Source organism: Pelodiscus sinensis, chromosome 1, assembly GCF_049634645.1.
Source record: "Pelodiscus sinensis isolate JC-2024 chromosome 1, ASM4963464v1, whole genome shotgun sequence".
Taxonomy (NCBI): Eukaryota; Metazoa; Chordata; order Testudines; family Trionychidae; genus Pelodiscus; species Pelodiscus sinensis.
Genome location: NC_134711.1, coordinates 122,845,937 through 122,990,115, shown reverse-complemented (window position 1 = coordinate 122,990,115; position 144,179 = coordinate 122,845,937). Strand labels below are relative to the sequence as shown.

The 144,179-nt window shown below is 42.2% G+C and overlaps 2 protein-coding genes across 9 annotated transcripts in view; one reads left to right on the top strand and one right to left on the bottom strand.

Moving 5' to 3' along the window:
* PHF21B (PHD finger protein 21B) overlaps window positions 1-2,061 on the top strand; it is a 231,064-nt gene extending 229,003 nt beyond the window's left edge. For all 5 annotated transcript variants that reach the window (XM_075899842.1, XM_075899836.1, XM_075899821.1 and 2 more), the window contains one exon: window positions 1-2,061. This exon is cut by the window's left edge and continues 164 nt beyond it. In XM_075899842.1, the coding sequence (XP_075755957.1) occupies window positions 1-61 (61 nt within the window). In that variant the 3' untranslated portion in view covers window positions 62-2,061.
* A 28,054-nt stretch (window positions 2,062-30,115) lies between these two features.
* On the bottom strand, window positions 30,116-129,829 carry ARHGAP8 (Rho GTPase activating protein 8). Of its 4 annotated transcripts, XM_075899769.1 has the most exons (14): window positions 129,533-129,822; window positions 111,556-111,712; window positions 104,093-104,206; window positions 97,400-97,537; window positions 81,043-81,130; window positions 78,125-78,256; window positions 76,101-76,187; window positions 69,710-69,808; window positions 68,724-68,834; window positions 52,044-52,117; window positions 41,658-41,735; window positions 40,876-41,004; window positions 38,361-38,464; window positions 30,117-34,742 (listed from the first exon to the last, which is right to left on the bottom strand). In XM_075899769.1, the coding sequence occupies exons 3-14, from the start codon at window positions 104,127-104,129 to the stop codon at window positions 34,545-34,547; spliced, it is 1,275 nt and encodes a 424-aa protein (XP_075755884.1). In that variant the 5' UTR covers window positions 104,130-104,206; window positions 111,556-111,712; window positions 129,533-129,822; the 3' UTR covers window positions 30,117-34,544. The 4 variants fall into 4 exon arrangements, with proteins under 4 accessions (XP_075755895.1, XP_075755884.1, XP_075755888.1 ...); XM_075899773.1 differs by lacking the exons at window positions 111,556-111,712; window positions 129,533-129,822 and adding an exon at window positions 108,439-108,611; XM_075899760.1 differs by lacking the exon at window positions 111,556-111,712 and having other exon boundaries at window positions 30,118-34,742; window positions 129,533-129,821.
* Between the last annotated feature and the right edge of the window lie 14,350 nt (window positions 129,830-144,179).

The following is a 144,179-nucleotide window of genomic DNA, read 5'->3' as shown; positions in this document are numbered from 1 at the left end:
ACCCTCATCTGCCTCTGCTGCCATGCACAAAGCGTTGCAGCAATCACAGGGTAACAACTGACAGAGCTGTCTGGAAAAAAATGGAAAAAAAACTTTATACACGCGCAAAGGAGAGATTAAACCGAAACAAAGGGAAATGAAGGAAACAAAAAACAATCTCATTTTTGACATATGTAGAACTTAAACCAGTCAGTCCAGTTTGTAGGTCACTGTGGCAGCAACTTCCCACAAAGCAGATTTTGCTGCAGTTCTGTATTTGCCAAGACCTTCAGTGCTAAAGAGATTTGTTTTTGTTTTGTTGGCCTTAATGTATTTATGAATGAGAAGGAAAAGAAGAAGTATGGCTGATAGAAAGTGAAGTATCCTTTTTGGAGGGCAGACAATTTTACATGTCTGATTTAAAGGGAAAAATGTTAAATACAAAGGGTTAGGAAACTAGTAGGGAGGTAGCTGGGCTTAAAGCTCTTGGCGGGAGGAAACTGGTAATATAAAAGAACCGGACCTACTTAGGACTTGACATGGATTCTTAGCAAAGTGAACAGGTCTGCCTCACTGATTCAGGTGAAATGGAAATGGGCTGTTTGACAGGAATGACGTCATGGACGCTCATAGAGCCTTTAAAACAAAAAGATCATTTTTTTCAGTATTATAGCTGAATTGCAGATATTTAAATTAAAAAACTGTATGAAGTTAGCATTTCTAGTAAAATATTGAAGTATTTTCATGCTGATGCTTCTGTATATGCGTTCTGAAGTATTTAAAGAGGTATGACTGTAAAACTCCTTACTTTTTTGCAGGTCCTTTTTACTTATTTTGCTATTGATGTATTTTTCTCATGGAGTTTTTGTGCAAATTTTAGCATAAACCATATAGTGGATAGCTTTGGCAGGTTGGGTTAAATTTTTTTTGTTATGTTTTGAACCTATTTTTTTTAATAAAAGCAAATAAAGATTGTTTTTTTTTCTTTTCTTGCCAGTACAGATAATATGCCAAAAATAATTTTACATTTTTGTACTGCATTTTTATTGTAAAAATAGGTAACATGGATAAAAGCTGGTGGGTTTTTTTGTTTTGTTTTGTTTATTTGCAGGAATATCTGCAAAAATGGTACAGGAAAAAAAACTGCCTCAAGGGGTTGTTTATCATATTGGATAATAGCAAGAATTTTGGGGGAGGGGTGGTTTGTGGAAAATTAAGGGTTTGCTGGCTTTTTGGAAACTCGAGTCCTTTTTAAAATTTTATTGATTTGTAACACATTTGAAAATGTTTAGCATTAGTCTGAGAATATCCTAGAGCTCCTGCTTGTTTCACTAGCGAGTCTTCCTGATACTACAAGGGTCAGTCTGGCGCCTTAGTAGGTCACAGGCCTATAATGTAATCCTGAGGCCTAGCTCAGAAGTTAGTGATGGGCAACCCCTTTTCCTCTAACAATGCCGAGTTTCACACAACCACTAATTCCATTCTCCAAGCCTTTAGCTACGTAGCACAACAGGTATTAAGTAAAACAAAAGCAAGGAACCACTGGAGCATGACACAGCTAGTCTCTCATATCAGCATATGACATGGTGCCGAATGTGATTTTTTTTTTTAAACGAGGGACTGGCCTTTTCAGTTGCCCATCACTAGGCAGCACATGGTCCCTTCAACCATTTTCACAACTCCGGGAGAAACTGTGCAGTACTATACAAATCTATTTTAATACACTTAACACTCAGTTGAACAAGATTTTTATATTCTTTTATTGATGAACAAAGTGAACTAAGTAAAACACAATTGTTATACATTGATTATTGTATGCCAATTATGCATTCTAATGTGGCTTGCAACGTAAGTGTTTTCAGGTTTAATGTTTTTTTTTTCTTCTCAGACAAATTAAAAAAGGAAAATATGGAAGGTTGAACATGTGAAGAATTTCTGAAGACATGTCTTGGACTGTTAAAGTAGTTATTTTGAAAAGGGGACTGTCCAGTGGATAGTGTGCATAGAAAAAAAGTGTTTGTCTTAAATATGCCAATGTAGTTTTTCTTCTTTATGATGCATTAAACTTGACTGACAATTTAATAGTGGTGTGGACGGTGTGATATTCATTCTTTCAGGAATCCAACCTGGCTGCAATCCTTCAGTCCCTTCTCAGACCAAACACCTCCAGAGATTAAGGGAAGCTCACAGTCTTTAAAATAATCTTTGACTCCTCCACCTCCATACGAATTATATGTTCTCCAATAATGCATAGGCACTGTACTTGCAGATTACCAATGCACATCATAATGGCATACTACAGTGTCTAACAAAAAAAGACCCTATCCCTCCATAGAGCGCACAATGTATATAATCATTTTCCCCTTCCCCTATTGACATTCCTGTTTCTGCTCCTCTTTACCATCCTTTGTGGTGCAAGTCAATGTAGCAACTAAGATCAGTGGGATGGGGCCTTGTACTGGGATTATCCATTTTCTATGTGATTGAAGAAAAGAGTATTGGAGGAGCAAGAAAAGAGACATTGCTAATGCCTGGTATAGATGCATAATTACAATAACTAAAGCTGGCTTGCTAACCAAGTGGGGCATACTGGCACTCCTAGGTATGGCAGATTGGACAGGCTTGATTTTTTTCCTAGCTCTTCATCCTCATACTGTGTCAGTGTTTAATTTCAGGCGAGTGTTGCCATGGGAATGTAGAACTATTGCACTGTTTCCAGGGGATTGGTGTGTTTTGTCATACAATTTTCTTCCAATTCCATGAGACACCTCTGCCCCAAAACAGAACCAGTCTTTTAATGGCCATCAACATAATGTTACCCTATAAAGCTAGCACTCTACGAGTTGCAGGAGCCAATTACAGTGCTCAGCATGGTGGCTTATTAATTAATATGTTGTAGCCTTTAATCTTTAGTAATAATTCAAATGATGGTGTTGGTGGAGAGCGCTGTAGCAGGCACAGTAGCCTCAAACTAGCAAGCTCTGGCACCAAGCAACAGCCTTTGAAAACAGTAACAGTGTTGGGATCCTCCTGCCCTACTGATAAAGATTTATTTTAATCAGACCAGGATCACATCATTACAATATATGGCAAGACTCCTGTATGATGCCTTTTCAGAGCCTGCTAGTTACATTACAGAGGGCTCTCAAATAGCTATGTGAAAGACTGATAGTGTCCAGTCTGTTATATGAGCACTGCACCTCTCTAAATGTCATTTTGGTTTCTTTGTCGGAAGGGTACACAACTACTGAACGCGAGCTGCTCAGGTACTGTAGAAATAGTTCATAGATAGGGCCAGCCTTACTGGGTGTAAGCAACAAACAAGAACGCGATTCCCAACTTGTTTATACCAGGTTGTCAGCTATCTGCATAGAACTAGGGACGTTAGATATCAGGTAATTGAATAGTCGAGTAACCATATGAATTCTTATTGGTTACTCGAGTAATGCACTCCAGCCCCACTCTTCGGGAGCCCCCTACTATGCCGCGCTGCTGCCACAGATGGGCTGCTGTGGGAGGTGGAATAGCCTCTGTCTGCAGGGAGCGTTGAGGTCTGCCCCACTCTGCCCACCCCAGGTGCAGCAGAGCAGCCAACACCAGCTGCCCCAGGGATAGAGCTGGCTCCCGTGTTGGAAAGGCAGGATAAGGGATGCCCTGAAGGCAGGAAGGTGAAATGTGTTCTAGAGGGGCTGCTGCCAGAGACCACCCTCTGTCTGCAGCAGTCCCAGGCTTGCCACAGATAGAAGCTGCTCCATAGAAGACGTAGCAGCTTCTGTCTGCAGGGTGCTTGGTACCACTTTGGACAAGGCCTGCTTCACGGCAGCCTCCCCTGCTCCCCTCCCCACACTGCAGAGGTGGAGGGGGAGGTGGCCCCACAGGGCTGGTGCTGGGGGGATCCAGCTTTTACGATGGCTCCCCCCAGCACTAGCTCCTGCTCCCCCCCCCCCCTTGCTGCTTCTGATTCAGAGGCAGCAGGGGCTGGGGAATGCATGGGATTGACAAAATTAACCAATCCGCTTGGGCTTATCAGTTAATCATATAGCTGACTACACATTGACATCCCTACATAGAATCCCAGTGTTGTCTGCTCTTTATGGCAAGCTTCTTGCTCTTACGTTTTTTTTCTTATATAATCTAGGAATTCAGTCTTTCACATTTTTTTTAAATTAAGTTTCTAGCAATCATGGATACAGCGCAAAACTTTAAAATGTAAGTTGTCATAGACCTGCTGTGGTCCGCTTGCGAGCTGCATGTGGCTCCTCCCCTTCCCCCCGAGAGTGTGGCTCATGAAGCTTGCCCCCTCGGCTCATAAAACCACGGCTCATAAAGCCGGCCTGTGCCCCTGAAAACTGCCCTCCCCTCCTGGCTCCCTGTGCTCACTGGAGTATTAAAGATGGCACATCAGCCTCTAAATACATTTTCTTAAAGGGGCTTTTTTTAATTTATTTTTTTACTCAACAATTTTACCCAGGCTCTTTATCTTGGCTCTTTGCCCGGAATGGGTTAGCCACCCCTGCCATAGACCCTAAGCAGCTCAGAAACCAAGAAGCAAATGAAAACTCATTAGATTTTTTTTTTTAAACAAATATACACACACTCTCTGGCTACGTCTAGACTGGCATGATTTTCCGCAAATGCTTTTAACAGAAAAGATTTTCCGTTAAAAGCATTTGCAGAAAAGAGCGTCTAGATTGGCACGGACGCTTTTCCGCAAAAGCCCCGATCGCAAAACAATAATGTATTGTCTACACTGGCCCTCTTGTGCAAAAGCATTTGCACAAGAGGGCTTTTGCCCGAACGGGAGCAGCATAGCATTTCCACAAAAACACTAACAATCTTACATGAGATCATCAGTGTTCTTGTGGAAATTCAAGCGGCCAGTGTAGACAGCTGGCAAGTTTTTCCGCAAAAGCAGGTGCTTTTGCGGAAAAACGCCAGTCTAGACGCAGCCCCTAGTTTTAGGCCAATCGCAGGTCATCCCTAACTCATGATTTATGAGCACTTGGGACTGGCACTACTGCAATTACATCCCCATTCTGCCACCAGTTGTGTCTAAAGCTAAGGGTGACAAGACAAAAACAACATCATATGCAGACATACCCAGAGTATGTTGGTTTGATGGCCTATTGCTGAAAAACAAAATTAAATCCTGCATCTGTTACTCAGCACACTTCATTCTGTATTCTGCAGGCTCTCTGTAGTTACAAAGGAGAGCGTTATCTGATGTGGCTGTTGCCACTCATTTCAGACTAGTCCTATTCACTTTAATCAGATTTTGCCAACTGCAGCCCATTTCACCTGAAAAATGAAACCCAGGCATCTGACAGCAATCAGAAGAGACTGATTGGGATAAGCAGAAAATGCCAGACTCTGCCTCTCTAAGCCACTTTTAAGTTAACCACAGTGAATACCATTAAAGTTCAGAGGTTTTTATTAACATTAAATTGTCATGATGGAGACTACTACACAGAGTATGCAGGCATATAAAAATTCCTAGAGAAAAAGATGGTGTTGGGCTTTGAATTTGCTGTTTGCATTTTTATTGAAGGATAGTAGGTGACTTTGTTGTTGTTCAAAAGCCGTAGAAACACTGTACTGGCACTTTGATCATCAATGTTCCTCATTAAGCAGTTACAGCTCAAATTTTCAATCATTTTTGCCATTTCGTCTGTGGGACTTTCATCTCTTACAGCCCCATTCATTCACATAGGAGACAACTAGTTAATAACAATTGCAATGCCAATGCTGTTATCAGAGGCTGCCTTGGTATTATAATGTATGGTAAGTGGTGATAATGAAACACACTAAGCTTCCTCTAGTTTCTTTTATGGTTGGTATTTTCCATATGGCGAAACTAGACATGATTTTAATGAAGCACATAATCAAAATATTGCAAAGGGTTTACTCTGTTACCACAGTGGCACTAGTATTTACAGGTTTCATTGCACGCTTTCTGTTGTAAAGGCTGGCAGCTAGAAATCAATTCTAACAACTAAATACTGTATCACTATATTTCCAAAGGGTTTTCACAGGCACAAGTCACCAAACTCCAGCTGAAAGGGTCTCACTGCCATTGTGATTGTAGACAAAACCAAAACCAACCAACACTGTAGAGGTGGACATGGTTGGAGGAACCCACCTAGCAACCCAGTGCATGTACCATTCTTAAGGCAGTGACACTTTCTGATGCTAGTGAATCATTTCCCAGCCAGGCAGTTGTTCAGATCCCATTCTTCAGAAGCCAAAGTGGAGCATGATCTACACACATATATATAATTTTTAAATGCAAGCCTGTCATATGAATCTAGTTACCCAGTCTAGATTTACTAAGGAGGCTGCTTCCCTGGGTTTGAATCACTGATGAATGACAGTTACTAACACTCTTGCTATTTCTCCACCAGAAAGTTGGAATTCATTTGTGTTGTACATGAAACTACTGAAAGTAACTGATGCATTATTAGTGTGGATCTTATGCCCCTGCCCATAAGCTAGTCACTAGAAGGTATTCCACCACCTAATGGTGCTAAGCCATTTTAAGGCTTTGCAGGAAGGGAAATTTTATGTTGGTTGATTTGTACTTTAATAAAATGGAACAGTCAGAGTTTGAAGAAATCTTTTCTTAAATTGCAGCTAGAAAAAACATTTACTGGATTTCTGACTCATGTTCAGAGTATGTTTCAAAATAGCTACTAATAAGCAAGTGGGGAGCTAAGACACTTTTTCTCTGCTGTGCACTGATAACCAGGCAGATTCAAACCGAGGACCTCTGGAGCATAGCAACGTAGCCTCTTCAGCTTGAGCTATAAAGCCAGCTGGTGCTTAGTTTAGGCTGTAGAGTTCACTTGTTCTTATCTCTTGCTGTAAGTAGTCTGACTGCCACTACATGGGACAGTGAACCACACTAGGGCTATGTCTACACTGGCGGGTTCTTGTGCAAGAAGTCTTGCGCAAGAAAACGTCCACACTGCCTGTGTGAGCTCTGCTTTTGTGCAAGAGCTCCCATGGCAGTATGGACGCTTTCTTGCGCAAGAAAGCTCTGATGGCCATTTTAGCCATGTTAGTTTATCAAACTTCATTTTAAATAAAGTAAAACATTAATTTATGTCCAACACAAAAGGTTCCAATGTTTTATTTATGGCAGGGGTGGGGAAACTTTTTTGGGTTGGGAGGCCAGTTCCTCACAGAAAAATCAGCTGGGGCCCACTCCGATAAGGAGCAAAAAACCAAACAAACCACCTCCTCCAAAAACCCCAAACCCTCACAGATGTGGTCCCCAAATGAGACTCCTTTGGTCTCCAGCTCCACGGGGTGAGGGGAAGGGACAGGAAGGACTGAGGCTCAGGACTTCCCATAGGCAAGGTTTACTTTTCTGAGGTTCCAGGGTTAGTGGCTTTTTTAGACTGCTTGATGGGCTACAATGTTATTACTTAGGCAGAATCCTTGAAGCACACTCATTTGTCCCACTTTGTGTTTTAGGTTTCTCTTACCTTTTTCTTGCTCCGCTGCTTTTGTTCACAGTGCTGGTCACAGAATGCAATGATTCGTTGCTTGGTAAATAGGATTTTCCTCCTTACTACATTAAGACAAATGTCATTTGTACTGCAGTCTAAATACACAGGACAACAGTACTGTTATCTCTGTTCTATAAATAGGAAACTGAGGAATGGAGATAGTGACTTGACCAAGGTCTCACAGGAAATTTGTCTCAGAGAAAAATTTTAACAGCAGAAAAAAAAGGGAGGGAGGAACTGGTCTATCATCACATTTCCAACTAGTGTGATTAGAGAACAAAGTGAAGAAAAATGTAGCTCCATTCTTGTCTTGTGCCAATGAGGAGACTTCTGATCTGAGGTAAAGCTGAGCCACTGCAGCCAATAATAGGCTCATTAAGAGGCTGTTCACTTGCTCATTGCTGCTATTATTTTTGGGGGGTTCCCACTGAATGAGTTGACAGGAGACAGCTGAGGACTTTCACAAAAAGTGCTTTTGTTCTCCCACCCCAGCAAAAATGTCAGTCTCTGTCACCAAGAAGCTTGTGAAGAGATCAGATCCTTTTGATGTATAGAGACTCATAGAATCAGAGTAATATAGAATGTACTTTACCGCCTCCCCACATCCACTGCACTCGCAGGCCAGAAAAAGTGCCATTAACTCACAGGGCTGGAGGTCAAGAGGCCTAATTTGGTTTTAGGGGTGGGGAAATGCACCCGGCCAAGGGCAGATTATATTAATTTGACTGATTTGAAATTTGATTTGCTGTCAGATGGCTTAACCTTGTGCAGCCTTCAAACAGGGCTATGGAAAACCAGAAAAGGATTGATTTTTTTTTCCCCCAACAAAGCAAAATCAGCACGTTATTGTCAAATTTGATACATTTAAGGCCAAATCTTCCTTCAAGAACTGCAAGAGTGTAACCAAGAGCAGAATTTGGCCCTTCTGCAGTAAAGTGAATAGAGTTGCTTTCATAGGTGGGTTTTCTTAGAGACAAAAGTTGTTCAGACCTGACAGGTAGGATTGTAACCCATGAAGCTGGTGTGTTTCATAAACTGTGCAAAAAGGGCCTTTTTAAAAATCATAACCATGTGAAGAAGGAAACAGTTACTATGAATGGGGGGTTGGGAAGAAGGAAGGAAAGGATTAAAACTTTATTTTCTAAAAAGAGACATTCAGTAGGATTTTGATGATAAACCTCCTAGCTTTGAACTATCCTTGATTTTAGAGTGTTCAGACTCTAGACAGCCCCTTCTTGCTATAAAAGGTCAAACGACACCACTGAACCAAAGACACGTCAATGTTAGGAGGATTCTGTTAAAACTGAAATATTGCAGACTATTAAGCCCAGTGCCTTTTGTTTCTGTTTGGCAGAGAAATTCACAGTGACCAAATTGGCATATATAGTAATATTGTTTTCTGCTCCTGTGCACTAAGTATCTTCTTCAAAAAATTGCATCCTGCAAGAAGGCAGGCTTCATGCCTCAGGGACTGATTAATGGGTACAAATGGAAGGGTTAGATTTTTGTTGGTAAGTGTTTGCAAACATCCATTTAACCGTAAAAGCCCAAACCAAGAAATATAGCAATCATAATTTAAATGTACGGATCAGCAAAGTAAGGAAAAGACTCCTTGAGAAACTTTGAGTTAAGGATCCTGATTCTGTGTATTCTGCCACGTGATGCTGACCAGTTGTATTTTAGTGTTTATAAAGACTGAATTTTCTCAATCAGAGTTCACTGTCATTAAGGAATTATTGTCTGACCTCCTTATTGGCTAACCCCACCATAATGTCCCACAACTGTAAAAACTGATAAAAATAAAAACATGCTTTAAAAACAAACGCTACCTGTCAATTATCTATATATATGTTTTAGAGTGTGTGTATCTGTCTGAGAGTCTGTTCAAGAACTCCTCCTAAACCAGGGGTGGGGAACCTAAGGCCTGGGGCTGGATGTGGTCCCTGGGTTGCCTGAATCTGGCCCTTGAGACTTAGGGCCTCCCCCAGCAGTGGGGAGCCTATGCTGGCACTCCTGCCTCTCTGCCCCGCACTGCCTCCCCACAGCTCCCGGCCCTTGACTGATGTTTCTATTGGTCAGAGGCCCACAATCCAAAAAAGGTTCCTCACCCCTGTACTAAGCGATAAGAGCTAGGGCCACCAAATTCAATTTACATCTTCCTCTTATCATAACTTATGGCAAAATAAGGGCTTAGATGTGTCTGGAATGGGATTGCTTCTCATAAAAGAAAAAGAGAAAAAAGCCAATCACCAGGCAGGTGAAAAGGGCTGACTTGGGGCGTGTGCACCCCTGTCCAGGACTGCCCCAGCCTCGAGCCTCCCACCCCCTGGGCACCCTTTAGGGAGGGTAGGGGGGCCTGAAGATCCCCTTCCCCCCTTTCATACAAGAACATTGCTGGCTGTTCCCTTTCCTCAGGGAGAGAAGGGGAAAGGCACAGTTTGCTGCATTCCTTGCTCTGGCTGGGGCAGATAAGGCTGGACCTGCCCCAACCCGGGGAATATACTCCTTCCCCGGCTGTGCCTGCTGGAGCTACAGCAGCTATAGAAAGGTGCTTCTCACCTGGCCCCAAGATGCTGTGGTGAGAGAGGACTGGGGTTGTCCGCTCTCCTCCGGGGCAGCCTGAATTCTGAACCCCTCCTCCGCAGCCCAGGTCAATGATTTAAATGAAGAAAAACAAAAATTAATTGAGGTAAAGACCTGAGCCTCTCTGGGTAAATGTTATAGTGAAAAAATAAAAGTCAAATTCTGGCAAGGAGTTATTTATAATGCACCTTTCAGCTTTATAGTGCAGTGTCACAGCCAGCCCAGATCAAGTAGAAGTTGGGAACTGCTTTTTCGAAAGATAACATCCACACTGAATGGACACTATCTTGCATGTAAGCTGTGATTACTATGGACAGAGTGGCCACCAGGGCACCTGTGCTTTTTCCTCTTTTCAAAAGAATTCCCTCTTCCCTGTGCAGATCTGCCTTTTTCCAAAAGAGTTCTTTCACAAAAAGGCTTCTTCCTCATAGAAAGAGGTTTACCAATGCCAGAAAAACCCTCTGTTCTTTTGATTTTTTTCAGTATGGATTTTTTTCTTGCAGTATGGATGTTAGTGAAGTTTTTTTCAGAAAAACAACCATTTTTCAAAAAAACCCCTCTGTAGTGTAGACATAGCCCCAAGCTGGAAAATCAGGTGAAGATTCCCTTAATCATTTACACTGTGTCTGTTTCCCTACCCCACCCAACCTCCCTGTATGGGACTGGTCCCATGAGCTAAAGTTCCAGATTCCAGTTTTCAATTGCCAGGCAATTGCTGCTTCATCTCCAAACTACAATGTTATTTAAATGTCGCTTTTTGTCCTGGAATATATTATGTGAGTCTGAGATAACTGTAAAAAATACTACAGCCTAATAAGAATTGAAAGGAACATTTAAAGGCCTCAAACATGAAATAATAATGAAACAAAACAAAAAAACCCAGATCAAAGCTTTTAATTTCATTCTAAATACTTCACTTTCACATTCAAATTCTTATCAAAGATAAGCAGATGTTATTTTGCCTCTAGGGGGTCCCTAACTCAGTTTCTGATTTGCATCTAGTCCACAAATTTTGCTTCCAAACAGCAGCCATACCCTGTAAAAGGAGCTACAGCAGCAGCAGTGTGACAACAGACTATGGAATGGCAGCCATGTCTAAAATGTAATGCCACCATGTCAAGCTGTGTAAATATTTCCCTTTCTGCTACGTTTACAAACAGGAGTCAGAACTCTCTAAAGAACAAGCATCTGTAAAAATCAGATGTGAGCAAGAAAAATCAAGGTCTCTTTAGAACAGAAAGGAAGCAGCAAAAGCACTAGTTGGTGTCTTTAAGGTTACTGGCAGGGTGCCCGGCACTTCAGGGAAGGGCCCTGGGAATGGAAGGGGGGCAAAATGGGAGGCTGGAGGCCAGGGGCACGTTCTTCCCCCCTAGACTTCCCCACCTACCCTGGCCAGGCCTGTTCTTTCCTCCCTCAGGCCACCCCCCCCCCCGCCGCCACACCAGGCCACCCACACCAGCCTGCCCAGGGCCTGTTCTTCCTTCCACATACCAGGCCAGACCCTAGCCGGCCCAGTCCTATTCTTTCCCTCCCAAACTACCTCCCCACCCTACCTAGTCTTGTCACTGCCCCAGCCTGACAGGGACCTGTTCTTCCTAGGGTTGCCAGATGGTTTCAACAAAAATACCAGACACACTCGACATTCCATCACAATCTACAGTGCATCTTATTTAGAAAATACCAGACATTTCTATTTTCTCAATTTAGTTCCCAAACAGAACGCTCAAATACTGGACTGTCCGGTTCAAAACCGGAGACCTGACAACCTTAGTTCTCCTCCCCTTCCCCCCCCCCCCCCCCCCCCCGGGCCTGTTTTCTCCCTCCGTCTGGCAAAATTCAAATCTGGATTAAAAACACAGACAAATTTGGGAAATATCTAGACTGGGATTGGCCATTAGATAAAATGGCCAGAAATGAAACTCAGAACTAGATTTTAATTCCATTGTCTCCTCTTTCTTTCCCTCGTGCTTCCCTCAACAAAATAGTATCTTGGTTGGTTCAGATCTGAGTTTTTGTAGGGGGCCCTGTTTTGTTAGCAGTAATTGATCTGTCAGTCAGGCAGAGCTGTAGGGGGAAAATTTTTCTACGCCTTATGCTGAGTGGCCAGTGCCACGTACCTCAGAGGTTTATGTAGGCCCAACATGGGTTCAGCTTGCATTCCTCAGCCTCTGGAGAATCTGAATCTGAACCAAGCTAAAACATGACCCTCTCCTTCTCCAATTCCACTCCTCAGACAACAGGAGCACCCATATTCTAAGCAAGATGGGAGTTGACAGTTTTGTGAGGTGAATGAGGGTAGTGGTGAAAACAACTTACGCTAGCTATTACAGCAGAGTGAAAGATTAAAAATACAAATTGCAAAAAAGTATCAGTTCTCCATTTTGGAGTACAGTATTTCAAATGTGCCATTTTTGTTAAACAAATGATAAATGTTTTAAAGAAGCCACTATCAACATTTCCGCAGCTCCTTTTCATTTATCGAAAATGCATGTAATTGAAACTCTACTATTTCAAGGCTGGGTTTGATCAAAATTTCAGTGAAAGATTAAAAAATTAGAAGTCAAGTTTAGTGAACTACTTCCCAGCCATGGAAAGATTATCTGTCAATGAACTAAGGTTTCTTGCAAAGAAAAGAAAAATTCTGCCAGCTCTGAACGTCCAACATGTTTTATTATGTAGGTAAACAAATGTCTCCTACTGGAAGGAACAAGTCTGGCCTTTTCATGTGTATCTAGCAGTCCCCGCTCCCTGCCAAGCTAGCAGAATTGCTTTTTACTGCACCAGTTCTAAGTTTCCCAAAAGACAATGGTCATTTGTTGTATTCCAAATGCCTTATCTAGACAACTAGCTGAGAACTGTGGTATTTCCACTTCAAGATAGTCCCCAAATAACCCACCTACCAATTAGTGCCCAAATAGGAGGTAAGAAGCTGCATTTTTAGGAATTCCGCCACAGTTTTTACCAATGACTGCTGTGTAATAAAGTAATCTCTGTCCTGCAGATTCTGTCTTTCTTGCCCACACACATCTGGAAACACTACTGCCAGGAATGAGAATGCCCATATTAGCAATGCCCCCAGTTCAGAGGTAGCTTTCCAGCTCAGGCTGGCTGACAACCACTATATGGCAATAAGTCACAAAGACACAAGCTAGCAAACAAGACATTCGTCCTTATGAATGAAGATTCCAGCTCTAAATGAACAATTACTTGACACCGAGGAGTGTAACTGGATTATATGATTAACTGGAGATTCTTGCTCCTATGGACAGGATTAAACTGATCACCAAATTCAGGGTCAGTAAAAAGGCTTTGCCCAGGGCATAAAGCTGTTTAACCTTGGGGTGTGCATGGAGTGAAGCTCTATTCATTAGCATCGGGTGATCTTAATGGGACACTGTTATTACAGAACTATAAAAAAACAGCTTATGCCCAAAGGAGCTGACACTCCTGCCTCTTACATTAGACCATATGTTCATCTCCCCCAGCCATCTTCAGCCCCAAGAGAAGACAAACCCTTGCTGAGCTGTGTATAATTTTGAATCCGTGGAGGAGGGGGGGGGCTAGCACACATGTTCACCCATTGCAGCGGTCTGCTGTGGAGACTCATTCGTATTGCAAAGTCCAAGGGAGAAGCGGGACTAATTTCTCAATATACCACAAACTGTATGACAAATAGATACAACAAACTGAGCCAAGCCGGATGCACTGAGCTAGGCAGCTCACATTTAATGATGCTCAGATCCAGACCTAGCTTTTGTAACACAGGCCCCTCTGTAATTAATACCACTTATCTCCAGCTGCAGAAGGACTTAACAGCTGCACATCGCATATGTTTTCCCAAGTTAGAGACAGAGGGGTTCTATGCAATCTCCTCCACTGTAGGGCAGTCGAACTTTGACCAAGAGGAAGCATCCAGCCCTTGTAAAAGCAAACCCAGTTCTTCAGTAGTCCTCGAGGAGTAGGCGGTGCTGACACTTAAGCTTTTCTACACTACCCAGTTTTGTTGCCAAAGACTGCCTTTTGACCACAAACCAGTGAGAGCGTACTGTGAGGTTAGCTGATTAACATATGACCATAGGGCTCACTGTTGCAACCGCTATTCCACCTTTGCAACAAATCTTGTGCAAAGTGTGGCATGTAAGATGTTGTTAGAAAAGCTTTGATTTACTGAATTATGCCATTTGCGTCTAGATTGGCATAATTTTCCAGAAATGCTTTTAACGGAAAAGTTTTCCGTTAAAAGCATTTTTGGAATAGAGCATCTAGATTGGCACGGATGCTTTTCTGCAAAAGCACTTTTTGCGGAAAAGCGTCCGTGCCAATCTAGACGAGCTTTTCCGCAAAAAAGCCCCGATCGCCATTTTCATGATCGGGGCTTTTTTGCGGAAAACAAATCTGAGCTGTCTACACTGGCCCTTTTCCACAAAAGCTTTGCGCAAAAGGGAGTTTTGCCTGAAAGGGAGCAGAATAGTATTTCCGCAAGAAGCACTGATTTCTTACAGTAGGAAGTCAGTGCTTTTGCGGAAATTCAAGCGGCCAGTGTAGACGGCTAGCAAGTTTTTCCGGAAAACCGGCTGATTTTCCGGAAAAACTGGCCAGTCTAGGCACAGTCACTATGAATCCATGTACAGGAATTTTAATCATTTTCTTATTGGGATATGTAGCCCCAAATATCAACATAGCCATAGTAAAAATACATGGAATATATCAGTGAAGCAACTCAACTAGGAAGCATTTGGGTAGCTGAGCACCCCAGTTCAGGAAGAACCTTAGGCACTTGCCTACCTTTAAGCAAGTGAGAAATCCTATTGAATTCAGTGCTTAAAGCAATGCATGTGCTCATGTCACTTGGGGTATGTCTACACTAGCACGTTAATTCAAGCGAGATAGGCTAATCAGGGAGCCGGGGTTGCAAATGAAGCCCGAGATTTAAATATCCCGGGCTTTATTTGCATGTTCCCGTCCGGCTGCCATTTTTAAATCCCGCTTAGTCCGAACGAACGGCTACAAGCGGCAGTTTAAAGTTAATCCGAACTAAGTCCTTAGTTCGGATTAACTGTTACTCCTCGTGGTTTCTAGGTATACCAACTACTTCAAGACAGACCCAAGAAAATCAACAATAGAACACCACTTGTCATCACCTAAAGCCCCCAACTTAAACCTGTCCAACACATTATCAATAAACTACAGCTTATACTGGAACAGGATACTAAACTCCGAGAGGCTCTGGGAGACAGACCCATAGTCTCCTATAGACAACCACCTAATCTCAAGATGATTCTTACCAACAACCACAGGACATACCACACTAATACCAACCCTGGTACCTTCCCTTGCAACAAACCCCGTTGCCAGCTTTGTCCACATATTCACTCTGCTGATACCATTATTGGACCCAACCAAGTGAGTTATAAGATCAAGAACACATATTCCTGCGCATCCAGAAATATAATTTATGCAATCATGTACCGGAAGTGTCCGTCTGTTATGTACATTGGACAAACGTCTTAGACACTTCGCCAAAGGATCAATGCCCACAAAACAGATATCAGACAGGATCACAAAGAAAAAACAGTTTCTTGCCATTTCAACCAGAATGGAATGTTGGTATGGAAGGGTACGGCTTGCTCAGGAAGGACAGACAGGGAAAAAAGGGAGGAGGGGTTGCCTTGTATATTAAAAATGTACACACTTGGACTGAAGTGGAGATGAACGTAGGAGATAGCTGTGTAGAGAGTCTCTGGGTTAAGCTAAAAGGGGTAAAAACGAGGGTGATATCATGCTAGGAGTCTACTACAGGCCACCTAGCCAGGTGGAAGAGGTGGATGAGGCCTTTTTTAAACAATTAACAAAACTATCCAAAGCCCAAGATATGGTGGTGATGAGGGACTTCAACTATCCAGACATATGTTGGGAAACTAACACAGCGGGGCACAGGCTATCCAATAAGTTTCTGGACTGCATTGGAGACAACTTTCTGTTTCAGAAGGTTGAAAAAGCTACCAGAGGAGAAGCTGTTCTGGATTTGGTTTTAACAAATAGGGAGGAACTAGTTGAGAACTTGAAAGTGGAAGACAGTATAGGGGACAGTGATCATGAAATAATAGAGTTCATGATCTTAAGGAAAGGTAGAAGGGAGACCAGCACAACTGAGGTAATGGATTTCAGGAAGGCAGATTTTGATAAGCTCAGAGAACTTGTAGGTAAGGTCCCATGGGAAGCAAGACTGAAGGGAAAAACAACTGAGGAGAGTTGGAAGTATTTCAAAGGGACGTTGTTAAGGGCCCAAAAGCAAACAATTCCGCTGTGTAGGAAAGATAGAAAATATGGCAAAAGACCAGCTTGGCTTAACAAGGAGATCTTGCACGATCTCAAAATAAAAAAGGAGTCATATAAAAAATGGAAACTAGGACAAATAACAAAGGATGAATATAGGCAAGCAACACGGGAATTCAGGGGCAAGATTAGAAAGGCAAAGGCACAAAATGAGATCAAACTAGCTACAGGCATAAAGGGAAACAAGAAGACCTTTTATAAATACATTAGAAGCAAGAGGAAGACCAAGGACAGGATAGGCCCACTGCTCAGTGAGGAGGGAGAAGCAGTAACAGGAAACTTGGAAATGGCAGAGATGCTCAATGACTTCTTTGTTTCGGTCTTCACTGAGAAGTCTGGAGGTGTGCCTAACGTAGTGAATACAAGCAGAGAGAGGGTAAGTTTAGAAGATAGGGTACACAAAGAAAAAGTTAAAAATCACTTAGGAAAGTTAGATGTCAGCAAGTCACCAGGTCCTGATGAAATGCATCCCAGGATACTCAAGGAGCTGATAGAGGAGGTATCTGAGCCTTTAGCTATGATTTTTGAAAAATCATGGCAGACAGGGGAGATTCCAGAAGACTGGAAAAGGGCAAATATTGTGCCCATCTATAAAAAGGGGAATAAGAACAACCCAGGAAACTACAGACCGGTCAGTTTAACGTCTGTCCCAGGGAAGATAATGGAGCAGGTAATTAAGGAAATCATATGCAAATACTTGGAAGGTAATAAAGTGATAGGGAATAGCCAGCATGGGTTTGTGAAGAACAAGTCATGCCAAACTAATCTGATAGCTTTCTTTGATAGGATAACGAGCCTTGTGGATAAGGGAGAAGCGGTGGATGTCATATACCTAGACTTTAGTAAGGCATTTGATACGGTCTCGCATGATATTCTTATTGATAAACTAGGCAAATATAACTTAGTTAGGGCCACAATAAGGTGGGCGCATAATTGGCTGGATAACCGTAGTCAGAGAGTTGTTGTTAACGGTGCTAAATCCTGCTGGAAAGGGATAACAAGTGGAGTTCCGCAAGGGTCTGTTTTGGGACCCGTACTGTTCAATATCTTCATCAATGATGTAGATATTGGGATAGAGAGTACGCTTATTAAGTTTGCAGATGATACCAAACTGGGTGGGGTTGCAACTTCTTTGGAGGATAGGGACATAATTCAAAATGACCTTAGCAAGTTAGAAAAATGGTCAGAGGAAAACAGGATGAAGTTTAATAAAGAGAAATGCAAAGTGCTCCACTTAGGAAGGAACAATCAGTTCCATACATACAAGATGGGAAGCGACTGTCTAGGAAGGAGCATGGCGGAAAGGGATCTAGGGGTCATAGTGGACCACAAGTTGAATATGAGTCAACAGTGTGATGCTGTTGCAAAAAAAGCAAATATGATTCTAGGTTGTATCAACAGGTGTGTTGTAAGCAAAACTCGTGAAGTCATTCTGCCGCTCTACTCTGCACTAGTTAGGCCTCAGCTGAAGTACTGTGTCCAGTTCTGGGCACCACATTTCAAGAAAGATGTGGAGAAATTGGAAAGGGTACAGAGAAGAGTGACAAGAATGATTAAAGGTTTAAAGAGCATGACCTATGAAGCCAGGCTTCATGAACTGGGCTTGTTTAGTTTGGAAAAAAGAAGATTAAGGGGGGACATGATAGCGGTTTTCAAATATCTAAAAGGGTGTCACAAGGAGGAAGGAGAAAATTTGTTCCTCTTGGTTTCTGAGGACAGGACAAGGAGTAATGGGCTTAAAGTGCAGCAGGGGAGGTTTAGATTGGACATTAGGAAAAAATTCCTAACTGTCAGGGTGGTCAAATATTGGAATAAATTGCCAAGGGAGGTGGTGGAATCTCCCTCTCTGGAGATATTTAAGAACAGGTTAGATAGACATCTGTCAGGGATGGTGTAGACGGAGCTTGGTCCTGCCTTGAGGGCGGGGGGCTGGACTCGATGACTTCTCAAGGTCTCTTCCAGTCCTATTATTCTATGATTCTATGACATCTATATCTCAACGACTTGATTACCTGCATCCTGCTTCAAAGACCTTTTAAGACTTCACTTCAAAGAGAATCCTCTGAACTGTCATTCATGCTTAAATTCAACACTTTACACTCAAATTTGAATAAGGATGCTAATTATCTTACCCATTACAAAGATAGCTTCCCCAATTATCACCTCTAATATCATTAGCTCAGAGACATTTCCTTCCCACCCCTCCATCCCCCTTCTATTCTGAAATTTGATTTGTCCTTTTCATATGTGTTCATTGTTTTATTTGTATCCTTTGGTATATATGGTTGTGACCATTTTCTTCCACTATTTGATCTGAGGAAGTGGGTCTGGCCCACGAAAGCTCATCACCTATTAAAACATCTTGTTAGTCTTTAAAGTGCTACACAGTGCTGTTTTTTGTTTCAGCTGCACCAGACTAACACGGCTACATTTCTACTACTATTTTGAAATAGCTATTTCAGAATAGGCATTATTTCTCATAGAATGAGGTTTACAGATTTCGGAATAAGCCGTCCATTATTTTGAAATAACAGAATGGCTGTGTAGACACTCGCATCGTTATTTTGAAATAACACTAGTTATCTCAAAATAACATTGCAGTGTAGATACACCCTTTGGGTGCTACCATAATATACCCAAATAATAAACAAATATTTCTTAAAGATTTAGAAACATTGTATCAAGACGTGGAATTGAACCCCAAAAGGAACATGAAGGTTATTACAAGCCACCAACTAAAAGTGGATTTTATAATAGGCCATTAGCAAAACCTGAGCAGGTTCGGCACTCAGCAGTATCCCCTTTCAATGGAGAGTAAGAACACTGTGTTAAACGTGACGCCGTACAGAGCTGCCAGCAATTAAAAAATTAACAGCAATTTTTTTGGACTAGGCATGCACAGATGCTTGCTTTTCATTTTGTAATTCTTTTTAGTTTCCAAACTAGCACAGTGGTGATTTTTCTAGTGTTATAGGGATACTTCTGTGTTAAAATCCACCTACACAACACCCATTAAAATCTTTATTTCAAGAATGAAAATAACACTTGCTGTCCCACTGTCCCACTTTAAATCCTACTCTTGCTTTCCAAAAAGAAAAACAAACACTAGTGCTGGACTGAAAGCAAGTACGGAAAGGGGAAAGCAGATTTAAAATGGAGTTTAAAAATGGAAGTTAAGCTACCACCTTCTCTCTTTTGTGAAAACTATGACTACACACACACACACACACACACACACACACATGCACACACTCATCTGATCATTTTAAATACATGGGATCCCATAGATTCTGCCCCACTTCCCGCACCATTCTGGTAGTGCCAACGGGTCATAACATTGCTCTAAGTGGGCAGTTTTTTATTCTTGTTAGTGTGTATGGAGGGATCACCTGCTTGGGTAGAACCATTGTAGCCAGTCTTGGGCCACTCTTGCTCAATACAAGGGACGTGCATGGGAAAGGAAGGTACATGGCTACATTCCAATATGCTCCAGTGATCCACAGTTGTTAGAGAAGCCAAGGTGGGAGGCAGAGGGGCAAGTTAAACTAAAGCATTGTTCCTTGCAGGGAGCTGACGGACTGGGAAAGGCTGATTAATCACCCTTGAAGCAGCGCTGCCACACAGCTTGGAGAAGTGGTCTCCAACCTTTTTAAACACAGGATCACTTTTTTAATTTAAGTGCAGTCCAAGATCTACCTAAAACCCCAACACCCTTGGCCCCCCTCCTTTGTGCCCATTCTTTGAGGCCTCGCTCCTGCTCACTCCATCCTCCCTCCCTCCCTCATCTTCCCTCCCTTTCATCAGGCAGGAGCAGCATGTTGGGGTGCAGGCTCTGGTCTTGGATTAAGGGATTTGGGGCTCTGAGCTGAGCTTGGGGCAGGCAGTTGGGATGTAGGAGGGGTTCTAGGTGTAGGCTCTGGGAGGGTGTTTGGATGCAGGGGTGCTCAGGGCTAGGGCAGAGGTTTGGGATGCAGGAGGGGGTTCATGACTGAGGTAGGGTTTCAGGATATGGGCTCCAACTGGGTCTTACCTCAGGTGGCTCCTGGGTGGTGGTGCAGTGGGACTAAGGCAAGTTCACCCCTGCCCTCGCCCTGCACCACTCCCAAAAGCAGCCAGCAAACTCCATCCCAAGTTCTGTTGTGCCCCTGACCCTGCTTGGTGGAGATAAGATACAGGGTGGGAGAGTGGGCCCCCCTCTTTTCCCTCCCCTGCTCTGCCCAGGAAGCAGGAGGCTCCCAGAAGTGGAGGGAGACAGCTCCAAGGCAAAGGGCAGGAGATGAGCAGCAGTAGGGGGAGGGGCAGCGGAAGTGCTGGCAATTGATGGCCTCTTGGCCAAACTAGTCAGGATCACCTGTCAGAGGCGCCAAGATCTACCAGTAGATCCCAATCTATTGGTTAGTGACCACTTGCTTAGAGGGAACACTGGACTAAAGGTAACATAAAATAGAATGAGTCATTTTTGTTTGGAAGGGGTTTTTATTGGGGAAAAAACTTATCAATCTACATTTCTGCATAAAAATGTCTCTTTGCAGCTAGCCCTATTGTGCTCTTGTTGAAAACAAACATTTCAGGCACCCCCCTTCTGTTTTTTTCCAGTTTTCACAAATTTTTTGCAGAAAATTTTGAGGTAACCATTTTTTTCCCTCCATTTTCCTCTCTTTTTTTGTAGGAAGAAATGTTTCTCAGTCAGGGTTAACACATTGTTATCTGTCCCCTAAATCCCACTGAACATCACTTGGTCAGACCTAAGGATCATATTTATACACATACAACTGTAGACACACACGCGCGCGCAAAGCACGGGTCATCTTCAGCATTCACAGCGATTTGTATATATATACTCAATGCACTAATGTGGGATGAAGAGCAGAGTTGCATACAAGAACCTGTCATGCAAGCCCATGGTAAGTTCTAGGTAGCTAGCATAGAAATGCTCCAGAAAGATTAGTTGCTTTTAAGTAAAAACATTTCTTTGAGCTAAAAATGTAAGAGCTGAGAATACTGACAAAGCAAGTTCCTTTAGCTCTTGTCAACAACCTGTGGAGATTAAAAGGCTGTCAAGAAAGCTATCAACAGAGGTGTCAGAATTGCTTTCTGAAGTCATTCTGAATTAAAAACTAATGATAGTTTTCTTTGATAGCTCTTTTTAGTGGAGTGCAGCTGGAGGAAAATCAGCCACAAAGGGAATTCAATTTTTTTTAATAATTAATTTTGACTTTCTTTACTATATGATTTCTGGGTATCTCAGTCGTCTTTTTAATTTCTACAACATGAAGGAGGAAATCTTTGGTGAATAAAATGACTGGTAAAATTTTCATTCCCTCTCCCAGCACTTTGACGCTGTGTTTACATTACTTGATCAATCATTTTTTGTTCCTCATGCCACAGACACAATAAATAGATCTTAAATGATGGTGGGATTTTGCTGGGGTAAAATGACCAGTTAAAATGCAGAGGCTTGTTTCAGAATGATAATGTTGATAGCACTGCAGGTGAAGGTAATAAACAGAACAGCTCGACAACATCTAGCATACTGCAGATAGTATGGTGTAGAAAGAGATGCTTGAGTGTCTGTTTTTTTGATTACCATCATTCCAATCATTTCTCCTCCTCTCAGCACCTCTAAAAAGAAAGTCTTTTGTTCATGGTTAAGCCCCCATTGGGATTTTTATTTTTAGAAAAAATTTTCATGGCAATGCTTTCTTTTATGCTCTACAGTATGTGTTTTTCTGATCTAGTCTCCTCCTGATTAGAAGGAAGGGGCAGGTTTGTTCTTTTGATTATAAAGGCAGCAGGGTCAGCTGGCACAGGAGACAGACAGCTGCCTGGCCGGGATGCTGCAGCAGGTATAAGAACCAACCTTGTCCTGATTTGAAGGATTCTGCTGGAAGGGGGCCGAAAGGGGCAATGTCTTTTGGCTGGGCGGGAGGGCAGCAACAAATACAACCCATTTGCTGGCACAAAATGGGAAAATGATACCATGTGATGATAGGTTGGCAACAAAGGGTCTTTTGACTCTCAGAGTACCTGACAAGTGACCATTCCAGCCACTTGCATGGTCCCCCCACCAATTCCTCTTGGGGTTTTTCTTTTGGCTCACATTCATGACTCATTGACGGCAGCACGAAGCGCCTCCCCTATGCATTGGCATTGTGTGCTCTTATCCTTAACCCAATCCTCCATGGAGAAGAGGACAAATTCCCTCTGTAACATTCCTGCCTAACAGCTGGAATGCCACCTCTCAGCTTTCTCTCCTTGCACTGCTTTCTAAATAATTTAGGGCTTGTCTATATTGAAAAATAATTCATAGTAAGGTAGGCGTGAATTCAAAACACATAGCTGCTCCATTATTCCTTAATGCTGCAGGGAAGGAAACAGATGGAGATGGTCAGGCTACATCTACACTGTGAAGCTATTTCGGGATACTGAAAGTACAGCATTTCCTCATTTAACACATGCCCGCTGAACACGTTTTCACGATAGAATGATTTTTTTAGGGAACGTTTTTTGAATTACACAACCGTCCCCGGAATAACACGATTTCTCCAGCTGGCCCATTGCCAGCAGCTGCATGGGGCTTCCCCCGTCTCCCTGCAAAGCGGCGGAGGGTTTGCCGCTCGCCGCGCCATTCCCCGCTGACTCCCCCTTGCCAGACACCTTGCGCCCTCTCCTCCACCCCCACTTGCAGGCCAGCGGCTGGGTTTCTCCAGCCGGCCCATTGCCAGATGCTGCACAGGGCTTCCCCACCTCCCTGCAAAGATAGTCGACTACTCAACTAGTTGCTTACATCCCTATGCAAAATGCCACACTCCTTTGCCACACCTGCTACAGCTCAGAAGTTGGGAATTAGCAAACTTTTGTTCAACATTCTAGGGGACTGTAGCAAGGGAGCAGGTGTCAGGCACCCACAACAGTCTAGGGGGTAATGAGAGGGGTCAGGTACCTTCAGCCATCCGGGGGGTGAGGGGGGAGAAGAGTCAGACACTAAAAGCTAGTGAGGGAGAGTATTTCCACCCCAGTGGTGGCTGGTAGGAACCCATTCACTCCACCTTGTCCCAACCTATCAGCCCTATCAGCAGCAGAGACATCTGCCACTGAATCAATGGAGATCCAACTGCAACAAACCAACCACAACTCAGGGGATCCACAGTCAAGACAGTAGTATAACTCTCTTGGGCTTCTTCCTAAACTCCCCCTTGCTTGTACTCGTGGTCATCCTTGATCCCTTCAGGGTGGTCCGTGAGGGGTAGTCCCAGCAGTTCCTTGGCTTTGGGCATATCTAGCAATCCAAGATCCCAAGAATCCATCTCTGCATGGGCAAAGTGCCTCATTGCAGCTAGCTTCTGCGGGTGACTAGACACCTCCAGCCAGCCCTCCAGTTCCCTATGGCTGCAGGCAGCCTCCTGGCCAGAACACAGACAGAAGGAGTCTGCTTCCTCCAGTGGCTGGCTCCCAAATGAGCTGCAGGGCTCACCTCTTATACTTCCTGTTCCTGTGGAGGCTCCGCCCTTCTACTTCCAACACCGCACCGTGACAGAGGCTTTTCTAGCTCCTGCCAGCTAAGGGCATTGGGCCTTTCCACGCTGTCACTCTCCCTAGAAGGCCACACCCCTTTGCTATAGGAACCTAGTCATTATCAAAAGCGGCAAGGAGTCCTGTGGCACCTTATAGACTAACCAAAGTGTTGGAGCCTAAGCTTTCGTGGGCAAAGACCCACTTCGTCAGATGCACGTGATGAAGTGGGTCTTTGCCCATGAAAGCTTATGCTCCAACACTTCGGTTAGTCTATAAGGTGCCACAGGACTCCTCGCCGCTTTTGCAGATTCAGACTAACACGGCTACCCCTCTGATACTAGTCATTATCAGTGAGGTCAGCAGCAACCACAGGCCCTAGGGAAAGATGTGGGGAGGCTCTGTACCCCTGGCAAGAGTGGGGCTCAGGCAGAAGGGACATAGCTGGGGCAAGCAGCTCTCAGTGCTGGCTGGACTGCAGCATGCTCCCTCTCCCTCACAGCCCTCAGTGCCTTGCAGCAATTCAAAGGGCCTGAGGCAGGCAGTAGCAGCAGCGGTGGCCAGGAATCCCAGGCCCCTTTGAATCGCTGGGTCCTGAAGCAACTGCCCTCTTTGCCCTCTCCCCATCAGCAGGCCTGGTCATTACTGTAATGCAATCAATAAACAATAGCAATACTTCAGTCCTAAAAGAATCACCCAATTTATAACAGTCCAAACAACTTATTCTCCAATTCTCCAGCATTACATTTTCACTATACAGTACAGACCACACTGAATGTTATATAGCTGCTGCCCCTGGAGTGTAGTTCTATTAACTGTCAAATTATAAAAACGAGTTGTGATATCGTATCACGTATATAAATATGGTTTTATTATTACTCTCTTTGTAGGAACAAACCTGGTTTCAGTGCATGTGAGAGATGGATACAAATCCCCTGCTTATTTGCACCCTTCTGTAAAGATCTTTTGATGTAAAAACAGAGTGGTATTATTTTACTTCAAATGTTATTTTTAATGTAACGGGTTAGTTTCTTCCTTGGGCATGGGCCATTTACCCACCAGGGCTGTTAGTTTGCATCTTGGACCTTGAAAGGAATTGCTGCAGTCTCCAATAATACTGCAGCACAAGGCATAGACTAGAATAAAGATTTATTCAAGCTTCAGAACAGCAGATTTATTCAAGCTACAAAAGTATAGGGGGGGTTTGGTAAATGTGTTTTACTCTGGTGTTAAATGCTCCATGAAGAACATATAGTATGTAAACAACTGGGCTGTGTCTACATTGGGCCACTTATTCCGGAAAATCAGCCACTTTTCCGGAAAATCAGCCGCTTTTCCGGAATAAGCTGCGAGCTGCCCTTGAATTTCCGGAAAAGCAATGATGCTCTACTGTACAAAATCAGCCACTATTCCGGATATTCTGCTCCCGCTCGGGCATAAGTCCTTATTCCGGAACACTGTTCCGGAAAAGGGCCAGTGTAGACAGCCCAGTCGTCTTTTCCGGAAAAAAGCCCTGATCGCGAAAATGGCGATCGCGGCTCTTTTCCGGAAAAGCGCGTCTACGTTGGCCACAGACGCTTTTCTGGAAAAAGGGCTTTTTCGGAAAAGCAGCCTGCCAATGTAGACGCTCCTTTTCCGGAAAAACTGAAAACGGAATAGTATTCCGTTTTAAGCATTTCCGGAAATTCATGCCAGTGTAGACAGAGCCCTGGGGTTACCAGCTGCTCACATGATAGCCCAGTTAGTATGAGAGACTACTGTATAGAGAGTGGGTGGGAAAGAAATCCTCTTTTCAGACCTGGTATGTGGAAGAAGGGGAATTACTGACAGTGAAAAAATACATTGACACCCCTTCTTCAGCTCTGTGCCTGGATGTAGAATGGAAAATGACACTGCCCGGTGTGATGTTGTTTCCATTCTGGGCACGGCTGTTAGATGCAATATTAGCTTCACTGAACTCATCAGCTGTGGTTGCATTTCAACTACCTACCAATGTGGTACATTTTCGGGAGGCAAGGGAGATGAGGAAAAAGGAAAACAGTTTTTTCATGTGTTTATACTCATCCCAACAGTGCTGGGATATTATTAACTATAAAAATGTAAGCCATTTCTCAGAAGCATAACCATCTGCCTGTTCCAGAGAGTGTGAAACATGCCTAGGCAATTTCATACCCATTCAAACATTGTGATTTCACATTTCCTCGTGGAATTAAACCCTTTGTCATTTCAGTTGCATTTATCCACAGTCTTATATAAGTGGTGAAAGTATGAGTGGCTTCTTCCCTTGTGTGGCCAAAATGGAAAAGGTGAACTGAAAGGAGGTTTAAAGATATAGAGGAAGGGGAATGTGGGCTAAGCAGCAGATGTATAAGGAGCATTATTATTAGCAGTCAAATTAAGCATGTGAGTCTGGGTGGGTCACTGGAATCATCCTGGGTAAACACGTTGGTCTGGAAATATTTAAGAAAAAGTTTGGAAGTGACAGAAAGGGGATTAAGCAGAGTGTGGGGTAAGGGAAAGACAGGTTACACCTCTGAGGGTACGTCTAAACTACATGCCTCCGTCGACGGAGGCATGTAGATTAGCCAGATCGGCAGAGGGAAATGAAGCCGCGATTAGAATAATCGCGGCTTCATTTAAATTTAAATGGCTGCCCCGCTCTGCCGATCAGCTGTTTGTCGGCAGATCGGGGCAGTCTGGACGCGACGCGCCGACAAAGAAGCCTTTCTTGATCGGCACAGGTAAACCTGGTTTCACGAGGCATACCTGTGCCGATCAAGAAAGGCTTCTTTGTCGGCGCGTTGCGTCCAGACTACCCCGATCTGCCGACAAACAGCTGATCGGCAGAGCGGGGCAGCCATTTAAATTTAAATGAAGCCGCGATTATTTTAATTGCGGTTTCATTTCCCTCTGCCGATCTGGCTAATCTACATGCCTCCGTCGACGGAGGCATGTAGTCTAGACACACCCTAAGAGAGCATGGGGGTGGGGGGAAGGACACGGGACAGAATGAGCTATGGTGGCAGAGAGTTTCTTTAAAAGTTGGAAAAAGAGAAAGGTGCAAGGTAGATAATGTCTGTGCCTGGAACTTTTAGGACTTAGTGTCTACAGTGCTGGGTGCAGTGACAAAATCTGCCCAGAAAAAGACCCACATCATTGCTATAGAAATTAAGTTCAGACATTGCAGATGATGCAATCCGGTACATTTTACATATGCTTTTTATTGCCGAATGATTTAAGAGGATAATGTTGGTGGTGCAGAGTCAGAGGCAATAAACCGCTTTTGTGAATGATTAACGTTGAAGAGAAGCCAGGCCATTTGAAAGCACACGAACAGTTTGGGTATATCTGCACTATTCTGAAATAACATGGCACACCATCTACACTACAAGCCTTGATTTTGAAATAATGTGAAGCTGGAGGACTTCTTACTCCAACTCCTGTAACCCTCATTTCACATGGAGTAAGGGAAGTCAAAGGAAGTGTGTTTTTCCTTCAACTTCCTGCTGTGTAGACAGTGCCAAAAGCCGAATTAAGCTATTTCAACTTAAGCTACGCCATTAATGTAGCTTTGAGAGCATACTCTGGCATCAGGGACTCATTAAAGACATGGCCGGGGGGAGCGGGGTTTCCTGATTTCATGTAGATTTAAAGTTCAATCGCCTTGTTGAACTTCCCATGGATGTCACCATGGTGACAAGGAAGCTTAGGGTAAATAACAATTTGAGGACAGAAGCAAAAGTGAACTATTACTTAAAGAAGTGGCCTGGGTACAGCAGTAAAAGTGGAATCCCATTCTGCAACCAAAACTATTTAGGGTAACCAACCTTTGCATCCACAATGAATTGTAGGCAGAATTCCTAGCACATTGACATGTAAGGGTTACATGTCATTACTCAGTCTGCTAAGTGGTGTAAATAGCGCCAGCAAAATTACTGCACCTTCAAAATAAGAGGCCAACGGAAAATTACAGTAGCAGCATAACTGAAGTTTGTCCTGTGAAAAGTGATTTACAGATACATTTTTCTGGGCTGCAGTTAGCTGGATTCCTTCTCTTGAATTCAGTTATTATTAGAGCTGTGTGGAGAAAGTAATTCTTTTTCATGGAGGATTTAAAATGAAAACTTCTCCTGGGCAGATGATGTGGTAGGTTGTTGAAGAGTTAGGCCAGTGAGCTGGTAGGAAACCAGGCAGTGCTCCTTGGGAAACTTAACTGAAATGAAACTTGCAAACTTTGCTAAACTTTTCAATTTCAATGAACTCCCAAATCCTGACAAAATTATTTTGCAGGAATTTTACCAATCATCTCTAATTTTTTTAATAGGTTTAAATATTGCTATAAAGCACAGAATCTTCTAAGACTGGTGGATTAGCTGAGATGGTATTAACTATATCTACCAGGGCTGTCAACACCACTCTCATGGAGGTATATCACAAAATGGCCAAAAGCATACTGGGGTTCAACAATGGAATTGAGTTCCAGGAAAGAGCTCACATGTGAATTCTTTTTCACTGTAGAAACAAACACCTTAAAAGCAAGTTAATTAGAACTAGGCAAAGAAACTGACTTCAACGAGATTTGTGCTCCTTAGTCACTTTTTAAAACGCCACCCTGAGGTGCCTGGATGTAAGACTCAGTTGAAAATGTTGCTATTGAACCACTGGTTAGTATATTGTCCAAGCCATGTCTTTATCCATCAACTTATTACAAAGACAGCTGCAAGAGTTAAAGCAGAAAAATGGCAATACTCATAAATAGGCCCCGAAGGATTAGATTTTTATCGGTGAATGTTAGCAGAATGTCAGTTTCACAATACACACACAGAACAATGGAAAAATATTTCCACTGAGAAGAACCAAAATTTATAGATAGGCAAAGTAGGAAAAATAATGTTTGAGAAATTATTGTTTGATTTAAAGCTATTTATTTTGTCAACAAATTGTTCCAAAATATGCAATGTGTTTTAATGGTTACAGAGCTTTCACTTTTGGAATGTCAATGCTTACGGTCATTAGATAATTATTGTTTGACTCTCGCTTCTTGTTGGACTCCCCCTATAATTGTTCACGGCTGAGAAAATTTAAATTGATAAAAAAATACTTTAAAATTTCTTAAAAGCTTTATGCAATTGTGAATATTTAATTATACTGACAACATTTATATTGACAAAAATTGAAAAATGTTGAAAAGTAATTATGTCAAAATAATAAAAAAAGTAATAATCAAATTCTGCCAACTTAATTTATAAGTGGGAAAACTGAATGAGAAGTGTTTGTAGCACATTGCACCTTTTTAAGAACCTCCAATATTGTGTCTTTAAATTAGTTGGCTCTAAAATATTGGAGGATTTTATGGAGAATGTTGTGATAGGTTATTTACATGCCATACTAATATCTACTATATGCACATGGATAAAGGAAAACATAGACAAGATCCTCAGCTGATGAGAATCAGCATAGTTCCATTGAAAGCAATGGAGTTACACCAATCTATACAAGCTACAGATCTGTCCTCATTCATATGGAGCAGGTACTCTACACAAATTTGTAACCTAATTCTCTGCCAGTGTAAAGCCATTGACTTTGGTGGAGCTACCCTTGCTCACTCCCTAAGGCTGTATTGGCCCCATTATCTTATATGTTTTAAAACTAACTAGAATAAGCGGGGGAAATTGATTAACCAGGAGAATTCCAACAAAACCATACAGCTTTATAGTTTGGCTGGTGCTGGCAACAATCTTGCTTCTTGAAAGGTGTAAAAGGGAAACCCCCTTTCTTGATGTCTAGACTGCATCCCTCCGTCGACAGAGGAATACAGATTAGGCAGGTTGACATTGCAAATGAGGCAGGGATTTAAATATCCCGCGCTTAATTTGCATAAAAATGGCCACCACATTTTGCCAACTCAGCACTTTGTCTGCAAAAAGTGGCAGTCTAGAGGGGGATCTGTCGAGAAATAAAGCCTTTTTCGACAGATCCCTTATGCCTCCTGCAAGGTGGTTTACAGGATCTGTCGAAAAAGGCTTTCTTTCTCGACAGATCCCCCTCTAGACTGCCACTTTTTACCGACAAAGTGCTGAGTTGGCAAAACGCAGCAGCCACTTTTATGCAAATTAGGCACGGGATATTTAATCCCTGCCTCATTTGCAATGTCGACCTGCCTAGTCTGCATCCCTCTGTCGGCAGAGGGATGCAGTCTAGACATACCCTTGGAGTTTTGAAGACACGTCCCTTCGCGCAGCAAAACGCTTCAAACGCAGGTAGGTAATCAAGAAATAAAGCTGAATGGCTGAGCCTTGTATTACTGTATACATTCTACTTGCTTCCCCACCTAAGTGAGTAAGCAAATATTTTACATTTCAATAAAGTATCCTTAATTTTCTATTAGAACCATCATGCTATGGTAGGTGAATATAACAATATTTTTTAAAGCTCTGAGACATTCTCCAATGAAAGATACAAGTGCAAGGTATTATATATTACACACAGAGGTAACAGATACAGTAATGTGATCACTCAGACTTATGATAATCAAGAATTATAACAATTCCTTTGGTTAACAGCACTGTTCTATCTTTTCACATTTCCTTACAGATTATGGATAACAAAAATATTACATTATTTCTAGGAGTATCTGATAATCAGACTAATCCTGGGAACAATTTTAAACTCCTAATAGCACAGTAAATTAGAATGTTTAGGCAATTTATTCTCTGCATATTGTCAATAGAGGCAACACTCTATTTCTCATTTCATGAATACATTTTATTGTTTTAAACTGAAATCCAGCACATGTGTTTCCAACAGATTATCTCTACAATCATTTTCTTTTTGCTATGGAAATGATCTGAAAATTGTTCTTTGATACAAGGGAAGAGTTCGCAAGGGCACATTGTACAATTGTCGGAATTGTGCAATTACCATTTGTAAAGAGAAAGTGTTATCAAAGTAACTGCAGGGGACATCTCCAGGACTCCTCTTGGAGTCAGGAAATTTGAAACATACATTTCTTTACCATGAATTTCACTTTAAACCCCTCTGAATAATGCATAAGATTTGATTTAACATCATAGTTAATTCTGGCATTCAGTCCCAGATAACAGGAGTTCTTAGGGCAGATTACCTTACTCACACACCCTTCTTAGCACCTGAGCTGTGCAGTAGTTGCAAATCTTTAGATATCAAGGTGCCTTCTGTCTTTGTAGGGTCCTCTTTAATGACAGTGCTGAAGCCTAGTGTCTACACTATAAATCTACATTGGTACAACTACGCTGGTCAGGGATGTGAAAAACCATGGAAATACATTAACTATGCCATTGGGAGAAGCTCTCCCGACAGCACAGTAACATTTTCACTAAAACACTACAGCAGCACAGCTGCATGGGTGCAGTGTTTAAAGTGCAGAGCTTCCCAAAGTCAGAGGAGAGCTAGGGAGGGATAGAACTGGCTCTCATATCCCACACTTTTCAAGGCTGCCAGCCAAGACAAAGGGACTAGAAGCGGGAATGTACCATCCTCAACAGGTTCATTGCTCGTAATCAGAAACAGAGGCCCTCTTTTTCTAAACAGTATCAAACTGTTCAAACTACCGGATAATGCTATATTCGGCCCTTATAAACCAAAGAGCCCTGGGGTCAGAACCTCTATTCTGTACTTTAGTCGGTAAATGACGGAAGCCAGCAATCTCTGCAAAACAATCATTTACAAAGGCTAAAAGGAAAACCTGCAGTTTGGTATGTGACAAATATGTAAAACAGCTCCACTCTTTAAATATTTCCCAGTGCCCAGAAGCAGATAAAGTAGCTAAAGCCATGCACGCTGAAGGTACTTTTACTTGTTGCTAGGCACCAGCCACTGATTCACATAGTAAGAGATCAGTTTCTGAGTTGCACAGTCAAAGATCAGCCAGATGATGTAGTATATACCAAATCCATCTTTGTAGGAGGTGGGGAACAGAAAACTAATGCAAGGTATCAGGAAAAACAAAAAAACAAAAACCACAAAAAACCTTCCTCTGAATTACTGTGGAGTTAGCAGGCTACACTGGCAAGGGCTCTGACTTCATTCACTCTGTTGGAATGGATACTGGGATGCTTCTTTCACTGTATCTAGTGATACACAAAAAGAGGGCCAGAGAAAGTGGTGAAATCCCAGCCCCATTGAAGTCAATGGCAAAATTCCCATTGTTTTCAGCAGTCAGGATTTCACCCCAAGGTATTTTAGTACCGTTTTTTGCCTAACCTCTTCTATACTCAAAATTACTGATCAGTGAATGTTCCCCAACATTTGAAAACCTTTAGTACTGTACTGCAAGTGCCATTTTACTCAGCTGGATTTTGGAAAAATATGTATGATAACATTTTGTATTTCTATGTTTATCCTCAGCCAGTGATATCAAAGTACATTTTAAAAAAGTGTTATTACTTCCTTTTACTGAAGGAGAAAAGGAGATTTAAAAAGATGAACAAACGTGCTCATGGTGAGATGGCTATTCAGTGGCAGAGATGTTATTATAAATCAGGTTTTCTAATTCCTATTTTCATGCATTGGCTTGCAGGCCAAGTTCCTATGACATAAAAGTTTGCGGCAGATTCACAGAATAATATCTTCAAATCACTGTGCTGTACCCTTCAAATCACTGATCAGGAATTTGTTTAACAATTTATGACATAAAACAGAGAATGAACCCATTTAGTACTTTGCAACCTCATTTTCCTGAAAGTGCAACATCATTTAAGTCATAACCTTCTCTTTATTATTCTCTGTGTACTGTACAACATTTTAAACTTAACTACCAAAGTCATGCCAAACTGGCCCCTTGATACTAGCAAGAAACCAGACACTTAACAACAAATATTTGAAAACCCCAACATTGTTTTAATTGAAACACTTTATGAACTAAGAGAAAATTACAACACGATTTAAATTTTAAAACGAAGTTACATACAGTACAGCTTGTTCTATAGCTTTTTGATTATTTACTTTTTAAGTATTTCCTTTTATAACATTATGCTGTAGATGACATCTACTGGGCAAACATAGGAGTCACATATCTATCATACCATAGCTTGATGGGGTACTCATTAATATTCTTTCTAAATGGCCAAAAAAGAATAAAATACTATTTGCTCTCTCCAACAAAAAATTGGAAGCCTGTACCTGTTACACAGGTAGGCACTTAGGCTACCCTTCACCTTCAAAATCAACCCTTTTTCTTCCCGTGGTTCTAGCTGAGTGCTTGTGCTTCTCGACTGTCATCTTACCAACAACTAAGAGTACGATTACACTTGCTCCCTAGTTCGAACTAGGGATGCAAATGTAGCCGATCAAAATTGCTAATGAAGCGGGGATTTAAATATCCTGTGCTTCATTAGCATAATCTCGCCCACGCGTTGTTCCGCTTGCCAGTTGATTCGAACCAGGAAGTGCGTTCCGGGATGCGTTAGTTTGAATCAAACCCCTTGGTTCAAACTAACGTAACTCCTCATAGGGGAAAACAGTGTTCACTTTGGTCACCACTAGTTCAGTCTTTTTTGCTGTTACGATAACGTCCCTATCCTGTAGTACTAATGATCAGTAGCAGGCATTGAGGGAACATAACTTAATGGTAGTCAAATATAAGTATGTAGAGAGAAAATACATAGATTTATAAAGATGCCATGGAGATTACTTTACAGGGCTCAGGGTGTTGGGCTGAGACTTTCTTTCTCTGTTTTTAGGATGTGGAGGAGAGGGATTGATTTTACGAGCAGATTTCTAACAACTCATAAAGCATGAACAGAATATAGCAAATAATGAAAACATTTAATGCCTTTTTCAAACAATGTTTATTCATATTATGTATTAACATTATACTGATACAAACAGAAATTCCTTAAAGATAAAAACACAAATGACTTGATTTTAAAAGTTGAAGAGTGTGTGCATCATCTTCCACTCAGTTTGCATGTGCAGCTGTAACGTTTGGACAGGCATATTAGATATTTAAAAGCACAAAGAGCCAGATGTATGCATAATCTAAATGACACAAGCAAATACTTTGGTTTTTGTGGTAATGCAGACATAAGTACTCACACATTTGTGTGTGGCAATGAATGCCTGGAATTCTGCAAAAAGGATCTAGAATTTGTATATATTTGAAGCCCTCAGAGGAAACTTCTTCAAGAGGAAAAAACTGCCCAGACAGCCCTTTTGCAAGAAGGCGGAAGATGGTTCGGAAGTTATGGCCCAAGTGATGACTTAGCATCACCCTCGGGGAAAGAACCCCAAACATAAAAGGAAACCTCTAGATGCTGAAAGGAACTGTGATGAATTTTTAAACCAATAAATATTTAAAAATTGCTAAAGACTATGAAAAGAGGAAAGTTCATGTTATTTTAACCTGATGTTTTATACACACCAAATACAAAGAAGTATCAGTATACATATTTCCCCTAACATCTTTGATATTTGGAAAATCATGGTGATGCAAGAGAAAGAAAAGGATTTTGCTTCTGTTATATAATATGAAATATGCTTCTTTCTGCAAAGTCCTGTATATAGTAAATTCTCACAGGCTTATATGTGGAGATTTTTTTTTTTTTTGCATAGGTAGGCATATTTCTCTTCCTCTTTTTCTGAGCATTAAGGTAAGATCTCACCCAGTACTGTTCGTGAACTGAAGATTTTGGGGTAGAAATCGATCAGTAATTCAGTGAAGAGATTTAAAGGAATCAGAGCACTCAGCGAAGAAGTACCTTTAGGTGGCCAGATTAAATTCAACCCAAAGACACAGGCTAGGTTCGATGCAGTCATTTTGTTATAAATACTCTCCTGGGATACCTGGAAAAGAAGACAGATTCCACTGAAAGTGACCCATGCAAGCAATACCAAAGGGCTAGATCCCGCATGGAGGTGCCTGGCATGAATACTCTGTAACCATAGGGGCCTAAATGGATCTTGAAATGTTAGCTCACCTCAAGATTGGACACACTGTAGCTATGCACGTGCTCAGTCTATGCCCCATCCCAAGGCTGAACCCACCACTCTGAGCCACTCACGTGGCATTGGGGAGTCACTAAAAAAGCAGAGTGCTTCACAAATCCTATGAAAGGAATCTGAGTAACAGCTCATGGCCATACAGTCAGAAATTGGGTTTTACTGGCTGATGACTTGGAGAATATGGGTTCTATTGGACCAAGGATTACTATAGTTCTCCTACGGTGGCTTGAGAGGGGAAATAAAGACAGACAAGGATACCATTCCCAATCTCCCTCTGAAATTTACTCTTTCTTGGTTAAAAGGTAGACATCCCCCCCATGAAGAGGTAGCAGTAGGCCCGGGGATTACTGCAGCTGAAGCCAAGCTGCAAGGAGTGCGAAGGACCACAATTCACAGAGAGTAGTTTGACATGTGCATAAGTTCTAAGGATTCTCTGCCTGAGAAAGCAGACATTGACTCTGTCTAGCAGCTTTCCATACATGACCCAATTTTCCTCCCCAGCCTACAGTTAAAACTGGAGTTGACATAGCTACAGTGCTCAGGGGTGTGAAAAATGCACATCCCTGAGCACAGAAGAATGCTTCCATCAACCTAGCTACTGTCATGCAGGGAGGTGGAATTCCTAAAGTGATGGAAAAAGTTCACGTGTCACTGTTGTCTGCACCTATATTAAGGGGCTACAGTAGCATAGCCATGGCACTATAGCTATGCTGCTCTAGTGCCCATGTTGCAAACATGGACTCAGTATTGATCTATCCAATTTACTCAGCCCTCTGGGGTTTATGTGCCCCTTACTGCTGCTCACCACTGCATAAACCTCAAGATTTAGCCTCAAGTGTTTTAAAAATAATAAGGGGTCATTTTGTCTTCAAGGAAACTAAGTACAGGTTGAACCTCTTTAGTCCAGCACACTCTGCTCCGGCAACATCCATGGTCTGACATGATTTTAGTTAGCTGGATGTTCACTTTTCATGGTTGTGGCCAAGTTTCTCACAGTCCCGTAAAGTTTGTTTACAGCCACCAGTCTTGGCTACCAGTGTTCTGAGCTGTTATTTAAGCCTTAATTTACCCCCAAGTGTCTTCTAAGAGCTCAGTAAGCAGGGGAAGTGTTGGTAATGCTGCAAGACAATATTGATTTTCTGGAGTTTGGCAAATTCTCTGGCTCGGCACCAGTCAAGTTCCGAGGGTGCTGGACTAGAGAGATTCAACCTGTAACAGCAAACTATCAGGTTATAAAGAGGTAAACAACCCATTTTCTGACAAACAAATTGAACTGTAAATTTGTGTTGTACATTTTTGGCCCTATTTTTATAACTGGAGCCCAAAATAGTGCTTCCACAAATTAGTTTGTGCACATATAAGCTGTTTTCAGAGCTCACTAAACTAATCTGTTCTTGCATAAATAAACTTACTGCATATGCAGATGGAAACTTGTGCATATAAATACTTATTTGGGCATGCACAAACATTTTATGAACTCAGCCAAGCATCCATGCATGTGAAGCTTTTGTGGGCACTTCGAGCCTGAGTCTTGAAAACATGGCTTCTGTTCCAATTTTTTTGTAGTGTGGTAATGCATAGATACCTCAAAGAGGAGGACACTGTGTCAGATGCTCCACAAACATGCAACATTTTCCACTACTCAGATTTGCTTTTAGTAGTAAGGTACTGCTGTTAGCTAAAATAATCATTTTCTAAGAGTCTGAGATATTCCTGAGTGGGAAATAGACACTTTGCTCCTTTTTCGGTATAGTCAGCTTATTACTGCAGGAATCATTCACTGCTAGTCTAAGGTCAAAGGACTTGAACCCATTCTTATAACTCAGGTTTTTTACTGCTGTTGGAATCACGTTGTCTTGTTGTAGTATCCTTTGGTCACAAGAAGACATGTTGTTAAGTAAGGGGGTTGAGAATGCATACTAAACTGTTGGTCTTTTGTTGACAAGCTTGAGTCAAATTTATCATCTTTAAAAATGGTATCTCATGATTACATTTCATCCAACTTCATAAAATTACCACAAGTACCTCTTGCACTATTCAAGGCTGGGCTTGAATTAAATTGTCCCTTATATGTAAGATGGGTGATGGTCACAGGCAAAAACTGGGATTATTGGAAGATCAGTGTGTTAAAATTTGAATTGTGTCTGCTTGCATAGCACACCTGACCTATGATGAACAGAAATCTCCAGCTTCCTGGTTGCTTCACATTCCCTTGACCTTTACGAATGCAAATAACTCCCTCAAACGTGAAAGATTAAAAGCTACAGATCAGCAAAAATTGCAGATCTGAGTGCTAGTATCAACTTGACTCTTGCTTTACATAACAAGGCATACTCAAAAATAAATGCTATGTTCTGTTGCCCAATTATAGAAAACACTATGTAGTACTTTTGCACACCTCATTAACACCTCAAGTGTTCAGCTCTTAAGAAGTGTGTTGAGATGGTGCATCTATTATTGGAACAAAGGCACTTACACGATTCATAACACTGAAGAGAGATATCAGTTGCTGAAATAATAGCAAATGACGTGAGGATTTTTATAATAGCTTTTGGAGTTCAGTTAAGTAATGACAAATGAATATGTAGGTATGAGAGGCGCCCACTAGTCCTGTCTGTGGCAAGCTTGTATCAGTGTGTTTGCTTTAATACTGTATTTTGGTGGGGTTTTGCTATAAAGAGGCATTAAAATTACTCGTTTCTGAAGTGTAGCTCACAAGTACATGCCACACAAGGTCTTCCCCTGAGGGCCAATTCCTCGGATGGTATAAATCAACACAGCGCCTCAGATTTCAATGGGATTGGCGAGTGCCCAGCATTCTGAAAATCAGGCTGCTTTACTTAGGTGCCTCATAAATATGCATGAAGGGGCTTAAATTTAAGCATCCAGGCTTGAAAAGTTTAGCCCAGAGAGATGGTAAATTGGGCTGTAGGAAGGGAGATTATATTGCTGCTATTATTTCTATATTGCTCTTCTGGGGATAAACAGATGACTTTGGACTCCAGGGGCTACCAAGGCAACACCTTTCTCCAAAGGTTTTACAGGTTGTTTATTTAAACACTGGGGGAAAACATTATTTGCATGCTTTTTCTAAACAGGTATTTCTCACAAAAAGGGAAAGTTAAAAAAAATCAAAGCAATAGAAATGTGACTTATCCATTTCAAACACATTAGCAAGCATGTGGTTTTTTTTGTATTTAAACTGCGGTTTCAATTATTTATGAAGAGTTGCATACTGAGGTTATCACTGAGGTCATTATTTAACTCTGACTTTTATCAGAAGTGGAGATGGGCTGCAGCTTCATATTGCTGCATTGAGAACACAACAGCCTTCTTGCATTTCTCCAACTTTTCAATTTATTTTTCTTTTCTTTCTTTCTTTTTTAGATGTGGAATTTTGTAAAAATCAGACTCTAAAAAAGTGTCTCCTGGAATTATGGGAATGTTACCTGTACTCACCATATGAAGGAAGCATATCAGGTATTTCAGAAGCACATAATTGTACTCAGGAAGTCCTTGGATTACTTGTTTACAGCTCGTCACTCGTAAACAGCTTTCCACATCTGTAATATTAAGATCATATGTAACCTAATCCAATAGGCATCAAAATACAGACAAGGTTGCAATTTTCTTTTTAGGACAATTTATATCCTCAGTGACTCCTGCAAAAACCTGGTGAAGCTACATCTCTGTCAGGGGGAAGTGAATTTAGCTCGACCTATGTACACTACTTCCCCTTGCTGGGATAATAATTAGCAGCATGCCTTTGGATTGTGAAGACACTTTCAACTGAGATTTTCAAAGGGACTTCCAATTAATGAATTAATAGTGTCATGCACCATCCTTGTGAGGTAAGAAGGGACTATTATGCCCACTTTATAGACAAGAGAATGGAGATACAGATTGGTGAACTTACTAAAAAATGATGACGTTGGTCATTGACAGAGTTATGAAAGGAATCTTATTCCATCTGATTTCTAGCCCTCCGTATAGTAAATGGATAGTGCAACTCAGAGCCAGAGAATAACCATTAGGTTATTTTCTGTAGTAGATGAGTTAGTTAGTGCTGGTCCCTTGCTACAGGGAAATTTCATGGTCCTAAATTTGAATCTTATTTGGTCTCTTTATGTACTGTATACAGCTGCACTGTATTTATTTTCTGACTAAACTCTCCATGAGATGCCTGCCACTCATAACGCTCTCTCTTTACTTATGTATGTCTGCAAACAAACCTCTGTTATGACCCCTCAATGTTCAAGTCCTAGGCAGAGACTGAAAAGACGATGATTTCTGTGGATATGTATTATCTAGAACTAGCTTGAGGTCATTAAGATCATTTTCACCGATGAACTAAATATGGTTTGAACCCAAGACTACCAATGGAAAGCAAATGACACCCTGCACTGCCAACCTAGTCTATTTGACTTACAATTACTTGAACATCAGAATATATTTTTACGGTGTTCCTCAACAGACCCACACATAGTAAACTACACAGAACTCCAATGAAGGCTTGAAGCAAATGTTACTGATTATTTTGTACTCTACCCTGGATTATCAAGAATGAGATTATTCACATTGGCAAAGTGAACCATGTATACAATGGGCTGCAGGGTCACAGACATGTTCAATTTTTTATATTCTTCTCTGTTTTGCAAAAATGCTTAGTAACTGTAATTATGGATTGGGACTCTACTGCATTATACAAATACATAATGAAAAGGCAGTCCCTGCCTGAAAAAGGTTGCAATGATAGTCACCAGCCACAATACAGACTGCCACTGATAACAATTTCAGCTTTCCAACAGCAGAACCTTACAGTTACCAACAGAATGTTAACAAGCAGGAAGCAGCCAACCCGTAGTTAGCCCCAGCTCAAAGATCATGAGGTTAGAACTACTCTTGCACAATTTGTGACCAGGAGTTCTGTTGACTCCCTTAGCTTAGCTGAATTTAGAATCCACCCAGAATGGAACTAGTGGACAGCACAATATATATCTTTACAAGCTCAGGCACTAAATGCCAAACACACCAGAATATACTGAGTTACTTTGTCAGCATAAAAAATTCTCCATGCCTGGAAAAAGGTCATATGATGGAAGCTTTGCCACCAGTAAATTCATGTGATATCAGCCATTTAGATAATTAATATATTCCCCTCTCTAAGTTTTAAGTCAATCTGGTTTGTTCCTTAATATTGCAGAGTAGCAGCTCTACTAAAACTGCAAAGAAATATATGTATAGGCAGGGCCAAATATATAGAGACTGGGCCAAATGTCACCAGTGCACCAATCCCCCACCTGGCTGCCAACTTCCATTCCCAAGGGCAGTTGTACTTTAGCAGCAAAATGATTTGTGTATGGAGCAAGAAATAGTTACAAAAAACACAATGAAAACCTCTAGGATATAAAAGCACCATATAAAAACATACAAGAAGAACAGAAACAACTTTGAACAACAGATTTTAGTATTGGGCAAAGGAATAGAGCAAAGTGGGCTGTGTATGGGGGAAAGAGGGAAGGATGGAAGAAAATGTGCATATTGATATATAATAATAGCTGTTTTGTATTTCCTTTTCAACTAAATACATACAAAATAAAACTGATAAGTCAGTCCATATTTAGGTCCCTTGTCTATTTTCAGAAACTTTGAACAGACAACAACTTTTATGTATCTGCCAGGCTGGAAGAAGTTAGCGGCTCAGGACTTCTGAAAATTAAGCAGCTGCCTACATATGAACTTGCACTCTATTTTTGAACATTTTGACCATAGATTTTTACTTCTGCCCTCTGCTAGACGGAATGCTGAACTTCCTATCACAACAGTCAAGTCCCTGAGGTATGTAGGAGACGAATGTTTCTATACAAATCCTATTGTATCATGGGTCAGCGACTGAATGATTATAAATTACCCAAACTCATATCAACTACAAAATATCAATCCCTTTACATGATATCACGTGATTTATACTCACTGGTGATTGCAAGGATTTGATCGTAAGATTCGAAGGTTAGCAAAGGCTGTGGGAGTTCCCTGAGGAAAGTCTTCAGGATAACAGCAGGAATATGAATATCTCCATAGTCATCAAAATTCACAGGCTTGCCTAGAGAACCAAAAAGGATGACTGCTCAGTAACATGTTTCAAAATTATGGTTCAAAAATTCTGTTCTAAATCACAGTTAGAAAAAAGAAAACCTCGTTTTCAGCTGCTGCAAAAATCTTAACATTGTCATGCTGTACTTTTTTAAATGAAGTTTTATTAATCTAGCTTCCAGAGACACACCTCCAAAAAATTTTCAGCAAATTAATTCAACACATTTCACAAACTGTTATGTAAAATTATATTTCATTGTCATAACCACAGAAAAACAGTAGAGACAAAATGACAAGAAGATACTGCTCTGGATAATTTGTAACTAGCTGAAGTAACCTACCAAGCACTGAGGCAATGAAAGTGTTTATGAAAAACTAGCCCATTTTTGACTTAAGTCTCATAATTCATTAGCTGCTTTAGATCTTGTAAACTTCAGCTCTGACATCAATAGATGGCTCATTATTTAGAAAGCTTTAAATGCCTGTCGTTATCTTTCAGGTTTCTGTGTTACTGCTGATACTAATATGACATTTTACGTTATAAATGGGTTTGTGATTAACTAACTCTATGAAAGACAGAAATACGGTGTCACCAACAGATACACCATCAATATGGCCTTTAGAGTGTTATTAATTTACAGCAACAGGAGGATGATGACTTACCCTGATTATAGAGTTTCTGAACATCTTTAATAGTTTGGATGCTGGCTGACCTTCTGAACAGGCCTTCTACTTGGAGTCCTGAAAAAATAAAATGAAAGTGATCTGTGTGAAAGCTGTCCTTCACTGCTTTGTATTGATGGGTTTAAATCATATTAAAACAGAGCGAGTGGGTTTGGTGACAGGTAGACATGACAGGTTCAGAAGCAAGCGGTTTTCAAGCCCTGCCATTTTTTTGAATTGAGAATCCAGTGAAGTTCTTCTGAAAAGGTGGCTGCTTAGAAAAGTAAAGTTAATAAAAGTCCCCACATGACTTAGGAAATTTAGTCTCATTTCAAAGATAGTAGCGCTTAAGGGCTTTGCTATACATAAACTTAATTTGTGGCAAGATGGGGTGTGACTAACTTCACACTAGCCTGCCACACACTGGCTGGTAGTGTGGACACTGCTGCAGTATATTTAAAAAATTCATAAACAAACTACGAAAATACAACCAACTAGATGGAGCTGCTATAAGGTGGGTGTATAACTGGTTGGAAAACTGTTCCCACATAGTAGTTATCAATGGTTCGCAGTCATGCTGGAAGGGAATAACAAGTGGGGTCCCACAGGGATTGGTTCTGGATCCAGTTCTGTTCAATATCTTCATCAGTGATAATAGCATAGAGAGCATGCTTACAAAGTTTGCAGATGATCCCAAACTGGAGAAATTCTTTCTCTACACAACCTCTTAGGGGTATACAGCAGGGAGATAAAAGCTTGTGTATGCAGAAAATAAAGTCAGTCTACGCCACCCTAACCCCATTTGCGTGAAAATATTCTAAGGGTTTTATTTGTGCTCCACTGTGAAACTGAAATGTTGTACTCAGGTCAGCTCTAGTTTTTAGTCACTATGTAAATTAGCATAAATTCACCCTAGTTGGTGTGTGAAAGGGTGCTCTTTAAAAAACATAGGATAATATGTGATTTTTAGCCATCTACTAAATGCTGTTCATGAGAATGTGAGTTAATATAATAGCAGAATCAACAATGTACCTAAATAGAAATAAGCCAGTGGAATTTGAATGCACACTCAACTAATGTTTACAGTACTGTCCAAGAACATCTGTTAGTAATTTAATTCCTAATTTTGCAAATATTTAAGACCTTTTCCTCAATTTAAAGTTAAGCATAAGGATGACTTATTGCAGGATATAAGTCTTATACTAAACTTCAGAACATGTGGTCAAGTCTGAAGAGTTATAAATAGGGCCCTAGCAAATTCATGGTCCCTTTTGATCAATTTCATGGTCATATGATTTTTAAAATGGTAAATTTCATGATTTCATGTATTATATTTAAATCTGAAATTTCATAGGGTTGTAATAGTAGGGCTCCTGACCCATAAAGTAGTTGTGTCTGGGTTGAAAGGTTATTATATGGGGGTTATGGTATTGCTACCTTTACTTCTATTCAGCTGCTGGCAGCAGCATTGCCTTCAATGCTGGGCAACTGGGGAAGAGTGGCTGCTGGCCAGAAATTTAGCTGTGGAGGCAGGGCTACTGCCAGCAGCAGCAGCATAGAAATAAGGCTGGCATGGTATGGTATTGCCACCCTTACTTCTGCGCTGCTCTTGCAGAGCTGGGTTCTTTGTCAGCAGGCACCCACCCAGCTCTGAAAGCAGCAGTACAGAAGTCAAGGCAACATTGGTATAGTACTGCATGGCTGCTGTCAGGATACTGCCTTCAGAACTGGGCATCCGGCCAACATTACAACCACCACTCTCTAGTTACCCAGCTCTGAAAGCAGCGCAGAAGGAAAGGTGGCAATACCATGACCCTCCTAAAATGACCTTATGATCCCCCTGCAACTTTCTTTTGGGTCAGTAGCTCCAATTTCAGAAATGCTGATCTACCCTGTGAAATCTGTATAGCATACAGCAAAACCACACAAAAGCCCAAATTTCATGGTCCGTGATGCGTTTTGCATGGCTGTGAATTTAGTAGGACCCTGGTTATAAATCAAAATATGCCAGAAAACCCACTTTCACGGAGGCTAGGAGGGACAATATAGAATGTGGGTATTAGAGGACTAAATAACTATCTGAATGCTTGTTTTATGCCCTTCCAACTATATTTAAATTGAATAAAGTTACTCTAAGCCACATCACTGCAGCAAAACTGCTCTTTTAAATTTATAGCTGAACATGTGTGAAACTACAATTCTGAAAACGGTAGGCAGAATGGGCATTGCCTTTAGCAATCAATCAATATAATCATTTTCTGAGAATTTCACCCTAGCTGCCATTGGTGCACAGAATATTTTCTAGAGAATGAGTTTTCCTTGGGATGGAGCTCGTAATTGTTCACTATTTCATTTTAAGGAGTTTATTTAACAGTTAATGCTTTTATCTGATGTAGTTCTCCCTCCATAAACTGCTTTGTAATAAACATCCACTTTTAACATGTTTATTCCTTTATCGGGTATGCTTTACAGAGAGTTTTCCTGGGTCTAATTGAATACATTAATCTGAAGCGCAGACAGCAGTTGTGCATGCGTGGCACTAAGTCTTGTCATCTTCATTACAATAATGATACTTAGTACCAAACTCTTGCCAGGTAAATATCTTAGCAGTCTTAGAGCAAAAGTGACTTTAAGTTTCACATAAAGAAACATGGAATATTGATGTCACTTGCGCTGTTTCCAAAGGTAATATTCAGGACATATAAAATGTAAGAAATAAATTGCAATTTATTTAACCACAAGCACCAACCAGATAGTTACCAAAAGTAGGTTTCTTCCAGAAAATTTCAGCCACTCATCAGCCCATGCATAAAACTATTTAAATTAACCAGTTTTGAGTCCTTTAAACGAGCACAGCTATCTTTACAGCAAAACTCCTGAAATTAATTTATCTTTTCACTTGGGAAGTGAATTGCATGATTTTATTTTCTCCCAAAACCAAAAATCCTTTTTTCTCAGATTGAAAATTATATCCTTTTATAAAGCATAGGTCATAACTTGAACAAAAAGGTGATAGTGGAAGAGTCATTTTTGGTAGGAATAAAGAGAGGGGTTTTTTCTGACTGATTCCTTTTGACCTTTGTAGTGTATAGGAATCAGATAGTATCACTTTTCCTCCTGTGGATCACATTTTTAGACGCCACCACGAACCTTGCCAGAACAGAAATGTGTGTATCTATAGCCTTTAGGGTGACCAGATGTACAGACTGTATAGGGACAGTTCGAATATTTCGGGGTCTCTTAGGTGCCTATTACCCCCATTTCCATCCTGATTTTTCACACTTTCATCTGGTCACTCACATAGTCTTGTATATAGTTAGTAAACTTAATATTCAGACTGCACTATCCCTGTGTGGGTCCTTCATATTATATTGTTGGGTTAAGAGCGAGAGACACAACCACCTTTTTGAGTAACCTAATACAGTATTATTTACCACCAGCTCTGCCAAGCACATGCTAAAAAAATGCTCTTAATTTTGCAGTGAACACATCAGCACTGATAAAAGTAGTGAATGGCAAAAAAGTAGTCTCACAAACACGGTCCCTACTCTGAGACATTATGACTTAGAATGCTGCATTTAAAAAAATATGTTTTCCTCATCTTGGCAGACAAGTTAACTTCTTTTGCCATTAATAGCATATTCCAGCCATAGAATAAACAATTGTATATACAGACCTTGGCAATATATTCCTTGGAAGTTAAGTGATGGTTTACTTCAAAAGCTTGCTTATGAATTTGAACTACTTAGGAGCAATCCATTGCAATCCCAAGTCATGCACCCATACCCCACTCCAAGTTGCAGATCCTCAGCTGGTGTAAACTGGCTTGGCTTCACTCAAGTAAACAAAGATGTGCTAATGTATAGCATATAAAGATCTGGTTCAGAAAGCCCAGAATTAAAAATAAAATTAGGAGAGAATTAAACATATTTTATTATACAGAATGGCACAGTGATCTGAATTGGGAAGAGGATGTTTTATCTTACCACATGTATTCACTGACAAATAACTACATAGCTTTGTGAACTTAACTGGTTATATATTCAAACTATTTCATAATCATCACTGAAAACAGCTGGATACTCTATCTTGCCTTTTAAATAAAAAGGATCTTAATACCATAGGCAGAATTGTATATTGCAATGCCATAGCCTGTAATGGCACAGTATATAGTTATAGGACACTGTGGTACACTCAGAACTAAAATCAGTAAAGTACAGACAAAAATCTCTTCTAAAACACAAGACTTATTGTACCATAGGATGAATACACAGGAATATTTAGGAAGGGTCAAAACTGATAAAAAATTAACAAAAAACATTTGTGTTATGATTTTACTGAAAAATGTGTCAGAGAGAAAAATTAGAAACACATTGGATTCCTCTTTCAAAATGAGAGCTAGTGATTTAAATTCGTAGAACTAAAAGGAGGGATGGGCCTGCAATTATATTAAAAAACATCACACTGGCTGAAGCACAATACATAAATACCCAATCTTTGTGTTTTAAAATTCCCCAAACACCTAGGAGTATATTCTACTTTGACCTCACATTGGATCACAGTACAGGTTTGAGGAAACTTCCTTTCCCTTTGTGTTTCCTATGTAAGGCAGATATCATATACCTTGTATAACATCAACCCGTGGGCTTTGTTAGTTGAATGGGCTGCTCCCTTTCTATTCCAAGGGGGTGTATAGTGACAAATACACATGGGTAGGAGGTGAGGCCATGATCCCAGTCCCATTCAGACACTGACCAGCAGTGCAACTGTGATTAGTTGCACTGCTCCCAACACAGAAGCACAGCGGTGGTTTTCTCCCCATGGGACTGTGTGATTGTGCTTTGCTTAAATGGCACAGTCTAGTCCTTGGATTTTAGAATTAATAAGTTCAAGTTACACCTGATATCTCTGATTATGTAATATACTTGGGCACCAATGAAATTGGTTCTTATTATTACCAGGTTTATTTTTTTCTTGAGGTTTCTGCAGACCTCTCAACCACATCTGAAATTTATAATGTCTCAGTGAATCCTGGTAAAAATACAGCTTTTGTTAAAAAGTCACTAAGGCCAACAACTCTGAAATGTATAATTAGCCATTGTGACCTTTACCAGTGTTGAATTTTTAATGCTATTTGATATCATACAAACCTGATAGAAGTCTATGCCAGAGGGCAGATTCACCAAGCTGAAGCAGGTCAATGGCTTGATCCAAGGCAAGTTTTATTAAACAATGGAAGATACAACAGGCTCAAAGGAACACAAAATGCTAGAACCATTTCCTGATTTCTGCCATCTGGGAGAGAGACAAGCCTACTCTGGCTACTATGTAGAGTTTCTCCCAGTTTATTCTCTGAACCTGGTCTCTCCTATGGACAGGCTGTCTCTATTTACCACAGGTGTCCCCTGCTATTTGTGGTCACATGATCCATTATGTGCTCCCTGAACTTAGTCTTCTCAGTTTTAAAGGACCGCACGTAGCTTATTTCTAGTCAATTTCAAAATAGCTTATTTCAAAATTTGGCGCTCTCTACACAGTACTTATTTAAAAATAAATCACTCTTCCAAAACACCACTTATTACACATGGAATGAGGTTTATAGGGACGTCAGAATAGCGAGTTTGTTATATTTTGAAATAACGGGTGTGCTCAAAAGATGCAGAATAGCTATTTCAGGATTCCTCCGCTATCCCAAAATAGCGCTAGCGCTGCAGTATAGATGTAGCCTTAGAAGCATAGTTCATGATGAACTCCCTCTGGCTGGAAACATGGCAGCCCTAAACAGATAGGTGCTTAAGTATGGGATAGCAGAGCATTGGGAAAGTCCGTGCCCAGAGCGGGTGTCTGGAGCCTACGCCAGTACAAAGAGAAAGGAAAATGGGGATGTACTTAGGCTTGCTAGTGCTTGGCTAGAATATGTAGCTTTGAAAAAAGTTACAGAGGAACTGAACTGAATGTATTCAGACTGCGAACTGCTTTTCATAGGCTGTGGAAAATGTGCAGAACAAGCTGGTGGGTTACAGTGGCTTTTTAGCCAAAAAGAAAAGGGGGGGGAAGGGAAGGGAGAATGTGGTCTAGAGAAAGCCCAAGGATTATTACTGCCTGCCCGGTAACAAAATCACTTCATCTAGAAAAGACTTTGCAATGATAAGGCTGAACCAGCGCTTTTCTTCATCACAAGAATGAAAACGGAACGCCTGCTCATTTTCTTTTGTGCCCTTGCTGTAGCTGCTATGGCAGACGAAGAGTATCTAGGCCAGACTCAGCAGCTGGTGAGGTGGGAGAGCATGAGATCAGTGTAGCAGAAAACTAGAGAGAGCATCAAGAAACAAAAAAGAACAAAGGGTGTGATACTAAATCTCCCCAGCAGACTGTTAGAGAAAGACACATTGTGAGAGCATTATCATGGTAACAATACCTTCAATTTCCTGCTGAACCTTAAAGATATTCAAGAGAAAGTGCATGTGTGTGCACTGCTCCAAAACACAGCCAAAAACTGAGAAAATGTTCTAACTGTGTTTTCAGAATTAGTGTAAAGACAATAAATATATCATAATTCAAGACAACTTCATCTTTGGTTTAACACTGTACTCGTTAGTGGGGTAACATATTTAGTATACATATTTAGTATAACATACCAAAGTAGCAGTCAAAATCTTGACAGTGGCATGTGTCTGGAATAGAGCTAACTGTATTCACGATGGAGGGTTTAATGTATTGGCACATGCACGATAGCTACTGGAGACTATCAGTTACCCATTTACACTCACAATCACAGAAACAGTCTGCAGCTGCTGTTAATTCTATTTGGCCTGGAAGCATTATTCCAGTTTACTGTTAAGTGAAGCTCCAGAAAGTGGAACTCCAGAGGTTCTCAGCAAAACTTCCAGCAATGGTGCTCACCCCCTGAAAGCCTGAAGTTAATATTAACAGCAGAATTGGACTCCCCTTTCCATTATTTGACCTCTGGATACTGCAGATGAGTGGAGGCAATCCATAAGTCTATGGGAGCAAAGGAGCTCTATGGATGCTTTCCAAGTCAGCAGCAGGTTCTCATTCATTATCTCCTCCATGTGGACATGTAACTAATATGCCAATGAATTAGTTTTGCTGTAGTGAAACAACTGTTGTAAGGACAACAGGGATTGTTATTTAATGTGGAATATAAACTCAAATTTTAGCCTACATGGCCTCGTGATTTTATCTAGAAACTATGGGTCAATCCCTGGGCTCCACTGAAGTCAATGGGAGCTTTGTTACTGACTTCATTGGAGTCAGTATTTCTGCCAGGGAGTCAGCAATAGTGCAAAAAGAGGCAATTTTATTTTGTAGCGTTTAGCATGGATCCTTTCCAAAGGAAGTTTAAACTGGTCTGAACCATTTGAACTTATGAATTCAAATCAAATCTAATTGACATGAACACTGAGTGCAATATTCAGAGGGCCTTAGGTGGGCCTCTGTCTGAAGAGGGTGTCTTATAGCCTGGAGGCATTTTGTTATTCTTGGTATTGATGTACCATCAAAATAAATAATTTTTTTAAAAAGGAAATCTCAGATAAAACTGCCTTATTTTGGGTGGCAAAAGAGAGCTGAACGTGGTTTCCACCAGAAGCAAAACAAAATACAAAAAGCAAGCAACAAAAAAAACCCAATCAAGATCACTTCTAAACCCATTTAAAAGGTTATCTATCCTAGAAATTTTTGGCACACCACACTCAAAGGCAGGCTTTTAAAAGAGACTGAGCCAGTGTTTTTTTCACTTAAATCTATCCACACAGGTTTCATACAGGTCCTGTCTGAAATCTTGGTTCCATTCCTTTTCTTCCACTGACTTACTATGTGATCTTGAGCAAAGTAACTTAATTGTGCCACGTCTTAGTTTAACCATCCATAAAAGAGGGATGATACTGGCATCTACCCTTCAGAAATGCCAGAAGATTTCATTTGTGTTTGTGAAACTCTGAGATCATTGGACAAAAAGTGATACTGAAGGATCAAAATTTAAAACTGAAGGATCAAAGTGCACAGTTGCAATATGCCCGCAACAGTCCAGGTACCACAATAGGATACTCTGTCCCTATCTGCCCCACCTCTTCTCTAATGAATAGTAAACTACACAAATTTTGTACCTGTTACACAATGTTGCTTCTTTATGCTCATCAGTTGCATTGGCTGATGCATTTAGCGGAGCCAAGATGCCAATTTTTAAAAAGGGCTGTAGAAGTGATCCTGGCAATTACAGACTGATACATTTCATGTCAGTATCGGGCAAACTGTTTGAAACTATAGTTAAGAACAGAATGGTCAGACACGTGAATGAACATAATTTGTTGGGGAAAAGTCAACATTGTTTCTGTAAAGGGATATCCTGCCTTACTAGAGTTCTTTTAGGGGATCAACAAGCATGTGGACATGGGGGATCCAGTGGATATACTGTACTTAGATTTTGAGAAAGCCTTGAATAAGGTCCCTCACCAAAGGCTCTTAAGCTGTCATGGGATAAGAGGGAAGGTCCTATCAGAGAATGATAACTGGTTAAAAGTTAGGAAACAAAGGGTAGGAATAAATGGTCAATTTTCAGAATGGAGAGAAGTAACTATTGGTGTCCTGCAGGCATCTGTACTAGGACCCATCTCATTCAAAATATTCATAAATGATCTGGATAAAGGGGTGTAAACAGTGAGATGATACTAAATTCCTCAAAATAGTTAAGTCTAAAGACTGTGAAGAACGTCCAAAGAATCACACAAAACTAGGTGGCTGGACAACAAAATGGCAGATGAATTTTAATGTTAATAAATGCAAAGAAATGCATATTAGAAAACACAATCCCAACTATACATATAAAATTATGGGGACTAAATTACCGTAGCTGTTAACACTCAAAAGAGAGATCTTGGAATCACTGTGGATACTTCAAAAACAAACACACACACACACACACACACACAAAACAAAACAAAACAAAAAACACAAACCAACCCCCCAAAACAAACAGAATGTTAGGAATCATTAGAAAAAGGGATAGAGAATAATACAGAAAATATCTTATTGCCTCTATTTAAATCCATGGTATGACCACATCTTGTATGTTGAGTGCAGATATGGTCACCTCATATCAAAAAAGATCTCTTGGCACTGGCAAAAGTTCAGAAAAAGGCAATAAAAATGATTAGGGGTATGGGACAGCAGTCATATAGGGAGAAATTAATAACACTGGGACTTTTCAGCTTAGAAAAGAGAAGATTAAGGCGAGGGAATACGATAGAGGTCTATAAAATCACAGCTGGTGTGGAGAAAGTAAATAAGGAAAAGTTAAATGAAATAAATGAATTAAATGAATTAAATGAAATAGGCAGCAGGTTTAAAACAAAGAATACAAAGTATTTCTTCACACAATGCATAGTTAACCTGTGGAACGCCTTGCCAGAGAATGTTGTGAAGGCCAGGACTTTAACAGCGTTACAAAAATAGATAGCTAAATTCATGACTATTAACACGGATGGGCAGGTATAGTGTCCCTAGCCCCTTTTTCTCAGAAGCTTGAAATGGTAAGGGGGTGGGTCACTTTATTACTTGTTCTGTTCATTCTCTCTGGAGCACTTGGCATTAGCCATGGTCAGAAGACAAAATACTGGGCTAGATCGAGCCTTCATCTGACCCAGTATGGCTGTTCTTATGACTTTCCTCACAAACTCCTTGCTTTGCCCAGCTGCGTGAGAAGGGAAGTTGCACCCTTTTGGGTAGCTGGCACAAAGAGGGGAGAGTGTCTCATGCTCTCATATTTCCTGTATAGGTGTATAATAGGGAAACCAATTATATTGCCCTTGGTTGGTAACGGATATACCTTTTATAAACTCTAAATATAATGTCTGACCTGCAAATGAACAACAAGAATATTTTGCTGAATGAGTATGGCAGGCTCACTTCTGTGAAATAGATTTTTTTCAAATCTGAGTTTCTTATATTTTTTAAAGCTGAATGCCCCCCATTGATTTTTACTGGGAGTTCTACTTGAAAAGAAATCAATAGCACAATATGGGCCACAATGTGTATTTCAAGAATTCTTTTCTCGGTTGTTATTTCCTGTGCTTCAAAGCAAAACAAAACAAAATAAAAAAAAAAAACCCACGCACACAAGCATTATTTCTTATGGGACAACAACGTAATAATAAAACAGCCCTATCAGGGTGAGGCCTCTATTAAGCAAAGCACTTGAGCATATGCGTGGTTCTCACTGAAGACACTGGTTTATTTGGGATCTAAGCATATGCTTCATGCTAGGTGTGTGCCTAAGTATTCTGGTGAATTGGCTCTTCATATTCATAATGATGCCTTATGAAGACGTTCTCCCTCCTCTCCCCACAAACAAAAAACAGATCTCACCTTTATTTTTCAGATAGGACACAGTTTGCTTCATTACTTGCGGGATTACTTGGCCTTTATTTTTGTCCTTGAGACTGTTGGAAGAAAATAAAAGTGCCACTGCATTTAAATGACATTTGTAGACTAAATGAAAGGAGCAGCTTCCAAATAAATTTAAAGAGATACAGTTGATACCATACATTAAGCAAGTGCCACACCACACTCACGAGCTCTCTACAATTATAAAAAAGTACCCCCTGAAAAACTCTAACCCAAACCCAAACCAGTGCCCTATTAAACCTAGAATACACGAGATCTCTCTCTCCCACCCCCCCTTTCCTCCACTTTTGATTGTTTTCACTCTAGTTCTTATGCGGTGAGATTAGCAAGCCACAGCAGGGTTGCTTATAACAATGATGCAGTGACGACAATGGTGATATTTTTTATTGGATTTTGCAGTGCGTTTTTAGTGGAAGGTTTAAAGACAGATAGAGAAGGAGTTTGCTGTGAATGTTTTATAAGTAGTCTTGATCAAGGGAGGCTGCAAGTTTAGCGGGCTTTTATCATGCAGATTTTTCTTTGTCATTTGTCTCCTTTTGAAGCTACTATATATGTATAATTAAAAGGATGTTGTACTATTTATTTTTGAAGGCAATGTGATATAGTGAGGTTGAGTGTATTAATACTCTAAAAGATTCCCGTGAAATAAGATTTCTCTCTCTCTCTCTCCCCTCCCCCCTACCCCAAGTAAGCAGTTGAGGCTAAAACTGAATACAGTATTTTCTTGATCTAGACAGACAAGAATATTCTGCAATTATCTCCCTTAACAGAATACATATCTTTGACTGACAAGTTTTGAAACTATAACAAAGTGATGGCCAGTATTTGCTCAGCATTCCACAACTATTTGAGAACACGAAGCAAACAAAAAAAAGGCAGATCTCAAATTTAAAAATGGTATATATTTACATACATAATTATGGGTTTCCTATTATAAATAAAAATCAAGTTTACTATCACACTCCCTGAGTACTAAGACAAAGAAATGTAAAGGTCTGTGCACGTGCTAGTGATATTTGAGAAAGTACAATCACTATGGCAGATACACAGAAAATATAAGACTTCCATTCAAGATAACAAACACCCCAAGCCATATCCTCATGGCACTATTTTTAGTTGGAATAGCTCATGTGGAGGGGTATGTTTTTTCATTTCAGATTTATTATAATTTCTTTTTTCCCTTGGCATATGTGGTTTACTCATTATTTTGTAAAAAATAATTTAATTAGTTAAGGTATATTTAACAAACTCTGTGAGCTGGCAATAAGCTCCCATGGGAACAAAAGCTAAGGGAAAGAAGAATTCATGACAGCTGTCTGTTTCTCAAAGAGACAATATTAAAGGCACAACAGTAAACTATCCCAATGAGAAGGAAAGATAGGAAGAACAGTAGCTGATCAATATGGCTGCATCAGGAACTCTTTAATAATCTGTAAATAAAAATAAATAAAAATCCTACCAAAAATGGAAACAGATTGCTAAGGATGAGTACAAAAGAACAGCACAATCTAGTAGAAACAAAATCAGAAAGACTGTGGCACAAAATGAATTACACCTAGTAAGAGACATAAAAGAAAATAAGAGGTTCTATAAATAACATAGAAGCAAGAAAAAAGATGAAGAGTGGGTCAGTTTCTTAAAGGGTAAGGAGAGCTAGTAACAGAGAGAAGGCTGAGGCATTTACTTCCTATTTTGCTTTAGTCTTCACTAAGAAGATTAATTATGATCAGATGCTTAAGCCAATTAATATTAACCATAAGGTGGAAGGAAACACAGGACAGAATAAGGAAAGAAAAGTTTAAAGACTAAGGTAGATGTACTCTAGTTGTCAGGGCCTGACAAAATTGATCCTAGGTATTTAAGGGAGTAGCTTAAGCAATCTTATAATGATTAGAGATTATTTTTGAGAATTCACAGAGGACTGGTGAAATCCTTAAGGACTGGAGAAGGGAAACAGAACCTATCCTTAAAAGAGGAGGACAAAGAATATCCAGGGAATTAAAAGCCAGTCAGCCTACCTTCTACAGCTGGAAAGATACTGGAACAAATGATTAAACAAACAATGTGTAAGTGCCTAAAGGATAACAGGATAATAAGTAATAGACAATATGGATAGTTATATTGCAGAATGAAAAAGGAGGGGGGTAAGTAAGGGGTCAAAGATGGGGATCGGGACCGCTATAACCCCACTGGGCCAGCAGGAAGCAGGAATGGAGAAAGGGACTCTAATATTTCAGAGTTTGTTTGTGTACCTGTCTGTGAGTCCCCCAGCTGGGGGACGTGCACCCCTCCCCCAGCTGCGCCCACGGCAGCCATGGAGAGATGCTTCTCACCTAGCCCCAAGCTGTTGCAGTGAGAGGGGGCTGGGATTGTCCCCTCTCCACAGGGCAGCCTGCAAAATGAATCCCTCACCCCCAACCCCACCCCAGAACAATGATTTAAATGAGGAAAAACAAAACTTACTTGAGTTAAGGACTCCAGCAATGCTGGATAAATCTACTGTTGAAATAAATTACCAAAATAATTAAAACTGGCATGATTACAGAGTGTTATTTTGACAAATAATATATGCAAAATTTTACATAACTTTAATTTTTTTGGCCCAGAATTCCCCCAGGAATGGAACACGGACACCAATGTACTTCTATTCCTATAGTGGTGCTTACAGGTGCAATATGAAGATCTCATCAGAATCTTATTCTTACCCACGCAAGCCAAGAATTATTCATTTCAATATAAAAATAGCACTTGAATAGCCAGTGAAAGGATTTACACCTTCATTATAGGCCAGGTCAATGTACAGTATCACACCATTATGTAAAATAAGCTTGTGATAGCTGCCTGTGAAGCTGCGTGGAAACCTGGGGTGCACAAGCATACTGCAGGCAAGACTGTGTGGCCACAGCAATTCAGGGGCCAACAGCTAGTGGGTAACTAGTGGTGTCCCCCAAGGGTCAGTCCTGGGACCAATCCTGTTCAACTTATTCATAAATGATCTGGAGAAAGGGGTAAGCAGCAAGGTGGTAAAGTTTGTGGATGATACTAAACTGTTTAAGATTGTCAGGACAGAAGCAGACTGTGAAGAACTTCAAAAAGATCTCACCAGACTGAGTGAGTGGGCAACAAAATGGCAAATGAAATTTAATGTGGATATGTGTAAAGTAATGCACGTTGGAAAAAATAACCCCAACTATACGTACAGTATGATGGGGGCTAATTTGGCTATGACAAATCAGGAAAGAGATCTTGGAGTTATCATGGATAGGTCTCTGAAAACTTCCACGCAGTGTGCAGCGGCGGTCAAAAAGGCAAATAGAATGTTAGGAATTATTAAGAAAGGGATAGAAAATAAGACCCAGAATATCTTACTGCCTCTGTATAAAACTATGGTACGCCCACATCTTGAATACTGTGTACAGATGTGGTCTTTTCACCTCAAAAAAGATATTTTGGCCGTGGAGAGGGTTCAGAAAAGGGCAACTAAAATGATTAGGGGTTTGGAACGGGTCCCATATGAAGAAAGGTTAGAGCGATTGGGACTTTTCAGTTTAGAAAAGAGGAGACTGAGGAGGGATATGATAGAGATATATAAAATCATGAGTGGTGTGGAGAGGGTGAATAAAGAAAAGTTATTTATTAGTTCCCATAATAGAAGAACTAGAGGACACCAAATGAAATTAATGGGTAGCAGGTTTAAAACTAATAAAAGAAAGTTCTTCTTCACACAGTGCGTATTCAACCTATGGAACTCCTTGCCAGAGGAGGCTGTGAAGGCGAGGACTATAACAGACTTAAAGAGAAGCTAGATAATTTCATGGAGGTTAGGTCCATAAAAGGCTATTAGCCAGGGGATAGAAATGTCCCTGGCCTCTGTTTGTCAGAGGCTGGAGAAAGATGGCAGGAGACAAATTGCTTGATCATTGTCTTCAGTCCACCCCCTCTGGGGCACTTGGCACTGGCCACTGTCAGCAGACAAGCTACTGGGCTAGATTAACCTTTGGTCTGACCCAGTACAGCCATTCTTATGTTCTTATGGTTTGGTGGAGTAGTGAGATCCACAGCCCAGTACTCCTAGATGGATTTCCCTCTGAGCAATGAAGTCCTATGACATGCTTTAAAGGTTTTCTGGCCTTCAGTTCTAGTCATAACCTCTGTAATGTTGCTATAGTGGTACTGTGTAGCTAGTAGTCTGTACTAGCATAGCGATATACACATGTTTTAAAATACAATGGTACTAGCTCTGAGAATTGGTTATGTTCATGAATTCTTCCTCTCCAGAGTATATCCACAAGCAGCTACACTGTGATACTAGGAGCTTTTAAAAGGAGGGGGGATCCCATACCAACTCCCATAAAAGTCAGAAGATGTTATGGAGAAAAGAGGGGGACGGACATCCTAGAAAATCAGGAAAGGGAGCAAGGTTGATGTTGGAGATGCTAGAGAGAAGGAGGTTACAGCAATCACGACAGAGGTAAGGAGATTACAGGAATCTTTATCAGGAGAGTTGTAAGAGTTGCTCCTGTTATAACAAATAGTTGTATGCTATTTAAACAGGCTATGTCTAGACTACTTAGAATTTTTGAAAGAGGATATGCAAATTCTGTGGGAATTTGCATATTTTCTTCTGATCTGACTTTTGAAAGAGGATCTTTTGAAAGTGAAAGTAGTCTGGATGCAGTTTTTTGGGGAGAAAAAAACCCTTTTTCAAAAAAACCCCATGTAAACCTCCTTTTTTAAGGAAGAGCATTTTTTTCCCTGGGAAAAAAAATACCCACATCCAGACTACTCTCATTTTCGAAAGATCCTCTTTCAAAAGTGAGATCAGAAGAAGATATGGAAATTCCCACGGAATTTGCATAACCTCTTTTGAAAAAAAACCCCATCGTTTAGACGTGCCCACAGTGTCCTAAACATTTGGGGTCTAATGAAACTCTCACTGAAGTTCGTGCAACAGCACCCAGGTGCACTCAATGAAACCTTGATCACACCATTAGTCAGTTTCAATAATCTAAACTCATGGAACCTATTCTCATCTCTTTAGAAGTTGCATTCACTATGGGGACACCAATTTTAATACACAGCAATTATTATACAAATACTTATTTATAAATGCATTTCTCCATTCTAATGCATAAATATTAAGCCTGTTATTTATAGTGTTTGCTCGTGCTATGTATTAGTTTATTTTTATTTTTTTTCAATTTCGGAGAGAAAATAGATGCAAGGGAACAATTTCTGAAAGCTCTATTACAGGCAGTCCCCGGGTTACATACAAGATAAGAACAAACCTACAGTCCCTAAGTTGAATTTGTATGTAAGTCGGAACTGGTACATATTTTGGGGGGGGGGAAGGGGAGCTGGAGTTAGGTGGAAAAGACCCTGATTCTCATACAACTTCCTTATTCTAAGAAAAACACATACTGTTTAGATATGAAGGTTTTTTTGGTTGATATTTTAATTAAAAATTGATCATAAATTTCAGTGTTTCATGCTATATCCAAATCTTCCTTTTGGGGTACCTGAAAGATCCCAGTTATTCATTTAATAGTCAGAATCTTTGTTTTTTATAACTAAAAAAAAGTTTATTCAATGCATATTACTGTTCCAAATAGAATTTGCTACAGATGGTTCAGTGAAATGGGTATTAAGTGTAATCAATAGTCATTGGAGAGCACAGTGAAATATTGATATAATCAAAGCTGTTGTTGTATTCTGCTGAGCAGAAAATGGAAATCCCTTCCTGTGAAGTGTGTGTGTGAATCTATCCACAGGATTAATTTTAAAGAAAAATTCTGTGTTGGGAACAGGAGTTTAGCCACAGGTGGGTCCTCATTGTCCACTCACCCACTTTGCAACCAGACCCATCCCCTCGGGGCTTACCCTGCTGCGCTCCAGCCAGGGTGTGGGGTTGGGGCTTATCCCTTCTGTCCTGCTCCTCCCCATTCTTGCCCACCCACACCACTGGGTAATTTTTCAGCTTCACCTCTGCCAGGCTGGAAGGGACTTGTTAATTTCACGTGATGCTAACAAGATACTTGCAGCTCTAGTGCTGAAGAGGGAAAGAGCTGTTGCTCCCAAGGTGGGGACTGTAACACAATGGGTCTCACTGCCTGCTGCTCCTGCTGTTCCCTAGGAAATTAATTTTTCTGCTCTGGAGTGCCCCCTTTTGGCTGGTGTCTTGTTCCCCCCAGCAGACCCGTGTCCTCCGCGGCGAGAAAAGCCGCTCCGCGTCTCCCTGGTCTGCTGGGGGGGGGGGGGGGGGGGCGCTAGCTCTGCATCTCCCTGGTCTGCTGGGGGGAAGCACCCCCCGCGCCGCCAGAGGTGGCGACAATGGGGGAGGCACCCCGCACTAGCTGTGCCCCTCCGCCCCCCGTTTGTAACTAGGGATATGACGTAAGTCGGATTGATGTAACCCGGAGACTGCCTGTACTTTGCATAGGATCCCAGTTTCCTTTGAAGGACAGGTACCACCTACAAAAGAAGGTCCCTGAGGCGAACACTTGAATAAGGAAGAGAGTACTGACCATAAACCACATAAAAATGTTTCTTAATTTTAATGCCATTTTATTAATGGAGATTGCCTATCTCCTAGAACTAGAAGGAACCTTGAAAGGTCATCAAGTCCAGTCCCCTGCCTTCACAGCAGGACCAAGTACCATCCCTGACAAATTTTTGCCCCAAATTGGCCTTCACAAAGATTGAACTCACAACCCTGGGTTTAGCAGGCCAATGCTCAAACCACTGAGCTATCCCTCCCTCCTAAAGTGATAGTGAAAGTCTACACTGTGTCTCTCACAGCACTTTAGAATATGCCTGTTAATGTTAAATTATTGGACTTGCGAAGACAAAAGGGAAGATGAATGGAACTTCAGCGGGGGTATATGAGCCCAGCTCCACTGAGCTCAGCAAAACTATTCCCATTTACTGTTAGGAATCTAGCCCATAATCTGTGTTCTCCTTTCTTGTCCCAGACAGTGACATACTCAGCTGTGCTGGATGGCTGACAATGCAAATATAAAGAGCAGCAATTACTACTGGCAATTTGGAATAAACGATATCTTACATTTTGTTTAAACAGCAGCAATACAGCAGAACATATTCATACATCTGAATCTTTTTGTAATAATATGCCATTTTTAAAGAGATGGGTTCTAATACACACACACACGTCAGGGGAAGTATTTTCTAGAGTAGATTGTATTATCAGTTAATGCACCATGGTATATGTCGAACAATTCAGTTATAGTTTTTGGACTAGTGATAACTCACTGCGGGTGCTGAACATTGTTCTGATTCACCATTAAGTATTCTTGGTTGATAATCTCTCTCTCATTTCCTCCCTATATGACATGCTGGGATTCAGTTTAGAATTTTTCTCCCCGCCCTCCCCCCCCCCCATCCACAGCACACACAAACAGGAAAGATTATAGCAAAAAAATGAAAGAGCCCTAAAATGTTTGTGATAATAGCCCAAGGTTTTAAAAAAAGCTGAAGTGGAAGCTGTGGGATCGTTGCAATTCCTGCACTTTCTCCTCTTCCTCTGCCCCAGCCATGGTAATCACTAGATGAACTAAAAAATTTCCTTTCTTTCCACAAATAGATGTTAAAAACCAAATAGAGACAATTGAGAATGATGCCAATAATTAGCCAAGGTCAACCCTGCATGCTGCACTGGAGCTCAGCTGTGGTGTTCCTTGATTATAAAGGCAACAGAATGGAGCAACAGGAGTTTACAGGCACTTGCAGGGTGTACGCCAAAGGACAATGCCAGGCCTGACACATGCTGTGATTTTTTTATATACATGTTGAAAACTGGAACCTCATTTATGCATTACAGTTCTATTCATCAACTCAATATATGATGAAAGTGCCTTGATTTTTATTTTCTTGCACTTCATCTAAATAAAATCTTTAGTGATGGTTTCTTTCAGAATAGCAACAGTGATGCTGCCTCTTTCCATTTAAATCAAGGTTGTGCAAATATTTCTACATGGTCAACATCTAGGTCTATATATTTTATATTGTGGATGTAGGCTTGGTGAATGAACAGAAAATATGTCCTGCTTCATATCAGAATGCTTGTGTACTGTATATGGGAATTATTTGAAATGCCTCGATTTATACATAGGAGAACTTAGTGCGAATAACAGTAAGTCTTTATGTCCCACAATACTCACTGCCCACTTTATCTGAGCACAAAGAGCCTAGTTTAGCAAATTACTTATGTGAATGGTACCACTGACTTTGAGTTGAGGCTTCATCTCTCAATAAATTAGTGTTCAAACAAAACAAGGACAAAACATTCTGGAAGAAGACAACCCTTCTATATGATGAAATGCATGAAGTTAATTATCAGCTTCACTGCTTGACTCATTCTATCTTTTCAAAAGGGCAACTTTTTTTTTAAACAACCTTTTTTTGGAAACCTTTGGAGTTATTTTAGATCAAAGAAGTAGATAGTATTTGGCTCCAGAACAATCTGACCAATGTAGCTAGAAATTCAATTAACATCTTATTCTTTAGCATACAATGACAGTGTGTTTTGTGCTGTTTAGGCACAAATCAACACAAAGGATGTCCCTGCTCCAAGGATCTTACCTAAATGCGGTAGCTATTTTTAAAGGGATATGGTCAATCTTTTTAGTCCCCATGCCCCAGATTTTAAGGAAATCCCATGCAGCACTTCTGGATGATTTTAATAATGTATTTAGTAATACTATTTATTACTTGTATTAAGATAGTATTTCTGGCTCTGCACCAAATTCAGCGCCCCCTTGTGCGAGAAAGTATGTGAGCTCTTGCCCCAAAGAGTTTCTGTTTCAATACAGTACCTCCATTTCACAGATGGGAAACTGAAGCTAATAGAGATTAAGGCTCTGATTCAACAGAGTTCTTAAGCGTGCATTTAAATTTCTCCATCTGCATCTGTCCCACTGATGTAATTAAAGTTGAACACATGCTTAAGCGCTTTGCCTGAATCAGGGCCTGAATGAGAAGTCTGTGTCAGAGCCTGGAATTGAGACGTATCTCACCCCTTCCCCTTTCATAAATCCTCAGAGATACAATATGGCGTTATTTTAAAATTTGGGTGGCAGAGAAGAGAGGGGACCAAACAACTGACTAGGTCCTCTTTAAAAAATGGTTCCCACGTATAGGCCCTAATTCCATTATCCATATCTTGATTTCCAGGTAAGTGACTTGAATGAAATAATAGTATAATTTGGAAAGATATTTTTTCCCTAAAAAAAAAAAAAAAAAAAAAGTCTTTTCATCTATGCAGGTGAACACATAAAATGAAGGGAGCTCGCAGGTAAGGACAGAGTGTTACAAAAAGTGGCACCAATACACTTTTAAAACACTTAAAAAATGTCTAAAATTCTGTAATATACACGGCATAAACAAAATACAAAAGAGTGTGGTGTCGTATAAAAGTTGTATTGGTACTCATTTGAAATGCCCTGTATAACTCATTTCTGCATGTGGTCCTCGTGAATAATGCGGTGGTCCTTAATTCATGCCAATAAAATGTTTATATAACCACACATCATTGTGTGTTCCCTCAACAGATTCAAAAATCTCTTTTCTCCCTCCCTCCCCCAATTCTCCCAGAGAATTTTCATGAAGATCACATACCTCCTTGAAGGAGCTTAAACAGCTTGAGTGTATCCATTTAATATTCAGATATAGAACTCTGAGCTGAGCTGTAAGCTAAATTGACACTAAGCTTTTCAACCCACTTGGAAATTAAGTCTAATTCACTGTCTGGGATTTTAAAGTAGTCTACAAGAGTTCAGGGACTAACTCCCATAACTTTCAATGGGATTTAGATGCCTAAAACAGAGAACACTCCAGAGGCCATCAGTGCAGTAGACCTTGCCCCCCCAAAGCCAGTCGCCCTGGGGACGCCTGCTCGGGTGGTCCCTGAAACCAGCTACTAGAGGACTGCTGTGGCTGACCTGGGGACCACCCAAGTAGTTGGCCTGGGGCCACTATAGCTGTGGCCGGCCGCAGGCTGCCCAAGTAGCTGATCACAGAATCCTTGACTTTCGTGACCGAATCGCAGCCTTATCCATGCACTATGTACTTCACTGTAGCTGCATGTGGGCTCTGCGATTATATGCTCTCAAGTGCAGAATCAGTCAAGGGTAGAACAAGGGCCCAAGTGAACTGTCCCTCCAAGGGCATGTTTACAAAGCAGGGCTAAAGCTGAAATAAGCTAGGCAACCTGAGCTACATCAGTTGTGCAGCTTAATGTCAAAATAGCTTATTTCAGCTTTTGGTGCCATCTACCCAGCAAGAAGTCTGAGAAGGAACACTCTTCCTCCGGCTCCCCTTACTCCTTGTAAAATGAGGGTTACAGGAGTCAGAGTAAAAAAAGTCCTCCAGTTCAACATTATTTTAACATTATGTCGAAATAACTGCTTGTAGTGTAGATGCAAACTATGTTATTTCAGAGTAATGTCAGTTAGCCTGAAATAACGCTGCTGTGTAGACATAGTCTAAAGTTCCAATACAAGGTGCAATTCTGCAGTGACCAGCTGCAATCCGGTGATGCAAGAATTCACAAGCACAGTCGTCACAGTCAACCTGCTGTCAGCAGATGTGCATTCTTATTTGCTACATGATGTAAAACTGCCCTCGCTCTGTTTAGCTCCTAAGAAAGTGAGGAGTCTTCCCTCATGACTCAAAGGCTTGCAACCTGTCACTTTGCTAGAGAAATGCAAGATTACTAACAGATTATGGATGCAAGTTACAGAAATCATAAGAGGAGACAGACTGAATAAGAGCAGTTCACCATAAAGACATTGAGACTTATTTGATAATTTTCAGTTTTATGTTTTCTAAGGCTTCCACTGCATTATTCCTCCTCATTAGTGTACCTTTCTCCATAAATCCAATTTAAATTAATACATGTATTTCTCATTTAGAATGGGTAGAGACCTGGCTACTTTGTTTTTAATTTTTACATTGCCTTTTATATGGAATTTACAAGAAGGTTCCTTGGTAGGGGTTTGGCTAATAGTTGGGATACATATCCTTGTGTACTTGAGCATCACTAGTTTAAGCGATCTAAGCTGAATTCTGACATGAACATGTTCATTAAATTGTCTAGGGAAATTGTGGAATCTCCACTGTTGCAGATTTTTAAGAGAAAATTAGACAACTGCTTGTCAGGGATGGTCTAGATAGTATTCAGTCCTGCTACAAGCACAGGGAACGGGACTAGACGTCCTGAGGTCCTGTCTTATCCTACGATCCTATGATTGAGGAAAAGACTGTAATCACACCTTTCAGAAACCAAGCTATCATCGGCTGAGTGAAGATGGATTACCCTTCAATTGTAGGTGACGTGTTGATTGCTGAGAGGTGGATTTGAAGTGAGTTCCGAGAGAGAGACACATGCCATCTTGAAAGTCAGGAGATAATCCAAAATAGACGGAATACCTGCTGCCTCTAGGACCATGAGTTTTGCTGGGCCAGATTGAGAACATTTCCACTTGGCTGGATTCCACCAGGAAGTGTTATCCTTTCTGCTATTACTAAGAAAGGCTTCAATGACTTCTGAGCTCAGGTGCTCTACATCTGACATCCAACCAAATACTAAATAGAAATGATGAGAGTCCAGGTGGGGAGGTTTGAACTTGCCATTATTTTGGGTTAATAGACTTGGGAAGGATGGAAGATAGGTAGATAGACTGACATTTACAAAAGGCTTGGAAACCAATACAGTTTGGGCTACTCGGCAGCAATTAGGATGACTGGAACTCTGTCTCACCTGTCTTTTGCAGAACTAGAGGTATTAGCATGCTGGGAGAAAAGGCAGCTCTTACCTGGCCATTCCAGGAGAGCAGAAGACCTCTGGGCTTGGACACCTGTTCCTGAGCTTCCGTGGAACAGAATGTTCTTCTGTGATGTGAACAGTTTCTAAGTAGGATTTGCCCACTGAGCAAAGATAACATCCACCACTGTGTCATAATCGGTGCCAGCCACCTGTGATCGATGGCAAACTATCTGCTGAGGCTGCCTGCCAATGAATTGTGAGCCCCGGGTGATGTGATTATGGATATACCAGTTTCATAAACTGACCACTTCTATGAAAAGGAGTAGATGAATTTCACTACTCCCTGCTTGTTTTCACAAAAGATTATTGTTAGGTTGTCTGATATTATCCTAATAGGCCAGGATTGTACTTGTGGTAAAATAGCTTTGCAGGCTTCTCGGACTTTTCTTCATACCAGAAGATTTATGTGCATTCTGTTTCCATGAAGAATGCAAATGCCTTAAGGTGTGTGAACATCCATGTGGCTCTCCTACCCTAGCAGGGAGAAATTTGAAACAACTGTTTGCTCTTCTGTGTGGGGGAGAACCCCAAACCCTACGTTCTTCTACCACGTTTGTGAGGCTTTCACCCTAGACCACAGTCACCTGTTCATGCTGTGTCTGCTCAGAACATATGCTGTTCAGACGCAAGCTTTCAGGCAATGGAGGTAGAGCTTGGCAAAAGGCGTCCTCTAAGGACATGACACCATGTGTCCGTAATCTATTTTATCAGATTGTTTGTGGGGTGGAATCGGTCTACAGAGAAGAGAGCACTTGTCCTGACCACATCTAGAGTTTCTCTTATGAATTCTATAGCTTATGTTAGAATCAGAAAGAATGCTAGGAAAGGAAGTTGAAACGAGGACTTCCAGACACCATGTACCGTAAGAAGCCACTCCTTTACAAACAGGAAGATGGTGGTACTTTTGCATCTGAGCTGTGCTACTAGTACTGAAAATGTGTTAGTAAAGCAATGCTGTTGCTCCATTGAGCAGAAGGACCCTATATATGGTGGGGAGCTACCATATATCTGAGGAATCATCTGTGGGAAAGGGTGAATATCTAAAAGGAAGTTTGCACCTTTCATGTCAAGAGATATGAACCACCTTTTTCTGATTTGAGGGGGTAGAATCTCTTCTCCAGCATGCGGCAGTAGAGCTGGTACCACCTCAGCATCAAGGGAAAGGCTAGAGAAGAGATTCTACCCCCTCGATGCAAATCACTTCATGAGAGTGGTCTCTGAAAAGGGACAGCAAGGGATTTTTTTTGAAGGGGTGGGCAATGAACTTGCTAGTATAGCCTGAATGGACAATAGAACTCATTTGTCCATTATTTCTCTCCAGTTGTAGGGAAAGTGTGCGAGACACCTGCCAAAGTGGACAGTGAAATTGGGTGGAGATGGCATCAGGATTTGCAATTTCCAAGCAACTCATCTAAAGTTTGGTTGTGAGTGGCAGGGGGGTGTGAAGTTGGGTGCATGGGCTGCGCACCTAGATTTTTGCATCCCTTGCTCTTTATGGGACAGCTTGTAAATTCATTGGTGGTAGAAGGGCTGTGGCCAGGGCATGGGCTTTTATTGCTACTCATGGTATTCCCTCTTTGGGTTCAATTAAACACCAGCCCACGAGTGGAGGGTTGCCTGAGAGAGTCTTTTAACAAATGCAAAGGCTTATCTTTTTGCTAAAGAGTTTAGTTTTATCACAGTCCTCTGCCATATTTTGGATCTCTCTCAGGAATCTCAAAGTGCATAGCCATAAGCCATAGCACACAGCTATGGCAATCACCACTGTTTCTGTCGCTCTGTCAGCAACTTCAGCTATGGCTTGTAGTGAACTTCTAGCCCCCAACTTACCCCTATGAATAAAGACTTGAAATTGAGCTATGTGCTTTGGAGGGAGTTTCTCTTTGGAATCTAGAAACTTTGAATTGTTCATGAAAATCATAATTGGCCAGCAGGGCCTGGTAGCTTGATATTCTAAATCAGAGGCCGGTTGATGTAACTACCTTTCTTTGTAGGAGTTCCAAATGTTTGTCCCCTTTATTTATAGGGGGCAGTTCTTGCATTTTGCTGTCTGAATCTTTCAATGACCACCTGAATGTCCAGAAAGTTGAGGACAAGGTGGGTAATCAGAAACTCTGCTCCCTTATTTAGCACCAAAGTATCATTTTTCTGCCTTATTGGAGACAGGGACACAAGTTGCTGGCATGTGTCATATGGCGCTTGCTGGTTCCAGCATGGGTTCATTCACCAAAAGCACTATCCACCAAAAGCTGGATCTGTCAGCTGTACGATGTGCAGGTGCTTATGTCATGTATCCTGAACCTCTTCCAAGGAGATCTGAAGCTTATCTGCCCCTCTCCATAACAGATCCTGGAATAGTCTATGGTTATCTGGAGGAAAGAGTGAAGCTGGAGAAAGCATCTCCTCAGGAGATGAGGAAGATAATCCCTATTACAGGGGTTCTTAACCAGTGAGGTGCGAGGTGCCTCCCAGAAAATTTATCACAATTGCCTTCTCACTGGATAAAATTCTAAAGTTTAGATTTCTTCATAATTAATATTATGAATTAAAATTATAAACATTAATTTCTTATTAACTTCGAGAGATCGGTGCACTACAATAGCAGTACGAATCAATCAGGCCTATGTAACGACACAGTACAATAACAGTACGTGAGCATTGCTGACTTTCATCTTCAAATATTATGTAAATTTATTAGGAAAAGGTTCAAAGTAAAAAGCTCATATTATTCATTTAGGCATTGTAATGGGGTTCACTCACCCCACAGCGCCACCAGCCATCGGACTTGGGAATTAGCTCAGACGGCTGCGTCCAGCATCCAGCTGGTTCGCCAGGTTCCAGGGTTCAGGCAGGCCTCGGGGTTCGAGCCGGGCCTTAAGCTCAGGCCGGTCCTCCGAATTGCCAGCCACCAGTAGAGCCTTGGGTTCTTCTAGGTCAGAGGGTAGCCCTGCTGGCCAGCTTGGCCAGGCCTCAGCGGCCCAGGCAGGGAAGCCTTCGCTGGCCTGAGGGAAGGCGGCTGTGGGAGGCCCGGGCCAGGTTTCAGCCTCATCAGTCAGGAGCTCTGGGCAGGCCTCTGTCTCCCTCAGAGGCTGGGCCCTGACTGAGCTCCTTGGCAGAGTTCTTATAGTCCTGGCCACACCCCCTAGTTTCCTGTCAGGTGAGGGGGTGGGGCTAAGCTGTGCACAAAATGGCTCCCAGGGGGGTGTGAACATGAAGTTCACTTTCAGAGGAGGTGTGAAAATAAAAAGGTTAAGAACCCCTGCCCTATGGTATCAATTCTGATTTACCATCTTCCTCCTCCAGTTGTTGGATCTTGCTGACCTCTGATTGGGAGAAGGGATAAGACTTCCGGTTGGAGCACACAGGCTGTGTGTCCAGGCTCCACAGATCCAATAAGGCTTTACAGAGGTGTTGTGGAGGGCTCCAAGGCATTGGGGAACTCCGATCCTGAGGAGGAAGTCCTGGTTTGGTTGGAAAAGGTTGATTTCAGGAAATCCCCAAATGTCTTTTTGAGCTAAACACCTTTGGTGGAAGTGACAATGGCTCTCCTGTCACTTTTGATTCCCTTGATGATGAAAAGGCTGGGTCCAGCCCCAACAGCGGTGCCACTGAAGTCTGGAAGCGATGGCGGGCAGATGGGCTGGACTTTTCCCTTTAGAGTCCCCAACTCTTAAAGGAGAGACTCAGCCCTGGTAACAGGGCAGATTGTGGGTACAGGAGGATGAAAATATCTTCCAAAGAGGTTTAAGTCTCTGCTCCCCTCAGTGGTTGTGGAGTTCTCTAGCACCTTGCAGAGCTGGTATCAGTGTGCAAAAGGTTCTAGTGGTCAGCACTCCTTTACGTGATTGTGTTGGTACCACCAATGAATGTCTCTCACAAAGCACTTTCTGATTATGGCAACATGGCTTAGGAGAGCATAAGTCCTTGGTGCCTGGGCGTGAAGACTCACCTGACAAGGGAAGGGATCCCTCCTCTTCAAAGTGGATTTAGAAGGAGCTCTGGTTTATGAGCATGTCCTCTGATCTCTTGAGAAGATACAAGTGAAGGATCTTTATTTCTATACCTTCCCACTCCTGATTCAGACATCAAAGGGTTGGAGGCACAAACTTCCTCTGTACTGGACATCAGTGAACAAGGGAATACCCATGGTCAGGGTCTGACTGAAGTCTCTTCACATGCTCCATAAGTTACTTCTGAAGCTGGAGTTCTTGTGCCTGTCAAGTTTGGCTGGGAAAGGAGCAGAAATGCATTGCACGTAGCAGAACTATGAGCCTCTCTGAGGCAATAAAGACAACTTTGGTTTTCACCCCTCACTGAACTGGGGACAAGAGACACAGTTGTTAAATTCTGGTAGCCTGAGCATAATCTAAATCCCGTACTGGGAGCCAAGGGAAATTCCCTGGTGGGGGAGTGGAGGAGTTCTGACCCTTACCTATAGTGAATGAAAAAGTCAATAATAAATTTGGAAATATTTACAGAGCAACAGTCCACATAGGAATGGCCACATGGCTATTTTTCTCACTGTAGTGCAAGTCCCATGAACTTACAGCTGTAGATTTACTCCTGCAGATTTTTTTTCAGTGTAGACTTACCTGATGTCACCAGACATTACTACCGGACCTTACAGTTATCAGCTTCAACTGTTTTGAAAGAAAGATAGAGAATAACATAGAAAGAGGAAAAAGCCCTCAGTGGTAAATTATTTTACAGATTTTGTGGGATATGAATCCAGAGAGATACAATACAGTACATTCCAGAGTTTATTTCAGAGGTACAATCAAAGAAATCTCACAGCTTACTATTGTAGGCTGACCCCAAATTGCTGGGTAGGAAGAGGAGGTCTTGGTGGAGGAATCTTAGCTGAAGGTGGAGGTATTCCCTTCCGTTTACCCCGAAGATTTTCATCATGTCTGAAAACAACCACAAAAAAGTGACTTTGTACATATTAAGAGTGAAACTACAGTACGTATTGATTGAACAATCTATTTCTCACAATGCCTATCTTCTGCAAGACCCACAAATACCTCCAGTTATTTTTAATTGTACTGTTTGTGAGATATATGAAAGCATTTGTGGGAGAATCATTAAGTAACACATGAAAGAGCTGTTTTGCTTCAATCAATAAAATATAGTAATAAACATGTCCAAGAGATAGGAACACTCCTATAATTTAAAAGCAAAACTCAATTACAGTTGCTACTCAACTGTTCAACTCCCCCCTTGCAATTCTTTTTACAAACACAAAACTGTACTATGCTTTTTGTTATTGCATATTTATACAAAGGTGTCCAAAACCCCCACACAGCACTGATGCTCATAATAAAAAGCTTCTGGTTATTTTCATTCAGCAGTGACATAAAATCATCTTCTGCTAGGACATCAGAATAACAGGTCAGGTTTTTTTCTTCTCAATAAAACAGCATTATGCAGACATACAGTAAATAAACTGTATGCACCTTTCATAAATAATAATGTCATATGGTTTTGTTAACGAAGACACAGCAACTACCATTATATTAAGAAAATACTTTGCACGTGAGGCTAAGAGGATATTCCAAACTGGTAGAGAACTATACAATATTCTCTTTTGTAAACATTTAACCTCTTTACAGGTTTCTTTGATGACAATGAAGCTTTCAGAGCCAAATCTAGCCAAGGACAAATAGCAAATTAGACTTTTACTTGTTAAAGAAATTAGTTTAGATCTTATTTAAAAAACAACAAATATTAGACAACTCTCTATTTCAGAACACATCACAGGAGATGTTATTAACATGCTACATACCGAATAACATCTTCAGGGATATTAAGCTGGTCATATTTGAGATGCTCTCTCAGGTCACTTAAATAGTTCAAATAGGTGATCTTTTTCCCAAACTTATGACTAAACAAAATAGTAGAAAAAATTGCATAATCAGCATGGGAGGAACATCAATGAAAAGTTTGTTTTCTATTGCAGAATGTAAGTGCAAATGAAACTCAAAATTAAATTATAACTGAAGCAGCTGGAGACACAAGATGTATTTAATTTTCACATGATCAAACATACACAGTGAATTCCTGAGAGTCTGATTTGAATAAAAAAAAAAACTGGCTTCCAACTGAATCTTTAGCAATTTGCATAGATATGAAAAATATTCATTTGAGAACTGCTGAACAACAGCTTTCACTAAGGCACTAGAAAACTTTTTGAAAAAAGGAATGCAACAGAACACTTTTTATGTAAACTTCTGGAAAGAATGCCATGTTGATGATAGAAAGACGTTATGTGTCACTTTAATTTTGCTCTCCATTGAACGAGAAAACAGAAGAACAGTAGATATTAATAATCTAATAAATGGAAGGCCTAAATTTTCCAAGAATGACTCTGCATTTTAGGTGCCTCAGGTTTTGGATGCTAAGTTATAGACACCTTAAAAGGCCTGATTTTTCAAGGATGTGTTCTGAAAAACAATACCCCCATAAAGAGTCAAAAAAATGGGATCCCCTAGATTGTTACACTAATTGTTGATAGTCAAAGTTCAAAATTTAGTCTGTAAAGGCCCATTTACTGGCTCAGGTGTTCAAAGTAAGGTTTACCTGTACATTCATCATTATATTTCTGAACTATATTTCTTTTTGTAAAACAAAATTTATCTTGAAATAAAAATTAAAGAAAATCAACAGAAATGTGAGATAAAATACACTTCTGTTTTCTGTAAATTACTTCTCACAGAGAACTGGGAGAGCAATACTCTTGCAGTAACTGGCTCATTACCAAGCCATCAAACATATATACACAAGCTCCCTCTACTGGAGGAAAGTATGAATTTAAAAAGTTAATACTGTAATTTTGAAGATACTAATTTAAAGGAAGTGCTAGATTTTGCTAGCAGAGAAGTAGTTATGCAACATTAACAGATTTCATAGATATGTACCATCTCATCTGGTCTGATTTTCAGCATGCTTTTTTTCAGTATGGTCTATAATGTCAATGGTTTATGCCATGCAATTAGCTAATTGGACTACAGACTGCATTAAAGAAAAAAGTAATGTCTTTCAGAAATCACTCTAGCAATACAATTTTACAAAATTGGCAATCTGCGATTCACTCACAGGCAGTCACGAATTTTTCTTGTTCTATAAAACTGTTACATCATCGTTGTTGAATGAGACTATATTAAGCTATTTTTGCTGTTTCATGACTATTACTAATTAATCCATAGAAAACACCACCCTTTCCTCCCTTCATATCAGATTTTTGGGTATGCTTAGAATTATTAACAGCCCTCTTTGCCAGTCTCAAGAGATCAATCAGCTTCTACTGCGGCTCAATAAATGTCAAATAAATATTAACCTTTTACTTAAATATATTCAAACAACTATTCAGCACTTTCTTATCACTTTTGTTCTCTGACCACATTACATCATTATCCACTTGCTTCTAAGCAAATGCTCTGTTCATGCAAATACATCTATGCTGCACTCCTAAAACAAGTCTCAAGTGCAAACATAGGTATCGGACTTATAATATTAAAACTTTATTCATTATTTTTGTGAAAAAACATTAGCAATGTTATTTTCTTGAGTTATGGTTAATTGAGCAGAAGTTATGAAATACAAACTCTGATATCCCTCTTTCCTTTAGTGGACTGTGGCTGATATTGACTTTTAAATAAAAGTATAAAACTGCCAACATGAAATCACTCTGAAATAATTTGAAAGCGGAGATACACTGAAGGATACAGAAAATTTCTAAAGCGTATTATACTGTTAAATTAATGTTATATACTGTATATGTAGGTTTCCATTTTTAATGAGAATACAACCCACTAGCAATACGGCATTAATAAAGAGAAAGAGCTCTACTGTCTGGAACTGGATGTTTTACAATTTAGCTAATGACACAGACTTGCAGATGCTCCTGATTTTAAATATCCTTTCCTGCATTTTATGTTACTTTAAAGACTGTGGAATCCTCCTCCAACAGAAGCATAAGGGAGAGTATGTAACACTTAAATAACCTGCAGCAGAAAAAGCTTCTTTCTAGTTTTTGGAGCCCAAACTGTCTTCATCTGTAGAATGTATAAGATACTTGCAATTTCTTCTACACTGATCCTTGGTTTCAGGGTTATTGTTTTTAAATTTTGTTCACACATATTATTGAAAAAGAATATTAACAAAATTGTAATAGGAAACATTTACATAGTTAGATCTAAAATGCAGAACGTTAAAAATAAAATGAACGGAAGAATAATGCATCATGCTGAAAACTTGAACATAACAGTCAGAAGCAGTAGCTACATCCTTGGTCATAATAGTCCATTTGATATGAATGATTACATTATATTAATATTACACACATTTCAGTAGGCACATTAATTTAAAACCATTGATCCCAGAACAATATTCATCTAATTGTAGACATATTATCAAACTCAGAAGGGAGTGAGTACTTTAAATAAATAAGTATAAACCACACAGTCCCAAAAATTAGGAGGCAATTACACTAGAAGAGTAACTTAAGCATGGCCATATTGGGTCAGACCAAAGGTTTATCTAGCCCAGCATTCTGTCTTCTGACAGTGGTCAATGCCCAGAGGGAATGAACGTAACAGGTAATCACCAAGTGATTCCACCCGTCACCCATTCCCAGCTTCTGATACAAAGAGGCGAGGGACACCAATCCTACCCATCCTGGCTAATAGCCACTGATGGACCTTAACCTCCATGAATGTATCTAGTTCTTTTTTGGACCCTGTAAAAGTCCTAGTCTTCACAACAGCCTCTGGCAAGCAGTTCCACAGGATAACTGTGCCTTCTGTGAAGATAAATTTCCTTTTGTTTCTTTTAAATCTGCTATTAATTTCATTTGGTGACCCCTATTTCTTGAGTTATGGGAGCAAGTAAATAACTTTTCCTACTTTTCATTATTTAGTTTCTCCACACCTGTCATGATTTTATAGACCTCTATCATTCTCCTCCCTTAACTCTCCTCTTTTCTAAGCTAAGAAGTCCCAGTTTTATTACTCTCTCTTTGCATTGCAGCCATTCCAAACCCCAAATAATTTTTGTTGCCCCTTTCTGAACTTTTTCCAATGCCAAGATATTTTTTTGCGATGAGGTAACCACAATTATATGCTGTCTTCAAGATGTAGGTATACCATGGATTTATACAGAGGCAATAAGATAGTCTCTGTTTTAGTCTCTATCCCTTTTTTAATGATTCATAACATTTTGTTTGCTTTTTTGACTGCTGCTGCATATTGAGTGGATATTTTCAGAGAACTATTCACAATGACTCCAAAAACTCTCTCTTGAGTAGTAATAGCTAATTTAGTTCCCTATCATTTTATATGTATAGTTGGGATTATGTTTTTCAATATGCATTACTTTGCATTTATCAACATTAAAATTCATCTGCCATTTTGTTGCTCAGTACACACTGATGTTAACTCAGTGTAGCTTCATTAACCACTCTTCCATCCCCCATGCATATGAAAGATTGTTCCAGCTTCTAGCAGAAATAATTTGCATAGATTGGAGATTCAGAGAAAGTTTTGTATGGATAGATATGTGCAGTAAGCACCAAATCCTAAAGTTACCTTCTGGTTCCAGTAGTTAAGTCAGTCACTGTGCAAATTCATGTAGAATTAGAGACAGAATCGCAGATATGCAAGGCTAGAAAGAACCTCAAGAAGTCATCAAGGCCAGCCTCCTGTGCTGAGACAGGACCAAGTAAACCTAGCCATCTTTGACAGGCTTTTGTCCAAACTGGACTCCAGTGACAGGGATTCCACAGCCTTGTTTGGAAGCCCATTCCAGTACTTACGTATATTTATAGTCAGAAAGTTTTTTCTAATATCTAATCTAAACCTTACCGCAGATAAGACCATTAGTTCTTATTCGACCTTCATGAAGAACAACTGATCACTGTCCTCTTAATAAGCAGCCCTTTGCATAAAATTTAAAGACTTAAGCCCCTTTTCTCAAGACTAGACATGCAGGTTTTTTAACCTCTCCTCATAGGTCAAGGTTCCTAAGGGTGCACCTCCACTGCGTTGTAGGTTGAAATAAGATACACAATTTGAGCTACGCAAATTGAGTATTTTATTTCAATGTAATTTTGAAATAGCTTATTTTGAAATAAGAGATTTTGGAGTCATTGTGAATAGTTCTCTGAAAACATCCACTCAATATGCAGAAGTCTACACAGCACTTCTTTCAAAATAAATCACTATTCCGAAACGACCCTTACTCCTTGTGGAATAAGGCTTACAGGGACATCGCAATAGTGAGCCCATTATATTTAATAATGGGCATGCTCAAAAGATGCGGAATAGCTATTTCGGATAGCACTGCAGTGTAGATGTAGCCTAAATGTTTTATCATTTTCATTGCTCTAATTCATTCTCTAATTTATCCACATTTTTCCAATGTTTGGTGCCCAAAATTGGGTCCAGTATTCCAGAAGAGGCCTCCTCAATGCTGAGCAGAGGAGGACAGTTATCTCCTGTGTTTTACAACACTCCTGTTAGTACACTCCAGAAAGTTACCCCTTTTTTGCAACTGCATCAGATTGATTGAATCGGTGTCAACAGTGATCCACTACAGCCCATAATCTTTTTCAGCAAAACTCCCACTGCAGTTACTTTGTAGTTGTCCATTTGATTTCTCCTTCCTAAGTGAAGTACTTGGGACTTGTCTTTACTGAATTTCATCCTGCTGATTTCAGATCAACTCTCCAATTTGTCAAAGTCATTTTGTCCTTCCAACTTGCTAGATCTTAGATTAATCAAAGCATTTAGGTCAGGGGTGGGGAAACTTTTTTGGGGCCACTGACCCACAGAAAGCTCAGTTGGGCGAGAGGTAGCAGGGGCTGTAGTGCCAGCGTGGGATCCTCAATGCTGCGTGGGAGGAGCCCTGAGCCTCAAGAGCCGGATTCAGGCAAGCCGGGGACCACATCTGGCCCCTGTGCCTTAGGTTTGCCACCCCTGATTTAAATATACGTTTAATTTGAAACACGTGAGTAATCTTGTTTCCATTCATCAAAGCACTTGAGCACATACTCAACAGTACAGGTAATTTATTAGTTACTAGAAGATTTACTTGGTATTGCTTGGGTCCTTCAGGGTGGGGGAGGTGCAGGAATCAGGGCAGGAGCTTGGGGATATGGTGGGGGCTTAGGGCAGAGGGTTGGGAGGTCTGTGTGTGTGAGGGGGACTGAGGGCAGAGGTGGCCAGAATCTGGTCCTCAGAGCCAGAACAGGGTGGTGGGGGCCATGCTGCACAGCCAGTGGCTGCTCCCAGGTGCAGGCTGGGGTAGCTGCTCTGTGGCTCTCCAGGGCTGTCAGGGAGGCAGAGACCTCTCCTGGGCTGGGTGGGGATCTTCTCCACTAATCTGGTGAGGGCAGTGGGGTTGCACTGTCCAGACGGTGGCTGCTCTACAGCTCTCTCCAGAGCTGTCAAGGACTCGCTTCCTTACTTCTCCTCTAGGGTCATTGTGGAGTATAACTGTCCCCCATGCTTGCTGCCCCCCAAGTTCATTCTGTAGTATAACTGTCCTCTGCTATCCCAGCCCTCCCTTTCCGTTTGATGAGAAAGGATCGCATCGTGGCACAACCAAACACTGACCTTGCTTTCAGGTAGAATAAAAGGAAGCTGCCTATCAAATTTGGTGGTCCTAGCTCTTACCGTTTAGGAGGAGGTCTTGAACAAATAGACTCACAGACAGCTGGACGGACGCATGGACACACACACAACCTCTCTCAAATAGATAGTAGATTATTTGTATTGAGGTAGTGCCTGGGAGCCCCAGTGATGGGTCACGGGGCTCTATTTTACTAGCAGCTGTAGAAACACAAAGACAGCCCCTGCCCCAAAGAGCTTACAATCAAACCACGTGCTTCAGTCACATTTATTTCAATCCACATTTGAGTGCTTTGATGAATAAGATGTGCTTAAAATGAAACACATGCTGAAGTGCTCTGCTGAATTAAGACCTCTGAATCTCCATGGGAAAAAAAAATATCCAAAACTGACTTAGCACTTTGATTCACTCTAAAAATATATTACATTAAGCCACAGTCAAAATGTTTTTAGTATTGCTTGGTATTTTATTACGTATTTTTTTTAAATACACTGCTAAAGACAAACAGTCCCCTAACCTGTATAGGAAACGAATGAAATCACCTATACCTTATGAGAGGTTTAAAAATGTTCCATAGAATTTTTATGAAGTTGGTTGGATGTATAACATAGAGCGCTTTAAGATTTTTCTTATACCTGTGAAAAGAAAATTAAATTGTTAGAAGATTTTTAATATCATACGCTGTAGCACAAAGTAGCTGCAATTGATTGAAAAGCTTTTATTACTGCAACATTAAATATATTTCTTTCAAGTACACTAAAAAAAATCAAATTCAGAGGAAATTGAATGTAAAATGAAAAAAGGAGCTGGTCAGTCCTGATGGTACAAAGCAGGCCAAGATTACACTATTACATTGCTAACCAATGTCTGGGTTGCTTTGTGGATTTAATAATGGTAGTGATAGGGAGCATCTCTGTAAATGATAAAAAGAGCGTCTTGAAAGTTCCAGTGAAAGAAATAATTATTTGACCTCATTTTCCATTCTTTTCTATTATTGCATTCCATACTGGGGGACATTTTATTCTTTCAGAATTAAAACCAACACCCATTCACTTAATTTTGGTGCTATGTTTGCTAGTAATTACTGATGAAATCCGTGATAGATCATTAGCTAGTGTTAACTGATACAGCTCATCTGAAGCCAATGGCACTATTTACATCAGCCGAGGTCCCATCTCTAGTGTCCTTAAAACAAAATCTCTCCCTCATAACCTGATTGATCCTGCAGTGACCTTTCTGTTAACATAAATAAAGGATCATAGTAGGGCCAAGCAGGAATGGAAACTAGGGTTGTATGAAGGAATAAGAACTTATACCAAAGCAGAGACAAAAAATAAATACATAGATTTGTATGTAAAATTGCCCCTGCTTTTCTCTACCAAGCTTCCCCCCAGCTGAGAAGGTCCCTCTTGAATGCTGATCCTTAAAGGATCATCAGTAGCATACTCTACTGATAAAGAATTGTTAAGACCACCTTTTCATAACAGCTTATATATTTACGGATGGGTGGGGGAAATCAAGAACTATAAGCTGACGCTTCTTTTTCATTTTAATTGCACCCAAGTGGTTTTGAGTGGGGAAAAAAACCCCTCAGTATTGCTTTTATAAGGCCAGCATCAAACAAAATTTGGAACTGTGCAACTGGGAATGCTTTGACTAATAAAAAGCAGTTGTTTTATTGAACAGAAGTTCATATTTTGAATCTATTTTATAAATGGAGGTAACAGGTGGACCCATTTTCTTTTGTACAAAGCTACAAATTTATATTTTTCTTCTTCATCTATGTCGCACAATTACATCCCCCCAAAACTTCTTTGAACCTTGGACGTACCATATCTGAAATATTTCCTTTGAAACCCATTCATTTTGGGTGTTTTCATTTGTTACACTTACCAATTACTTGGGGGAGAAAGGAATACAAGGGACAAGTTTAGTGCAAAAGGTGCACAGAGTATTGATTTTTTTCCCCCTTTAGAGCACAATTGAACATGGATCTTGGGTTGCGAATATTGCTGTGAACTTCCCAATGTTAATGTGCTAAGAATTCCAAATGTGATTCAAATAATGGTAGTAAGGTTGCCTGCTTTTGTCTAGTTACCCAGTCTTGCCTGATTTCCTTTCATCCTCTAGATTTCTGTTTGGGATGACTAGAATGGGTTTTGGCAGAAAGAAAGGCTGCACAGTATGAACTATTCAAGTCATGAGATAATCACACATAACCAATGTTGAAGTGTTGCAAACATCTTTTTAAATATGCCACTGAATGGCTGGGCCTCCTTTTTATGGCTCCACAAGATTTTTACACCCTGTATAAGGTTTCTAATACCTAGAATGTTTACGATTTAGAATTGTTCATTATTTCTGCATGGCAGACCTATGTAATCTAAACTAATCTAATCTAATGAAATGGAAATTAACTCTGGGATCTCAATAGCGAAGAAAGCCCAAGAGATAGACTTTTAGTTTGTTGGGTGTTTATGTCCTTCTTGGACATTATCAGGATACAAGAGCTGAGGTATTTCTGGATCCCTACTCACAGAAAGGGCAGACACAGAATATCTGAAGAACATACTTCCTGTCAAATTCTTTATAGGCACTTTGTAGCCAGGTCAGAGAAGGTTTATTCCGACTGTTCAAGCCATAGTGAAAGTAGACGAGGGTGTAATCATTCTCCACATACTGGTCCAGTGTATACTTCAAGTATCTAAGAAGAGAGGCAATAAATTTAGCACTAAGTTACTTTTCTTTTTCCTTTGTTGTACAATTGAGAATAGGGCAAGTTGGGATGTTTTCCACAGTTGAATTATTCAAAAAAGGCAACGATGTCACTTGAGTAGATCACTGTGACTACTTACCTATGCAAATACACTTCAATTTACAGTTCCCTTGTCCTCCCACCTTTTACTCCCTTGTTTATTGTTTATTATCCATTGCTTATTTTAGAAGTCAGACTGCGAACTACCTAGGACAAGAATTGTCTTTGCAGTACTTGTTTGTACAAAGGTCGTCATCACTGGCTGGGGAGTTGTGTTTTTCTGGAGTTGCTTCAATGGAAATCATGCTGATAGTCATCAGAAGACATTACAAAATAATGAAAGAATCTAGAATTAAGGGTAGAATATCCCCAAACATATTTGTGTGCCCAGGGAGTCTATGGAGCCTCTTTGCCTTTCCCTAGCTTGCTAAAGCTAACATGTAGTACTTCTGAGTACTTCTGAGAATAATGGAGCAGAGTTTCAGCTGGTGCAAATTACCACAGCTCATAGAGCTATGACAATTTATGTCAGCTGAGCATCTGTCCCATTTTGACACAGCCAATTGCCATTTCAAGGCGGCGGCAACATTACTGATAGAAGCATTATCACTGACACAGTATTTCCCAGAATGACAGTGAAAACGCTGCCATACCAAATCCATTCCAATATGGTTTCATTTGCAAAATATCTACTACACTGACCCCAGTTTATACAGTTTTCCCTCCAACCTTTATTTGTTTGGTCTGATCCCAGAAAGAAAAGTGCTGGCTTGGGAGGCAGAGGACCTAGGTTCAATTCCCTGCTTTATCATAAACTTCCTGTTTGACCTTGGGCAAATTACACAGCTGCTCTGTGCCTCAGCTTCCCACCTGTAACACTGGGATAACAGCACTTTCCTATCTCACAGAGGTGTTCAGAGGAGCTTGAAAACTGTGAGGTGCTTTGATGCTACATCAGGTGTGGACAAATTAAGATGTGCATGCTGCATCTGGCCCATTGGACTTTTTAATCTGTCTCTTGACTTCCTGCCAGAAAGGGGATGGACCACTGCTTCCAGGAGTCACTTCAGATAAGGACTGCCCTTATCCTATGCCCCGGGCCACCCCGTCCCCACCCCTTGTTCCAGCACCGATCCCCCTCCTGCCCTCCAAAGTGATTGATCCCAGTCTGGCGCATCCTCCTTTATCCCAAACCCCTTAATTCCTGGCCCAACCCCAGAACCTGCACTCCCAGCCAGAACCCTTACTCTGTCTGCATGCCCCAATCCCCTGCCCCAGCTGGAAGACCCCCTCCTGCTCTTTGAACTTCTCATTCCTGACCCCATCCCAGGGGCCACACCCCAGGTGGAGCCCTCAACTCCTCCCTACATGCCACACCCCAATTCTGTGAGCATTTAAGGGCCTGCATACAATTTCCATACCAACATGTGACCCTCAGGCCAAAAAGTTTGCTCACCCCTATACAATGGGAATGGGGACCATATAATTACCTTCCATGGAAAATTCTCAGCACAGGCGAGTAACTTGATTTACTTATGCATGACTGGGGGAAAGTGACAGGTCCCAGGCATGAGTTCCAAAAACTGAGGTTCGCTAATTCCAAACTAGGTCCTCCACATTAGGGATGTTAAGCGGGTATTTAACTAATCGTGTAGTCGATAGAATTGGTAACGATTACACGATTAGTCGATAGGGGAAAGCATTCAGTTCCGGCTCGCGCCGGATCTGGGATCTATCCCCGCTGCGGCTCTGCAGTTTAAATATAGCAGGAGCCAGGCCGCTTGCCCGCCCAGCTTTTACTACATTTAAAATGCAGAGCTGAGGTGGGGATAGCTCCCGGACCTGGCACAAGCCGGGACTGTGCCAGGCTTGCTCAATCCTGGCTTGCACTGGGTCCAGCAGCTCCTGTCCGTGGGGGAGGTGGGGAGATCCAGTGGGGAGATGGGACTCCCCCATGGACAGGCCTCTACCTGCAGCAACCCTGGGCCCACAGTGGGCTGAGGCTGCTTCGCAGAACCCTCCCCTGCTGCCTCCCCACCCCACCCTGCTGCCTCTGATAGAGGCAGCAGCGAGGGGGGAACAGGCGGCACAGCAGAGACAGTGCTGGTGGGAACCAGCTTTTATGTTGGCTCCCCCCAGCACCAGCTCCTGCTCCCCCTACCTTGCTGCCTCTGATACAGATGCAGCGGGGGGAGGGAGGAGAGGGAATACAAGTAGTCGACATGACTACCTGATAAGCCTAGGCTACCAGATAGCTGTATTTTATATCAGTTATCTTACTACAACTGATCTTTAAAAAGAAACAGTTATTTACACCATTTGTGACCAAGCAAAACCAACACTATTATAAGATGAGATAATGAAATACTAAGCTTAGTAAATACTTAGCTAATTAAATGTTAGCAATTAATGTGAATCATCAAATGATCAAAAACAAACAGTACTGCAGTGTAAACAATGAAACAGCATTCTTACTAATGTTTTTTAAGAAGAGAAAATAAAATAAAAATAACTTTTGCTTTTCCTGCAGCTGGTTAAATACCATGAAAAATATTTGGCAAATATAACATTCAATAATTACTAGTACAATTGATCAAATAATAAATCTGAAAAGTACTCAAAATGTTCTCTCCAGAAAGTCCATTCATTTGCAAATGAATTCATGAGAAACACCATTTAAAATTTAAAGCAGGGTAAGCTGGAGAGTGAGGAAAGGTGAAACAAGAGAAACTTACTCTAGTAGTCTGCTGTGATTGAGCTGATGGGAAGGTGGCATACGACAGCAACTGAAAGTAATCACCTTCCTCCCAGAATTGTCATCACCTGGTTAACAAAGCAGTTAATGAAGACTTTTAAGTAGCTCATTTCATATGCAGAAGGATCTTTAAAGGATAAGGATATGAAGCAAAACCCTGGATATGAACTCTAAAAAACCCCCTGAGCTTTATTAGTCCCATCTCTACTCCAGAAGTATCGCTTATTTTGCCATCAATTGACAAATTATATATAGGAATCCCTTTGCCCACTACCGGAATGAACTGAAGAAGCTGCTAAGCAGTGTAAGCTGGGGACAGAAATGAAGAATGCCACATTCAAATGAAGCTGAGAGCGCGGAGGTCCTTTCAGGAGGCAGTCCACCCCCTTGCAGAACTACACCCAGGAAGATTAAGGGACCTGCTATTTAGACTGGCCTTAATTGGGCTTCTGTTTTTATATCCACATGGGGGAAAGACAGTTTAAACATTTTATGCCCAGTTTTTGCTGTTTATAATAGCTGTAGCTTTGTATATCTGTACTACTAAGTAGAGGAGAATTACTAGGTCATTCAGTTGGTCCCTGGGGACCTGAGTTTCCTCAGTTCCATTTCCTGCTTTACCACAGATTTCCTGTGTGACCTTAGGTAAGTCACAGGGCATGTCCACCCTGAATGGCAAACCTGAGTCTGTGGAACCCATGCCTGCAGATAGGTCTTTCCGAGTCCATGCCTGAGTGCTGATGTGTTCAAACTGTACTATGCAGACTTGGGTCAGACCTTTCGACTTCCGGAGGTGTAGCCCAGCTCTCATTTCTCTAGGGCTTGGTTGTAGTAGATAGTGACTGGACCAGAAATGGTTTGAGCCCACCAATGTATCCAGCCAAGCCATTTTGTGTCCATTTCTCCTGCCCCCTGTTGGTGGAATCATCAAGATGGATCCTAATTCCCAACCCAGTGGAGGAACTTCTCCAGATCATGCTGTCAGTTCTATTTCAGGAATCGGGCAGAGAATCTGTCAGATGCTGGTAGATTTTTTTTTTTTTTTTTTACTTGCCAAAGGTATTTCGTGGAAAGGGATACTAACATGCCAGTGGTGGCCCAGCTGACGCTTCTTCGACTTGTTGCCACAACTCCAGATAACCCCCAAAACAGCACGTCTGGTGGAGAGTCACAAGTGCAGTCAGTGAGACTGGATCATTATGTGGACCTGGGATGAACAGCAGTGGCTCCAGAACTTTCCCATGAAAAAGCAGGTATTCCCCCTAAGGCAGGGTGGGTAAGTAGGGGGGTTCATTGCTATCAGTCTGCCCTAACCCTTTCCAGTGCCACAACACTCAGAGAGTCAATGTGGAGAGTCAATGTGGTGGCCCAGAAGGGGGTCACCATAGCTGGCTACTCCAGACTGCTACAGGCATGTTGCTAACCAGTTTGGAGTTGACAAGTCCACTGTGGAAGTTGTGGCACTGAAGGTTTAGGAGGTGATCAGGACTGGGATATGCCCGAAGGTGGAGGACTTTGAAACTATGGCTGAAATAACTGCCAATTTTGAGACAAGGTGCTTTCCAAACTGCGCTGGGGCTATCAATGGGACTCACGTACCCTTAGCTGGCCCTCTGTAAGTGGGCACATAAACTGCAAAAAGACTCTATTCCATCATTATGCAGGCCCTGGCCAACCACAGAGGCAGATCACCAGCCAATGGATGAAAAACTGTGGTAAAAATTAACAAGCTGCTGATTTAGCATGGAGATGCAGTACAGACTCCTTACAAGCATACAAGCCACCTATAGACTACATAAACACCTGATTTTATTTAGACTTGAGGTCTGGGAGAGTGCAAGTGTGAGTGGTGTTGGTTCTGCTGTGGGTGACTCTGCAGGGCTGCCCCAAATGGGAGCTAAGTGTGAATTTCTGGAAGGGAAGGACTGAGAAAAGCAAGCCTGGGGTTTGTGGGAAAGTGTTGGCAGACTCTCCAGACCTGAATCCAATAACCCCAAACTTGAGCTGTATCTACAAGGCAAAATCCTTGGACTAGGGCCTGTATCACAGGGGGGCGAGGGCTGCTTGGACCCATACCTCTGGCTGAGTCTGCAGACCCAAATCATGAGATCTTTCAAACCTGACTGATGTGTGTGTGGATGGTAGTTGTTAGACCTGAGTCACAGTCCAGAATTATCATTATAGTCAGATTCTTAAGATGCAGATAGGCACTTAGGGTATGTCTACACTACCACCCTAGAAGTAGGGTGGTAATGTAGGCAACCAGAGTTGCAAATGAAGCCCGGGATTTGAATTTCCCGGGCTTCATTTGCATAAAGCCGGGCGCCGCCATTTTAAAATGTCCGCTAGTGCGGACTCCGTGCCGCGTGTAGCGAGGTGTACAGCTAGTTCGGATTAGGAAGCCTAATCCGAACTAGCTAATCTGTGCCGCGTGTAGCCGCGCGGCACGGGGTCCGACCTAGCCGGCATTTAAAAATGGCGCCGGCCGGCTTTATGCAAATGAAGCCCGGGAAATTCAAATCCCGGGCTTCATTTGCAACTCCGTATGACTACATTACCCCCCCTAGTTCGAACTAGGGGGGTAGTGTAGACATACCCTCTGTGCCTTGGCTCCCAATATCTAAGAGAGGTAATGGCACTGTGCTACCTCACAAAGGAGGTGAGAGGATAAATATATTAAGGACTGTGAGGTGCTCAGATACTAGGGGGATAACTAATGATGATGGGAAGCTCTGCATCATTTTAATGGGCCTAATTCACATTGAATCTTGAGTTTAGGCAAGGTCATAAGTAAATTACACTTAGATTCTGCTCCTATTCCACTGAAGTCTCAAGAAAGCTTGGCTTTGATGTCACAGGAGCAAAATAAATAAATAGTAGTCTTCATTACCAGTTCCCTGATCAATGGTTAATAATGAGCAAGCCAAAGAAAAAGAAGAAAGAGTGAAGAGAAGGAAAGAGAGGTGAAACTGGTAAACAAAATTATTTAGTGAATAAATACTTAAATCTTCTGAAAAGCTAGGAGAGTATAGTTTAAGACTAATTCTCAGGCTGTTCTTACAGGTGCAACCAATGCTCATCCAGAGCAGAAGCACTAAGCTAACAATCTTCTCAGAAACAGAACCACAAAAAGTTTACATGGATGAACTGTTCTTAAACAATGTCTCCAATCTATTAGACACTACCATGCTTTCAATCAATGTAACACAAGCACTTCCTTTTGTACTGAATGGTTTTGTATTGTTAAAAATAATCCCTTTATTTATTTCGTCCAATACATGGACATTTTCATCATCTACATATGTTTGGAGTTCCCTGTACAGATTCTTCTGTACCTCAGAGATCTGCTGCAGAAGAGCATCTTGTTGCAAACCTATCCCATTATGATGGAGGAGGGAGAATATTTAATGAAATTTTCATATAAAAAACTCATATTAAAATACTAATTAGAATATTCACATACTACTTCAGAAAGAATAGGGCAATGGAACAATTAGTTTGTATCAGTAGCCTGTTTATGAAACAGATCACTAAAAACTCCACTACTGTATTTAATTTCCTGGGAGATTGTTTTTAAGTGCCTTTCATTTGAAATTCTCAGCGCACTTACCAAGTCATTCAAATCTGACAAATGAACATTAAATAAATGATACACAAACATCACATTACAAACATTACCAAAAGATTTTTCTTTCTTAAATTCTGACACTCTTTGACCTGTTTGCACATGTCTGACAGCTATCTTATGTTTGTCTATAGCATTCATATAATACAGGCACATAGAGACATCTCTTTATATCTATAAAAAAATCTTTTCCTGAGGGATGACTGAGTGACATCATGCATCACTCTGTGTCCTTCAGCCCCTGCTTCCGCCCTCAGCCATGTGGCCTCTCCCCTCCCCCGTGCTCCAGGGAGCCATCAGCCATGTGGTTTCCCCCATCTCCTGTTTGTGTGGGAGGTGGGGGGAGGGAGAAGAGGGGAGGGAGAATGATGGGAGCTGTGGAGAGGCCTCCACCTGGCCCAACCCAATCCTCCGACAACCGGCGGGAGAAAGCTAGGCCTGCCAAGGCAAGGCAAGGCAAGGCAAGGCAAGGCAAGGCAAGGCAAGGCAAGGCAGGGTGGGGGGGAAGAGGGGAAATAGCTGAGACTGGCCAGGGCTGCCAGGCAGCCGGAGGGAGAACCGGGGCTGCCTATCCCCTGAGAAAGGGGGGTTGGTGAGCACAGCAAGCAGGGGGCACAACCCCCTGGTAATATTTTATTAGCAGATGTAGGTGCTTTGGGGGGTTTCTGCACCTTCCTTTGAGAATCCAGTATTAGCTAGCCTTGAAGACAGGTACAACTACACCATTTTCTTTATCAGATCACCTCCATGAACAACAGAAATCTGTGCTGGTTTCCAGTTAAAGTAATAAAGTCTCTTATAATTACTTTTTAACATACATTTGACCACCTGCACTAAAGGCTAGAATGCCCCCAACCTAGATCTTACACAGAGTTTATAATCCATAGCTTTACAAAGGAAGCAGTATTATTATCCCAATTTTACTGATAGGAAAACTGAGGTGAAGTGACTTGCCCAAAGTTACCTACCAAGCCTGAGGCAAAAGCAGAGAATCCTGCGCTCATGAGTCCCAACCCATAAGCCCTAGCCCATCACCCACACTGCCTCATTTGGGAGAAGGCACAGTTACCTTACCTTACACTCAGAACTCAGACAAGATGACCGGGAGGCACAATGCTTGGAGTCTATTCCCAGTTCTGTCTGATTTACTGTGTGGTCTTGAGTGCATTACCCACTCTGAGCCTTAATTTTATCCATCTGTAATAAGGGTATTATAATAGCAATACCAACTTCACAGGAATGTTGAGGCACAGAAAAGCGCCCATGTTTTTCATACAAGCCTAATTTGTTAATAATATTTTGAAGAAACAACCATTTCTTAAAAATTAATGGCTGGCCAAAACAAAACTGGAGTTCCACTAGTATGACTGAGAGGAGATTATGCTGCGAGAGAGCCTTGCAGCTTGGAATTCATGACCACATTCAGTTTGAAGCAGTTTGACTCTAAAGACCTCGCATTTTTTACTCGCACATTTGAAAACGGGTTTGATGTGGCAAGGAATGGTAAGGGTGGAGAAGAGTTCAAGGAGGAGTGGGGTTTGTGATAGCTTATCTTACATTTCTGTATTTAGGATGTATTTTTCCTATTGTGTCAAGAGCACCTAGAACATACAGATAGCCCCTTATTTCACCAATTATACAAGTTAAAATACATAGATATAACCTTCTGAATCCTGCTTGAAAATGGTGCTTCTTGTATCTGTTGCCATTCCCCTTCTTCAGGCAAGTGCATTTGAGTAAAACCACCGCTTCTGCCCATCTTTCCTCCTATTCTAGAGTTACAGCCTCTAAAGACTGGGGGAAAAACCACAGCAGTACTGAAACAGAAAGGGCAGAACAAGCCCCACTGTGATGTTAGAAATTTGGCTTCAGCACTAGATTCCACCGATCACTGGGGAGGAGGTCTGTAATGAGACCAGTGTTCTCAAGGAGAGGAAAAGGGGCAGAGGGAAAAGGGGTGCCATTTCTCAAAGATGAGGCACAGGTTTTCTAGTTTCTGGAGACCATTTGTATCCAGCGAAGAAATAAGAGTCATGCAACTAGGCCTGTGCCACAAATTTTGAATCCCAATCTTCTCAAAGTATGGTGCAGTTCAGACCTAATTTAGGCTTATATCCTGCTAAAAATAAGTTAATCACACTGAGAATGTTTATAGACATACCCACATATGTCAATAAGCAGCTTTAAGTTTAAATTTAATTTCCAATGTTTTTTCCCATTGATTTGCACTCAGGGAGAGTTTCCACCTTGGTTTCTCTTGCTTCCTATCTCTTAGTATGAAACTGCTACATCATAGCCAGATGTACAAAAGCTAAAATTATCAAGTTTTTTTTCTTAAATACTTGTTTTGTTTCCATATTCATTTTCAGTATGTTTACCTGCCTACAAAAAGATGGAAAGGAAAAAACACTATCTAAATTACTTGGAGATTTTCAGATGAGAAGGTGCTATGTGAGTGCAAAGATTATTATTATTTTGGGGTCCCACACTGAAGTCCTTAAGTTGCCCCAATACTGTGCAGAACTCTGTTAACTTCAATGGGGCTCCACCCTGGGGCAGCCATCTGACTGCATGGAGTCAGCTGCAGAATAAGGAGCAGATTTTCAAAGGTATTTACTTGCTTGGAGATGCAGATGTTTGCCAAATGAGATTTTCAAAAGTGTCTAAACAAGTTAGGCATTTAACGCCAATTGAAACTAGGCACTTAACCTGCTTACAAACTTTTGAAAATCCCACTTGGAGATATGGGCATATTTAGGTTCCTTTGGGCATATTGAGGACCTTTGTCAATCTGGCCTGAAGTTCTCACTCCAGTATATGCCTCTGAAATCATTAAGCCAAATTGCACATACAGCCGTTTTAGGGACTGAAATTGAGTTTCCCTCGTGGGGCAACTGAGGATATTAAGTGTTGCCCTTGTATCAATCACCCAAGATCATGCAGATGCACCTAGAGCAAAAAGAGTGACAAGGAAGAAACTTCAACAGATTATTGGCTGTGACAGCATCAGGACTATCAACAGGAACAGACTGTGTTGAGCCAGTTCTCCTAATACTATGAAATGAAACTGTCCTTCTGCATTATGTGCTGACAGAAGCCACCTCTCCATTGAGAAGGAGCATATAATGTGTACCGTCCTTATTAAGATTTGTGCAAATTAAAATATAAGATCGCAGGAAAGAAAACCTTTAGCATTTTCTGTCCGTATTTCAGGTCTATGCTGAGCACTGCAATAGATGTACATTGCACAGCACTTTTTTATCCCCAAAACAAGTTTTAATTAAAAAAAAAAGGCACCAACCAGCAAATGCAGAGAAGAGCAAGTAGGAAAATTAATTGTTTTACTTTTTAATTAAGATCATGGATAGCATTGCAATTGCTAACTGCATGTTGCAGATCAAAGATATTTTATAATGGCTACAGCTAATCCCAATTTGCAAATAAACTCTTGGGACTCTTGTAAAGTCAAGCATTATTTTTGAGGATTTTTGTATTGATTAAGCAATATAAAACACTATGATCATTTTATTTTGTTTTCTATAATATCAGTTATAGCTACAGGGCCCTCTACTGCTCGAGTCAATGGGAATTGTGCCACTGACTTCAATGGGAGCAAATGCCATAACAGCAATAAAAGTTGCCCATATTTTTATTCCTTCGAAATAAATTTAAGCCTAGTGATAATAGTATCAGATTGTTCCAAATGGCACAATGGCTAATAGTACTGGGATAGAACCAAACTATACCATAGAATTTCTATAGCTAGAAATTCTATCCTTGAATAATAAGAGTAGAGCAATAGGAATATACAACTCGCCACATGGCTAGCATGGTGACAGTGACTATGAAATGCCCAGGGTCAAAGAAGATGACAAAAACAGGAAACATAAAAACGATGGGAGATTTCATTATCCTCATACTGACTGGTACAAGTCACCTCAGGATGCGATGTAAAGATAAACTTTCTGGATGTAATTAATGACAGCTTCTTGGAGCAGCTAGTCCTGGAACCCAAAAGGGGAAAAGTCAGTTCTTGATTTAGTCCTAAATGGAGCACAGGATCTGGTCTGATCGGTGAATATACCTGAAACACTTAGTACAGGTTGAACCTCTTTGGTCCAGGACTCTGGTCTGGTGACATCCATGGTCCAGCAGGATCACAGAGAGCCCAAGCCACGGACACTGCCAGCTGCTGGGGCTAGCAACTTGCCATGCCAGTGGAGTGGGGGAAGGGAGCCCCACCGGCCAGGAGTACGAAGTCCCACCAGCCAGGGGTTGGGAGTCCCACTGGCAAGAGTGAAGCCAGTGACTGGAGCCCCGCTTGGCCAGGTTCAGCAAGCCCTGTTAGCTAGAGCAGGGCCAGGGGCAGAGGCAGAGAGCCCTGCTGGCCAGGAATGTGGACCTCTGCCAGCCGGGGTCAGGAAGTGGGGCCAGTAGTCAGGAGCGGAGCTCCACTAGCCCCGAGGCCTGATCTTCTTGTTCGGGATCACTCAGGTCCCAAGGGTGCCAGACCAGGGAAGTCCAATCTGTAATAGCACCCATAATGTACTTAAATTTAATATCCTTGTGGGGGGCAGTGGGAGAATGCCAAATAAATCCATCATAGTAGCATTTAACTTCAAACAGGGGGAGTACAGAAAAATGAGGAAGCTAGTGAAATGGAAATTAAAAGGTACAGCAACAGGAGTGAAATGTCTGCAGGCTCCATGGAGAGTATTAAATAATACCAAAATAGTGTCTTAGACTAATGTACATCCTCTAGACCAGTGTTTCTGAAAGTGTTCCACAAAATCACTCTCAGAAACACATTAACTGGCCACCCCGATTTGTTTATGTACCGGCACTGTGGCCACGGGGCCTCACGGCTCCCACTGGCTCCATTTCGTCCTTTGCAGCCAAGGGGTGCAGCGGGAAGTGACATGGGCCAGGCCACCGCTTCCCGCAGCTCCCCTTGGCTGCAAAGGAGAAAACGGAGCCAATGGGAGATGCGAGCTCCGTGGCTGCGGCGCCGGTACATAAACAATCAGGGGTGGCCAGTTAATGTGTTTCTGAGAGTGATTTTGCGGGACACTTTCAGAAACACTGCTCTAGAACAACCAAACAGCCTGAGGAACTCCTAGCCAAGGGATGTATAAAAGCTAAAAGTACAACTGGGTTAAAAAAGGAAAGAATTAAGATTGTTCGGGGAAAATAGGTCCATCAATGGCTATTAGTCAAGACCATCAGGGATGCAATTTCACGCACTGGGTGTCCCTAACCCTCCTCCAACTGGTGGGACTGGATGACAAGGGGATGGGTCATTTGCTAATTACCCTTTTCTCTTTACCCCCTCTGAGGCTACTGGAACCGTTCGCTATCAGAACACAGGATGCTGGTTAAATTGACCATGCTGGTTAAATTAAACCAGTATGGCCATCCTTATGTTTTTCTGTAATGTGATTAATCCTCATTGGTGTGAGAGATGGTTATTTTGGGCTACCTTTCTGCTTATGTGAAACTTGGGTAGTTAAGGTCAAAAAGGGTCCCCAGCATAACCTAAGCAGCCTAAACTTTAACAACTGTCCACTAAGCTTAGCAAAACATGTAACATATGAGAAGATAATGGAACATAAGAACAGCCATACTGGGTCAGGCTAACGGTTCATCTAGCCCACTGGCCAGCGCAGATGCTTCAGAAGGAATGAACAGAACAATTATCAAGTGATCCATCCCATCCATCCTATCTCAACTTCTGGCAGTCAGGGGAAAATAAGGGAAAGAGCTTTATGTACTATGTAGCTTTTATGTGCTCCTCCACTTGCACCACAAGAAAAAAAATTCTCAATTTTAATTCTAATCAAAATTATCAATACCGCAGCCGCCTTTATAGTTATGGGATCCCAAAAATGCTCATATGCTTACAAATTGGTACATCACCAGACCAGCAGAATAATTTGAATGCTTCAAGCTGACATATATGTAAAATAGCCAATTGCATACCAGCATTAATGACACAAGTCAATCTGAGTAAACATCCCAATTTTAGTCTGAACAATTATTACAGCTAACACTCTAAAAAATCCACCACACTATTGGACAGTGGAAATTAGATTAACTTTGTTCTTATTTATACAGTGTGAAATAGACTCCAAAGAATCTTTTGGATCTTATCAAAGCTACTGTTATGGTAAGCAGGTAAAAATTATTTTGATTTATAAGGTGGAAATTAGATTGTGATTAAAACATAATGAAAGGCCAATTTTTGCATTTAAAAAAATTATCGTGGAAAATAAAATTAAGAAAATATTGCCACCTTCATTTAAATTCTGTCCTCTCATTCCTTATTCATTTATAATATATTCCATTGTCTTTCAACAATACAATTAGAATGGATTGAACAGCTTTGCAGAGTTACTTTAACTAAGCCATGCTAAACACTGACTTTATAATTTGTTTTATTTGAGAGATGATTAAAATGTATAATAAACTAGGTACACACAAATTTTAAATGATTTTTGTTTTCAAAAGGAACTGACCTTTTCCCAGAGGGAAAAGAGATTTGAAAAGACTACCCCTTTCCGATTTGCTTTAAATCCAGCAAGCATATGAATTTGATTTAGCACCAGTTAAAAGAGGGAGTAGCAAAGTTTCTCTGCTGAATTGAAGAGTTAGCCCTCCCCACTGCCTCAATTTCTTTTCTTTTTCTATGATTCTCCCCTAGAATTTTATGATTCTGAAATATTAAACAAAGATTCTGATGTGCAGCTGCAGGGTATTGGAATGCACTTGGGTTCTGCATATAAATTGTCCTATGTGCTTACCGAACTCCAGCATGTTACTCCTGACTGTAACCACTGCTTTCTCATCTTAAAACAGTTGTTTTAGAATACCAAAGGCACCATATTTATATACAGAAGTAAACATTTACCAGATTAATCCCAGGTGTACTTCTAATTGCTTTAATGGAGTTGAACCTGGGATAGATCTGTGACCTTTTGATTTTAGTTTGAGTAAACATGCTTAAGAAGGGAGCACTAAAATGAAACAAGGAGGCTGTAAATGAGCATTTAAAAAAACATCCTGGTTCTCACTCCAGAGAAATCTTGATGAACGTGACCCTCACCCAATATGTCACAAGACTGAGGTGAACATCCACACATAAACAGAAATCAGGTGAGACTGTTATGGAACAGAGAGGCTACTTAATATTCCTTCTTCACTTTGTGTTCTCTTTTTCTGTAGCTCTCCAACAATGAATGCTCATCAAGCAGATGAGCATATAACTTACTTCAAAAAAAAAATTGGTCCCCTTTGAACTTAACCACCACTTAAATTCCTCCTGCTCCAGGGGCAGAACCTGGCTGAGAATATGGAAGATATATTTTCTGTTTGTTTCAATGGTGTTTAGATATTTTGATCAATAACTAGTTTCCTGAGGCTGATTTCCTCATGAGAAATAGCTAAAACTTCCATCTCAAAAACAAAACAAATGAACAAAAACACTCAGAAGGAACTTTCAAACTGCATCCTTCAGAAGGTTTAGCTGTGCATCACTGTGCCTATAGGCCATGATTAATACATAATGATGGTCTAAAAATGCTTAGTTCTGCCTCAGTGCAGAGGACTGGACTAGATGACCTATCAAAGTCCTTTCCAACCCTTCCTTTCTAGAGTATACTCCAAGAGGGATAAAAGCTGAGGTATCTGTTAGAATGAATAGCATCCACAGTAAACAAATAAGTGACAATGAGTTCCATTGGGTCTTTGAATGCAGGGAAGATGATGAACACAAATATAAAAGAAAACTTCTCTTACAACAAAAGACAAAGTATAATGTGCTGCTTGAAGGAAAAATTCAGACTCTAATCCAGGTCCCCAGAGTTCAGGTACACGGTATAACAGAGGGGAAAAAAGCATTGCCTTCATGGACAATTTTCTGGCAGATCTGCTAAAGCTGACTATAAAACATGATCTCTTTTATTTACAAAAATATTATCATAACACGATGTGTAACGAGGCAGGTGGTAGAGGTTGCTGGAGGAACTTTTATAATGACCGTAATATTTTCAAAGTCTGTTAACTTCTCTATTTGTGTTTCTAAAATTCTTTTCTGTTTCAAAGGTTCACCCACTCTGTCACACTTCTTTGTTAATTTAGTTTGAGGGATTTCATGCAGAGCTTTCAAGTCCTGGTATTTTCCCTCACCACTTGTTACCTCCCACCTCTGTGTTCTTGGGGAATCAAAATGCAGGACAATGTAGCACTTTAAAGACTAACAAGATGGTTTATTAGATGATGAGCTTTCGTGGGCCAGACCCACTTCCTCAGATCAAATAGTGGAAGAAAGTAGTCACAACCATATATACCAAAGGATACAATTAAAAAAAATGAACAAATATGAAAAGGACAAATCACATTGCAGAACAGGAGGGGGATGCGGGGGGGGGGGGGAGGAAGGAAGGTAAGTGTCTGTGAATTGATGATATTAGAGGTAGGGAGAGTGGGATGTTTGTGAGTTAATGGTATTAGAGGTGATAATTGGGGAAACTATCTTGGTAATGGGTGAGATAGTTCAAATGTTTGTTGAGTCCTTTTTGGAAAGTGTCGAATTTTAACATGAATGACAGTTCAGAGGATTCCCTTTCAAGTGCAGATGTAAAAGGTCTTTGTAGCAGAATGCAGGTGGTTAAGTCATTGAGAGAGTGTCCTTTCTGGTTAAAATGGCAAGAAACTGTTTTCTCTTTGTGATCTTGTCTGATATCTGTTTTGTGGGCATTAATCCTTTGGCGAAGTGTCTGAGATGTTTGTCCAATGTACATAGCAGACGGACACTTTCGGCACATGATAGCATAGATTATATTTCTGGTTGCGCAGGAATATGTGTTCTTGATCTTATAACTCACTTGGTTAGGTCCAATAATGGTATCAGCAGAATGAATATGTGGACAAAGCTGGCAACGGGGTTTGTTGCAAGGGAAGGTACCAGGGTTGGTATTAGTGTGGTATGTCCTGTGGTGGTTGGTAAGAATCATCTTGAGGTTAGGTGGTTGTCTATAGGAGACTATGGGTCTGTCTCCAAGAGCCTCTTTGAGTATGGTACTCATACTCTTTGGGGAACCAGGCACCCTGCCTGATTCATGAAAAACTCCCCCTCTCAGCTTCTGCTTGAACCAAAGAAGATCAGAAGGAAGACTTACAAAAAACAATGAAAAGGCAGGAGAAGACACACCTGAACCCCTCTGGTCAAGAGTGAGAGGATTTAGGTAACTCCCCTAGCCTCATTTACATCAAGATAGGTCAGAAAGGCATCTCCATTAGCATACAGAATGGAGAACAGAAATTCCAAGGCAAGAACCACACTGAACTCTGGGACTCAAAGAGCCGGGAAGCATTGCTTGTTGGGAATCTCTGCTCCAGATAAACTTAAAAAACAACAAATGGTCTGGTAGCACTTATAGACTAACAAAACAGGTAGATGGTATCATGAGTTTTTGTGGGCACAGAAGAAGTGGGCTGTGCCCACGAAAGCTCATGATACCATCTACGTGTTTTGTTAGTCTATAAGTGCTACCAGACCATTTGTTGTTTTTTAAGTTTATCTTGTACAGACTAACTCGGCTACCCCTTGAAGCTTCTGCTCCAGATGTTAATGAACCCATGCCTGTGCACACCTAACTCACTAATGATCAGACCAATTCTAGCAATAAAGCCTTTATTGGTATCTGTGAGAGGTTCAGACCCCATCTCGGTTCCGCAACCACCGTCCAAGTTCCGCTGTCTCCTTAATCAGATGCTCAAGTTAATAGGATTCCCTATGGGGAAGTGGGACTCGGGCCCACCCTCTCTCCGAGTCCCAAACCAAGGCCCTAAGAGTGTGGAATCTCCTCCCCAAGCTGGCTGATGGGGCACTACGCCTCAACTCGCCAGCCCGCGGGCATTCTCCAAACAGCCCTGCCCTGGGTCACTTCCTTTCCTGTGGCTCTCACCCTGATGCCTCCTCTCCGTCATAATCTCCGCACACCCTGGTCGCCCCCAGCACCCGCTCCTCCTCTCTCCCCCCTTCCGTGCACAGAGCACCCTTTTTACAGGCTGGATCCCCTTCCCCCACCCATTCTTCCCTTTCCCTGCTGGTTTGCCCCGTATTTCCGGGTCTGGCATCTGACATACCTGCGCCTACACCCCGCTCGGCGCATGTGCTCGGGCTCAGGGACACAACTGGCGTGTCCTCCCCCACGCCCATTCTGGACGCCGCTCCTGCCGGTTCCGAGCCAGCAGACCCATGGCGTTCTGGAGCAGGCCCTTCCTCTGGTGCCCTGACACGGGTGCAGGGCCCCGATGCCCCATCACAGTGTCCAAAATACTGAAGCTGCCTAACTGCATTATGAGAAGGGTTCTGATGCTTGGATCCAAATTCTGCATCAGTTCCACTGAGACTTCATCTTTTCCTGACTGATTCTCCTGGGGGCTCTGCTTGTCTCCAGCCCTCTGCTTGTCTCAGCCACCAACACCACCTGGGGACCCTGTTCGATTCAAGCTGCACAGAATGGTGAGATCAGGCTCTCCCCCTAATTTCCTAACCCTGCCTTAGGAGATCAGTTACGGTTTGCTAGCCCTAACTTTTGTAATCAGATTTAAGTTAGATTGAATATTGTAACTGTTTTGTTTGCATGGCTCCCTTTGTATGGCTATTACTTGGAAATAAATAATTTTCATGGTTAAGCAACTTGCTTCTCTCACCCCACCCTCCCCCTGGTAGGTATTTTTTGCTTCCCCATTTGTTCTGCAGCAATGCTTCTTGTATCTAAAGATCCCTGCGGTGCCCAAACATCCTGTGGGGCTTGCTCAGAAGTGGGTTACCAGCAGAATCATTGTGATTGAAAACGGAGATAGGGATGTGCTGAACCTGAGGGCAGATGGGGGTGGCAGCTTAAAAATTGCTGTTCAACCCAGCCTAGAGTCCAGGGACATATAAGGAGTCATCTTGTGAGTAGGTGAGATTTTGTGTGTGTACATGGCTGAGGTGCGTTTGGGAAGAACCTTACCCTGGGGAACTTAGATCCTACAGAATAGCTCTATTGGGAGGGAATTGGCTGAAGGGAAAAGTAGAGCTCCATATGAAAACACAAGTGACTCAAGCAGCACATTAACAGAATTATCGAAACTCCTCCCTCTTGCTCCCTGAAGAGTAACCGTTATAAATGAGCATAATCCAAAGTGACAGGTAAATCTGTTAGTGTTTAAAACTTTAGTGTTTGCATGACAATCTATCACACATCAAGGTACGGGGTAGTATGACCAAGTGGTGGGAAGTGAAGAATTTTGGAATTCATCAGGATGACAAGTGGGAAATACTCTTAATTATTTCATTCTGTTAATAATGCCAGGCTTTATAAGCTGAGGTGCAAAAATGTCAAGGTTACTCATAAGCTCATTTTAATGCATTACCATTGCACTCCAAATTCATATAGTGCCAAAAACAAATTAGTGGAAACCACCCGCCCCCACAAGGGGTATGATCAAGATAAACATTTTAAAGATATGTTTACCTATCACTAATAGAAAGCTGTAAGTTCTTAAAAATAGAATTTTTACAAATGTAATAACCTGATTTTCAAAGGTGTCCTGTTTTTAATAACTTTTAGCATTGCATTAGTGATAGGTAAGCATATCTTTAAAATGGTTTATCTTGATAGTGCGCCTTATGGATTTTTTCCTTTGATTTTCAAAGGTATGAAGCACCTGCCGCTCCCATTGACATCAACTTCGAAAATTTATATTTTCACCATTTACACCAATAGTTACATTTTGCATTTCATTCATTTTACACAGTAACATTTTAGACTGTTCGTTTGCTTTTTCTGTTTCGTGTAAGCTGGTAGAATGATCATGTGCCTGGCTTCACAACTCATAGGAAATGAAAACCAAGATTTTTCACTTTTATAAACAAATATCTATTCATATTTAGGTCTTCTAATTCTTTTAAATAAAACCAAATTTGAATGTGTGACCAAAGGTCTTGAACAAGCAAAGCACTGAAACATATACGTAATTTCTAGTCTAATTTTAAGTTAAGCACATGGTTAGGTACTTTTCTGGATTGCGGTCCAAAGAATTTACATTGTTCCCATGTATTTCTCTCTCTCTCTCTATATATATATATATAAAAAAACCTTTTCCTGTGGAATGACAGAGTGATGTCATCATGACACTCTTCATCCTACAGCCCCTCACTCTGCCCTCAGCCACCCTGCTTCCTCCCTCCCCAGTACTTCAGCGAATGGAGCCACACGGCCTCCCCTCTCCTCCCTGCCTTGGGGAGAGGGGAGCAGGTGGAACCATGAGGCCTCCCCCTTAGCAGGGAGAGGTGAGAACCATGCAGAGCTGGAGCTGCAAGGTTACCCCCTCGCAGGAAGGGGCTGGGAACCACATGTCCTCCCACCCTCATAGGGGGATGGGGCAGAGAGGCTGAGGGGGGAGGGGGGAAGAGGGACAAGAGGCTGGGGCTAGCTGTGGCTGGGGGGGGAGGGGCCAAGAGGCTGGGACTGGCATGGCCCCAGCCCTCCCCGACAGCCATGGGGGAGACCTGGGGGGTGGGAGGGGGAGGGGTTGGCGAGTAACGAGCAGGGGGCACTGTCCCCTAGTAACTTTAAAGACTATAATATGAAACTAGGTAAGGTGCTGACCAACATCTGCTAAATCTAGGAATCTCATGTATTTTAATTTGTATATATACCTGCTAACTGCACAATGCCATGCCTTGCAACATCATAGTATGGATGATTCATATTTAGTTCAGTGTCTTCATTTGATGTTGGTGTGGAGGTCTTTTGCTCTTCCATTATTGCATGTTCTGCCTCATCTTTCTGTAATTCTAAAGCAGAAAGCAAGAATTTATAAAATCAATTGCTAAAAAACCTTCTTAATATTGTATGAGAGATAAAACAAGTTGAGATCCACCCTCCATCTCCCAGTGATGCCAGATTTCTTCACTCATTTATTACATTTTCCAAAGGAGCACTTTCATACTTGCTCTTAATTTGGCCTGCATACATAGCAGGGGCTCCCCATAAACATCTGCAGCAAAACTTTCTCATTGCCCTCCTCTTCTTGGCTATGATGCCCTGAAAGACTTGACAATGGTTATGCACTTGTTATTCTGTGACAACTGCTTGTCATAACCACTGCTGTCTTATTGTTTCCTTGTTTGCCTTGTCTGTCACATCTTGTCTTACTTGGATCGTAAGCTCTTTGAAACAGGAAAAAAAACCCACTGTTTGAAACCTTACAGGCCTTGGGGAACATAGAGGGGGAGACAGCCTAAGAAAAGCACTAAGGACCTGATGCAAAATGCAGTCAATAGAAGTTTTTCTATTTACTTCACTGAACACTGGATTGGACTCTCAAGGCCCAAACTACCTTCCATTGAAATTTGCAGTGAAAGGTAAATATAATCCTTCACTGGGCATGGACATGGCATTTCACCAAAAATGAGTGTGACAAGAGATGATCCCAAGCATGCACAGGACTTGGTGTGGGAAAATAAATATCTAAGTGAACAAATACATTGTGAGCTGAATGCAAAGTCACTGCCATTAGTATTTCAATACTTTTCAGAAAAATGATCCTGAGAAACACACTAGAATAAAATTATAACTGATATATTAACATGTAAATTCCCTGATGGCTTAAATTAACAGTGGTGAGATTTAAAGAGGCAAAATTATTGTTCTCCCAAAGCATGCCACTCACTTTATGTCAGCTGTTTCTTTTATCATACAACCCTCCCTGGGTCACTTCCTACCGGTGCAGGTCCGTTCCAGGAGGTCTCTGGATCCTCTGGTTCCCCTGCAGCTGCCTCTCTCCCTGGGGCTCCTCTGGCACTCGTAGCTCACGGTGGTCTCCTGGAGCTCTGGGTCCCACTGTCTGAGTCTCTGGTCAGCACGGTTCTGGTGCTCCTGGTGGAGGTCTTTCTCCTTCAGTGCCCAGCTCAAACTGAGCTGTGCTACTGCCTTTTATACTGCCCCAGCATTTGGAACATGCCCAGTCTGGGTTGAGGGGTGGGACTTCCTCCACCCAGAGAGTTTTAACCCCATCTGATTCATGAAGGGCATGCCCTCCCTGTCACAGGGTCCCACTGAGATGCAATCATTTGGACAGGTGGGAATGTTCTGATGAGGCCTTTCCAAAACCTAGCAGATACACATAGAGGGTACGTCTACACTACCCCGCTAGTTCGAACTAGGAGGGTAATGTAGGCATACCGCACTTGCAAATGAAGCCCGGGATTTGAATTTCCCGGGCTTCGTTTGCATAAGCGGGGAGCCGCCATTTTTAAAACCCCGCTGGTTCGAACCCCGTGCAGCGCGGCTACATGGGGCACGAACTAGGTAGTTCGAACTAGGAATGTGAACTAGGAAGCCTAGTTCGAACTACCTAGTTCGTGCCCCGTGTAGCCGCGCTGCACGGGGTTCGAACCAGCGGGGTTTTAAAAATGGCGGCTCCCCGCTTATGCAAACGAAGCCCGGGAAATTCAAATCCCGGGCTTCATTTGCAAGTGCGGTATGCCTACATTACCCTCCTAGTTTGAACTAGGAGGGTAGTGTAGACATACCCAGATAGAGTAACCTTCCACTGGAGAGATGAACACTCCAACTGCCATCAGGTGGACTCTCAAAGAACAGAGGCTGAGATCTGATGACTTTATGGAGAGACTGTCTCATGCTTCTGGAAAGAACATTTTGTACAGCTGAAGAAAACGTCTGTATTAAAGTAAATTAAAGGCCCATCTAAATACCGTGCTTGAGATGTAGCACACATGGATTAGGATGTCAGATCTCACCATTGCATTGGATCAACAGACAGGTGAAGCGAGGATGGGAATCAATGGGAGGTACTTGAGGAGGACATTGGGAAACCAGAACCATCTTAGCCAGCAGGGGGCAATCAAGCAGAAGGACCATATCGTTGTCTGGTCAGATCTTGTGCAGTTCCCAAAGCAGGAGCAGTAGTGGAGGGAAGGCATAGTTAAGTTAGTCTGACCAGGAGAGTAGGAGAGAATTGCCCTACGAGTGCTGGATGAGGTATCTCTAGGAGCAGTACGTAGGCCATTTGCTTTTCATATACAGGGCCAGTACAACTCTGGTTAGGGTCTCCCACCAGATGAAAATGTGTATTATGGAATTGCAAAGTTCCCCCTTAGGACAGATAGCAAAATGTCTGAAGATTGGGTCTATGAGTACATTTTGTGCCCTAGTGAGAGAGGTAGGCTGCACACAAGAGGACTTAGTGACTGATGCACCGATTCAAGAGACTGACTGCTTCCATTTGCTTATGTGTTCATTCTTGTTCCCCCATTTGTTAACCAGACATAGCGAGAATGTGGTAGGAGTGAATGAATAGAAGAAAAGATTGGCAGGCCTTGCTGTCCAAAGTTCCAGGGTATTTATGTGCAGGCTGGATTCTCTGAGATCCCATGTTCCCTGTGCCATGTGATCTTCCATGTTGGCTTCACATCCTACCAGAGATGTGTTAGTGATGACTGTCTTGTCTGAAAAGAAGGGAAGGAAGGAAACACCCATACACACATGAAATGAGTTTGTCCACCAATGGAGTGATGGCAGTACTTTATCAGAGACTGTCAACATTATAGGTCCATGGAGTGATGATCAAGTGTGACTGGAGTCAAGTCTGAATGCAGTAAAGGTAAGTCATATGGGTACAGGAAGCCATTTGACCAAAGAAGGACGGGCAAGTCCTGGTGGGTACATGAGAACTGTTCTTGATGCAAGTTATGTCACTGATTGTCTGAAAATCTGTCTGTTGGTAAGTAAGTGCAAACTGTGACAGAGTTTATTGAAGCTTGGGGATCAATTTCTTAATGTTGACACTACCCCGAAGAAAAGAGGGGAGGTTCAGTAGCATTGAAGACACTTGTTGGGCTTCTTTTGCCTGGAACTGCAAAAGCCTTCCATGAATCCAACAGTCAACTGTCCCACTCCAAACTGATTGGTGACTGATTGGTAGCTGTCCGGAGTAGCCAATTTTCACAGTGCAATCACCACGCATTTCTCTACTGGTAGGGTAGCTCTCAACATTGTGTGAGCTCCACACATAATCCCAAGAAAGTGGTTTTCCTCATCTGACAGTTCTGCAGTCTCTACTCATCAACCCAGACTTGCATGAGGATGTGATCCCACCACTCAGTGCTTGTTTCCCGAGCCCAAAAACAGCTTTCCACTGTGGTCTGCCCCTTTGTGAATGTCACAAGCAATCTCATGTTGTAGCTACTACACGTGGCAAGATCAATGTCAGATTCCTCGTTCTCACGTAGTTTAAGGAATAACTCGATTGCCATTCTTGACATGTTAGTGAGACCTATCAGCATTTTCTCCAACAGTTCAGAATCCATTCCCGTAGGTCAAGGGGGCAGAGCGCACAGCATAAGCCTTTAAAAGATGGCACCGAAATGTGGACAGAAGCACGGGGTAGCTATGATGTGACGTGATGCACCAAGGATCACTGGGACAGGACTAAGGCTGCCTGACCCCCACCTCCACCTTCCCACGAGCCTCAGCATCAGAAGATGATGAGATGCTCTGTGGAATAGCTGCCTAGGGTCCCACTCCAAATGCCTCAGAAAGGGATGCAAGTGTGGTCACGCTATTGTGCTAGCAGCTGACCATGTGAACACACAACAGCAGTTTCCCTGCTGTACTCTGTGAGCAGTGCTTTACATCTGCCAGTGTAGACACGCCCTAAATCTTAGAAAAGAGCTGTAGCTGTTTGTGACCTCCACTCAGCTGAAAGATAAATTCATACCATTACCTACAAATTTATACTCCCTTAACTTTTAAAAATGATGAACTACAAAAGCAAAAATACAGCCGCACAGCTGGACGCTGTGGCTGTAAGGACAGAACACCAATGCTTAGCTGGCTGGGAAGTAATGATAATAACGACAACATAGACATGATTTTTTTTTAAATACAACTCCCCTCCCTCCCCAAAAAACCTAACAACCCTACGCCCCAACTTAAGAACATATTAAAAATCAGAAAAAGAACAACTGTGTTCAATTTTGCTTCTGAATTTCAAGTTCCTGCACAGTATAACCAACCTGAGTAAACAAACAAAAAACAATAAAGGGGAAAGGCACAGAAAGAGTTGCACATTGACACTATGGGGTAAGCTAGAGGGAGTTGCCCCTTGGGGCAGCAGCGTGTAAAGCCTTGTGTGAATGCACATGTCTACAAACGGCAGTGGGGTTGGGGATGGAACAGCCACAAGGCCAGGAAGAGCTGCCAGCGTAGGGCACTGGCTCCTGGGAGTGGCGCCACCATGCTCCTTTCCTTTAGCAACAGTGGCTGCTGGAAGTGGAGCCCTGTGGAGCAGTGGTTACCAATGTCTATCTGTGGGTAGATATTTGTATCTGCACAGCACTCTAGTGTGGGGTTGGGGTTGGGCTAGGGCCAGGCATGTAGGGAGCCTGCCTTGGCCTCGCTGCATGGCCAACCTGGACCTCATGGGGGTAAGTGCCACCTAGCAGGAGGCCTTCACCACAACCCTCAGTCCCTTCCCAGAGCCAGAACCCCCTTCTGCACCCGTCCCCCTCTCAGAGCCAGCACCTCCTCCTGCACCCTGCTCTCCCTCCCAGAGCCAGTACCTACTCCTGCACCCCTGCCCCATCACTGCTCCCCTCCCTGAGCCAGCTTTCGTACCCCCTCCAGCACCTCAACCTCCTGACCCAACCTTGACTCCCATCCCAGAGCCAGCACACATACCCCTTTCCTGCACCCAACTCCCCTCCTGCACCTTAGGCACCCAGCCCTGACCCCTCTTTTAGAGCCAACACCCCATACCTCCTCCTGAACCCCAAATCCCAGACCTGAGCCCCTTCCCAGAGCCAATACCCATACCTCCTTCTCCAGAACCTCAACCCTCTGCCCCAGCCCAGTAAAAGTGAGTGAGGTGGAGTAGAGCAAGTGACAGAGTGAGGGGGGAGGGGGAGGGAGAGTGAGGGAGGGCTTTGGGAAAGGGGCAGGGAGGATGAGTTGCCCTTAAATTCCAAAAGTGATCTTGGGAATGAAAAGGTTGGGGAACCACTGCTTTCCGATAATCATGAACTATTTTGAGACTATCTATCTTAAATGGAAAATTATCTCAACCAGTTTAACGATTCCTGTAACTATTCTTTAATTTTTTGCAAAGGTAGAAGGGAGGATGTCTCAGAGTAAAAAATGTTCATTGCTTCCAACAGAGAATAACGCACTGACTGTGTTTTGCCTATACAGTACATTATATAGGCAGCCCACCGTTTGTTTGCAGCCCACAATGCAGTTTGTTTTTATGAGGGGCTCAACACGTGGTCCATGGATGGGAGCCAAAACAAAAAAGTAGTCAATATAATGGTCTCCTGTTGATATACATTTTAGTAGCTAAATTACTGGACTGTCATTGCTCACAGAAAGTGCTGTCATATGGGTGGAAATTGGGTAAATATTGCATTTTATTAACATCAGCAGAACTGACTTAAATGAGGCCTATGTGTTGTGTAGTCTTGCCTTAATCTTTATATTCATGCCCGTCAGTGTGAAAGAAGCTACTTGCATATATTTACATATATATTTGCATGTATATGCAACCACACTTAAGTTGCAGTCCTCCGCATGTGATGGGAGTATCATTGAGGCCCCTGGGGCTTCCAAAGTTGAGTAGCTCTGCTATATATGATAGTTCATCACTCTGCTTCAGTTCCTACTGTTACCCTGTCTATGAGGGAAAACAAAAAGCTGGCTCCAAAGCCTACTGAGGCCAGCCAATAGGACCCCAATCTCCATTGACTTAACTGGATTTTGGCTCAGTCCCCAGGACTAAAACGACTTGCCAGCTACTGTGGAAGGACATTATAATTGGGAAATCAAAGTCTAATAGGGGACAAAGCTCGAAAGATAGAGAATAAAACAGATTGGAAAAGGTTCCCTCTCTGTGCTTTAGTCTGGCATCCTCAAAAGTCAGATTTTTGGGTTTTTTAAATACTCATTTTTAAAGACTGCAAACCCCCTACAACTAAAGTCATACTGTTCTGTGCTTCTAACATATTTGATGATAGCATGCAATACTATCATCGCTATACCCATTCTATACTTGTGTCTTTGGAGTCATGACTCCTATTTGTATCACAAAAAATGTGATGATGATAAATTGCACTGCAAACATATACCAATAATTTATCAAAGCTGAATGTATTAAAGTAACCTTTCACCTTAATGGCTTTAATTGAGTACACATCAGTACAGTAGCTATAACTCCTATTGGATTGCTTAAAGTAGTATTAGAAAGTGCTTGCGAAGTTTCTCAGTGAAGCCACTATTAAATCAACTGTAATTTTACAAAGATATAATTTTAAGTTCAATAAAAAAATGTTTACCTATTTCGGCTAACTTCTCAATGTCTATATCAGACATGCTTTCTGTTAGGAACAAGCCTATGTCTTGCTGGTTGATATTTGCTGGATTCAGCTCTTTTTGGTTCTCAGTCAATCCTAGAAAAACAAACAGTTATCACCACTATGAAAAAACCTTCAGCTTTTATTTGCATTGTACACATCTAAAGAAAAAAAATCCCATTATTCAATCATAATCACGTAATTGGAGCAAAATACTTTTTATTTGGTAAAAATGATGTTACAGTAAAGAGGATTATACTAGGTTTTGACTTAGCAGTCAAGCTACTGCACAGCGTAATAACAGGATTTTCAGATCTAGATCATTATTTATTTTAGATTTTTTCCCTTCTTCAAAACACATTTAATATATTGTGACTACAGCCATCAGAATTAAGGCATTGTCAATAATCTCTTCTTGGGCTACATCACTCCTTTTATTCATCTCATATCTATCATTTCCAGGAGGAAGCCTATACTCCTATCACAGTTGCCATCTTTATTTTGTTCTGTCACAGCAATAATTCTGATTTGATTAAATGTATTTCATATCAAACAATCATGAATACTCAGGTAAACATAATACCACTAAACAACTGCTGAAGCTACACAGCACCTCAGATATTTTACTGAGGCACAGAGATATTAAGTGATTCCCCTGAGGTCAACACTGCTACTCTGCATCAGGAATTGGATATGGAATTTGTAAGTCCTGTCTTCCAAAATCCTGCTCCATTCACTAGATAATACTGCACTTCTCTTAAATGAAAAATCTAATTCAAACTTAGGTCAAAAGAAGATCAAGCTTTTCAAACTCTTCCTTTGCTTTCATTTTTAAAAATAACATGATTCTGTAATTGTTTTCTTTATAACATTAAAAAGAACACTGGTAAATTCATGGCTGGGCTATAGAAAAGTTCACACAAGCACACTCAAACTTTGTGTGTGCGGTGGGGGGAGGGGAGATCCTCTTTTTTTTTTTTTTTTGAAACTACACTAGAAATAGGTTTTTAAAAAAGCCTTAGAGAACTGAGATATTACTAGTATCCCCTGTATGAAGTAGGGGCTAATTTCAGCAAAGCACGTAAACACGTGCTTATCTATAAGCATAAGTAAATCCCATATTAAACACATATCTACAAGCTTTGAATTTGGACTGACATCAATAGAATGATCTTGCATAAAATGCTAATAGTACATGTGAACTACCTAGTCAAAAGCCTTTCTTACAGTGTTTGGACAGAGTTCTCCTCTTCTTTCATCAGATGCCTTACCTATTTTGTTACATATATTTGAGAATTATGAACACATAACCACTGCTGGCCAAAGTCAGTTAGGGTGTGTCTACTCTGCACTGCAGCTCAAAATAAGATATGCAATTTGAGCAATGCAAATTGCATATCTTATTTCGAAATAGCTTATTTTGTCTACGCAGAGCCAGATTTCAAAATAACCTGCTATTTCAAAACGTCCCTTACTCCTTGTGGAATGAGGTTTACAGGGACGTCAGAATAGCAAGCCCATTACATTTCAAAATAACAGGCTTGCTGTGAAGATATGGGATAGCTATTTTGGGATACTCTGATATCCTGAAATAATGTTGTAGTTTAGACGTACCCTTAGGCTGCAACTCGACAGCAGCAAATGCTAATGCACTGCTTACAGCATGACTGAATCGGGGCCCAGCTCTTTAATTATGTTATTTTAAGAACAAGGTTGACAGGGCACACAAATTCACTGCATATCAGACAGAGATGATTATAACAGAGCTCACAAAGAGGGTTAAATTATAGCTGTTGAAATGCTGAATTTCCATTCTATGAAAAACATTGACATTTAAAACAATTTTTTCCTCTAAAAACAAAAATATGTCAAAATTTTGAGATGTTCTGTGAAGCACTATAAAAAAAATCCTTTTGGCTAAATCAAGAGTTTTGAAATTATTTTATTTTTATATTATTTTAAATTAGGGTTTTATATCTTTTTAAAAATATAATGTAAAATAATTGATGATTGGTACTTTAAACAGAACTGGAAATTGGTAATTGACATTTACCATAATGAATTACCAATGTGATTGGCTTTGTAACGCGTTGTTGATGTAGTAATTTGTATTCTAATTAATTTGGTACTGTAACTGCTATTTAGTTTGCTTATTGGTAATTGGTCTTTCAACTGCTGTTGCATGCTTGGTATTCTAATTTGTAATTAGTTTTGTAAAAATTAAAATATATAAACATATACATTTAAAAAAAAAAATCAGGAATGAAAAATCATTCTGTTCCAGTAAGATTCACGGTTTTGACCTTTTCAAAAACATGTCACTTCTGGTAAAACAATGGAAGAACATTCCACTATAAATTTTTGATCAGCCCTAGGCGAATCTTGCATAGTTTATAGCCTCATACACATCTCTGTGTTAGGCCCCAATTCAGCCAAGTACTGAAGCATTAAGTGATTTGCTCAATCTGGAGGTTAATCATATTGACACGGCTCACCGAACTGCAGCGAGCCCTGCTCGCCAGCCGCGCTGTCCAGCGATCTGCGCATGTGCAGACTGCCCAAACCCGGCTCTTCCGGGTTACAATCTACTCGCCACAGGCGAGTAGATTGTATAATTTGTCAAGCCCTGCATATTGAGATGTCCGTAACTATACAGCCAATTATCCTTTTTATTAAATTCTTCCAATTTATCTTCACTACCACTTATACTCTGGGCTGTCAGAATGTCCAACTCAACAGGTAATCTTAAGGACAAATAAAGCAATTGAGTGGCCACTATTAACAGGTCCGCTCATTTCCTGAGGCCTTTCACCTCAATCAAGTGCTGCAAGCCACACCTCAGTTACCCTTTCAGATAGGCAGACTACAGAGGGAAAACTGTATCTCACTGCCAGACCCACATGCAGATAGGGATGTAAAAAGCAATTAAAATACTTAAACAGTTAAATGATTTGTTAACCACCAGCCACAGCTGGGAGCTGCTCTGCCACAGGCTGCGGGGGCTGCTCCAGCCCTGCTTTATCGTCGGGCGCCATACCACCATGGGCACCACTCCATCCCATTGACCCATGGGTGCTGCTCCGGCGTGACCCTGCTGCGCCATGGGTGCCAGGGGCTGCTACAGCCCAGCTCCGCTACGTTCGGGCCCCCATAGGCAGAGAGGGTTGCTCCCTCCAGCTGGGTCTTCCAGTTAAATGGTTACCTGGTAAGCATGCCAGTAAGGTAATCAGGTAACCGGCTAACTGTTCAACCTTTTACATCCATACATGCAGGGTTGCCAGACTCCGCTGGATTCCATCCACTTTGGTTTTTTCCCTTCCAGGATGACTCAAGTGACATATGTCAGGTCTGGCAGGCCACAGATATTGCTGGAACAGAGAGCCTGGCTGGCCAGATTCAGAAGTGCACCCTGGGCCGGTGTGGCAGGGTGGTGGAGGGTGCAACCCCAGCCAGAGCTGACAGTGGGAAGCACAGCCCCGGCTGGGGCTGGTGGCAGCAGGGTTGGACCCCAGGCAGGGCTGGCGTGGTGGCACGCTAGAGGAAGTGGGGCAGTGGCAGAGAGCATAGTCCAAGCCAGGAGCAGACATCCCGGTGGGGAGCCATGACCTCCCCTGGTCTGGCAAACTCCATGCTTCGGGACCACTCAGGTTCTGAGGATGCTGGACCAGGGAGGTCTCACCTGTACATGTAAAGCAAGGACTCGGGAGGTGAGGTGCGTATTGACTGCACACAACATTGACTGTGCATGCCCTCTGCATCCAAAGTGCTACTGTAGTCCAACTGGCACATCCCACAAATTATGGTATTCAGGTACAGTTAGCAAGACTACCCTATCCCAAAGGACAGTCTTGGTTATGACAATCTTGCAGTCCACTGAGATGAAAGATTGCCATTCACTTGTTTAGGTTACCCATTGCTACCTTAGACCTTTCCATACCACTTCAAACTTAAAATCAACATCTATATTATAGAACATAATAAGGCCCTCATCTTGAAAGTTTCTGCATGAAAACAGGGAACCAACAGAGCAGAGAAGCTTGCAGGATCAGGGCCAAAAAGAATTGAAGTTACAATAATGCAAGAAATATTTTAAACTTGTTCTCACTTTAAATATCACTACTACAACCAGAAATAACAACACTCTTAAAAAATTAAAAATCCAGTTCCACACTGAGGATTTTTTTTTTCCAGCTAAAGTACTCACGAACAACAGGGTTACAGATAAACTGAGTCTCTGAATATTGCTATAGCGAACACTCCAGTATGCTTAGGGGGAGAAATGAAAACCTGAACAGAAGTAAAGAAGTAGTAATATTTCATACAGTTACCTTCTTAAGACTCAAATTGGGTAAACTTTCTCTTTTATATTAAAAAAAACAAGTTATCCTGTATCACTTTAGAGACTAACAAAAATCCACATATAGTGCCATGAGCTTGCGTGGGCAAAATCCACTTCCTCAGATGAAAGTTGAGAAAAAAGGTTCCTCTTCTTCATACCCTTCAGAAGGAAGGGAAAAAATGCTCCTTCTCTTTAATGCTAATTGGGCCACACCTTCTAGCTTTAATAACGTGATCTGAGCAGAAACATTTAAACAACCCCACAAAACTGCTCAGTAAGGTCTGATTTCTGCCAAGTAACATTACTATACATGTGACAGCAACAATTCTAGTCTTCAATATTCTCCACATATTAGGAAGAAAAAGAAAAAGGGGGACAGGGAAGCAACCATTTGCCTGGTTTGGGGCTTATTTTTCCCTTGGGGGCTACAATTAGAAAGTTTCTAGTTACAAGACAAATTTATTGCAGCACCCTTCACAATTGATTTCCTCTTGACCGCAGCATTCTCTGTTCCTCAGTGATAACATAATCTCTTCAGAACATTCTATGCCAAACATCACCATCTCTGATAAACTACCAGACTTAACTCTCTTGCACCATCTCAAATTTTTTTCTGACAGATGTTTGGAATCATTTTACAATATACTACAATCTGTATCTCTTCATATGCAAGATGGTTTGCAAACAGCCCTAAAAGTTTGTTACTTTTAAAAACAGCAGTCTGATAATGAATTAGCATCTATGATATTTCAAACAAAGGCAAGGGATCCCTCACAATATTTGTCAATATATGAGCCTCTTTGATGCCTCCTCTTTTTTGTTCCTTCAGCTGTTTCTTATTCAAATGTAAATAGAATGCTTTTGCTCGCATTTTTTCCTAACATTCCGACCCCTACAATAATTGAGATATAAATAATATATAGGCTCAATATTTTTTTATGTAACATAAGGTGCAAAAATGAACTAGAAAGGTTTAAGATGATTATTTTATTATTGGCAATACAAAAAAAATACAATAAGAAACCCAAAAGAATTTTTCTCTCTCATACATATGAAGTGAATGAACTGTTATGAATAATTTATTCAACAAATTTAGCCTCTCTTCCTTTCCACGGACTATCTTCAAGGAACTTATAATTTTCTCAATTTATTTACTATTTAGTGTAATGGCGGTCCACAGGCTAAGTGCAGCCTAACAGGATGCTATGTGTGGCCCACAAGACATTTTGTTTACCATTGGCCATGAACAGTGTTACCAGATTCTGCTGGTTTCCATCCACATCGTTTTTTCCTACCAGTATTACTGAAGTGACATGCACAATCAAGCAAGGACACATGAAGTGAAGAACATGCTGATTGCACACAACATTGACTGCAAGAGCCTTGAGCTCCCTCTGCATCCAATCACGGCGCTGCTGTGCTTCCATCAGTACTCTCCGTAAATTCTAGGTACGCACACGCAGTTAGCCTCCTGGGATAGGGTAGTTTTTCTATCTTGGTTACGATAATCTTGTGGCCCACTGAGATGAAGGAGAGCCACTCACATGGCCCACTCACTAGTCTAGGTTGCCCATCACTGATTTAGTGCGTACTAAGAATGATTACCGTGTTTTAGCGCATATAATCCACGGGTTATACAAAGTTTTACAAATCCCGCTACTCCCCCACGGGGTATACATGTCCGCGGGGTATACAAGTTTATTTTTACTTGCCTGCACTACGCTCTCCGTTCCCCCCACCCGGAGGAGGGTGGGTTGTGCCTGACTGCGGCTGCGTGGAGCCTGGGTGCGAGCGCGGCTCCCCTCCCGCAGGCCAGCCAGCTCTCCTGCGCTGTGCTCTCCGTTCCCCCCTCCCAGAGGCTGTGGCTGGTATGTACAATTACCAGGTACTTTAAAGTAGCGTATATAACCCGTGGGCTATACAAGTGCATGGCTTATCTAAGACTTTTTTTACACATTCAGGAAAAACCACGGGTTATGCATGGGTGTGAGTTATATATGCCAATTTACGGTAGTTCAAAGATTTTTTTCATGAGCAGTTTGTTGGAAGTATTTAATAGTCAATATTTCAGTTGCACTGATTCATTTCATATTCTCTAATACAGGCAGTCCCCGACTTACGCGGATCCGACTTATGTCGGATCCGCACTTACGAACGGGGCTTTCTCGCCCCAGAGCTCACAGGCAGCGGTCAGCCACCTCGAGCTCCGGGGCGAGAAAAGCTGCTCCCGGTGCCTCTGGTCTGCTGGGGACCGTCTCCAGCAGACCAGGGGCATCAGGAGCAAACCCGCAGCAGCGGGGGGGTCCCGCGCTTCTGAGGCTTTGCTCTGGCAAAGCCTCAGAAGCGCGGGACCCCGCCGCTGCTGCGGGTTTGCTCACGGTGCCCCTGGTCTGCTGGGGACCGTCTCCAGCAAACCAGGGGCACCGGGAGCAAAGCGGTCTGGTGCCAGAGCAAAGCCTCAGAGGCGAGGCACCCCCCCGCTGCCGCTTTGCTCCCTGTGTCCCTGGTCTGCTGGGGGGGGCGCAGCTAGTGTGCCCCCCCCAGCAGACCAGGCTTTTCTCGTGGACCCTGGGGCAGAGCAGCTGGTGTGCTGCTGGGTTGGTCCAGTAGCGCCGAGGAGCGGTGCTACTGGAGCAACCCAGCAGCACCCCAGCTGCTCTGCCCCAGGCGTCCCCAAGTCAGCCGCTGCTGAAACTGACCAGCGCTGACTACAGGAAGCCCGAGGCACAGTTGCTCTGCCCCGGGCTTCCTGGAATCAGCTGCTGATCAGTTTCAGCAGCAGCTGACTTGGGGTTCTTAAGTTGAATCTGTATGTAAGTCAGAACTGGCAGTCAGTTTCAGCAGCGGCTGAATCTGGACGCCAGTTCCGACTTACATACAGATTCAACTTAAGAACAAACATACAGTCCCTATCTTGTACGTAACCCGGGGACTGCCTGTACTGGCTTACATCACCTCTCTTCACAGACACCTGTATCTCCATTTACCAATTTCTTCTTTTTTTGGGGGGGGAAGAGGTGTCATCTCCCTTTCTATTTTTTCTCCTGATCATCTCTTTTATGTCGGGCAGTTGTTTAACATGTGGACATTCACATAAGTAACTTACCAGACAACAATGCATAGGACCAAAATCTCCAGTCCGCTAAAGTTACTTGTGGTATGATCTATTTGATGGAGAAATTCACTTGCACAGGGGAACTCTCCTGCCATAGAAAGCTGGTGATGCGGATCTGCTGCCTCCAGCTCCAGTCATTTCCTGACCTCTGGGTTTAAAACAGGGCACATGTGAGGAGCCTTGTATAGTGCGGCTGGTGCCTGATGGCACTTCATTCCACCATGTCAGTGGCAGAAATTAGAATAGCCCAGTGCTGTGCTAAATTCTGCCATGGCTGGGCAACCAAAGATATGTGAGCTGCAAGTCACTCTTTGTACCTGTAACGGGGTCTACCCTTCGCGCCTTGGTGGCTGAGGGGAGTCTTACAGTCTCTACTCACCTGTCTGCAGGCAAAGCAGTGTCCAGTAAGCGGACGGAGATCAGGCCTCTTCTTTTACCCCCCTCTCCTCCCGGGTGCAGTTTGCAGGGAGATTGGGGGAGACCCAGGCCCACCCACTCCTCTGGGTCCTGGCCCAGGGACCCTACAAATAGTAGTTACCAGCTGAGTTTCAAGTAATTAGTTGCTGTCAAGTCCCTGGGCCACTTCCCCAGGATGCTGTTCCTTCCAGCCCTTCTCTATGGCCTTGTGATCAAGTTCCCCTTGTCCAGGGTTGTCTTTGGCTAGCCTTCAGCTGTAGCACCTGGCTCTGACCAGGTATTATGCCCAGCTCCCACCTGGAGCTGTCCAGACTGCTGGTGTTCCCCAGTCAGCACTGAGGTCTGCCTGGGTTGAGCTCCAGTACGGAACTGATAGGCCCTGGCCTAGCAGCTCCTTTTATATCAGCCTGCTGCACCCTTATTGGCTGCAATGGAGGCTGCCACTCTGTTCTGCTCGGAGGACCTCTCTACTGCTCCGGTTGCTGGCCAGGCTGCTAAAAGGCCTCCAGCAGGGATATTGGGCTTTGTCCATGCCATCATAGTACCCATCAGTCTCCACTAGGTCCGAATGCAGCTCAGAGACAGTGGCAAATCAAGGACCCGTACAACCATAAGGTATCCATAGAAATCATGTCTATTTTACTAGTAGGGATGTAAAATCCCGATCAATCAGGTCAAATGTTGGTTAACTCACCTAAATGGGATCCCAAGTGAGGAACCACTTCAACTCAGCTGGAGCAGTCCCAGCCTGCAGCGCTCCTGTTCCCAGCCCCATGTAGGGCTGACTGCCGGCTCCTGACCCCAGCTGTCAGCCCCCCGGGGCGAGCTGCCGATTGGCAGCCCTGTGCAGGGGCTTGGAAGGACTTAACCAATCTTCTGTCTGTGGCAGGCCATAGGTGGGGCACTGCTCCCGGGGAACTGGTTGCAGTAAGTATCACTCAGTAATGTTACCCGTTCACATCCCTATTTACTAGTGACAGAAAAATTCACCCTCGCCTTACTGCAGTGGTCACCAATCAGTAGGATCAGGATCTACTGGTAGATCTTTGAGCCTCTGACAGGTGATCTTAACTGGTTTGCCAAGAGGCCATAAAGTGCCAGCACTTCAGCTGCCCCTCCCCACACTGCAGTGTACCTCCTGCCCTTTGCCTTGGAGTTGTCCCCTCAAGAGCCTCCTGCTTTCTGGGTAGGCAGGGGAGTGAGAGAAGGGGTGCTGATGTCAAGGTGCCCCCTCCCACTCTGTATCCTTTCTCCACAGAGCAGAGAGGGGGCACAACAGGGATGGACGTTGCTGGCTGCTTTTGGGAGTGGTGCAGGGCCAGGGTAGGGGTGAGCCTGCATTAGCCCCAGTGCACCACCACCCAGGAGCCATCTGAGGTAAACAATGCCCAGCTGGAGCCCACATCCCAAAACCCTTCCCCAGTCATGAACCTCCTCCTGTATCCCAAGCCCCTGCCCTAGCCCCGAGCACCCCTGTATCCAAACACCCTCCCAGAGCCTGCACCTAGAACCCCTCCTGCATCCCAACTGCCTGTCCCAGGCTCAACTCAGAGACCCTCCCACTCCAAATCCCGTAATCCAAGACCAGAGCCTACACCCCAACCCTCTGGTGAAAGTGAGGGAGGATGAGCGAGGGTGGGAGACGGTGCTTTGTTTGCGATGGTACTGCCCGGAACGGCGTACTGCCACCTATTTTCCCAGCCCACAAAAAGGGAATGGGATTTCCCCTGCACGTACTGGCACATGTTTTTCTCGGGCGGATTGGCTACTGACAGAAGCCTGCTCAGGACGCCCCCGGGGTTTTTCTTCAGGCACGGTTTTTTTTGTTTGGCTCAACAAGTTTTCCTTTTTAAAAATTTTTTTTGCTTAACAAGTGTTCCTTTTAAAAAAAAATTTCGCTTAACAAGTTTGCCCCAGAGTACTGGCACCTTTTTTCTTACAAAAAAAAGCACTGCACAACAGTATATACGAATATAACATAAGAACGGCCATACAGGGTGAGACCAAAAGTCCATCTAGCCCAATATCCTGTTTTCTGACAGTTGCCAAAGCTAGGAGCCCCCAGAGGGGAAGGACCAGAACAGTGACTAACAAAGACAGTAGTGGGCCTGCAAAGCTCATTAAGGGTATGCCTACAATACCGAGCTTTGTTGAGGAAACTAACGTTGACATGCAGAAGTTGCCAAAAAACAAAAGAAAGTCATCAAAGCGTGTTTACACTTGTTCACTCTGTTGACAGATTGTTTGCACTTTTAGACCCCCCCCCCCCCCGTCAATAGCGGGAACAATATATTATGAGTATGTATCCTACAGTGCCTGGCAAAACCGTCTGTCACTAGGTATTGTGGGACCACAGAACAGAGTGTGGGGCATCTTGGGACCAAACCAAAAGTCCTGTCAGGCACTGCTTTGTTCAGGGGCTTCTGGAGTTTTTTCACACCCTTTTTCCAATTGCCATTCTCTGCTGTGCACTCCAGCATCTGCAAGAAAGAATGGAACCGGGTTTCTCTCACATGGTCTGTTAACTGTCACGAGGACCTCACAAATGGCAGTTGAGACCATACTGAAGCTACTGACAGAGGAAGACGACTTGGAGCAGCCTGACAGTGCATGATATGGACAGCGGCAACCTGTCATTGCATTTGGCAATCACAGAGCAGCTGTACAGGGTAGATCGTTGCTTCTGGGCTAGGGAAATCAGCACCAACTGGTGAGATTGCGTTGTTAAGCGATGCATGTTGGCTTACTGTGCTGCTTCACCAAGGACTTTAGGAACTCAGTCTGTTCCTTCATGACCCTGATCATGCGTTCTGTGGCCTGCAGGGCAAAGGCCTGGTCATCTTTGTGGTTCCTCAGTTCCCTTACCTAGCGCTGTTCCTGACATCCGCACTCAATTGAGAGTGATTTTGCACTTCACAAACCAAATCCTCCCTATTTTTCCAACACGCTTCCTTATCTGTTGCAAACTCTCAAAGACACTGCACAGCGGGGCCGCCAGGGTCTCTGATAATTTACAGAAAATTTACAAGTACCTCTCCAAAACTTTGATAGTCTCTCTCTGCAGGATTCCATTGAGACCACAGCGAGCATCAACGTTCTGCTTGGCCCTATCGACAGGGATATATGCAGCTTCCATGCCTTCAGCATGAGTAGGTTAACATCGATTCCAACATTGTCACATTTCACTTACAAACCCCTTTTCCAACATTTCCACTCACTTTCCTGCTGACCCTTAAAGGAACACATCTCAATATGCACTTTGATCATGGTGAGCAAGGGGTGGCGGTGGTGGCAGCTGTGCACACGGACAAAAGAAAGTCCAAACGGGCTACAAAATTCTCTTTGTAGGAACATAGTTCTCCAGAGGCAGGTAACACCCTGGCAGATATCTCCTGCCCAGGGTAATCAGGGTAAACAAGATACAACTTCTCCAGGCTTATGGCTTTCACTCAGCTTTTTCACCCTGCTCCTTATCCAGCTCACCTATGTTCTGCTTTGGTTCCTGCACAAATGATTGATGAATGGTTTGGGCTAGCGTGTAATATTGGGGGAGGGGACAAAGTAGCACTTCCCATGGAATCCGCAGCAGAAAATTTACAAGTACCTCTCCAAAAGTTTCAAAAGTCTCTCTCTGCTGGATTTCACTGTGATCACGGCGAGCACCAACATCCTGCTTGGCCATCTCAATTAGCTACACAGGGATACATGCAGCTCCTGAAACACAGCCATTTTTCCATGCCCTCAGTCGATGAAGTGTCAGAACGACAGTTTGTTCCATGGGCTTTACGATGGGCTTGTCTCAGTTCTTTAATCTTTGCTTTGCAGTGAAGCGTGTCCTGCTCGTATCCTTTTCCACCCGAGGAGCAAGAAATGTGCCCGTATGTGTCCCAGGTCCTATGGGTAACTCACAGCTGGAGACAGACTCCTCTCCCCATACACTGATCAGATCCAACAGCTCCATGGAGGTTCAAGAGGGAGAGAGTTTAGTGCAATGGCTAGGCATGGACACCTGGGAAGACACCATGAGACCACTGCTGAACTAGCTCACAGTGGGTGCTCAGACCTGCAAGAAATGGGATTTACATTTCACAAGATTTGTGAGGGAGCGGGGAAGGTGGCTGATCACTTGGCTATAGGGCAGTGGAGTACAAACTCAGGGTACGTCTAGACTACAAGCCTCTTTCGAAAAAGGTTGTCTAGACAGCCACAAGAGTTTCGAAAAAGCAATCCTCTTTTTTGAAAGAGGGCACCCAGGCAATATGGATGCTCTCTTTTGAAAAAGACCTGTTTCCGTTCAAGAACCTTTCTCAAAATAGCGCTTTCGAAAAAAGGCATTCTTCCTGTTAAAAGTAGGTTTGCCAATTTAAAAAAAAAAATGCCGTGTTCTTTCAATTTAATTTCGAAAGAACGCGATGGCAATCTAGATGCAGGTGAAGTTTTTTTGAAAAAAGGACACTTTTTAAAAAAAACTCCGTAGTCTAGACACATCCTTAGAGTGGCTGGTTGGGAATTGTGGGACATTTCCTGTTAGGGACGTAAAACTCTGTTGAATTGGTTAACCAGTTAAACATAATGTTCAACTAGTTAACTGATTAAAGGGGGGCCAGGTAGGGTGGGGCAGGGGCTGCTCCAGCCTGGCTGGGCATGAGCAGACCCCCCACTGCAGGTAGGGGGTGCTGCGACTGGGCTGTATCACCTCCGCCTGCGAGGTGCCCAGCCTGCGAGGTGCCCATACTGGCTGCTCTGGCCATTAAGGGTGAGGCTTACTGGTTAACCAGCTAACCATTTACATCACTAAATTCTGCAGGCCACAATCAGTGACAAAATGCCTTGAACTGTCCACACTGCACGTTTTTTGACAACTCAAGGAAGGGAAAAGAAAAAAGCCTCTAATGGAGCTGAAAGATTTCTGTCAACAAAAACGACCATCTTTTGCAACAAAAGTTATGTTGCAGTGTGCATACTCACAGTTTTCACGAGAAAACACTTTTCCTCGGCAAAACTGGCCAGTGTAGACAAGCCCTTAACTTCACTATTGTGAGTAGTTCTATGATTTCATTAAGACAATTCACAGTAGCAAAGGTAAACAAGTGTATTAGTCTTGTTGAGATCAGGGCACATATGGGCACGCCAAATAAAATGATCAGAGCTGGGGAAAAATTCCTGAATTTCTAGTTTAAAAATGAATTTCTAATAAAAAAAAAAAACCTTTCAAACAAAAATTGAATGCAAAATTTTCAGCAAAGAAGCTCATCAGAAACTTTGGTTTTGGCTGGTCAAAACTTTTCAACAATTGAAAAAATAGACAGAATTACAGAACTTTAATATTTTGCAAAACAACAGTAAAATTTAGAAAAAAGGAACCTAAATGGAACCAAAGTTTCCTCAGGTAGAGATTCCAGCCACTGGGAAAAGAGCACAGTCTCACTTTGTCACCATTGTTTAAAAATGAAAACTCTTAACTAAATTGTTTCTCACTAATGTTTTCACTAATGAAGAAAAAAATGGCCACTGAAAAATAGCCTGTCATCCAAAAATGTTTCACTGGAATCTAATTACAATGAGGCCCTCCACCCTTCACCCCTTCCATATTATTGGCCAGTTTCCTTGGAAACATATCAGCATCTAGGAAAATTAATTCCAGATAGACAACCAGATAGCACCAATTTTTTTTTAGTTGAAAGAAGAATCTACAGTTCCATGAGATTAAAAAAAAAATACACACAACTAGTAGGGATGTTAAAATGCAATTACTTCCCTAATTGAATAGTCGATAGATTTTCTGTCGCTATTCTGTTAGTCGACAATGGTAAGCAGTTGTGGCGCTCAGTTTGGCTTGTGTGTGGCTTGCACTGTGTGTGTGAGGTGTGATGAATGAAAAGACACCTGCGAAGCAGGGCTGAGCTAGCAACTTCGCACACAGGTTTCCCTGGGCTTTACAAGGCAGAGCCGCAGCTGTGTGAGTGTGTGCATGATGAATGAAGACACCTGTGGAGCAGGGGCCAACCTAGCGACTTTGCATGCTGGCTTCCCTGGGCTTTATAATGCAGAGCCACAGCAGGGAGAAGCGTCTCATTGATAGTGCTAATCAATAAGCTCCTGCTTATTGATTAGTCGACTATTCAACTAGATGCTAAAATTCCTATCAACAAGAGCTCTTTGACAGCAAGGAAGTGTATTGATAAAGTCTCTCTTGAAATGTCTCTGTTTTCATTTCACAAACTCTTTCACTTTCTGTAGAAAGAAAATCACTTTCTGTTTAAAAAACATCTATGCTTCAGAAAGAACAGATTATCTGAGATGATCACAATTATTTTAATACACAAATTATACACTCAGGTCATGGCAGCTTTTCTTAGTACAATATCATAGGCTTTTTGGCTCCTTCATTTAGGGTTAAAGTCATCTCAACAGCTGGCAGTAGATTAAGGCTCCCCTGAAAAATTCTAGAAATAACTGCATTTTTTCTACTTAATTAGCCAGATTTTGTTTAGGGTTTTTTTTTTTTCCAAACCAGGTATTGTTGATGGAACAAGATATCTCAGTAGACCTGTCATCTCTAGTTTATTGCTCAGAATCCAATCTGAGTCAACAGAGATCAGAAATCCAATGTCTTTATTAGACACCTGTTTTATTGGTCTAGATGACATAACTTCAAGCCAAGATCAATATTACCAAATCACCATCAAAAAACAGGAAAAACAAAAGCAATTTCAGATGAGAGGATAAATACAAGTTTAAATACCTTCTTGATGTTGGCATGATTATCTATCAGAGGTGTTTTTAACCAAGCAAATCCAAGTTTTTACTAGTTTGTACCAGTTTAACACATTTTCTACAGTGCAACCCTGTAGACCTGATCTAATTGGGACCAGGCCAGATCACATGATTAAAACTTTGGACAACCAGGACAGTGGGTTGGGCTCAGGCTTTCAGCCCCAGGCAATATGCTCTCTTGTATAGTCTTCCTTCTCACTCACATTTTCATCAAAGATTCTGCTATCTTTATAAATTTTGTCAAATTAAGTGTAAAAAATATAATAAGAAAAGCCAAAAAAGCAGCTTGAAGAACAGATAGCCAAAAACTCAAAAAGAAATAGTAAAATGTTTTGTAAGTACATCCGAAGCAGGAAGCTGGCTAAACAACCAGTGGGGCCCTTGGATGATCGAGTGCTCAAGGAGCACTCGATGATGAAGTCATTGCAGAGAAGCTAGATGAATTCTGTGCTTCTGTCTTCAGGGCTGAGGATATTGGGGAGATCCCCAAACCTGAGCCATTCTTTTTTAGGTGATAAATCTGAGGAATTGTTCCAAACTGAGTTGTCATTAGAAGAAGTTTTGGAACAAATTGATAAACTTAACAGTAACAAGTCACAAGGACCAGATGGCATTCACCCAAGAGTTCTGAAAGAACTCAAATGTGACATTGCGGAACTAACAAACTGTGGTTTGTAACCTATCCTTTAAATCAGCTTCTGTACCTAATGACTGGAAGATAGCTAACCTGACGCCAATATTTTAAAAGGGCTCTAGAGGTGATCCTGGCAATTACAGACTGGTAAGTCTGTCAGTACCGGGCAAATTAGTTGAAACCATAGTAAAGAATAAAATTGTCAGACACATAAATTAACATAATTTGTTGAGGGAAAGTCAACATGGTTTCTGTAAAGGGAAATCATGCCTTACTAATCTGCTAGAGTTCTTTGAGGGGGTCAACAAATATGTGGACAACGGGGATCCAGTGGATGTAGTATACTTAGATTTCCAAAAAGTCTTTGACAAGGTCCCTCACCAAAGTAAGCTGTCATGGGATAAGAGGGAAGGTACATTCATGGACTAATTACTGGTTAAAAGACAGGAAACAAAGGGTAGGAATAAATGGTAAGTTTTCAGACTGGAGAGAGGAACTGGCCACTGTCAGTAGACAGGATACTAGGCTAGACAGACCTTTGGTCTGACCCAATATGTCCGTCCTTATGTTTTCTCAAAATAGCAATGAATTGAGCAAAGTAGTCTTCCATATTTGCTTATGTTGGAATATTCTGATTGAGTGACTATACTCATTGAGTTCAGTTGCACTCCAGTCAGCCAAATCAAGAGACAAAATACTACTAGCAAGACATTCATTCCATGCAGAAACTGAAACTTCTGAAATGGAAACTTCTGGAAATTTCCCTATTTTGTTTGCTAAACAAGTAGGTAATTTTCATTGCTAAACAAGGAAGAGGAACTCCTAAATACAGACATTTCAGTGTCCAAGATAGGCAACTCAATTACACACAGCTTCAGGTTGAGCTTCTTTTTTATTTTATTTACTTTAATTAAAATTTAAAAGACCATATCACTGTGAAACTATTACTAAATTGCTATATATTTTTTCTCTATTTTTCATAGGATATTCTAATTATAAACTGGTAATTACCAGCATGCAGCATCCGGTACCCAGTCCTAAAATAGCTTTTCCCAAGGAAATTGCCAACCCTTATGTGCAGTAAGGATGTTAAAATGAGGTTAATTAACTAGTGGATGGACTAGTCAATAGGCACTTCTGCATTCCTCCTTTGAAATGTACAAGAACCCCGGCTGGGGTTCTTGTATATTTCATAGGAGGAATGCGGAACTCTGCGTACAGCCCGGGGCCAGCGAAAAGTCCCACTGACTCCAGGCTGCATGCGGGTGCCTGCTTTGAAATGCACAAGGATCTCCAGTGGGGGCTCTTGTGCATTTCAAAGCCAGGGAGCCCAGGATCAGCGGGGGACTCCCCCAACTGCCCCCGGGCTCCACGTGGCACTTCAGGTTCTGGGGAAGTGCCGCGTGGAAACCCAAGATCAGCTGGGGAGTACCCAGCTGACCCCAGACTCCACTGCCTCTTTGAAGTACCCCTTCCCCCCCTCCTTTGCTGCCTCTATCTCAGAGGCAGCAAGGGGTGAGGGATCGACTAGTTGACTATTTTTTAACATCCCTAATGTGTAGAGACCCCATCTACAGACGAGACATGTTTGTGGGTTACTATGGGCTAGCTTCAGCACTTCGTTTGTAATGAAAGAGGTGCCAGGTCTCAAGCAATTATTTTTACATTCATAGCTGATGAGCAAGCTCAGAGTTGCTGGGGCTATGAACTGCTGAGCCTAGAGGTTCTAGGATTCATCCTGGAACAAATTAAGCACTAGTAAGACTATATTACTAGTTTTTGTGCAGCAGATAATGGCTTTCAGTTTCCAATGCTGTCATTCAGGTAACTTATCAGCGCTTTTTTTTTTTTTCAAGTATATTGCTACTGCATTGTGTTTTATTAAAAAAAGTCAAACATGATCATTCTGTGTTTGCTAAATTTCAGAATTATAGCTATTAAACAAAAAAGACATCTACATGTATTAATGAGTCCTCATTCTCAGCGGTGAATGGTATAAACAATGTCAGGAGCACATCTTTGGTATGCAGATCCATTTTAGATACATTATCTACAACTGAAATTTCTGAACTTGACCTGTCTGTTCAATGTCTTGGTGACTTTGGCTAATGGACTGAAGGGTCAGCTATCAGCATCACCTATACAAATCAAAAAGCGTGGGAAGGGTGGGTGCAAAATCATAATTACTTTTCTCATATCAAAAGGAATGTTTGGGAGAACAAACAACATTTTGTCTGTTTGCTTTTTAGACTCATTCAACACATTTGCTTGAATTAAGTAATGTTGCAATGGGCTGGAGATCAGAAGGCAGAGGTGTCATTGCCCAATGCCTAGCATCTCTTACTTTAAAGGCTAAATATTTCCTGAAAGCAAAATGTGCAATATTTCAAAACGACATTTTTCCAGATATGGAGTAATAGGATATAGTGAATAAATAGTTATTCTCATTTAATATGAAGTCGATGGTAACAGACCTCATTTTGAAGTCCAGGACCCTGGCAAGGAGAGCCAATATCTCAATTACAATTACACGGAGCAGCAGAAATCAAAGGTATCCCTTTCCTATTGCATTCTAAGTTTATCACATTGCTTCATTAATAGAACTTTTTACAAAATCCTTGTTGAGACACTATACATAAAGAGTAATCTTGATTTGAGCTAGATTCTTGTCCATTGTATTAGCCTAAACCAACTCCTTCTCAAGGGCTATTTTTCCTTCAAGTAACAAGAATTCAAATTTCGTTGTCTTGAGCTATTACTCCCTCCTCGTGGGAGTATGATTCAAATCCTGTCATAAGAGAATGGAGCTTTTACATCTTAGTTTCTAAGTGTTCGGAAAACTGTTAAGGTCTAAGAAGGGTAAAGTGGCAGAGTCATGAAAGACACAGGAAATGGGCAAATTTAGGATTAGTTTCAGAACAATGTGTGGGAAATGATCCAAGCAACTTTTGGATCCAAATTCAGATGCACATGGGGGCGCTAAGGAAGAAAGCTTATTTCTTCACATATATTTTCTTCGTAAATGTGATGTTTAGGGAAGACACGCTGTGTGTTACTTTGATATTTATGCAAGGCTTTGTATAGGGCTGTATTGGCAGCAGGAGAGTTTATTCTTTTTGCCTTGGTAACTGATTGAAGTCAAGTTGTGAGGCAGGATTGCTCGCTGGGAATATTGTCTGTGGGTATGTCTACACTACAACGTTAATTCGAACTTAGTTCGAATTAGTTAATTCGAACTAAGCTAATTCGAACTAACGGATCCAGACTAAAAAACTAGTTCGAATTAGCGTTTTGCTAATTCGAACTTGCATGTCCACATTAAGTGGACCCTGAACCGGGCTTAAGAATGGCCGGAAGCAGTGCCGGCAGGGCATCAGAGGAGGACTTACAGCATGGAGATGCTGTCTCAGGCTAGTCGAGGGCTGTGCTTAAAGGGTCCCGACCCCCACCCCGGACAGACAGTTCTCAGGGGTGCCCCGCTTGCAAAGCAGTCCTGGCTTGGATTGCCCGGAGTACCCACACTGGGCACATCACACCATTCAGCCATCAGCCCGGCTGCACTTGCCGCAGGCTGCCATCTGGGGAGAGGGGGCAATTGGGGGGCTGCAGGAGAGCTTCCACCCCCAGAAGCCCGCAGAGCCAGCCCATTCCTCCCTCACCTCCTTCCACTTACGCTTCCCTAGCCCCTCTTCTTGATGTACAAAATAAAGATAACGGGTTTTCCAAAATGGAATCTGTCTTTATTGAACAAAACTGGGGGAGACTGGGAAAAGGAGGTGGGAGAGGGTGGGAGAGGGGAGGGCAACTAAAATGATCAGGGGTTGGGAACAGGTCCCATATGAAGAGAGGCTAAAGAGACTGGGACTTTTCAGCTTAGAAAAGAGGAGACAGAGGGGGGACAGGATAGAGGTCTCTAAAAGCAGGAGTTGGGTGGAGAGGGTGCATACAGAAAAGTTCTTCATTAGTTCCCATAAAGAAGGACTAGAGGACACCAAAGGAAAGGAATGGGTAGCAGGCTTCAAACTAATAAGAGAAAGTTGTTCTTCACAAAGCAAAGAGTCAACCTGTGGAACTCCTTGCTGCAGGAGGCTGTGAAGGCTAGAACTAGAACAGAGTTTAAAGGGAAGTGAGATCAAGTCATGGAGGTTGGGTCCATGGAGTGGTATTAGCCAGGGGGTGGGAGTGGTGTCCCTGCCCAAGGTTTGTGGAAGGCTGGAGAGGGATGGCACGAGACAAATGGCTTGGTCACTGTCTTCGGTCCATCCCCTCCAGGGTCCCTAGGGTTGGCCACTGTCGGCAGACAGGCTACTGGGCTAGATGGACCTTTGGTCTGACCCAGGACGGCCATTGTAAGCTCAGGGCTCAGGGTCGGGGGTCTCAGTGGACCCCCTTGATTCTCTTGCACACCTGCTCCTGGGTGGCCAGGCTGGCAGCTCTCCTGCCCTAGCCGGCCACTTTCCTGTGCCTAGTGCGGAGATCGTGGACGAGGTCCACGATGTCTGCACTAGCCCAGGCATGTGCCCGCCTCTTGCAGTCCCAGGCAAGCTCCCGGGAGCTGCCAGCCTGGTCCCGGGAAGAGGGGGAGGGCTGGGGGGCATCGGGTGGGTGGCTCAATCCGTGCCAGGTGCAGGGTCTGCTGGCTGGGTGCTGGCAGGCTTGCACCTGGCACGGGCACCGTAGCCAGCCCGTGCCCCTTTAAGGGGTCCGGGGCTGGGAGGGGAGGCAGACGAGTTTCCCTGGTGTTGGCCAGAGTGGCCACCAGGGAAACCTGGGGAGGGCTAGCCTCCCACTAGTTCGAATTAAGGGGCTATACACCCCTTAATTCGAACTAGCTAGTTCGAACTAGGCTTAATCTTCGTAAAATGAGGTTTTCCTAGTTCGAACTAAGCGCTCCGCTAGTTCGATTTAAATTCGAACTAGCGGAGCGCTAGTGTAGCGCCTATTAAAGTTAATTCGAACTAACGTCTGTTAGTTCGAATTTACTTTGTAGTGTAGACATACCCTATGGAGATTCCTTGAAGAAAAGCACTAGTAACCACATGTATGTGGGTATAATGAAAATACGTTACCAGTAGATTTTACCCAGATTCCTTATTACTGATTTCTTCTCCATACACACAGTTGAACGCAGAGGGCCAACAACATATGTGTGGTTTTTTTTAAGTCATTTCTTCAGTTGTCAGAAACAACAACGCTATCTGAGTGAAGATATTAAGTAAGCCTGAGCAAAATGAAAATTGTTTCCTTTCTAGGCACAAAAATCCCTATGTATCAGCTATTCCCAGTTCTAGAAGTATTGATGCAAAAGAACTATTTCTACCCATTACTAGCAAAAGGTTTTAGAAATGCTCTTTTAATGTCCGAAACAGTATTTTCTTAACATATATATTTATTCACCGTGCACAGTAAATTTACATGAATAAACCTGTCTAACCTGTAACCAGATAGAAAACTGTGCAACCTTGCTATATTGTTAGGAGAAAATAATCATAAGAACAGCCATACTGGGTCAGACCAAAGGTTCATCTTGCCCAGTATCCTGTATTCTGACAGTGGCCAATGCTAAATGCCCCAGAGGGAGTGAACACAACAGGTAATTATCATGTGATCTCTCTCCTGTCATCCATTTCCAGGGCTGTTGCTATACTTCCAAGGCGAAAATGCTGCGGGGAACATGGGGTTTCAAAGCAGCAGCGTCACATGGACTCGCTGTTTGCCCCGGGCTGCATGCGGCATTTCAGAGTGGCAGACCCTGGGCTCTACACAGCACCGTCACTTTGAAACACTCCATGCAGCCTGGGCCAGCTTTGAATTACCCCTCCTCCCCCCCCCCCCACCAATCTGCTGCCTCTTTCTGAGAGAAGCAGCAAGTGTATGTGGGGGAAGTAACTAGTTGACTAGTGTGTCAACTATCCAATAAGCATTTGCTTATAGGAATAGTCGACTAGTCATTCACAACCCTAAAAATTATAAAAAAAAGAGTCTGCAATATCAGACACTGCAAGACCACTTTCTGAAGCAGTGTAGGTATTTACTGACTAAACATTATTAGGTTATAATCATAATTAACATTAATGAGCAATAATATAAGGAATCTGCTTTCTACTAAACTAATAAAATGTAACAGGCAATAATGAGAAAGAATTATGTTGGGCTGAATTCATGCTGAACCAAAGATTCTGTCTCCAGGGATTAAACGCTTTGGATCTTAGACTTAAATATATTTTTTAAAGACCGAACTTTAATTAAATTAACTTGATAACTACTGGACAAAGTGTGGATACATCATGATCCCAGTTTTTTTAAATTGCAGAATTATTCAGTAGGGATTTCTCTGGCTAGATTAAATTAGGACTTTTTAAATAACTGAATATATATATGTAACATAACAGGGCATTTCAATTTACAATATCATCAACACACGGTTACAGTTCACCTAGCATATCATAAACCCCTCAGCTAAACCAAACAGAATCTGCAAATTCAAGCAAAGGAACACAGTTCCCAAATGCATTCTATGTCTGGTGACCACAGTGCCTGGGGTTTGATCAGTGTTCAACATCAACCCATACTACAGCTTACTACATCTATCCACTGCATCATAATTCCCCTATTTCCATTTGTCTACTCGTGATAAATTCACCAAAACAGGGGTTTTTTTGGTCAGAAATACCGATCTTCCTATTTAAAGAAAAAAATATAAACCAAACTTTTTCCTCCCCATACATTTCTAAAACCATCATAATTTATTATTCAAGATGGAAGAATTTATATTGTAAGTCACCCTTGAATTTTAGCACTAGACCTAAACACAATGCAGCCCCGGGAGCCTCATATCTTCCTCTAATTCTCCTCACTCAGAAATTAAAAATGTAATTTTCTCTTGTGCAACTCTCTACACAGAGTCTAAGCCCCGATGCAGCTTTAAAATGATCGTGTATAAAATTTCTTCCTGTTACTGACATAGTGAAAATTATCCTAGTACTGTTTTGCTTAGATTATCTCCAAAATGTTCCGCTAGAAACACCACATTTGAATAAGAAGAGGCTTTTAATCATTTGTTTGTGGCTAGGATTTGTTGCAAGGAGGAGAAGAACACCGGAAGAAGCAGTGGAGAAGTTACAGAATAATATAATGCACATCATTTGGAAAGGTGGCTGGAGCTGAGGATCATGGGAGAACAACAGAAAAAGTCAGATTTTTTGCTATGTTAATCTTCAAATGTTTAACATGTTTTTCATATAAAAACTAATGGTTAAATGTTTTCCATGTGGAGCAAGGAAGTCAGATAGGAGGTGGGGGGTTGTTAGGAGAGGCACAGCCTTCCCTACTTGGCCCTCCATACAATTTCTGAATCTTGATGTGGCCCTCAGATAGGTATGTAAGATCCTGTTTAAATGTAATATTTAACTGCTTAAACAGGACCCTATGGGCAGGAGAGGAGGAAGCCTTCCATGGGCAGAGGGGTGGGACTGCTTCGGCCGGGCTAGAGCATCCCCAGCTCACTGCATGGTGGCCCAGCCAGGCTGAAGCAGCTCCCTCCCCCATGGGACAGAGGATTGCTCCAGCCCAGCCAGGCCACCAGTTAACCGGTAACCGTTAAGCATCACCCGGCAAGGTGGTTAATCACTGACATCCCTACCCTCAGGACAAAAAGTTTGCCCACTCTTGCTCCACAGGAAGGCCAACCACGTTCACCGTCAATTATCCATGTTACGAGCCCTGGCTGACTTTTGCATTATAGTCCCTGAAGCGTCAGCAGTGGGAGCGACCCAAAGCAGCAAATATGAAATACAGTCACACAGGTCAATATTCCTAACTTCAAACCCATGCATATGAATAGGATACTCATATCCAGTGAATCACAGCCTTTCCAATGATACCTTACATGAATTATCTTGCATGAAGCATAGCTCTGTTACGGCATATTCATATCATAAGCATATTTCATAAAGAATATGGGATGTTACATCAGAGTGCTCAGGTGTGCTGGAGGGGGTTTGGGTGTGGGAGGGTGGCTAACTTTCTAATAGCACAAAACTGAACACACCCCTATTCCACCCTACCCCTTCCTCAATACCTCACCCCCACACTCCCTGTCCCCTCCCTCTGTATTTTTCCCCATCCTCATTCACTCATTTATTTTCATTAAGCTGGGGCAAGGGGTTGGACTCCAGAGTGAGGCAAAAATGAGGGATTCTGAATGCAGAAGTGGGGTCCAGGTTGGGGCATAGGGTTGACGTACAGGCTCTGGCTGAGGATGAGAGGTTTGGTATGAGTCAGGAGTATGGGAAAGGGACTGGGCACCAGGTTGGGGGATGCAGGGTTTAGGTTGCAGGAGGAGGCTCTGAAATTATTAGTTCCCTGGCAGATTGCTGAACATGTCTGTCATGGCTGCTCATCCCCCTATCAGTTTCAGAAAAAGCACTTTAATTATAGCTCAACATTAAAATTTCTGGACATTAACTACAGTAATTACTCATTTAACACATGCCTGCTTAAAACGTTTTCGCAATAGCACTTTTTTTTTTAGGGAATGTTTTACGAATAACAGGAGCGTTCCCGAAATAACACGAAAATAATCAAGTGGCAGACTACTTTGCACAGCAGTATAAGTTGGTGAAAACAGTGGTAATATGCATGAGTAGATGAATACACGTGGTCACAGTGTTCCTCCACTCACTCAAGTGTTTATCTTTCTGTTTTAACACATCGCGGCAACTTGTGTTGCTAGTTATCTTGTATTGCTAGATAGCAAATGTTGACATTGACGACCCAGCACCAACAAAAAACTGACTTTGCCACCACCACCTGAAACGCAACCGCCACCTTTTCCATTATTTTGAATGGGAAAATTGTCCCTGCATAGCACGCTTTTACTTAGCACGAACATTTTCAGAAACGCATCTACAGTGTTAAATGAGGAATAACTGTACACAGCAGAGAAAATAATAAAAACCTAGCAGTAGCGAAGTCTCAGAGGGGTAGCCATGATAATCTGAAGAAGTGGGTTGTGCCCAGGAAAGCTCATGATACCACCTACATTTTTTCTTAGTCGCTAAGGTGCGCAGAACTACTCATTTTTTTAAGCAGTAGCTATTCTTTCACACACACACACACACACACACACACACACACACACAGAGCTTTAAAATATCTCTGGATATAGGAGTGCCCAGGATTCAAAACGCAGCACAAAAACAAGTATCTGTAAGAAATTATTAACAAAATGTGCTTGGATTAAATAAAATGAAGCATTTTATCTTTACTTCCCATCTTTCAAAAGGATGTAGCTTTGTTAGATTGCCTACGCCTTCTGGCCATAGGGAACTTTGATTGTTTGGTTGGCCAAGAGGCCTGACTTCAGATTTAAGAACACCGGACTTACAAATGGACCAACCAACCCATGCTTTATTTGGGACTGCAAATTCAATTAGTGGGAGGAGTTTAAAAAAACAAATACAAACTAGAACTGTGCAAAGCCTAAAAAGAAAGTCATAAAAAGAAAGTCGCATTTTTCTTCTGCAGAATAACGTTTGGAAGCCGCATTAAGTCAATGTTCCGTTGCAAACTTTTAAAAGCGCCACCCCAATGTGCTGTTCAGCGCACCGCACGCTGCAGAGGTGGGCACAACCTCCCTCCAGAGGCGTTTGGAACACCGGGCTGCTTCTGTACCCCCGAAACGCCGCCAGCAGCAGGGCTTGGGCAGACTACTGCCGGGTAATTGGCTCACTAGGGGCTGTTTTTCTAAGAGCCACGGGAGTGGAAAACTTCCTCCCAGGCGCAGGATTTCCAGCCCAGAAAGCACAAAGCACCTGCAGCCTGGAACAACAGCGCTCTCGCCCCGCCCTGCCCAGCAGCTGCTCTTAGAGACAAGCAGGGCAAGTTTGTGCGACGTACGCGCCACGGTTGCGCTGCAAGCAGCAGGGGCTGCGCCAGTCCCTCCCTGGGGGAAGCCAGGAGGAAACAAATCCCCGGGAGCGCGAGCCGCCCCGATGGGGGGAGGGGGCTGCAAATCTGTGCAGCGTGCACTGACCAGCGCCCAGCCCGCCTGTTGCGCGCTCCCGCCCTGGGCGCTGCGCGGTAATTCCAACCAGCCGCCTCCTTCCGCGCGCTGCGGAGCCCGGGCCCCGCACTCACCTCCAGCTCCCGCGCAGCCTGGGTCCCGCCAGGGGGGCTCGTCGGGGGAGCGGCGCCTACCTGCGGCGGGAGGAGGGGCACGGGGCGGGGAGGCTGGACTTGGCTGGGGGTGGGGAGAAGTGGCTGGCAGCGCGCAATGCTGCGTGCACACCCTCGCCCGCCTGACCTGCGCGGCCCAGCCTTAGAGCTGCCTTGCGGGCCAGCCCAGTCAACACAGAGCGGGAGGCAACCCCGGGTACGTCCAGCCCGGGCGCTTTCTCTGCCCTGTGCGCCACGTGGGAGCGGCTGGAACTGGCGGGGATGGAGGCCAGTGAGCGTCCCCCCCCCCCTCCCTGCGGTGCCTCCCTCCCTTGTTTCGGAGGCAAGTAGCTGGAAGGCCCCTCTCCGCACCTGCGTGTGGCAATTGCTGCGGCTGGGCTCAGAAAGTGTCCACAGCCTGTCTCCGAGGTGGCGCCAGAGACACATTTAGCAGGGGAGGCAGTGTGCTCCAGGGGATAGGGCACTGCCTAGGAACCAGACACTTTGGGCTGTATTCCTCTGCTGGGTGGCCTTGAACAAATCACGCCTCCCTGTGCCTCAGTTGCTCCCCAAGTGAAATAATAAGGAGATAGCTCTTCCCTATGTGCTTTGAGATCCCGGTGGAAAGACCTATAAAAAGGCAAGGGCTGTGTCTAGACTGGCCAGTTTTTCTGGAAAATCAGCCACTTTTCTGGAAAAACTTGCCAGCTGGCTACACTGGCCACTTGAATTTCCGCAAAAGCACTGACGATCTCATGTACGATTGTCAGTGTTCTTGCGGAAATACTATGCTGCTCCCGTTCGGGCAAAAGTCCTTTTGCGCAAAACTTTTGCGCAAAAGGGCCAGTGTAGACAGCTCAGCTTTGTTTTCCGCCAAAAAGCCCCGATCGTGAAAATGGTGATCGGGGCTTTTTTGCGGAAAAGCGCGTCTAGATTGGCACGGATGCTTTTCCGCAAAAAGTGCTTTTGCGGAAAAGTGTCTGTGCCAATCTAGACGCTCTTTTCTGAAAATGCTTTTAACAGAAAACTTTTCCGTTAAAACCATTTCCGGAAAATCATGCCAGTCTAGACGTAGCCAAGGTGTTACAATTTCCCAGTCCAGTGGTGGATCTACTGACTCATTTTTCTCTTTTAGTGTGGAAGGAGCTGAAATTGACTTATTAAAACTCCACTATCTCCTCTACAGTGATAAAGGACTGTACAGGCCCCAGTTATCATACTGTTATCCCTGGGTGTAATACAGCTCAAAGTATTGTAGAGTAGCAGGTGATGCCCATCATTGACAGGGCAAAGTCATTTCGTGTAGATTACACTTATAGGAAAGTTCAAGAAATGAAATATATATAATATAATTTTTTTATTAATGTGCTTGCAAAAGGGAAATGAAAGAACAGTTTTAAATTTGTAGGATTTCAACTTCAAACATTATTCATTGTATTGAATAATTACCATGCATAGTAAATTTGAATAATTACCATACATAGTGAATTTGTAAAACTTCCATTACTCTTTCAGTAACTAATTTGAATTTAGTGCTTTGTAACAGTAAACATTATTTTTGCACTAAAATGATGATAGTTGAATAGGTGACTTGATTTTAATTTTGTTAGCCAATATTTTTATGAACTCTAATCATAATAGTCATGACTTTTTTCTGATGAAAAACAAAAATAATTATTTAAACCTTTCACCTGTCATATTCTGGTGTAAACAGTAGTGCACTCAGCTAAGTTAAGTGGCAGGATTGTTTATGAAAAATGTGGTATCTGTAGGTAGTCATATAGTATGACTTTAGTTTGTACAAACAAATCCACAAATAAACTCTTAAATATATAATAGATAGGGGCATACGCCTCCATGACTTGGAGGGTAAGTACTAACAGGCTCCAGGAAGGGGCTGTTTCAGGAGGAAATGGGTGTTCAGGCCTTGCAATCCCAGAAAGTTATGCCAATAACATTTCCGGCAGCATTCAGCTGCAGACATGGCTATTTCCCTAAGTAACATTGACATACGGCTGCCTGGGCTATTATTACACATCTTCACAGCACACACTTGTATTGGCATCCCAGTGTCTCTAGGACCACCATCTGGTGCAGTGCCTTGTGGGACATTTAGGTGATGAAATGTAGGATATCAGTGGTTCTCTTGGAATCCTACAAGTTTGGAGTGAAGGGCCAAGAAGTCCCACTCCTTCACTTCTACCCACCTCTACTTTTTTGACATTTTGAATATATTCTGACAATTTCCTCTGTGACAGCCCACAATTTCCCCATTTATAGGCCAGTTTTCAATATCTGCCATCTCGCAGGCAGAAGCATGGGCACTAAACACATCAGTGGGTGGCTACCAGGTCTGTTTTAGAGACAGAGTGACAGATGTTTTATATTTGTCACAACTACCACCACAGCAGCTAGCCATGAAAGAATGAAAATGAGAACACTGAGAACAGTGGATGATACAGACGCTGACTGGAAGTCACCAGCTTCTACAGGCATATACTGACCAGCTACACTTGGTGGAGTGGTGAGTCAGGGCTTCTGAAACAAATATTGAGTGGTGGAATCACAGTGTGATACAAACCTGTCCTGGCCAGTTGTGGCTGCACCTAACTTGGAAAGTTGTGTTCCTGCAGTTGTGAGCCCAGAGCTCACCCCACCCACATTGCTTGGAAGTAGAGAGATAGGGCACAGTCACCACTGGGCACTTGCAACCCTGGAATGCTATTAGTCAGTGGGAAACTGCTCTGATAGTGGCAGATTTCTACTAGGAGTGGTTCTCATCTCCGTGTGCATGGCCCTTAGATGTGTTATCATTGTGACTCTGTGCAATGTGCAGGAGTTAATAGATTGGTGAAATGGACTTCTCTGTTTGTCATGGGCCAATAGATGTGAAGTATATCCCTCTGTTCCACTTTCTCCCCTCCCCCCCATCTTTTTTCTGATCATATAACCATGGAACAGTATGGCTACGTCTACACTGGCCCCTTTTCCGGAAGGGGCATGTAAATTTCACCAGTCGTCGTAGGGAAATCCGCGGGGGATTTAAATATCCCCCGCGGCATTTAAATAAAAATGTCCGCCGCTTTTTTCCGGCTTTTAAAAAAGCCGGAAAAGAGCGTCTACACTGGCCCCGATCCTCCGGAAAAAGCGCCCTTTTCCGGAGGCTCTTATTCCTACTTTTTAAAAAAGCCGGAAAAAAGCGGCGGACATTTTTATTTAAATGCCGCGGGGGATATTTAAATCCCCCGCGGATTTCCCTACGACGACTGGTGAAATTTACATGCCCCTTCCGGAAAAGGGGCCAGTGTAGACGTAGCCACTATGTTTGTGCTTATGCAAGCACTAGTGGATTATTGTGGGCATTTCACTAACATTACCATTGAGGGATCAGGGAAGATGCAGGATGCTTTAGTTATTCAGAAGTTTTTGTAAAGCTGACAAGCAGGGCCATTTCCCCCCATATCAACATATTCACATTGGTGGGGTTGCTGTGCCAGTCCTTACTCTCAGGCATTCCAATTTATCCTTTTGCTTCCCTGTCCCATGCAGAGTAGCTGGACAGTGCTAGGGAAATATTTAAATATTGCTTGAGCAGGTGCAGCTGGATTGTGTTGTGTGCATTTGGCAATTAAAGGGATGATGGAGATATTTGAGCCAACTATTCCTGTTCTTATTGCTGTATGTTGTGTGTATTACATAATATTTGAAAGACGAAGGGGGAAACATTAACATGATGAATTAAAGAAGTGGAAAGATTGTCTATAGAGTTTGAACAGCCACTAGAAAATAGAGTGCAAGGTGCTGGTTGCTCTAGGCTACATAACAAATTAGGTACATGTAGTCATGGCAGTTCTCTTTGTCCAAGTGCATTGACTGGAATCACTAATGTTGCAGGGAATGCTGGTACCTGGAGGGAGGGGAGGTGTTAGTGAGTTTTGGATCTAGCCCTGCGAAGAAGGTATTGTCCATGCAGTGTAGTGACTGTTAGGCTACATCTACACTGGCATGATTTTCCGGAAATGCTTTTAACGGAAAAGCATTTTCAGAAAAGCGCGTCTAGATTGGCAGGACGCTTTTCCGCAAAGCACTTTTTGCGGAAAAGCGTCTGTGGCCAATCTAGACACGCTTTTCCGAAAAAAAGCCCCGATTGCCATTTTCGTGATCGGGGCTTTTTTGCGGAAAACAAATCTCTGCTGTCTACACTGGCCCTTTTGCGCAAAAGTTTTTCGGAAAAAGACTTTTGCCCGAACGGGAGCAGCATAGTATTTCCGCAAGAACACTGACAATCTTACATGAGATCGTCAGTGCTCTTGCAGAAATTCAAGTGGCCAGTGTAGACAGCTGGCAAGTTTTTCCGGAAAAGCCACTGCTTTTCCAGAAAAAGTAGCCAGTCTAGACACAGCCTTAGGGTGCAGGCTGTTGGGTGCTTTCCTCCTTAATATCTGAGGCAGCCGAAAGTACTGTTTGGAGAGCTGCATGTCTTGGTTTACTTCTGAGACTGAATGCACCTTTTGGTCCTTGTGCCTTTCTTCCAGACCTTTTACATCTGCACTTGAAAGAGAATCCTCTGAACTGTCATTCATGTTAAAAATCGACACTCTCCGGGAAGGAATGAACAAATACGCAAACTATCTTACCCATTACCAAGATAGCTTCCCCAATTATCACCTCTAATACCATTAGCTCACAGACGTCCCACTCTCCCCACCTCTAATATCATCAATTCACAGACACTTACCTTCCTTCCTCCTCCTCCCCCCCCCCCCCCCGCATACCCCTCCTGTTCTGAAATGTGATTTGTCCTTTTCATATGTGTTCATTTTTTTTAATTGTATCCTTTGGTATAGATGGTTGTGACTATTTTCTTCCACTATTTGACCTGAGGAAGTGGGTCTGGCCCACGACAGCTCATCATCTAATAAACCATCTTGTTAGTCTTTAAAGTGCTACATTGTCCTGCATTTTGCTTCAAGGAGGATCACAGTCACTTCTGTTTGCTTCAGGACCATGCAGTGGCACACACAATAGTGAGTATTTGCAAGTATTTTTCAAATCTTCTGGCTATAGGTGTGGGAGAACTGTAGCGATAATGTAGTAAACACTTTTAAAATTATTACAGTCTGGTAGTGACCCTGGCAGATATGTCACTCTGGAGGGTACTAAAGGACCAGCAGAAGCAACTGCTCAAGATAGCATGTGGTTTCCTGGTCCTGCATGCTGCCTGCCCCCCTTCACAGGAGTAGCTCCCCAGAGCTCATTGCATTGGCACGGGAAGGTGTACTGGGGGCAGGAGAAACAAGACTGTTTTTCCTAGAAATGTCCAGGCAAAGATCAAGCGTTATTTGTTTGAAAGCTTCAGTGAAATGGTGCCAGGAGACAAAAAGATGTTCAAGCCAAGTTAAACTACAAGCTTCTAAAATGGGAAGCATTGTGTTTTCTAGCTAGTTCTGCCAAGTCTGGCCAAGTCAAGCTTCCTGAGCCAGCAGTAGGATGGTTCTACCTCTTTTCTTAACCTGAGGACAGAATGCAAGTCATTTGTTTTAATCTTTGACTGGAAAACAAAAATACTGTGTTTTTTCACTAGAATACCTGTATCAAATAACTTTTAAAATGCTATTTCTGCAATAGTGTGTATTCTGAATGCCCAGTCCCTGGGTTGCTTCCAAGAATTTTTGGTTTATTGAATTTGAATGCTCAGGTGTCGATTTGCATGGGTTTTTTTTCTGTTTTGAATGCACTGAATTATATTTGTACTATTGTTTTGTTTTTGTTTTTACTGTCTGTAGAATTTATAAATTTAAAACCTTAAAGGCTTTTTCTAAAATAGCTATTAGGGATTTGTTTTTAGTTGCTTCCAGTTTTCTTTCTGTTAAATAATGCCTAGTGCTTTTAAGCTGAGACAAGGTAGGCGAGGGGAAAACTTCAATTGGGCCAATTGATGTTGGTGAGAAGAGACAAGATTTCAAGCGACACAGAGCTCTTCCTCATGTCTGGGAAAGGTACTCAATATCACAGTTAAATAGAAGATTGAAAAGATAGCTTAGCTTAAAATAATTTAGTTTAAAATAAACTGGCTATTTAAAAAAAGAATTTGTTCCCTGCCCATTTGCAGTTAACCACCATTTTGAGAGAGAGATGGGAAAGGAGTGAAGCTTTGGGGGCTGTAGAGAAAATTAACAAAAAAAAAGTGATATTGGAACTCTTTTTTTGGCATAAACTAACTTCTAAATTTCCTCTGCAATGTCCCAGTAAGCATCTTTGTTCCTGCAGGAATTCTGCAGCTACTGTTGCAATACTGCTCCCCTCCTCCTCCCCTACAGACCAGGGAAATGTGGGACTTAGTTCTTGGCCCAGGCAGCATCATGACGTTTACTAATAGCTTTATGTGGAGCCAAACCTGTGTGCTCACAAAGGTGGGCTAGAAAGAGAGGCATTTCCAAAACATCCTGGGGATTTTCAAGTGTAGTGCAGGTTTGCTGTCATGATGGCCCTGGGGGAAAAGAATTCAGAAATTCAACTAGTGTACTGGAGTAGTGCTGTGGGGATGGTGGCATTGTAGGATTGTTACTGAAGGGCCATTTGTACTTGTATTGGTAATTTAGTTTCCTTAAAAAAACATTTTTTGGGGGGAAAATAGTATTTTTTTCAAACAATTAATTTTTTGGGCAACAACATTAATTGCAATCTGTTTTTTTCCAGAGTTTTTCCCACTAAATGTTGAAACATTTCATTTAGACATTGTTTTGAAACGAATCAACATTTCACATAGAAAGTATTTTGATTTGAGTCAACCTAAATGAAATTTTAATTTTTTCGTTAGGTAAACAAAAAACACCCCAAACAAACCATATTTGGTTTGAAACAAGCCTCCCCCCCTTTTTCCAGTTGAGTTACTCATCACCACAACCACCCAAAAAAAACCTACCCCACAGTTCAGGATTTTCTTAAAATACCCAAAGTTGAGTGTGGCTACATGCAAAGCTTTGCTGAAAGAAATCAATTTAAAACAGTGACACTTTGTAGAATGCCCCAGCTTTCAGACTTCTGCTGTATGGAAAATTGCTTCAGTTCACTCACCTTCACAGCAGCTTCCATGCTGGGTGTTTGAGACAAGTTTCAACCTTGGGGTCTATTATGCTCATACCATGTAATCTATTATGTTGGGAAGGTAAATAGAGCTGTTACGGGTGTCTCCCTATAGTAATATATTTCCTGGAAGTGCATTGAGACAGTACAGCTTTATTGATTTACTCTACCTAAGCCCATTTTAAAACTTTTGTTTCTTGAAAAAGAGACCACTATTTACATTTGTGTGTATGTAGGCGCGCGCGCACACACATGCACACACACACAAAAACCTCTTACCCTGTGTAATATAAACATTCTATTTTTTCACTTCCTGTCTACTAGAACAAAACTTATTTTTTTAGCCATCTAGACAATGTATTTCCCCCATTTTCATTTAAGCAACATCACTCTCAATTTTTAAAAAATTTACTTTAGATAAGGTGAAAGCAGGCGTCTAAAGATTATTAGCACTGTGACATTTAATGTTGTCAGATTAAATGATGTGAAAGGTATCACAATAATGCATGTATAGATAGGATAGGACTACAACTGTATGATTTTTTTGACTGTATGTAATTTCAAATTTCTAATCCATCTAGTCTTGTGGTATATTGAATTAGACAAATTTAAAAAGACATTCATGCTGTGCCATTTATAATAAAAAAAAATTAGGTAGGTCTGCTATAAAATTGGTTATTTGGGGGGTTTGTCTCTGTTTTCTTCCCTATCAAACACTTCTCCCCAGTAATAATCTAGCCAGTAATAATACATTGCTATGAAAATAGAGTACTTGAAATAAAAGGTGTGATAGGAAGTAGAAATGAAAGTCACTGAAGAGGTGTCTGATACGCATTTCTTTTCGTACATGTGCTTTCATAAAAGTCTGTGATGTCACAGTTGTATTTCTGCAACCAGGAAATTCCATGGTGATAACATTTACAAGAAAAGGCACGGCAGTATTGTACTCACAGTCAGCCACCTTCTTGGCAAATAAACTTTAACATGGGCCAGATCCTTAGCTGGTATACACTGGTGAATTTCTATTGATTTTAGTGAAGTTGTTTCAATGTATATCAGCTGGGGAGCTCTCATCAAGTGCTCAAAACTGAGACGTTACTATGACATGTAGAAAAATTGTGCAAGAGAATTGGAAGATAATATCATATGGACAGTCCAATTAACCCATTGTTACATTAACACATGCAAGATGTCCATGTGACTTGCAAAAGTTAATATTATAAGCATCTAGGACCAAGACTGGTCATCATACTGGGCAATTCTTGCAACTAGCAATAAATAGGATTTGATGAGAAAAGGGCAAATTGTACAGGTATAAGTCTTTGCTGAGAGAGATCTTCTAAAACAAAGATGGCAGTAAGAATATAGGAGTTGCTATACTGGATTAGACCCATGGTCCATCTGCTTCAGTATTGACTCCAATACTGAACAGCATTAGGTACTTCAAAAGGAGGTGTAAGACACCCTGCAGTAAAAAGTTATGGGATAATCTTCCCCTCATGAAGATTACATCCTACTTCTTAATAAATCTTGTCTTAAACCTGAAGCATGCAGCCTTTTCAGAATTTGTTAGCATTAGCCATTGTTACCAAGTGGCAACCTTCATTCAGGTCTTCAATGGGGATATAACATCCCTTGTTTACTAACCTGCACCCTAGACTTCCTAAATTATGCATCTGCTCCTAACCATAAATGGGTCAGAAACAGTGAGCCATGAAGAATGGTATAGTCACATGTAGTGGGCAGTTCATGAATGAGATGGGAAGCAGTGTATATTATAGAAGATAGATTTTCATATAGTCCTCACTGCAAACAGTTGCAAGCACAGTCAGCTTGTCAATGGAGTGCCACTATCATGGTCAGAATTTAAACCAGAATCTTCCTCAAATCGGTTTCCAATTCTAATAAAACATCCAGCTGTCATGTCATCCACTTATGACAGTATATTTGTATTAGTGTGGTGAACATCTCCAATGATATGGATGCATAGACATGAGGCAGAGTTAAAGCACAGTATGGGATTAGACACTAACGCAGAAGTAGGCAATAATTTTTGAATGAGGGCCACTTCAAAATTTTTTGGAAGGGGGGAGGACTCAGACCAAAGGGGCAGGGCCTCAGATGGAAGGGGTGGGCCTTTGAATAGCAGAAGTTGAAAGGGCTTGCGCTTCCACTGCGGCTCCCAGGCATCTCGTTAGCAGGGGTCAGGACCTGGAAGCCCTTTCAATTCCTGCTACTTAAAGAGCTTGTTGCTCCTGGCCTCACTGCTACCATGGTACCTGGGAGCTGGGGACGCTAGAGCCTTTCAACTGCTGTTGTCTACCAGCCATGGGGAAGGTGGGAGTCCTTCAAGTAGAAGAAGTTGAAAGGGCTCGCACATCCCTGGCTCCCAGGCAACGGGCTAGCATTGGGCCCGGAGCTGCGAGCCCTTTCAATTGCTTAAAGGGCTCCCAGGCAATGTGCTAGGGGGTGGGGCCTGGAGCTGCCGTGTGGGCCAGATCAAAGCACTAGGAGGGCTGGATCTGGCCTGCTGAGAGGTTTTTGCCCACTCCTGAACTAAGAGCATTATTGGGAAACAAGGGAACAAACAATGCTACTTACGCTTTATTTGTGTCTTCCCAATCATCTCCTTTTCCTGTTACTCAGGAACAAACCTCAGAATATACTGTTGAACCATTTTTTTAAATTTTGCCTCTTTTTTAGCAACTCAAGTGTTAAATCAATTTTTTTGATTGCTTGTGGACTGCCTCATGCTTTTGAATGCTTCAAGTTAGCTACACTGTAGATCTTACCACACTAGCATGGTGGCCCTTTCTAAAGCAAAGAAATAAGCCTTTTTGCAGCTTCATTATGGTATTAATGGCTTGTGCAAGAAATACAAAGGCTGTCAAGAGGAATATAACTTTTTCAAGTAGCAAATAAAAACAGTTAAGTTGTCTATTAGAACATTCCTTATTTTCAGCAGTCCAGGTTTATATACATAAAGATGGTTTTATTGCAGAATATTATCCTGCTAGGCTAGCGAACACACATTCCCTTTCTAAAGAACAAGGCACAGAAAGACACAGAATGCCTCATGGTGTTAACTAAGGATATTAAGTATCAGTTAATTGAATAGTCAAATAACCTCATGAATTCTTATCAGTTAGTTGACTATTCTATAGTCCCTGGGGGCAGGGCAAGCAGTCAGTGTGCTCCAGCCTCACTCCTGAGGAGCCTCCAGCCATCCTGCACTGTTGCCTCTGTATCAGTTCGGGGTGGCAGCAGCCCCTATCTGGAGGAAGGGAATCTGAGCTCCTGGACCCGGCGCAAGCCGGTACTGAGCTGGGCTACCTGTCAGCCGACGGTTTTGTGTGAGTGTGAGAGAGAGGGAGAGGCGGAGGGGGAGGGGGAGAGGGTTTAACGTCCGTGACTTTACCGCTAGGACTGGGGTCCTGTCGCGGAGGGCAGCCAACAGGCTGACAGACGCCCCAGAGTTTATAGGAAGAGCTTATTATATCTCCGATTTCAGCTGCTAGGATACAGGATCCCTTCGCAGCGGGCAGTCTAGGGAAGACTGAGAGATGCCCCAATGGATCTGTCACCTGGGAGTGACACGATCCAAAACGCCCAAGCTCTTCCTATACCTGTTCCTTATGACTGGCTGGAGTTCTTTTAAATTGTGCTTGGTTCTGTTACAGCAACTGAAGGAGTCAGGTCACAGCTTAAACAGTTACTATTTTATTGTTACAGGGTAAACTTAGCTGTTAAATGCTACTACTGTGTTACAGATAACACAGCCACTACAAAGGACAGGACAGAAATTACACTAATAAGTCACTTACAGGTACCATGAAACCCTTTTGGTTCTCTGAGCTCTTATTAAATGCATGCAAAATAGACAACTAGCAGGTATTTATTCTCACCCCTGCGTTCCAGACTTGGCGTGGCCAGTGTCTTTCTCTCAATCCCTCGGGAAGAAGTAGGGCGAGGTTGGGCGTCCCACAGACCTCGGGAGACAATCAATACCTGCCAGCAGGTGTAGATGATTGGAGCTCAAATGGGGTGGGCTACTAAACCCCTCTTTATACCCCCTGGGTCACGTAGGCTTCTTCCTGGTCTCAAGTGGCCAATTAGGAAAAATGGCTTTGAATGCCAAGTTTCACTCGAAGGGTGCAAAGCATAATTCACACCTGGGAAAATGCAGACAATGGGCACCTCTTGTATGTGATGGGCGAAGATTCCTCTCCTGGGACAGTGCAGGCGCGTCAATTATTGGTACTAGCCATCAGGGCGGCGGGAGGCCCCGGGTCGTCAGCTAGCCCATTTACTGTCTGGTTTCTGTTTATGGTAGAGTCAGGGACAGGCAGCACACCTGCGTTCCCAGGGCATCAAAGGCTGACTGCCTTTCTCTTGCTCTCGGGGGTGGGGGGGAACAAGATGGGGTTCATGTCTGGCTACACTACCTGACTCCTAATACACTTTAAATGCAGAGCTACAGTAGGGGTAGCTCCTGGACCCATCACAAACCAGGACTGAGCAAAATTTACTGGGGGGGGGGGGGGGGAGTGCATTTAGTCTAAAGCATTAACCTATAAGGTTTTGCGTATAGGTTAACCAACTACTATTACATCACTAGTGTTAATCTTGGAGAATAAGCAAACCCTTTTGAAAACTTAAGTCCTGTGCCTGCTAGTAGGGCACCCAGGCTATGTCCACACTACAGAGTTTTTGCAGAAAAATGGCTGTTTTTCCGCAAAAACTCGCAGAGCGTCTACGCCTCAAGCGTGTTTTTGTACAAATAAATCGAAAGATCAGAGGGGTTTTTGCACAATTGGTAATCTTCATTCTATGAGGAAGAATGCCTTTTTGCGCAAGAGCTGTTGTGCAAAAAGGCATGTGTGGACGGGGAAGAGGGGGGTTTTGCACAAGAAGAGGGAAGAGGAAAAAGGACAGGTGCCCTGGTGGCCATTCTGTCCATAGCAATCAATGCTTACTTGTGAGAGAGCATCCAGGCAGCCTGGACGTTCTCTTTCGCAAAAGCGCATCGCTTTTTCGATGCACTTTTGCAGTGTGGACGTTCTCTTGCACAAGAAGTTTTTGCAGAAGATCTCTTCTGACAAAAGCTTCTTGCTCAGAAAGCCTGCAGTCTAGATGTAGCTGCATACTCTCAGCCTCAGTACACATACCTCTTGGACTTTGGAATTTACAGCTGTCACATCTGAATTCAAAGAAGATGTGTCCATAGGACACATTTTGAAAATACACACAGAAAGGCAGCTCACATGTATACAAACAGAGATGCTCAGACAGGCAACTTTGAAAATTCCAGCCAAATATAAATACAACCAAAAATCTTATTTCAGTCACTATACAAGATCCAGACTTTTTTGAGGCTTATAATTTGGAAGGGAAAGCATGGTATTCTATTTGGGGAAATGTGATCTGAAAAGCAAAAAGTGTTCTTCAAGAAACCAAGGAAGGTCTTGGTGGTTGCCTTTCCTGTTATCTTATTTCTGCTTATTGTTGGAAGCAAGCCTCGTGGCTGAGGTGAGTGATCACTTCAGCATAAACTACAGCCAGTTTCTGCTTGACCATGGTGTTACTGACAGTCCTATTCAGACCCTTAACATGAGGGGAAAATAGCTAGTATTTGAGATCCACTGACTACAATGAAACATATTTTCATCCATGCCTAATACAGTAAAACTCCTGATGGTCCGGCACTCCTGATGGTCCGGCACCATCAGGAACCTGGAAGTGCTCCGGGCAGCCGGACCATTGGAGCTGCTCTGCCCCCAGCTTCCCCGATTCAGCTGCTGCTAAAACTGACCAGCGGCTGAATCGGGGAAGCCGGGGGCAGAGCAGCTGGGGTGCTGCCGGGTTGGTCCAGTACTGCCGAGGAGCAGTGCTGCCGGACCAACCCGGCAGCACCCCAGCTGCTCTGCCCCAGGCGTCCCCAAGAGCAGCTGGGGTGCTGCCAGGTTGGTCTCGCCGCGCCAAGGGTCGGCGCTACCGCACCAACCCGGCACCACTCTAGCTACTCTGCTGCAGGCATCCCGATTCAGCCGCTGCTGAAACTGACCAGCAGCGGCTGAATCAGGGACGCCTGGGGCAGAGCTGGACTATCGGAAGGGGGGGCTATGCGGGGTCTGGGGCCAGACCCCTCATAGCCCCCCCTTCCGATAGTCCGGCATATCTGATAATCCGGCACCCCCTGGGTCCTAAAGGTGCCGTATTATCGGAAGTTTACTGTACTGAGAGAAAGCACCATTTAGAGGATAAAGAATGATGCAGAATGAAAGAAATGTATGAATGAAAGGTAGCTGCTATATCTAGCTACCTAGTTGAACAATTCAGGACCAGTTTTGGCTCAGATCCAATGCTTTACCTCCAGTCACATCAAAAAGAAGAAAGTGCTATTTATTTTCTCAGTCTTCCTGTAAATCTTAAGCATAGGTGTGTGAAGGAGGGTTGGATCAGCTCCAAATGGCAAGGAATATGACAAGGATCTAAAAGGTCTTTAAGCTGTCATAAAGAAAGTGGGTCCCTATAATTAAATACATGTCACTAGCTTTCTTCCTTCTCTTTTCTTTTTTGTCCCATACAGTGATAGCCTTCTGAACAAAGATAAAACTAAACTCTGTTTCATTTTCCTAAACAGTCTTATTACCATCTCCCCTTCCCTCAAAAGGTGCTGATATTTGAAGAGTTGCACTTCCTTTTTTATTTATTCTCCCCCCCCCCCCCCATGAACAGCTGGTGAACTATAGGGAAAATGGAAACTTTTCAAGAAAGGGCTTAATCCACCATCTGAAATTCAAAGAAGTATTAAGTTATTATTCAAATGAAAATCTCTTTTTGCCCATTAACATATTTTCATCAACAAAAAGCAAAATGCTGATATGAGAGGAGATCTGTGCATTCCTATTTATATGATAATTGAATGGTCAGGGAGTTTGCCTGTTATTTTCCTAGGACATGGTATATGTCAATTAAAACTATGTTTCAGCTACTGCTCTAATGGAGCCTAGCATCATTAAGAAATCATTTATTCTATGTAAGCTCTTATGGGGTTGGGGGCAGCATCTTAAGCCAGCCAATTTATGCAACCTACATTGTTACATGATTGTCAGCTTTTGCCTTTCTACAGACAAAGCAAAATTAATAATTCTTATCAGTAACAAGTGACAAGAGAATTATTTCTGTCTATCAAAAGTGTTGTAAATAGGGATAAGAATGTTGCTTTGCCTTCTGTGTATTTGCATATTTTGAGTGTTCTTAGAAATCTGGGATGTTCTAATTCAATGGCTCATATTCTTTATCTCTGTCAATCAGGCTTTCTTTGAAGAGTAAAAATATTTTTAAAGGTGAGCGTATAAGTGCAGTTCCCTTTAGTCTAAGCATTGCCATAAGTCATTATGCAAAAATATTAGCCTTAATGTAAGAATGCAATATTCCGTCGAAATTAGTTGTGCTAGGTTAGGGTTGAATTTGATGCAAGAAGTCCAGCAGGCCATACTGCAAATGCATCATTAGTCAAGATAATTGTCAGTGTTGAAAA

Excerpts from the sequence above, each read along its gene's own strand:
- ARHGAP8 (XM_075899769.1), bottom strand. The coding sequence starts at position 104,129 with ATGTCTGATATAGACATTGAGAAGTTAGCCGAAATAG. Across the intron at positions 69,809-76,100 it reads ATTTTTAAACCTCTCATAAG|TCATAAGTTTGGGAAAAAGA; the intron begins GTATAGGTGATT and ends TATTTTGTTTAG. Across the intron at positions 41,736-52,043 it reads GTCCTATCTGAAAAATAAAG|GACTCCAAGTAGAAGGCCTG; the intron begins GTGAGATCTGTT and ends TTATTTTTTCAG.